Source organism: Mustela putorius, unplaced genomic scaffold (genome assembly GCF_011764305.1).
Source record: "Mustela putorius furo isolate JIRA1106 unplaced genomic scaffold, ASM1176430v1.1 tig00537227_pilon_pilon_pilon, whole genome shotgun sequence".
NCBI lineage: Eukaryota > Metazoa > Chordata > Mammalia > Carnivora > Mustelidae > Mustela > Mustela putorius.
Genome location: NW_025422368.1, coordinates 42,034,793 through 42,178,971, shown reverse-complemented (window position 1 = coordinate 42,178,971; position 144,179 = coordinate 42,034,793). Strand labels below are relative to the sequence as shown.

The 144,179-nt window shown below is 41.9% G+C and overlaps 1 long non-coding RNA gene across 1 annotated transcript; it reads left to right on the top strand.

The window, feature by feature from the left end:
* Positions 1 to 33,804: 33,804 nt before the first annotated feature.
* Positions 33,805 to 89,245, top strand: LOC123389972. Its single transcript, XR_006604654.1, has 4 exons — positions 33,805 to 33,895; positions 64,879 to 65,028; positions 67,092 to 67,232; positions 88,348 to 89,245. It is a non-coding gene; the product is annotated as an uncharacterized LOC123389972 (long non-coding RNA).
* Positions 89,246 to 144,179: the final 54,934 nt, after the last annotated feature.

Below are 144,179 nucleotides of genomic sequence, written 5' to 3'. Positions count from 1 at the left end.
TATCTCCACACAGTGTTCTCCATGAGCACAGGTCTGTTTCCAAATTTCTCCTTCTTATAAGGTCACCAGGCATACTGTATGATGGGTGTGCCCTGCTCCAGGGCTCCTCCTGCTTCAGTGACTTCCTCTTCACTAATTCCATTTGCAATGACCCCTTTCCAAATGTGGTCACCTTCTGAGATTCAGAAGGGCTTAGGGGCTTAGGAATTCAACATAGAATTTCCAGGGGACACGATTCAAGAGACCAATTAAAATAAAACCCTGAAGGTATTGTTATATTCTTGTAAGGGGTTACAAACTATGAGATTGTGTTGGTCACAAATGATCACATCTTAAAACACCTACTAAACTCTCTCCTTGCAGCACACAGCCTGGACTTGGCTTGGCACCAGCTTAGACAGTTTTGGGGAGCGATATGAACAGAGTTTGTCCAAGGACTCTTTAAAGCAAGTGCTCTGTTGGGTTCTAAGTCTATCCTCAGCAATCGATTGCTTTACCTCAGCGAAACGAAGAAAAATCCATTCTGCAAAGTTACTAGATACATGGGGTTTGTATATAAAAGAAGCTACAGCAGTATGTGGAGAGATTAAATAATTGCTTGGAGGCAGGGATTCGAAGAAATTTCCCAAATTAGCTGGGCTGTTCCATCATTAAACTGAACAAGGAATCCAGCTTTTTTTTTTTTTTTTTTTTTTAATGCAGGCTTGCATTATGCCCGCTGAACAAATGCCTGTGCTTTCTCACTGGGCGACCTCTGCAACATCATCTGCCCTAACTAGGAATTCAGAATGACGTTAGGCCACGCCCAATCTGGTGAGGCTCTTCCAGCCAAAAGGACCTTGTTGTTAAGGTGAAACAATGCAGAAGGTGATAAAAAACATGAATCCTGAGGTTCAGCTGCCTGGGTTTATGTTCTGGGTCCCACGGTGAGGTCACAGGCAAGAGATGTCTGTGACTATCACCAAATAACCTGACTTACTTGATAGGGTTGCTGTGAGGATTAAACCAGATGATCCATGAAACAAACCAGTGTCTAGAACATAGACTATGTTTAGTAAATGATGGTTGTTATTACTCTCTGTAATGACAGAACCTCAGAAAAAACCACTTTAAGATCCCATTTCCCTTTTAAATTGTGGGAAGTAAAAATAATGATAAGAACCAACACCACCAACTTTCATTTCTGCATATCATCTTACAGTTCCTAGGATACATAGAGTGAGATATAATTTTGTATTGTGCTGTTTAAATGGAAGCAGATTCCATATTCTTACAAGTTGTTCTAAATGGTTAATTCCATTAATGGAAGATTCCATTAAATTAATATACCAAACTTTACCTAACGGTTTTTTTTTATGGTTAAATATTTAGAATTTTTTGGTTTTGTTGCTGTATGTACCACTGGTTAATATCACTATGTGCAAGCCAATAATTTTCCCCCTTAAAACAAATTAACCAGGACAATCTCCCTTAAACCTCTGCCTGAGGGCCTTTGCTTCAGTTGACTCCTGCTCTGTAGCATTTTGACCTAAATTACCTTCCTTATAATTTACTCCCTCAAACTCCCCAAACTCTACTTATAAAAGCCAAATCTCCATACTGTTTCTTATTCTTCCTCTGCAGATTCCAAGGTCCCCATACTGTTCTTTGCTGTGGCATGTATCAGATATACTAATCCTATACTAATCCTCCCTCCCCCACTGCCTAGAGCTCACAGTCCACTTCCAGGGGCATCAAGTAGAGGGATGGCAAGGTTAGGGCCATTTGGCATAACTTATGCTCCCCCTTCTTACACTGGGCATGTTCTCAGAGTCTAAAAGGGAAATAATGTAATTCTTCCTAAAGTATCCTTCCCCTTGTTCTGTGTCTGCCAAACTCCTACACATTCTTCAACACTCATCTCAAATGCACCAACCCGCAGGCATAGCTCACTGCTCCATCCTTACTGTTCCCAGGGCACTTGCTACATATCTTGGTCTTCTCAACAACCCACAGTGACTGTACATTGGAGATGCTCAAAAATGTCAAAAAACAGGGACTGTACATTATAGATGACTAAGTCAGTTATGGACAGACCTGTGTATGAGAAATTAGAAACTGCTTAAATTGCCTATTGTGACAGGATTGGAGTGTAGTGGCTAATAGAAAAGACTTTGAAATCGGATAGATCTTGATTTGAACAGTAATTCTGCAATATGCTAAGTAGGAAACCTTGGGAAATATAAACCAAGCTCTCTGAGTCTCAGTCTCCTTATCTGCAAAATGGGATCATTTCTGTCAACCTTCTTGGAGAGGTAATATGCAGATTAGACGGGTTCACAGATGCAGAGCATACAACAAACACATGGTTTCAGGGACAGCCATTAAGACTAGCAAAAAAGATGCCAGAAAGTCAAGTTGGCCCAAAGTATTTCCCCCCACTGGATTTTTTCAGTGGACCTGAGGTTCTCACCTCTTTAAATATATATGGGGGCAGTACCATTAGCATACCAGGAGGAACGAGTGACCCATGCTTTCAGTTCTGGTATTAGTATTGGTGGATACATTCTTCTCTGGTTTTTACTATTTTTTGCTCATTCTTATCAGGGACGCTCATTTAATGTAAAGAGTTGCTAAAGGCATACTTGATCCTGTCCTGTCCATCTCCAGCCCATTTCCAAGCCTTTTTGACAACCGATTTGTTGTCTGAGATCCATCTCATCTTTGTCTTTTCTTCGAATGGAGGGTGGTTTCTAGCCAGCCCGACTCAAAATGTGAATTCAATTTTTGATCTGGAAAGGCCTGACATCAAGTCACAAGCAACCATGATTCATTGGCTATGACCAATAGCTAGAAATAATTTAATAACAGATACTGGCCCCAAAGAAAGTTATCTGTTACTGATGGATGAGGAGGAAGCATAGGCAAAAAATGGAAATCTAAATGTATCCCCCAAAATGTGATCCTGAGCAGCAACAGAGTGGCAGACTATAGGCATCTCTTGGGAGAGGAGGGGAGCATAAAAAATGGGAAAGAAGGGAATCCAAGGGAGGAGCAGTTGCCCACTTCAGATTTTGCCAGGGATCAGTCTTCCTGTGCCTAGTGACAGCCAACATTCACCTGCTAGGTTGGTGAATGGGTTACAGACTCTAGGGAAGCCAATGCCACCTGGGTTGGATCAAGCTTATAGACCTTGATACCACTGGACCAGTGACTGGTAGAGCCAGGCATGCTTATATAGGTTGTCAGACCATCCAGGGGCAAATAAAGATGTGCTTGCTGACCTTAGGAAGGCTCTTTAAAAACTCAAAGCTTAAGGTGCACGAGATACAAGACACAGTATTTAAATGTAAAAGTCTGCTAAGGAATAAAACCAAAGCAATGCCAAAGAATTTAATCTAAATGCAGACACGTAATAAAATCATAACTCTGTTTGCTTGGCCCAGATGCCTGAAGCATCTTGAAAGAAGGCATATTTCTGCACCTGAATAATGTTAATTTTGGGTTTAGAAAGACATAGAATGAATATGGAGAATTTTGAGACTGTTAAAAATCACTTCTGATTACAATTAGCTAATCTAGTAAATCAACCAAATATTTATTGAAAATTGCAATGTAGAAAATGTAGAAGAAATAATACTAAAAAAATAAAAAATGATGATGATGACAACAACCAATCTTTATTATGGTACTTTATAGTCGACACCAAGCTTTTTACATGGTGGACGATACTCATTGATCTCCAGATAATATGCATGTGTGCAATCTGGTCCAAGGCATGATTTTTGCTTCTTACAAAGCTTACAATCCAGCAACAAAAGAAAGATGTGAACACAATGTAATATAATACAAGCTGGATGATGATAAAAGCTATAATAAAGATAATAAATTATGATTTTCAAGGACGAGGCCACATAAAGGAAGTACAATTTAAAATGTACTTTGAACTTTTGATAGGTAGAGGTGTGAGACAGACATTTCAAGCAAAGAAAACATCACGTACAAGGGCAGGAAATGGAAAATTGCAGCATGTGTTCAAAGAATGATAGGAAATGCAGGAAGAGGAGGTTGTGGTGGACATCTGTTCCTTTTGCCTACTCAATATCCATTCTCTATTCTTTTCACAGTGGTAAATATTTCCTTTGGGGAAACCTGTCCATTCTCTATTCTCTTCATAGTGGCAAATATCTTCTTTAGGGAAACCCATCTCAAGGTATCTCATGAGTGGAGTTGACCCTACTCCTGGAATCAGAACAGACCAAGTGATCCACACTTGACCAACCATTACATTCAATCTCCCCAGATATAGCAATTGCTTCAAAGCTGGGTACATAACTCAAGCTATCCAATTTCCCAAGGCTAAATCTCAGTTTTGTTGGAATTTTAAGGAAGAGATATTCTCTTTCTATGATATTGGTACCCATAAAGAATAATGAAAACCTAAAATTTCCAACAGTCTCTCTGAGGAGAGTACCTGCTGTAGAGAAAGGCCAACACATTTATATACCTGGGTCTTGTCATGTCTAAAACAATCTGCTCCTTGACTTGTCCAATACAGGAGATAACACAGTCCCCATGTGTTTAGTCAGTTTGAATTTTTTCCCATGATGCAGAGATGAAAACAGAGAGGGCCTTAAATGCCCTATCATGGGAGTTCATTCTCTGGTCAACAAAAAGTCACAGGATGTTTTGGAAAAGTGATGGGTTTTGAATTCCATGACAAAAACAGTTTGGAGGCAGTGTCTAGATGAGAAAAACGAAGGAAGTGACTTCCACAGAAGCATAGCCAGTGGTAAGAACTGTTGGCTCTTTGTGTGCTCCCCTTGGAGTTCCATGGAATCATCATTGCCTTCCTTCCTGAAGCTTAATGTGTACTAGCATTTTTCTAATACTTGCACACACATTAACTCACATGATGCTCACCCCAACCCTATGAAAAAGGTCCAGTGATTATCATTTAACACTCACACTAGCTCTGTGAAAAAGGTCCAGCTATTATCCCCATTTTCCAGATGATGAAAGTGAAACATAAGGAGGTTAGCAAACCTCCAAGGTCCCACAGCTAACTAAATTGCAAAAGTAGTATTTGGACCTTGAGAGTCAGGTCTCAGAACCCGTCTTCAAAGACGATAACTGCCAATACCATAAAGTCTTAGAAGTGACAAATTATCTTCCTCAGTGGCCTATCCTTTCCTCCCACTAGCCTGGATGCCCATATTTAGAATCACCTTTTTGACCTATGAAGTTGGAGGTATTGCTTCAAGAACATCCAGTTATATTGTTACTTGAATAGGAGAATAAGATGCTGTCCTTTTCACATCAAAACAACAGAGCTTTAAGGGACACAGGTAAGTTTTGAAGAGAAAAATGTGTTCATTCGGGCACTATTTGGGGAAATGCCAATATTCCCTGGTGTTGGCAGAAGGTCATCTGGTTTGCAGATAAGCAAAGAAGGGGGTGAGCAGAGAAAGATTTTCCCTCGTAACAAAAATCCTATATCTCCTTCAAAATGCAGATTTTTGTCAAAATTCCCAAAAGCACATTCTTGTAATGTTATGCTCACTTCCATAAATGGCCCTTGCCTGTGTTGTTTCAGTCAGTCCCTGGATACGAGGAGATGAAGTCAGGCCTCCCAAGTACTGTCACTGTCAAGTACTTTCTCTTTGCCAGACCTTCCCACAGCCCCAGATGGTCTAGCTTCTTCTTCCCTGTCATTTCCTGAGGGGGTGGGAGAGAGGAAAGAGTTAGAAAAGAGGCAAGAAGCATAGAATTTGCCAGTACCAGCCCTGACTCTCACACAACACCAAGTAGGGTGGGTTTCAAACAGACCATTGGTTGGTAAGTGGTTGAAGATTGGCCCTGTGCCCATGCCTCCTTGCCTGCCCACATTACTCTGCAGGAAGTATCACCCACTTCCTTCCCACCTCAGGCTAACAGTTCTCATAAGGGATCTCATTATATTTTCACTGCATTGATACAAATGATTTATTATGTACAGAAGTAATGCCTTCCTGGGTCACTGGGGTGATCACATTAATGGGAGCATTTGTGGGGAGAACTTGGAGGAGACATCATGCTTCTGAAATAACTCATTGGACAAATATTTATTGAGAGCCTTATTATATACCAAGGAGTATTCTTGATTTTGGAGATAGAATGATACATTTTTATGGAATTTGATTCTTGTAAATACACATGCTTGTTTCAGGTGGTTATAAAAAAAAAACAGAGCTATGAGGAAAAAGAAGTATCAGTAAGAATAGTTAGAGAGTATGGGATTTTAATTTAGGAAGAGTGGTCAGATGAGTCCACACTGAGGGGTAGCACTGAGACCGTGAGCCAAGTTAAAATTGGAGGAAAGATCATGTCAGGCTGAAGGAAAGGAAGAAGTCAGAATCATTGTTGAGAATAAGAAGGCTTGTGTGGCTGGAGGACAATGACCAAGTGGAACAGTCATTGGGAATGAAACTGGAGAAGGAGCCATGGACCAGATAAGAATTTTATATCAGATATTTAGGGTAATAAGTCACTGGAAATTTTTTGCACAGAAGAGTGATATGACATACTTTCAGGGGGCACTTACGGTGAAAAAATGTAAGACGAGCAAGGAAGCAGGAAGTCCAGCTGGGAGGCTTTGTAGAGACTCAGGTGAGAGATGAAGGTGGCCTGGACCAGGGTGTAATGGTGAAGGTGGGTAGAAGTGCTCAAGTTCAAGATGTACTTTGAAATTAGACACTTAAATCTTACTTCATGGATGTGTGGCAGAAACCTCAGGTGGCTGTGTTACTTGCCTTAGACTCACCTTAGACACAGCTGTGGCTGTGGTGGACAGTGTTTAGGAGCTCACTCTTACATGGTGCTACTTTTGCTGTATCAGCGGAGTCCTGTTGGCCCATAGGCAGACTCACAGCGAATGCAGGGCAACCCTCAACCAACAGGAGACTGGAGTCATATAAATGTTCCAGCTTTCTTTTGGGTAGAAGTTTCTAGAAGACATTCTAGATACTTCTCCGAGGTCTGCCTACATCAGTGACCTTGAACATATACCCTCTTGTTAACTTGTCCTTTTCCCCTTGCCTTTCCTGCTCTCTCACTCCTGCTTCCTAGGATCACCTCCCAGATAAACTGACTTCACTCACTTCCTTGCTTCAGTCACTGCTGTGGAGAAACTCAAACTAAGATAGGAAATTTGTGTACTCTACCTACTTTTCATTTGTCAAGCAACTCCTGGCCCTACGAAATATGCTCATGTTTCTCTCCATGCTCAATCAAGGCTCTTAAGAAGACCATTCAGGACATACAAACTTCATATTGCATTTTCTAATTCTTTCCAAGGATCTGTGAAGTCAACTGGAAACAGCTTTTCCTCAACTCCTTCAAAACATGCATCATCCATCCCCACTTCAAAGGTTGACATCTAGAGCCCAACCTTGGGAAATTTAACATGAAAACAGTTGCCCATTATAGGGAAAAATAATCAGGACTCTTCCAGTCAAGAGAATATGGGATACTGTAAGGAAGAACTAGTCTCAAAATATATAAATGACTTTGTAATGGACATGAATGGACACATTGCCAAGTTTATAAATGATAAGAATACAGGGATATGGTTGAGTGATAATTCGGCTGAGAGATAAAGTGGTTAAATGAGAGTTGGCAAGAATCACCTGAAGCACTTTGGCTGGTAGGTTCTGAACGTTCTTTATTAGAAATGACTATAGATTAAAGAGATATGAGACAAGTAAGTAATACAAAGCAGAAGAAATCCTTAAATCAAAATAGACATTTTAATAACTATGCTTTAAATAAATCCCCCCTCTGAAGTCTTCTAATGTTTAACAGCTGCAAGTAGATATGACACCAGAAGCTAATCAAGTAGTTTAATAACACAGGAAACAAAAGAGCACAAAGGAAACTGAAACAACGCATTTTCGATCCCTCCAGGATTTCAAGCTCTCTCCCTCTTCTGCTCTACCACGCAGCCATCCCAACACGCTACAGGTTGGGCAGCCTCCTGGTTAAGAACTATGGAGCCAACCAGCCAGACCAAGTTTGAATCTTAGCTCTGTCCTGTTTCATCTCTATATGCCTGGGCAAGTAACTTAGCCTTCCGGGCCTTAGTGTTCATGTCTATAAAATGGTACTAAACTACCTGGTAGAGTTTTTCCAAGAGTTAATTGGGCTACAACATGGGAGGACAGAGTAAATATTGGATGAAGTATCCATTATTGCTATTATGATTACTGCCTTGCTCAGAAAAGCAGAAGAGAAATAGAGGAAAAGAAATAGAGAAGGAAACACAGACAGAAAAAGAGAACAGATGAGAAGGGTGCCCCGGAGGTAGCTAAGTTCGCCATCCACGTAGGGCCAGTATTCAGGCAGTGTGCCCAGGCAGATGCACCAGCTTGCCTCAGTTTAGATCAGTCACTACTGATGCTCCAGTGAGTTGATAAATTTTGAATATCATCCCTGCCTTGGCTTGCAAATTATTCAACCACAAGATGTAAACCTTTACTGTTCTTTAAGAAATCAATATGGTGACATGTATCGAAGGCCATGAAACTACGAAGACTTTACCCCGCTCCTGGGCATTTATTCAAATGCAAAAGGAGAATGAGCTACAGGTCCACTGAGGTTAATGGAGGTGTTACCTATGAAGAAAAAACACCACAAGCAACACTCAAGTTCAACAACAGAGGAGTAGTTAAAGTCATTGTCAGTCCTGTCTTCAATGGAAATCATGTAGCATTGAAATTATAATTCTGAGAGTCAGAAACCCATAGAAAACATGAGGAGCTTATGGTATAATGGTCAGCCAAAAAAGGTAGCATAAAAAATCTGATATATCATGTAAGTTACACATAGATAGGAGCAGCAGATTGGGTAAGAGTAACTGTGGCCTTACAAATTCTTTCTCTTTACAAAACCGTTTAGTACATTTGTTATAATATATTAACAATTAAAAGGGGCTGGGATTTAGAGAAAGAAATGGCTTTCTTCCTCCCAAAACCCATACTCAGAGACAAGGAATAATATCTATAGCACACAGGCCAGAGTTCTCCTTCTTCTATTATCCCAGTGGGGGCTTTGGGGCCAATTAGGAAAAGCCACCCGTGTCAAAAAAATCTTCCCTAGAATGCAGACATTTCTTTTGTATTGAGCTCTATGCATAGCCTTACCATCCTCCATTGGAGGCTAGTGAAATAGGATTCTTCCAGGAAAATATTGGCAGGTTTACCAAAGGGGAAGCTCCGGCAGACCCAGGGATTCATTATTTTAGGCAATGTGCCGATGAGAATTAGGACAATGGCGGCCGAGTCAACAAATATGAGTGGGATAAAAGCTGAATTAGATGGTATGGAAATTAGATCTCTTTCCTCTTGACATCAGCAAGTTGGGTACTTTCTAAGCATTCCTCTTCTGCCTACTGGAGATTATATTTAGACCAAACCAAGAAAGATACTGCACCCGAGATCCCACAAAAAGCTTGCGATGTGAGTCCCAGATGTAGAAGGAAGTGAATTTGCCAAACCATGCTGTCTGCACCTTCTTTAGAGGCAGCGCCATTCCAGGCCTCTGACGAAGGGGCTAAGACAAGTCTCACCAGGGCTGGGGTCCTGGGTGCACCGCAGCGAAGGCCGTTAGCAGCTCTCTTTGTTCTGTGTGTATCAAAGGAACACAGTATGGATCCCAGACCCCTCCCAAGATGGCCTGGGTCTTTCCGAGAAGGCTGCTCATGTGTAAAAACGTCCAGGAGCACAGAAGAATTCTCCATCAAAGGGAGCTTTTATATTCAGCTCCCTATAGTCAAGGACTGAGTGTTTAGAGCCATGCCCCCTAAATATTTGAGCAGTATGAACACTCAGGCGTACTGAAGAGAAGCAAGAAATTATAGTTTGTGCTCCAGGTGAAGAATAAGCAGAAAGTTCTTGCTCCGACCTTGGTTTCTCTACATCCCTGGTCCCATCAGACTTTGCTGGCAAGTTTACCTTGACACATGTGTGGAACTGCTTTCACTAGAAGTTTGAACCAAGTGGGTTTGGGACTGAGGCAAACCGTTACATGAGGCTTGGCACACAGATTCTTACATCTCAGATATTCTTTTCACATCCTCCTGCTGGGGTGTGCCAAGGCAATGACCTCTATTGGACCTGAAGGTGTGATATCTCTCGGGGGACTTGGAGTTCATGGCTGGCAAGGCCCCATGAGCTTCCAGGCGGGGTGGCACAGCCCCCGAGCGTGGCTGCCTTTACTAGGAAGTGGGTTTCTAAACTCAGCATGTCAGAACGCTGCAGACTTCCCTTTGGCCTGCTCACCTCCAGCTTGTGGTTCCTAACCACCCAGGACTCACTAGCAGGGAGAGCCTCTTTTTTGTCCAGACAGTCCCATCAAACCTGCCCAGTGCCCCAACAATAGGGCAAAAAGGTGAGGAGACCAAGGGCCAGATGATAGACTCGTTTCCAGCAGCCAGAGGACACCCCTTCCAAACCTGGGGAGTTCTTTGCCCTTAGCACCTATATGCTTTAAATTTTCTGGAATAATTCCACTTTTATATTGTGCTTTGGTAAACAGAAGGCAGTCATCAAGAAGGTATTAATACAAATGTCACTGTGCACGTCACTCTCCCCCAAAGCAACAGCAGCCTGTTCAAATGCTAGAGGATATCAAGAAATTAGTGAGGAGGCGCTGGAGACAGACGCCTAGCTTTTCTTTTCCTGGTCGTGCAGCAGACAGCTTACTGTCTTGGCAGCCCTCCAGCTCTGCTTTCTTTTCTGAAAGTTCTAGGTACCCAGACTCCACGCCGTGTTGCCTGCTCATTCCAAGCACATTTGCTCTCTGCTTTGAAGGGGACGCCATAAATAAAGCACTGGGGGGAGTCCTGGGCAGCCTTCAGCACACTCGCTGCCCTTTCTTGGAAAGAGAGAGAGCCGCATTCTGAGATATGCTTGGGGCTGGTATTCAACTTTCAATTGGTCACAGCTTACTAGCCAGAAGGTTTTAATCTCCATGACCTGCAACGAAAAACTATTCCAAATGGAAATGTCTCTCTGAGCCACTAATCCACAGTTCGGGAAAGGTAAGCTAAGGACTATTTACAGAAAGCTGTGTTGTTCTCTACTCTCCTGACCTCGTACTTCCTCTGCCCAGGAGAACATCCACCCATCGCCAAAGTCCAACTCTCCCTCTAAGATTCAGATCATATCCCTTCATTCAACAAATATGGCTGAAGCACCCACTTACGTACCATCACTGAACTATCTGTCTCCCAGGAAAGAGGACAGTTAGGAGCAACCTCATCGGGATGGGATCAGGGGTCACAGAAGGATGTCACCGCTCCCCAAATCCCTCCTGGCTTTTCCAAGACCATCCTTGCTTCTTCGTTCCTGTACCTTCTCACAGGCACATATCAACTCATCAGGTCACTGCATGGGTTTTCCACACGATCCTCCACTCCCACACTTGCATGGAAAGGTCTTCAAGGTCATGGATTATCTCAGTTAATTACCTGGTAAATGTTCAATGAATGTAAGAAAGAAATCTCTGCAGAAGTAACTGCTGTCTACTAGACCCCAAGTAGGGTCAATAAACTTAGAAATCTTTGTTAGGCAATCTCAGAATTGACAGCATATTTTACTATTTCAAACAGAAACATGTAAATGAGCACTGAGCAGATGAAAAAGGGTTCAATTAGGTAGTTAGTGCAAGGGTAGGTGAATGGAGGCAGTGAGGTGAGGGAAAGAGCAGTGAGTGCTTACAGCGGCTGCTGACTCGGGGGTAAACCAGTTGGTGGCAAGGGCTAGGACAGAGGCCAGTCTGAAGGTATTTCTGAATCAGCATTTGCATGCTAGCTGCTAAAACTGTGTGAAAGTTACTTTAATGTCAGAAAGACATTTGAAATCTTATTAACCTTTTTGCACAGAATACCAAATGCTTTATCTTGATAGTAATTGGCCAACCCAATGCAGTAATGACACAATCAGGTTAAAATGGCCTAACACAGTGCTTCTCAAACATTCATGTGGGTATTAGCTGAGGATCTTGATAAAATGCAGATTCTGACATAGAAGTCAGGCATGGCAGACAGTCTGTATTTCCAATGAGTTTCCAGGTTCTGTTGGCCCACAGATCTCACACTGAATAGTTAATTCCAGAAGATCAGGAAGAAGAAGTTGTGATTTTGACAAATCACACCATGACTCTTCTTTTTAAATTTGCACTATTGATTGAAATTTGTCTAATTATGGAATTAATATATAATCTTTATGGCAAATTTGAAAGTGTAAAATGTACAAAGAAAAAAAACTAAATCACCTTCAGCATCATCATCCAAGATTATCTGTATAAACATTTTGATGTGTTTCCTTCTCATCTTTTTTTCTGTTTTTACATCAGGCCCTCCTTAAATTTTTTAATCTTGGTTTTATTTTCTTTTGAAATTGTGACTGCTTCACAAGCTGTTATGTTATTTGAAAACATACTTTATACTAAGCCAATCAGCAAACATTTAGAAGGGCAACATGTATTCTCCCAGTTAATCCTGGTACAGCAGTATAAGAAAGAGTCGCTACCCTTGTTTTACAGTGAGGGGAAACAAGCTGATATACAATTGATAATAAATAAGATTAAATGGGTACAATTCTCATTTTAAATGACTGCCTTATATTTTATTTTATAGCTGATCACAATATGGTAAACCTCCTTTAGATATGTACTTTCCTTTCTTTTACTGTTGTGTATATATATATTTGTTATTTAGATATATATAATGTATATATTAGATAGATAGATATCAACCTCATTATATACATATCTGTATATCAATTTTTGCATGTACTCCTGATTTCCTTGAGACAAATTCCTTTTCAGTGGAATTTCTGAGTCACCGTGTGCAGTTTTTAAGTTTTTGATACCTATTGCCAATTGGAACCCCGAATGTTGGGCCACACACACTCCTACCAGCAATCACGGGGGTACCCAAAAAGCTTCACCACACCTTTTCTAGCATTAGTTGTCATTTATTTTTATATTTGCCAAGTTGTTTTTGGCAACAAATGTTGCCAAGTTGTTATTATTTAAATTCCCTTTATACCTGTGATGTTAAACATATTCACGTGCACATAAGCCCTTTGATTTCTTCTTTTGTCAAGTGTCTTTTTCCTTTGCCCATTTTGTCTTTGAGGTATTGGTCTTTTCTGCTTATTAATTTGTAACTGTTCTTTACATATTAAAGATATTAATGCTTTACTATACATTTTGTAAGTACTTTTCTATGTTATTGATCTTTTCACTTTGTTTCTATTTTCTTGAAAAATATGTATTATTTAGAAGTATGTTGTTTAATCTCGTTTTAGGATTTTTCAGTTATCTTTCTGTTATTGATTTCTAGTTTAATTCTGGGGTCTGAGAGCAGGTACTGCCTGATTTATGTTCTTTTAGATTTGTTAAGGTGTGTTTTATGGCCCAGAATGTCATCTATCTTGTAAGTGTTCCACGTGAACTCGGGAAGAATGTGGATTTTGCTGTTGTTGGATGAAGTAGTCTATAAATGTCCATTATATCCAGTTGATTGATGGTGCTGCTGAGTTCAGCTAAGTCCTTACTGATTTTTTTGCCCGCTAGATCTGTGCATCTTTGATAGACGGTTGTTGAAGTCTTCAACTGCAATAGAGGATTCACATATTTCTCCCTTCAGCTCCATCAGGTTTCGCCTCACATGGTTTGACTCTCATTTATTACGTACACATGAGGACTGATGTTTTCTTGGATAATCTATCCCTTCATTATTATGTAATTCCCTCCTTTGTCCCTGATAAATTTCCTTGTTTGGAAATATGCCCTATGAACTTGCTTTCTTTTGATTAGCATTATCATGGTATAGTTTTCTCCACCTACTTGCTTTTAATATGTTATATTTATAGTTAAAGTAGGTGTCTTATAAAAATACGTGGCTGACTCATTTTTTTAATTCACTCTGACAACCTCTGTCTTTTAATTGCTGCATTTAGGCCATTGATGTTCAAAGTGATTATTGAGAACAGTTAGATTAATGTACATCTTATTAGTTCCCCTCTTCTTTGTTCTTATTTTGTCTTCCCTTATTTTTCTGCTTTTGTGGTTTAATTGAGCATTTCGTAAGATTCCATTTCCTCTCTTTTCTTAGGGTATCAGTTAGATTTACCTCTTTTAGTGGTTGCCTTAGAACTTGCAATATATACTTACAACAATTCCAAGTCCACTTTCAAATAATGCTGTGCCACTTCACGAATAGTATAAATACCTTACAATAACAAACTAATCCTAATTCTTCCTTTCTGTCCCTTGTATCTTTCCTGTTATTCATTTCTCTCATGTATAAGTATGCATAAGTATATGTATATATAGATATGTCCATGCTTGTCTATATGGGTATACATAATAGAATACATTGCTGCTGTTATTTCAAATAAACCATTATCTGTTCGATCAATTAAGAATTAGAAACATAAGTGTTTTTATCTTACCTTCACTTATTCCTTCTTAGTTGTTATTCCTTTTGTTATATAGATCTGACCTGTATCATTTTCCTTCTCTCTAAAGAAATTCTTTTAACATTTATTGCTAGTAACAAATTCCCAGTTTTTGTTTGTCTGAGAAAGACTTTATTTCTCTTTCACTTTTGAAGGAGAATTTCACAGGGTACAGAATCCTACCTAGGTTAGTAGCTTTTTTTTCTCCTAACATTTTTAATATTTCACTGCACTCTCTTCTTGCTTGCATGGTTTCTAAGTAGAAGTCAGTATAACTTTTGTTATATAGGTAAGGGTGTGGTTTTCTCTAGCTTCATTCAAGATTTTCTTATCTTTTATTTTCTGTACTTTGAAAAAGATATGCTTAGGTGTTGGGTTAGTTTTGTTTCCTTTTGTTTTTGTGTTTTTTGTTTTCTTGGCATTTATGTTGTTTGGTGTCCTAAGAGCTTCCTTGTCTGACTTTAAATGTCTGACTTTAACTGAAGAGTAATCCTTGAGTCATCACTGTTTCAAATATTTTTTCTGTTCCTTTCTCTCTTTTCCTTGTGTTCCCATTATGCTAATATTACATCTTTTGTAGTTGTCCCACTGTGTCCTTGGATATTCTGGTGTGTGTGTGTATCAGGCTATTCTCTTTGCTTTTCAGTTCTGGAGGTTTCTATTCAGATATCTTTAAGCATAGAGATTCTTCCCTCAGCTGTGTGCAATCTACTCATACGCCCATCAAAGGAATTCTTTATTTCTGTTACAGTGTTTTTGATCTCTGGCATTTCTTTTTGGTTCTTCCTTAAAATTTCCATCTCTCTGCTTACATTGCCCATCGGTCCTTTCATGCTGTCTACGTTATCCATTAGCTCTCCTGCATATTAATCATAGTTGTTTTAAATTCCCTGTCGGATAATTCCAACATCCCTGACATGGCTGGTTCTGATGCCTGGTCTGTCTCTTCAAATTGTGTTTTTTGCCTTTTGATGTGTCTTGTAACTTTTTCTTCATAGCTGGACATGAAAGACCAGGTAAACCGAACTGCTATAAATAGGTGGCGTGGGATGGGAAGAGAAGTTCTACGGTCCTATGATTAGCTCGTAGTCTTTTAGTGGGCCTATGTCTATAGACTGAACTTCACAAGTGTTTCCAGTTTTTGTCTCCCCACCGGGTGAGACAAGATTGCCAGACTGGGCTGATGTTGGGTATTTTTCTTCTCCCATGTGGAAGGCTAGAGCCAGCTGGAATTTGGTATTTCTCTTCCCGTGGGGTTAATTAGGTTCTGATGATATCCCAGCAAGTTAGGCATGGGGTAACTAGTTTCTGCTGAGGGAAGGCTTTATTAAGAAGAAAGGAGTGCTCTGGCACATCTTAAAATGGCTCCTTTCCCCTTAGCCTGATGGAAGCACATGAAAGTTTTGTTGTTGTTGTTGTTGTTGTTCTTTTTTCTGATATTTACTGCGAGAACCTGGTTGACCTCCTGGGGGTAAATCACACAAAACTGTGGGGAGCCCTCTACAACTGGATCTCCCTAGGGGTTTTGACTCTCAGAGTTGTCTACACTGGGCCTCCAGAAATTTATCAATGTAGGTGTTTGTACACTGGCACTGGTTCCCACGGCGTTTCCATGTGTGATTCTCTGCTCTGGTAAGCTGCCGCCACTCCGTCTATTAGCCTGTTTCTCTAATCTTGGAGGAAGCAGTTTTTGCCCTGTGTCCTCCCCTCTCTTATGAATCCAAGATAAGTTGTTGACTTTCTCAGTTTGTTCAGATTTGTACTTCTTTGGGTGGAGGGGCAACTTCCAAGCTACTTCCATGGGGGACCAAAAACTAGAAATCTTTAGTTCTCTAGTTTCTAAATTTCTAAAACTAGAAATGTTTTAAAAGCCTACATAAATTGTGAATTTTAAAGTAAGTCCTTAGCTATTAATCTTGTCCACTGTGAATTTGGTCTTTGTTTTTATTGCCCACAAGGTGAAAAAACTACGGATCCATGTTTTTAGTTTTGTAAAAGCTTCTTACATCATGTGTATATGGGAAAATTAGAAGACTGTGTTGTGGGATGTCTGGGTGACTCAGCTGGTTAAGCGTCTGCCTTCTGCTTGGGTCATAATCCTGGGGTCCTGGGATTGAGCGCCACATCAGGCTCCTTGCTCGGTGAGGAGCTGCTTCTTCCTCTTTCTCTGCCTGCTGTTCCCCCTGCTTGTGCTCTTTCTTTGTCAAATAAATACATTTTTTTTTTTTTTTTAAAAAGACCATGTTGCAAAGATATTTTCCTCTCCGGTGGTACGGTTTTTCTAAAACTGGTTATGCAACAGGCTTCTCACTAAAGAACCAGGAACAGGGAATCATGGAAAGTTGACATGTTTCATGATAGTAATAGGAGCTGAGAGGCCAGCTTCTCTTTGTTCATTAGCATGCATACTTCTCCCTAGAAAGGATATGTTGGGGTCTTTCATCTATGCTTGGTACACATGGTAGATACAATAATACTCTCCAAAAATGTATATATCCTAATCCCGCAAACTTGTGAATATGTTACCTCCCATGTCAAAGGACTTTGTAGATATGATTAAGTTAAGGATTTCAAGATAGATTATCTCAGAGGGCCCAAAGTAATCACAAAGGTCTTTGGAAAGGGGAGACAGAAGGGTCAGAACCAGAGAGAGAAGGCAATGAGCAACATAAGCAGAGGTCAGAGAGAAAGAATGAAATTTGAAAATGCTCTGCTGCTAATTTTCATCATAGAGACAAGGGCCATGAGCCATGAAATGCAGGTGGCTTTTAGGGGCTGGAAAAGAGGAGGAAATGGATTGTCCCCTAGAGCTTCCAAAAGGAAAGCAGCCATGCTGACACCTTGGTTTTAGCACTTCTGACCTTCAGAACTGTGAAATAATAAACCTGTGTTGATTAAGCCACTGACTTTGTAGCAATTTGTCCCAGCAGCAATAGGAAACTAATATGGGATCGTCACAGCGCAAGTACAGGCCAGATCCCCACAGCGGTTCCTGAGTACTGTTGCTTCCTAGCCTGTGTCCAGTTTAGTTGGCTACTGCTAGGATAGTAGGATTGATTTCAGCATCGTTGCAGGGTCTCCGAACACAGATATATCTTACCCAGGAAGAGTTGGTTGGAGTTGTGCCTAAGAGTAAAAGGGCAGGAACATGAGGCTTTTGGTTCTCCTTGAATCAGCCCTGATCATTTCAATGAGTCATCAGAATATTTCGTTCTGATTAGTGTCTGATAGGGATAAAAATTGCATACCTTTTAGGGTTACTGTGAGGATTAAATGAGTTCATGCATCCAGGTGTGCCTCTTAAAACATTGCCTGGCACCTTTTTAACATCTTTAGTAGATGTTAGCTCTTATTTGTTTTAAAGTTCTCCAGAGAAACGGAATCAAGAAGATGTGTGTGTATATTATACACAGAGAGGTTATTTTTAGGGATTGACTGACACAGTTGTGGGGTCTGACAAATCTAGGGAATAATTAATGAAGTCTTGACTTCAAAGGCCGTCTGGAAGCAGAACGTTTGTCCTCCCTTGGGGATTCCAGTCTTTTTTTCTTATCCACGGATTGGATAAGACCCATCCACATTATGGAGGGCAATCTACTTTATACAAAGTCGACTGATTGAGAAGTTAATCACATCTCAGAACATCTTCACAGTAACACCTAAACTCCTATTTGGCCAAACCTCTGAGTAGCATAGCCTAGGGGACCTGATGCACAAAATGAACTATCCTGTGGTTGTTTCCTACCTGATTTCAGTGGCTAAAACTTCCGGGAAAATATAAAATGGTAAAAATAAAGCTGGGCATCTTTATCCTCTTTCCAGTTCTTACAAGGATGCTACACTAAGTCTTCATTTGGTATCTCTAGTAAGTACAACTAAGAAACTATTCTCTAACCCCACTTTAGTATATTTTTAATCCTAAATGGGTACCATCTGCTAAAATGATTATATAATTTTTCTCTTTTGACTTATTGAAATGATATGTTTTATTTATAGATTTCCTATTAATAAACCATTCCTTGCATTCCTATGGTAAATCTTGGTCAGACTGTAGTCTTTTCAGATACTGCTGAATTCAATTTCTTAGTGTTTCAGTTCATTTCCAGCTTATAGTCCTAAGTCAGTGTCAGTGGTCTGAAGGTTTTATTTTTAATTGGTTTCTTTTGGGGGTGGAGGGAGCGGGGGTTCTGTTTCTGTGATCCTTGTTAAAATCTGGTATTTTCCTTTTCCTCTCTTCACAAAGTGACTTAGTAAGCATTCCATGTTTCTCTCTTCTGCATCAATTGGTAAAGCATGGGACTAAATATGTTCTAGTGGCAAGATACATAGACTACCTCAACACAAAAGTCATTTGGTCTTTCCTTCCCTTGCAAATTATCTTCCATTTCTCTGTAGTACCAAACCAATTCAATATTATGTTACATATCAATTCAATATTTTTAAAAATGTACATTTCCCTTACAAAAACGTGGCATTTCTTTTTAGTCTGTCTTTTGGATCTCCTATATACTTTCTGGAAACCTCCCCCTTAAAAAAAGAAAAATTCCCTAGTAGGAATAGCCAGCTGTTATTCAAGAGGGTAGCCGTTCAAACTCTGGTCTCCTCACAAGTCATCCTGCTTTAGGAGCCAATCCTATATTCTTTGACAAATGGTAACTTTCCTCTTCAAAAGCATCCCTGTTTGGAGCTTCTCTGACACTGAGACCAGCACAGGCTGATTTGTATTACACTTCATGTGGTTTCCTACAAAACAAACTCAAACAAAACTATAAACTATGGTTGTCCCTTCCTGGCTTTAAAAAAAAAAAAAAAAAGTCAAGGGTTGGCCTGAGTGGTCTTAGGATAGTACAGAACTTGGGTCTTTTCTTCAGGAAACTGAGCTGCCACGTAGAAGGGTGGCTTCTGTTTAAAACTGAAGCCAGTGGGCGCCTGAGTGGCTCAGTGGGTCAAGCCTCTGCCTTTGGCTCAGGGCATGATCCCAGGGTCCTGGGATCGAGCCCCGCATCAGGCTCTCTGCTCAACAGGGACCCTGCTTTCCTCTCTCTCTCTCTGCCTGACTCTATGCCTACTCGTGATCTCTTTCTCTGTCAAATAAAATAAATAAATAAATAAATAAATAAATAAATAAATAAACAAATAAATAAAGTGAAGCCAGCAGTTGGAAGAGTAAATTCTGACTCAGAATTTAAAACCCTGCCTCATTGCCTACTTGTGATCACTCTCTCTGTCAAATAAATAAATAGAATCTTTAAATAAATAAACAAACAAACAAACAAACAAATAAAGGTGAAGTCAGCAGTTGAAAGATTAAATTCTGGTTCAGAATTTAAAAGCCTGCCTTACCGCACGGCATGCTGCTCTCTTCACAACAGATGGCTGACGATAATCAACTCTGCTCCCAGACTCCCGCGAGGCCAAGAGCCAACTTGGACATTGGTCCAATATTCACTGAGGCCAGGCTTTATACGCAAGCTTCTTTATATTTAACTCTTATTTGCTTTCTGGTGATAGATTTTGAACTAGGCACACAAAGGAGAATTACGTCCACAAACCAGCATCACTCAAACAGCGTTCTGGGGCACATTAGTAAGGCCAATAGGAAAAAAGATCCTGTCTTCAAATAAACCTGGGACAAGTTGGGTTAAACAAAACGCTACTGACTTCTTTGCTGCATAACTCCACAGAGCTGTGAGTACATTGAAGTTCTCTGTAACCTCCGAAACTGTTTCCCCAGTACACCTATTAACATTTCCAAGTACGCTGCCACTAGGTAGAATATATTTTGAGGAACATTATCTTAAATAATCACCGTTATTATCACCCTCCACGCTGAGTGCTTACAAGACACTCAGTACCGTGTTGGAGATTTTACATCTCACTTAACCCTTGCAGCAACTCTAGGAGATGGGCATTATTATATTCATTGCACGGTGGTGTACAGGTTAAGTAATTGGCCCAAAATGACAGCAGCAGTGAATCACAAATCCTAATTTGCATCGTGGTCTGTCTGATTCCAGAGTCTCTGTGCTTAATGAGTAGGCTACATTTGTTATTGCACTACTGCACTTTGAAAGAGCTCCCTCCTAAAATAATAGATTGCCTTACATTAGCATATGCCTTTCCTGCTACTCAGAGAACCATCCTATCCTCTCATGCCCTGGGAGCCAGCCTGGAAGATCCCTGGGTCAGTGAGCCCCTTCCTGCCTTGCTGCAGCCACTCAACCAATGAGCGCAGCATCAAGTATATCGGGAATGTGTGTGGTTGTCCTCCTCTGTCTGGCATCTGTGTGTGTGTGTCCAGAGACGTCTAAATGATGGCACCAGCCCCTCTACAAAGAAACAGCAAAGGACACCAAGCTGGATGTTAAAGTTTGATAGCATCTACAAGACATAGTAGAGGAACAGGATAAAGATTAGTGGGCAATTAGGAGTTGGTGGCAATCCTTTGGTAGAGGAAAGGCACCACCGTGGCCTCAGAGGAGGGACTACCCATTGTGTGAAGCTCTGGCCGGAGGCTAGCTCATAACCTCAGGACCTGAAGAGGAGAGAAAAGCTAATGCCAAAGAACTTGCCAGAAACCCCTCTCCACAAGGACCATTCCATGTACTGCCATGACTGCTCCCATCTAAAGATCCCATCTCCTGTGCTCATAGGACAACCTTGTGCTGCCTCTTTTAATAGCTTCCCCATTTCTTGGGCCACTAACCAGCCTTCTTCCACGCTGCTCTACACGGTCTTCCACACATAGAGGTGAGAAGTTTATAATGATCTAATTTTGCATATCAAAGAACTACTCTGTGAGGGACACGACAGCATGTTCTATGGGAAGAATGCCCAGTTTGGAAGTTTTCCATCTCAGGAAATCTGGGGATGAAGATTGCCAGATTTAGAAGATATAATTTGAGGGAACCCTACTCCCACAATCCCCACTCTAAAGGTGTCCCCTCATCCTCCCCATTCAAAAAGATTAGGTCTTTTCCAGAAATGTGAATGAGCTATTGGTACTTAATAAACCACCCCTAATGCTAGTGTCTTAAAAGTGCTAGCACTTGTCCCTTACTATGAGTTGGGGAGTTGTGCTGATTCGGACTTGACCTAACTGATTTTAGTTGGGCATATACCTGTGTCTGCAGTTGGCTAGTCTAGGAAGGCCTGAGCTAGGAAAACTCCAATCTGCTCTGGTGGTAGCTTGTCCTCTAGCAGGCTAGCCTGGGTTCATTTTCATGGTCATAATAGGGGTTCAAGCGAGGAACAAAAGTAAACCCCCACGTATAAGAAATTTTTAAGCCTCTGGCTGTGGTACATCTGCTAACATCCCACTGGCTAAAGCAAGTCTCACGATCAACTCAAGGTCAGAATGGAAGGAAACAACAAAGCTACAGGGGGAAGGCCGGGGTGGGTACTCTCATACATCAAAAGAATCTCTAGACTTACATTTAAAACATATGCTAATAGAACGATAAAAGTGGCTAGGTCACAGCTAAGAACCATAGTAACCCAGGCCCTACAGTGACTCACTATTCTAGAATTACCCCAAGACCCAACTCAGAAGACTGGCTTGACTCTTTGTGTAACTTTGACCACCTCGCAGGATGCAGTGCTGAAGGAGAACAGGAGGTGCCATCCCAAAATATGCCATTTCGGTGTAAGAATTATTTTAAACTGAAGACCTCTGAAATTCAACAGATGCAGAAAGGCGGCTTCGTGGAGCTTTCCTTATCTGACTTAAAAGCAGAAATTCCTGGGAAATCAGTCTACCATAAATTCCCTCGTTGGGGTGCGTATGTTCCCAGGGCAGAGAACCAAGAGTGAACCTACCGTAAATCCTCTCTCTAGGGCAGTTTTATGGTTGAATGAGCTGGAAAGACCACTCTTACCTGTATAGAAAAACATCACAAACTTTTGCATCTCTTTTTCTCCTTAAATTTCCATTTGTCTTTACTAAGAAAACTATTTGTTTTTCCTGTAGAAGGCTTTTTCTCCCCTCTCCTTCCCCTACTAATTTTGATATATAAGCCCCAATTCTACCCACCCATTTAAGTAACTCATCACTGAGCACTGTTGCATGTATATACCTATGTTATGTATGTAAATGTTTTCCCCTTGTTAATCTGTCTTTAGTCAATTTAATTTGCATGACTCAGTCATTCAACATAAGGGGGTACAGGAAAAGCTTTCCTCTCCCATACGGTTCCACCTCAATGCCACACCCGGGTCAAGAACCGTACTCTAAGAATGCCTTGCTGTTTGAACCATTTAAATTGGAGTCTTCTGGTGCTCATAGCTAATGATACCCTATCTGATTGAATATTACGTTTGATTTGCCTCTTGAACAGCTAAAAGGAAATATAAAGGAAACAAATGACCACGTGAATCTATATTTGGAAGTAGAGGTAAGGGTAGGAGATAGAGATTTCCAGGTCCCAGGCATGTAGATGTTATTCAGAGCCATGTCACTGGACAAAATCCCACTGGAAGGAATATAAAAAGAGGAGAGGAGAGAGCTCAGGTCAGTCTTGGGGAACTCTAGTATTTAGAGGTTGACTAGGGGAAAGGAGACCTCAAAGAGACTCACAAGTGACCAGTGAAATAGGAGGAAAGCCAGAATGAGGTGTTAGAGAAGACCAAAAGTGAACAAAGGGATCTTAAAAGAAAAGAACTTGGATTGTGTTGAACACTTGTGAGAAATCCTGCTCGAAAGTCCTTCTGCCCCCGCAGCGCTCCCTCTCTTCCAGAACCCGCACCTTTGCTCTCTGTGCTGCAAGGGCTGAACTGCCCTTTCCTCTGTCTCACGTTTCCAAGCTGTGTTCTCCTCACCCCAGTGGCTTCACCCATGTTGCAACCTCCACATAAAACATGCCCCCTCTTCATCTCCCCCTCTCCAACTCCTGCTGTTTTGTCCGCTCAGATGCTGCTGCTCCAGATCTGCCCGTGGGTTCCCTGCAATGTGCCCACAAAGAACTCCTCACTTCCCCTATTGAGTTAGTCTGCTTGGGCTGCTGTGACAGACTGGGAGGCTTAAACAAGAGAAGTTTATTTTCTCCCAGTTCTGGAGGCTAGAGGCCCAACATCAAGGGTCATCACTGCTGGTTTCCAGTGAGGACTCTGTCCTTGGCTTACGCATGGCTGCCTTCTTGCTGTGTCCCCACACAACCTTGCCTTAGCGAGAGCACGGAGAATGCTCTGATGTCTCTCTTTCTTCAGACATCAGTTCTGTAGGATTAGGGCCCTACGCATATGTCCTTTTGTTTAACTTGAATCACCTCCTTATTGGTGGGGGATTAGACCTTTGTGAAAATTGATGGGACGCTGTCAAACACGTGTTGGGAGATAACGTCTCTCTTCTCTAGTTGACTGTAAGAGCTATGAGGCCACATCCGGGCAACGTGCGTGTTAGGCTTTCTATTCTCTCTGCAGAGCACAGTGCCTAAAGGGGCTAAAAATATTTATGGATGAAATGAATAAGATCATGAGTGCCGGGTCCATCACTGCTGTGCCATCTGGCTACCTCATATAGCTAGCCGATGCCTCACCCTTGCTGGAAATTCTCTTCCCACCAGTGTCCCATTTTCCATGCTCCGTAAAATCTCACCCATTTGGAATAAATGGAGGGAAGCCTAGTGTGAATGAGTGAGAAATTCTAGAATTTTAAAAGGAGGTTTGGTATTTTCAAGTAAGTGCTTCAAAACAAAACAAAGCCAAAAAACCCCCTTCATATTTGAAGTACTGCTTTGTAATGCATTCATTATTTGTTTGCCTCCAAACAAATGAGGTTAAAATGGGATGAAAAAAGCCCTTTCTTTAGGAAATGAAGCAATCCTCCCTGAATGAGTTCTCACTATCCCTTTATTTGGGAAATTCTACTTGCTACATACATATAGGGCAGAGGGATACTGAATCCTGCCTCCAGAAGAAAATGCATCCCAAGTCAGGATTCCAGAGGCCTTCACACATTAGGAAAGCTAAAAATGATGAGCATAGGGGGGTTGCAGAGGGCCTCAGAATGGCAGTGTTTCAAAACTCTGTCTCTTGCTATATAAAGTCAAAGTTGTGAGTTTGATTTCTAGATATTAGGATGCTATCTTTAGAAATAGGAAGTCAGCGGTGGTATATATATTCTTCTCCCTTGAAGATTACACACACATTTTTTTTTTTTAAAGATACAAAGATGATTTAGGAGCATAGAAATGGGCTTTTTTTAGGGTATTTCATTTCTAGGTTTTTTCTAAACTCTAAAATATGTTGAAGGGGAGGGTCAGGAATCTCTCAACAAATTCCCAACTCTTCCCTGGTGTTAACCCTTCAAGAGTGTCTTTTTCCTTCTAAAAATAGAATGTGTTTCTGTCAAGGCTGACCTGGGGTGTAAATGCCTAGTTGCAGTTAGAGAAGAGACGCTTGGCCCCCGAGGGTTCCAGCTTTCTCTATGGGGCTGGATTAGGGCTATTATCCCAGTGGTTTTCCAGTGAGGCTCAGGGACATGTGACAAACAAGCTGACTGACACGCAGCCCAGCTGACACAGTCCACGCTAACAGTAACACCCTGACACACCCAGGCCTGTCCCCTCCCTCCAACCACAGGCATATGTGGAAAAATGCCTCTGAGAGGCAGCACAGACAATACCTCAGGCTTTCAGGATCATCCCATGGAGCCAATTTCATTATTTTAGCCTTGCCCAAGGACCATATTATTTTGATTCTTTGGTCATTGACCTAAGTGCAGATTTGTGGATATTCTCTGTAACATGGGTGAATTCTTGTGATATTATAGAGAGGAACTAACACAGCCCAGAGATTTGAAGAGCTTGCCCAGAATCAGTAACACCCCAAAGGAAAGCATACAAGGGATGCGTGTGCCATGGGCTGCTTCAGATGTGGCCTCTTTCTTCAGATTTACTGGTAATTGTTCTCAGAGGAAAAGCCCTAGAAAAATCCACCTTATAACAAGTTATTTCTCTCGTTGGCCCACGGGCAGTTCCATAAAGTGGTTGTAGCCTGCAGACCCTGAATTCTATAAAGAGGTTCCACTTCTGTCGTGATGCAGTTGGAAGGTAAACATGACGCCATGTTTGAATCAGAGACTGTGAAGCTTTATGGGGAGACAAAAGGAGGGATGTGGTGGATAATAGAAGTTGGTGAAGGCTGGATCTTTAAATATGTCTGGAGGCTCTTGGCAAAGCCCAGTTTGACTCTAGAAAATGATTATGGGCCTCTCTCCAGCGCAGCGTTTGAGACAAGATGTACACTTGGGTCCTGGCAATAACCCACTGAGAAAATTGCCTTTGCTTGCCGCGATGGGGATCAGAAAGACCTCAGCACCCTTCAGACACTTGTAGGCTGTCAGGATAACCTCTGCATGCGCGGGTGCGCGCGCGTACACACACACACCCACCCACCCACACACACACACACAGCAGTCTGTAGTATGCACCGACCCAGATTGGTAAAAACAGTAGTCCTTACTCTCCTTTGGAGTGGGACTCTCTCCTTCCTTCTCACTGATTAACCTGTTAAGATTATTAAATATATTTTGTTCATAACTGATAAATCAGAATTCTCTGGAGAGGAGCCTGCTCAGTTAGCTTCCTCTTCTGAAATAGAATATCAGACTTTAGGCAGAGTATATTGACAAATGCCCCTAGGAGTGACTTGCTTTCATGGTTTCATGAATTTGGGCCTTAGTGTTTTCATCTGAGCAGGGATTACAATGACCTGCTCACAGAACTGGTATGAGGCTTAATAAGAGGAAACAATGTATATGATAGAGCTTTGTGAAGGCGGTCGGGGAGGGCAGGCAGGGGAAATAACAGTCATCAATAAGATCCGTTCATCAAAGCCAAATTTATTCATGTAGATATAAGATGGGGATTCCGAAAGCATGCATTCTTAGCCATTTTTTAGCAGTGTGAACTTGAGCAAGCTAATTAAATTCATAGAGGCTTACTATTCTTACCTGTATTATTAGGAAAACAATATCTATTCTTACCACTCTATTGCAAGAGTTAAAACATACCCCCTTACACTAAGTGTGATGCTAACACACACTGGATGCTTTCTGAATGATAGTAATGGCTACTGTATTAACCCAGGAGATATTTGTAAAAGCAGAAAATTTCTTTCCTCCCTAACTTTCTAGTGTTCTTTGCTGCTCAAGAATAATTCTTGACCTCAGTTATTGTTATGAGTGTGCAAGACTGTGGCCAGAGGGACTGCTATCTGGGGCGTGAAAATAATTCATGGACCATACTTTGAACACTTTGCTTGTATTGAGGATTAGTATTTCAATTTCTTAGATTGAAAACAGAAAACATACCAGGAAACTTAAAAAGAAAAAAAGGTGGGGGAGGGGTACAAACCAAAATGAAGCTTCCTAGTTACGGTTTGGTAAATTTTCTATCAATTTAGCCAGATGTTGGGGTTTTATTGACTCAGAGGTGAAGGGGAAAAGTTATATAATAGGCCTACCGAATGATAAATTGTAACTTCCAACTTCTAAATTTAGCAAAGGAAAAAAGACCCTAAATTCTTTTAATAAATGAGATAGCTTAGTCTGTGGAGAAAGAAAAAGAGAAGCAAAGCATCAGGAGGAAGCAGATGAGCTAGACGGGCTTAGTCTTCCATCAGATAAAGATGCCTCCTTAGTACGGTGGGATACAGCCATGTCCCCCATTTGCAATCACATGTTTACGTGAGAACATCTTGTCCCTCTTCTCACTGGAGTAACTTGAGACAGAAGTTTTGCAATGATACAAGTTCTTCGATGAGATGATGTACATTTCTGCTGTCATTCAGCACCCAAAAGTAGCTCATGGGTCCCAGAATTGACATCAGCCATGGCTGGGCTGGCACTGGATTCCATTATATGCTCCAAAGAAAGGAGACGTTAGTTTTGAGGTGACATCACAGAAAGCAAGGAGGCAACAGTTAGAGTTTCAGTAGACTGGGGGTGGCGGAGCAGGGGCAAAACCTGGTGTATCTCCTCTATTCACCAAGTTCAGAGCTTCTCTGTCCTCTACATTAAAAGGTGATCTCCACTCAGTCTTGCCGGGATAGTCCCATTTCGGTGCCATTTTGTGAGCACAGATAACACAGCAATGCAGGGGTGGGGGGTGCTGCCAAACACTGCCCAGGAATGTAGTAACCTGATGCCCAGTTTAGGAGGGTTGATTTTAACAACTCTGAAGGGAACTTTCTTATTTGTCACTTTGCAAACAAACCCATGGAGGAGACAAAAAACACTGCAAATAGATCTCCCCTCCCCCTCCAACCCTGATTGCTGAATCCTGTGTAGAGAATGGCTCTGAGACCATTTTCATGTCTGGAAGTGGTGTGATCTGGGAGGGGAGGTCACAGAGGGCTCTGAACATGGGGGGCGGGGATGAGATGCAAATAACGTAGTTGCCGTCTTTGAGCTACCGTGGTCGTAAATAGATACTTGAGACAGTCCCATGTGTACAACGGCATTAGTGTCAGCGTAAACATGGAGATCATCTGCACCATGTTGGTCTCTGGGTATCAGTCATTCCTTCAGACACACTTGCCCCACCTCCAGAAAAGTCTGGCGTCAAGGATTTCCTCACACTAACCCTGCCTGAGTTTGTTTCTGTACTACCCAGTTTGGGTGTTGCTGCTGCAATTTTCCTTCTCTCTCTCTCAGCCTTTGTATTTGCAAATCCCACCCAAATTGTACTCCTGGGTTGGAGAAACACCTCTGGCTAGTTATGAAAATCAATGATTCTCTTTGTTCTAATCTCACACACTCTGCTCTCGATATCTTCCATTTGGGTTCACTTGGCTCAGTTTATCCCATGCAATCCTCACCTGATAAGGTACACTCACTGATCTGTGCCCCTACCTGGGCTCCTTTTTGTATCCATTTCTCAAGGTAGTGACTTTTCATTGGCACCTGCTGTTCCTGTAAACTACGTCTAAGGTCTTTGCGTCCTTTAAGACCAGAGTTTGCCCAAACAACTACCAAAGGAATGACTTTACTCACTCTGGAGCATTGACCCCAGGCTCCAATAACCACAGCAGTCTTTCTAGCCATCAATAATGCTCTGTGTGTCATTGTTCCAGTTCTCCTTCCCAGGAGGGTGACCCCATAATGTTGGACAGGAAAGATCAGCTTCTAGGCAAACTGCCAACAAAAGTTCTTAAGAAACCGACCCATTTCAAAAACTTCCCCTTTCCTAATTAAAATGACTCCTACCTCGACGGAAAAATTCCTTTGAACCTTAAAGAACTTTTTATTTTTATTTTTTTTAAGATTTTATGTATTTATTTGACAGAAATTACAAGTAGATGGAGAGGCAGGCAGAGAAAGAGAGAGGGAAGCAGGCTCCCTGCTGAGCAGAGAGCCTGATGCGGGACTCGATCCCAGGACCCTGAGATCATGCCGAGCCGAAGGCAGCGGCTTAACCCACTGAGCCACCCAGGCACCCCAAGAACTTTTTAGACTCTTGCCTAACTTTGGGCAGATGACAGACAACAGCATCACCTTTTAGGGTTCCCAGAAGAGCAAAGAGGCAAAGGGGAAATAGAAGAGGAATTTGACAGGTGACCAAAACATCACCTCTTGTGGACAAACCATGCTTGCTTTCCATCAGCTCTGCCTCTGTTTGGTCTCATACGCCAACCCACACTGTCCAATGCATGGGGGCAGCCCAAAGGAGGCAGAAATGCTTCTTCACAGCAGGAGGAAAGTAGATAGAGCTTGTTAGCTTGATGGAGAAGCAGTAAAAATAAAATAGTTCTGTGATGGTCACCTGCCCTTTTATATGCCTCTGGCTACTTGGGTACACCCTTTTGGACTCTTTCTAGATGTCTTATTCTACTTATTAAAAAAATGATAGCGAGGTGTGCCTGGGTGGCTCAGTGGGTTAAAGCCTCTGCCTTTGGCTCAGATCATGATCCCAGGGTCCAGGGATGGAGCCCCGCATCGGGCTCTCTGTCCAGCAGGGAGCCTGCTTCTCTTCCTCTCTCTCTGCCTGCCTCTCTGCCTACTTGTGATCTCTGTCTGTCAAATAAATAAATAAAATCTTTAAAAAAAAATATGATAGTGACCATCTGATGGTCCCATCACTGCCACCAAAAAAAAAAAAAAAAAAAAAAAAATGTTCAAGGGAATGCATGAACACAAAATAGATTACTAAGTAAAAATTAAGAGTGTATCTGGCAGATATCAGGGAGAGTAGTCCCTGGCTTCTCCTATATTATTATTGATAATATAATAAATTGATAATAATAATAAATTGTTAAATGATAGTCAGAATGGAAAAGAGATATGGGTGATTTAATTTGATTCTGAGAAAAATGGAGGTATATTCCACACATTAGGTAGGTTTACCTTCCAGTCTTCTATGTGGGAAAAATATCTTACTTTTCTGTCATCTTCCAGCCACTTAGGACAAGTACACAGTCTCAGATTCCCATGATCGGATTTAACCACTATAAATAGACCTTGGAAACTCCACTCTGACTTCTAGACCCTGCCGTTTAGATTCAGGAATTTCCCCTCTCCTTCCTGATATTTAAAAAGAAAAAAAAATCCTTGCTATGCTTTTTTGGTCTGTGAGTTTCTCTTCTACATGATTTCCATGCCAAGTGATGAAAAGTCTGCAGGAGGAAAAAGAATGCAGAATTGTGTGTACTTTAAGCGAGCAGAAGCCTTGGAATAAATACCTATGTGTGATGCTTAGAGCCAGTCAATAATGCCAGGCACCAGCAGGCAGCAAACATAAATTTGATAATCTGAACAAATCCTACTCTAACAAATGACCTATTTAATTTACTGTGTGCTTAGTAGTACTGAAATCACACATTCTATTCAAGATACAAACAAATAAATACATAATGCTCACCAGATCTCCACAAGATGGGTTCATGTAGCTCTTACTACCCTCTCAGAGGAGGTAAGTGGGCTTGTTGGAAGGGTAACTTGCCTTAAATTAGGCAGATGGCTGCTCAGATGCATTGTTCCTATGGGGAGGACTACAATAAAAATGCCAGTTCGTTGTAATCTGGTTTTAATGGGCCTCAATCTAACTTGAAGGGAAGCAGGAGATTCACAAGAGACACGACTATTACACCAGACTCTATATCCTGAAATTGGAGTTTTAATAAAAGAGGGCTATGCCATTTCTCTAAGTTAGTAATGAACATTATCTTTATTTCAAGGGACTACGTTTTTGCTAGTTCCGCTGGTAATCTTAGTCTAAGAAACTCTTCCATTGACATTCGCCATGTATGAATTATGTATGGAGGTAGAATCCTATCCTATTATTCTTATGCCCAGGGCCACAATGAGAGTGTTTAATCCTGGTGGTTGGGCATTAATTTGTGAGGCTAAATAAACTGATAGTTGTGTGCTAGATTGTCAACGCTTGGCAGGCAAAATATAATTCATGTACAATCTAGATTTTTTATTTTTATTTTTTATGATGATGGTGGTTGGGATGTCTTCCATATTTTACCAGTTATTCCCATCAAAAGCATGAAAAGAGTTGCCATGTGTGATTTTAAATTTCAGGGAGATAGGACTTTGTAAAAATTTTGACAAAGTTAGCTGAAAAATTATCAAAACCAGAAAACGGAATGAGCCCTGGATTCGATAATAAAGACAGGAAGCTAGGTGGTGGGGATGATATAAAATGATTCCGATAGGCCCACTGAAGCAAAAGGCCGAAGCCTGGGATGAAGAAAGCCTGACTGGTATTTTGCGATGAAGCTAAACTCCAGGATAAATTCCAGGATGGGACTTAAAAATTCTTTCTGTATCTGAAATGAGCATGGGCACGAGGTGGTATTTTTCATCCGGGTACTCTGGGATAAGGAAGGAAACATGTGCGTGGATACAGAAGGAAGAATACTGCTGGCACCCTGGCATCCAGGAGCCAGCGATCTTAGCTGGACCCATAGAGCCCCATCGACAGCATGGGACCTGTGAGCAGAGATGTCATGGCTACCAAGGTCCACTGGTATCCCAGTCGTGATGCCTGGGACCGGATACTTTCTAAACATGAACGGGCTGCCCTCTCTGGTATATTCGGATCAGGCCACTCTGGGCACACTGGTGTCTGGCAGACCAAGGAGGCCAATAAGCCTCTATAAGCCGAGATCTAGGTTTTTATCACCGGTCTGTCTTTTAACTGCGAGTAACTTGAAGAAAGTGGGTAGTAGATCCTCTTGGCATGCTTTGCTGAGCAGGAAGAACCAGTCAAACAAAAATAAATAATGACCTCCCTTTCAGTAACTTTCTTATTTTTTGTAAGTATTCACTTCAAAGACACCAAAGCATCCTTCCCTGACTCCCTCCCATTCCTGCTCCAACCACAGTGGTTGCCTGTTTACAGAAATAACCCCAAAGGCGGGGCTGGGAAATGGATCTGATGGCTGCCATTGAGGGTGCTGCTCGCTCCACCCCGTGCTTTGGAAAGTCTTGGTTACTCAAAAGTTCTGACCAGTCTTGTGATTACAGTGCTGCTCCAGGTTCTCTTTCAAGATCTGCTGCTCTGTCCCTTGGTAATGAGTCCTTCACTCTGCCACCTTCCCATCGTTACTGGGGTCTGACCTTCCAGTCACACTTAGTATTTCATCCCAGTGATGACATCTTAGGGATTCAGCATTCTGAAATTTAACTATAAATAATATTGCCAGGCACTCAGCAAGCTAGTCAGGGGCCCCTGGGTGGCTCAGTCGATTCCACCTCTGTCTTCGGCTCAGGTCATGATCCTTGGGCCTTGGGATCAAGTCCCACATCCAGCTCCCTGCTCAGTGGGGAGCCTGTTTCTCCCTCTCCCTCTGCCCCCCACACTTGTGCACATGTGCTCTCTCTAGCTCCCCTGCTCACTCATAAATAAAGTCTTAAAAAAAAAAAAAAAAAAGCAAGCCAGGAAGATCTAACCTTTAACAAATATACTCACCACTAACTAGAAAATGAACAAGACATAAATACTCTAACAGCTAAATTTTGTCAGCTGGAGCTTTTTTTAATGAAAAAATTTTGTCTCTAATACCCAATATGAGGTATTTAACTACTTTAGAATGTGTCTTAAAAGAATAGCATTAATGCTAGATGGGTATAAAAAATTGTAAAACCCTTCATTCCGTAGATAAGAAAACCAACCTAAAGAGGTTAAGTGACTTGTTCAGGGTAATTATACAGCACAATTCCTTTTATGTTATTTAATAAAATAATTTATTTAATACAAACAGAAATCCCAAACCCCTATATACACTTTTTCAATAAGCCTGGAAAAGCACACTGTGCCCGGGGGGTCCTCTCTGCTGAGCGTGCTGTTCCTCTCCTTAAGGAGACAGTTGGTGGCGTGAGCAGACACCGCCCACAGATGGTCACGGGGTGGGATTTTCCTGCTGCATAAAGAGAACTTGTAGATCCAAGAGAAGGATTCCTCCCAAATCAAGCCTTCCTGGAAAATTCCACTTTCATCCATGAAATCAGAGGCAAACTGGAGGCAGGCCCGGTCTTAAAGCCTACCAGTTCTTTAACCCACTGAGCCACCCAGGCACCCCAAGCCTACCAGTTCTTAACCATGGCTCAGTTTGCCTACCCTGCCTGCATCCAACAGGAGACAGCTGTGGGATCAGCTCAGACTCGGTCTTACTTAAAACGGTTCCTGTCTCCTCACTCTCCCAGGACTTGGGAGAGGGCTTCAGGAACGAGAAGGAAGGCCAGGGTGCTGGGCATGAAATTTTCTGGGGACGCTGAGCACACAGAAGGCAAGAGGGCCGCAGTGGCCACTTCTATCCCCCTCCGTCCCCACCCCTGGCGCCTCACACCATTCTTTGGCTTTCCAACTTAACATCCTTCAGGGTGGGGGTGCCTGGGTAGCTCAGTGGGTTAAGCCTCTGCCTTCGGCTCAGGTCACGATCTCAGGGTCCTGGGATGGAGCCCTGCATCGGGCTCTCTGCTTAGTGGGGAGCCTGCTTCCCCCCGCCCTCTCTGCCTCTCTGACTACTTGTGATCGATCTCTCTGTCAAATAAATAAATAAAATCTTAAAAAAAAAAATCCTTCAGGGCAGCTGGCTAGCTCCATCAGGGGAACACACAAGGCTCGATGTCGGGGTTGTAAGTTTGAGTCCCACATGGGGTGTAGAGATTACTTTAAAAAATCTTTTAAGAAAATATGAAGAAGTAAATAAAATAACATCATCCAGAGAAATTCCCAGGGAGGCCTCACAGCCCCAATTATCTCAATTTTCCTTGTGTTCCCAACAACTGCACAGAAGTAAGACAAGGCTTTCACTGCGGTATGGAAGATAAGATCTTGAAATATTAATCATTGTGTTTTCTTTCTTTCCAGAACTTCCTGACCTTTCCCCTAGTGGGCAGAAGTATCTGCTTTGCAGAAGAATTCGTGTTGTTGTGACTGGAAGGCTGAGAGAAAGGAAAGGTTAGTTTTCCTGAGTTTTATTTCCACTCAAGGCAGATGAGAGCGTTTACGCAAAGACCAAGTTCTGTGGGTGGTCAGTACAGCAGGCCTCCTACTGTTCCCTCCCTGCACTGGTTCTCCCCCCGGCTGTGTGGGGGCCTCCTGCCCTCCCCTGACATGTCCCCACTCATCAGTCACCCCATGTGATCTTCCCCTGACCCAAGTGATTGCAGGCCCTACCCAAATTGGCCCACGTGGACGTCCCTCTGTCCACAGTCCAACCACACTGACAGAGCTGGACTCCTTGACCCAGAGCAGGGGTTCCTGAAGGGAAAGACCAAGTGACACTAGACCTAGCGGTGGGGTGGAGGACTTGACCCCTGTAACACAACTACCAGGGGTGTTTCTGGAAGGATAGAGTATTCTGAAACAATTGACAAAGTTTCTGATGCCAGCCCCTCGAAATACCTCAGGATTCTGTGGAGTCGCTTGCTAAGTGGATTGTGACCCAGAGTTACTGGCCTCTCCATTCATTGGTCTGTGCCAAGCCAGCAGTGTGTACCTCCAAAGCATTATTTTATTTCATTTTCACAAGCCAGCAGAGTAGATATTATTTTATGGATGATAAAATAATAAAATCCTCTTGGATTTTATCATCATCTATTTTATGGATGATAAAAATAAAAATCCTCTTTCTGACCTTAACCACTGGACTATAGTACCTCCTCGTAAAACTGGAGGATAAAGAATAGAGATAGTACATTTCCCCGAATATTCTACTTCCTAAAATAAATTTTTTGTGTTACATTCTCTTTTAAATAAATAAGGGAACTACACTTTTCATTGGAACTTGGAAGCTTCCTCCTTGAATAAGATAAAATTAGGCCTCCTACATGATTTAAGACTCAGCTCCTAAGTTAGTCAATATGTTTATAATACAAATTTGTACAAGGTGGAGTCTCCTTGGTCACTCAAATGAAGGCATAAGAATCAAAAGGGATTCTTTAAGGGACTAGTCAAAGCAGCCTTGGGTCGTAACCTCCCCTTCAGGTCATGGAGTTCCTACTAGCTTGTCTCTTCTGGCAAACTGGGCCTGACCCCCTCCCCAGGTACCCCTTTCAGGAGCCCTGGGAGGCAGTAAGCTCTTGGAGAGTTTTGCGGGTGGCAAGAGAGTAGCAAAGGAGATAGGTTCCTCATTAGTATTCGTGTCCTGTTCTTTCCAGGGGAATTTGCTGGGGACTTCCCCTTACGTACCATAAGTAGAGAGGGGCAATTCTCCCCTCTCCACACAGTTGAGAACAACAGAATGAGTGGGTATACACTGATCAGCTCTTAAAGCTCATTTTAGGAGGTTTGGGGTTATTTGCAAATTAGGTCCTTCCATTCATTTTTCCCTGTGTATGTAAAGCAACATATTTCTGCACCATTTAAGAGAGAAAAGAAAATTAGTGTGAGCTGCCAACAGCTGGCTGACAACCTTGAGCACTGGGTGTTTTGGAACTGATCCAGATTTCACATAAGGAGTTCATTTTTGGTTCGTCAAAAAAGGGAAGGAGTTGGCCCAGATCCCGTTCCACTAATTCAGGAACAAGGATCTGCAATTCCCTTCAGAAATTGCTGGAGGGCGGCTCTGCAGGTCCACTTGTCTCTCTACCTGATACAAGAAGAACCGTTTCGCTGTCTGGGTGTTTCATTTGACAAGTCAGTGATTCAGCGCAGCAATTAACCGAAGGTTAATTCCCCCCTTTCTCCAAATCCCTTTTATAAAGATCTGTCATTTCTGCAGATTCCAGATTTTTTTTTTAAGCTTCTTTTTCTTCCTCGTGTATCCTACTTGCCCTGACGTTGAGTTGAGCTTTTAGACAGAGGCCGAGTTTACTAGCATAATAAAGAACTCAATATTTGTTGGAGAATGAAATCCTCTTATTTTCCTAATCTGTGACTCACCATTTCAGAGTAAGAAAAATTTCATGTTTCAGAATGGCAATAGCCATTTTTATTTTCAAAGAAACAAGTAGTCAGTATAAAAAATGTAAACAATGTAGGAAGGAATAAAGAGAAAAAATTTAAAACCATCCCAAATCCCACCACTGGAGAAAACTGACCACCATTAGTGTTTAATTTATATGATTTTTTAAAATTTATTTATTTGACAGACAGAGATCACAAGTAAGGAGAGACGCAGGCAGAGAGAGAGGAAGAGAAGCAGGCTTCCTGCTGAGCAGAGAGCTCCATGTGTGGCTCAATCCCAGGACCCTGAAATCATGACCTGAGCCAAAGGCAGAGGCTTTAACCCACTGAGCCACCCAGGTGCCCCTAATGTATATGATTTGATATACATTTCTCTTTTCATAAAAGAAATTATAAATCATTTAATAATTTGATTTTGTTCTGTATTTTGGATGTTGTTTTATTATAAGATCGATGTTACTATATTTAAGAGGGGCAGTGTACTGCAAACGATGACTTTATCTAAAACAATAGATATTTTTGCTAATATAAATACTGCTGCAATGAAGGCCTTGCACATATATCTTTGCTCACTGGGCTAATTATTCCTTATGCTAAATTCCTATGAACAAACTTCGTTAGATCAAATCATATACACTTTTTTCAAAGCCTCTGATACATACGCCAAATTACCTCTCCTCCCAGAAAACTCGTCCTCATTTATAACCTCACTAACTTCATTAGAGTGCATTTTTAAATCAAACTCTCACAAATACTAAGTATAATAAGCCTTTTTAAATTTTTGTTCTCATTTGAGAAATAAAAAATTGGTACCTCCTTATTTTTTTTTAAATTTTGTTCCAGTACAATGAACATACAGTGTCACATCAGTTGCAGGTGTACAATACAGAGATTCAACAATTCTGTACTTAGTACTCATTATGATAAATGTACTTTTAATCCCCTCCACCTATTTCACCCCTCCCCCACCTGCCTTGTCAGTGGTCTCCATCAGTTTCCTCTCTATGTTAAAAATCTGTTTTGGGGTCTCTTTTTGGTTTGTTTTGTTTCTTAAATTCTACATGAGTGAAATCATATATTATTTGTCTTCCTCTGACTCATTTCGCTTAGTATTATTCCTCTAGATCTATCCATGTTGTTGCAAATGGCAAGATTTCATCTTTTATGGCTGCATAGTATTCCATTGTATGTGTACCACATCTTATTTTTCATAAATATGAAATGGATGGGCCATTGGGTTGCTTCCATAATTTGGCTCTTATACACAATGCTACAATAAATATAGGGTACATATATCTTTTTGAATTAGTGTTTTCATATTCTTCAGATAAATACTTGGTAGTGGAATTACTGGATCATATGGTAATTCTATTTTTATTTTTTTGAGGAACCTCCATACTGTTTTCTACCATGGCTACACCAGTTTACATTCCTGCCAACAGTGCAGGAGGGTTCCTTTTTCTCCGTGTCCTTTGCCAACACTTGTTGTTTCATGTCTTTTTGATTTTAGCCATTCTGACATGCGTGAGATAGTTGTCTCATTGTGGTTTTGATTTGCATTTCTCTGTTCTGTGATGTTGTGTATCTTTTCAAGTGTCTGTTGGCTATATGTCTGCATGTCTTCTTTGCAGAAATGCCTGTTCATGTCTTCCACCCATTTTTATTTTTTATTTATTTATTTATTTTTTTAAGATTTTATTTATTTATTTGACAGAGCGAGATCAGAAGCAGGCAGAGAGGCAGGCAGAGAGAGAGAGAGAAGGAAGCAGGCTCCTGGCCGAGCAGAGAGCCCGATGCAGGGCTCGATCCCAGGACCCTGGAATCATGACCTGAGCTGAAGGCAGCGGCTTAACCCACTGAGCCACCCAGGCGCCCCTTCCGCCCATTTTTAAATTGGATTTGTGTGTGTATGTGTGTTGAGCTATGTAAGTTCTTTATATATTTTTCATACTAACCCTTTATCTGATATGTCATTTGCAAATATCTTCTCCCATTCAGTAAGTTGTCTTTTAGTATTATTATTTCCTTTGCTGTGTAGAGGCTTTTTTTTAAAAAAATGTAGTCCCAATAGTTTTTTTGTTTGTTTGTTTTGCTGGTTTGGGGGTTTTTTGTGGTTTTTTTTTTGGTTTTGGTTTTGGTTTTTTTGCTTTTGTTCCCTTGCCTCCAGTTCTGTTCTTTTATTCAAGATAGTTTGGACTATTCAAGGTCTTTTGTGGTTCCATACAAATTTTAGGGTTATTTGTTCTAGTTCTGTGAAAAATGCCATTGGTCTTTTGACAGGGATTGCCTTAGGTCTGTAGATTGCTTTGGGTTGTGTGGACATTTTAATAATACTTGTTCTCTCAATCCATGAGCATGGACTACCTTTCCATTGGTTTTTGTCATCTTCCATTTCTTTCATCACCATTTTATAGTTTTCAGAGTAAATGTCTTTCACTTCCTTAGTTAGGTTTATTCCTAGGTATTATTTTTGGTGCAATTATAAATGGGACTTTTTCCTTAAATTCTCCTTCCATTATTTCATTATTAATGTATAGAAATAGAATGAATTTCTGTATATTTTATATCTTGCAACTTAATTGAATATGTTTATCAGTTTAGGTAGTTTCTATGGTGGAGTATTTAGGATTTTCTATGAATAGTATGGTGTCATCTGCAAATAATAAAGGTTTTGTTTATTCCTTACCAATTTGGATAACTTTTTTTCTTTTTTCTTGTCCTGATTGTGTGGTAGGACTTCTAGTACTATATTGAATAAAAGTGGTGAAAGTGAAAAAACAAAAGCAGTGAGAGCAGACATCTTTATCCTGTTTCTGACCTTAGGGGAAAAGCTCTCAGTTTTACACCATTGAGTATGATATTAGCTGTGGGTTTTCAATACATGGCCTTTATTATGTTGAGGTATGTTCCATCTAAAACCTACTTTCTTGGGGCACCTGGGTGGCTCAGTGGGTTAAGCCGCTGCCTTCGGCTCAGGTCATGATCTCAGGGTCCTGGGGTCAAGTCCCGCATCGGGCTCTCTGCTCAGCAGGGAGCCTGCTTCCCCTCTCTCTCTCTGTCTGCCTCTCCGTCTACTTGTGATTTCTCTCTATCAAATAAATAAAATCTTTAAAAAATAATAAAAAAAAAATAAAACCTACTTTCTTGAGGGTTCTAACTTAAATGGATGTAGAATTTTGTCAAATTTTGTTTTGTTTTGTTTTGTTTTGCATCCATTGGAATGATCACATGGTTTATATTCTTTCTTTTGGTTTTGGTGATGTGGTGTATCACATTGATTGACAAACCACACTTGCACCACAAGAATAAATCCCACTTGATCTTTGTAAGTAAATTTTTTATGTATTGATGGACTTGGTTTGCTATTATTCTGTTGAGGATTTTTGTGTCTATGTTCATCAGAGATACTGGTCTGTAATTCTCTTTTATTGTATTGTCTTTATTGGGTTTTGGTCTCAGGACAGTACTCACTTCACAGAATGAATTTGGAAGTGTTCCTTCCTCTTCTGTTTTTGGGAATAATTTGAGAAGAATACCTATCAACTCTTCTTTAAGTATGTGATTGAATTCACCTGTGAAATGATCTAGTCCTGGACTTTTTTTGGTTGGACTTTAAAATCCATCCTTTCAAGTCCAACCTGAAGACTTTAAAGTCTTCAGGAAGACTTTATTTCTTCCTGATTCAATTTGGAAAGGTTATAGTTTCTAGGAATTTTTCCATTTCTTCTAGGTTTTCAGCATATGATTTTTCATAATATTCTCTAATAATTCATTGTATTTCTGTGGTACCAGAAATACCTCTCCTCTTTCATTTCTGATTTTGTTTATTTGAGCTTTGTGTGTGTGTGTGTGTGTATGTCTTTTTTTTATGAGTCTACCAGAGGTTTATCAGTTTTGTTGATCTTTCAAAGGATAGCTCCTTGTTTCAGTCATCTGTTCTGGTTTTTTTGTTTGTTTTTTGTTTTTTTAGTTTCTGTATCTTTTACTTCTAATCTTTATTATTTTCTTCTTCTCGTTTGGGGTTTTGTTTGTTTTTCTTTTCCTAGCTCCTTTTAGGGTAAGTTTAGATTATTTGAGATTTTTCTTGCTTCTTGATATAGGTCTATTTTGCTATAAACTTCCCTCTTAGAACAGCTTTTGCTGCATTTCAAAGATTTTGGATGGTTATGTTTTCATTTTCATTTGCCTCCAGGTACTTTTCAAAATTTCCTTTTTGATTTTTTGGTTGATCCATTCATTGTTTAGTATCATGTTATTTAACTTCCATGTATTTATGTTCTTTCTAGATTTTTGCTTATGTTTGATTTCTAGTTTCATAACCTTGTGGTCAGAAAAGATGCATGGTGTGATCTCGATTGTTGCTGTTGTTGTTGTTGAGACATGTTTTGTGGCCTAACATGTGATCTGTTCTGGAGAACATTCCTTGTGACCTTGAAAAGAATGTGTATTTTGCTCTTCTAGGATGGAATGTTCTGAATATATTGGTTAGGGCCATCTGGTCCAATGTGTCATTCAGAACCACTATTTCCTTGTTGAATTTCTGTGTGAATGATCTACCCATTGATGTAAGTGGATTGTTAAAGTCTCTGACTATTATTGTATTACTATCAATTATATCCTTTTTGTTTGTTATTAGCTTGAGGTATTTGGGTGCTCCCATGTTGGGTGCATAAATATTTACAATTGTTATAGCTTGTTGGATTGTTCCCTTTATTATTGTGTACCATTATTCTTTTTTTTTTTTTTTCCGCAGAGAGAGAGAGCACAAGTTGGGGGGACAGGCAGAGGAAGAGGTAGAAGCAGACTCCCTGTAGAACAGGGAGCCCAATACAGGGCTCAGTCCCAGGACCCTGAAATCACAACCTGAGCCAAAGGCAGAGGTATAACCAACTGAGCCACCCAGGCCCCCTGGTCCCTCCTTAACTCTTGTTACAGTCTGTTTTAAAGTCTATTTTGTTTGATGCAATTATTGCTACTCTAGCTTTTCACTTCCATTTGCATGATAAACGCTTTTTGGTCTGTTCACTTACAATCTACATGTGTCTTTAGGTCTGAAATGAGTGTCTTATAGACAGCATTTAGATAGGTCTTGCTTTTTTATTCATTTTGTTACCCTGTGTCTTTTGATTGAATGTTTAGTCCATTTACATTCAAAGTAATTACTGATAGGGATATACTCACTGCCATTTTTTTACTTGTGTGGTTTTTGTAGTTCTTCTCCGTTCTTTCTCTTGCTCTCTTCTTTCATGATTTTTTTGGATTTCTTTAGTGATATACTTGGATTCCTTTCTCTTTATTTTTTTCCATATCTTTTACCAGGTGTTTTTATTTTTTTTTAATATTTTAGGGGTACCTGGATGGCTCAGTAGGTTAAGCCTCTGCCTTCAGCTCAGTTATGATCCCAGGGTCCTGGTATCGAGCCCCACATCAGGCTCTCTGCTCTGTTTCTCCCTCCTGCCCCCCGCCTGTCTCTCTGCCTACATTTGATCTCTCTCACTCTGTCAAATAAATAAATAAAATCTTTTAAAAAAAGATTTGACAGAGTGATAGAGAGAGAGCACAAGTAGGCAGACTGGCAGGTAGAGGGATAGGGAGAAGCAGGCTCTTTGCTGAGCAGGGACCCTGATGCGGGACTCTATCCCAGGACTCCTGGATCATGACCTGAGCCAAAGGCAGATGCTTATTGAGCCATACAGGTGCCCCTCTGTTACCAGTTTTTTAATCATGGTTACCATTAAGTTTATATATAACATCTTTCTGTACGTAACAGTCTATACTAAGTTGATGGTCTTTAAGTTTGAATCCATTCTAGAAGCATTAGAAACTTATTCTTCTCCCCTCCCACATTTTATGTATCATACTTTATCTTTTATTTTGTGAATCCCTTAACTGATTTTTGTAAATATACTTAATTGTACTGCTTTTGTGCTTCCCACTTTTCTTACTCCTGTTTGTGGTCTTTCCTTTCTACTCAAAGAGTCCTTTTTAACATTTCTTGTGGGGCTCATTTAGTGGTCATGAATTCTTTTAACTTTTGTTTGTCTGGGAAATTATCCCTTCTTTTGTTTTGAATGATAGCTTTGATGGATACAGTATTCTTGGTTGCAGTTTTTTGTTTTTTGTTTTTTCCAGTGTTTTGAATGTATCTTGCCGCTCTCTTCTGGCCTGCAAAGTTTCTGCTGAAAAGTCAACTGATAGCCTTATGGAATTCCCCTTGTATATAATCATTTTCTCTTCTCTTGCTTCTTTTAAAATTCTCTCTTTATTACTACTTTTTTCATTTTAATTGCTATGTGTTTTGGTGAGGGTTTACTTGAATTGATTTTGTTGGGGGCTGTCTGTGCTTTATAGATCTGGATTTCTGTTTCCTTCCCCAGATTCAGGAAGATTTCAGCTACTATTCCTTCAAATAAGTTTTCTGCCCCTTCTCTCTCTCTTCTCTTTCTGGGATCCCTCTAATGTAAATGTTATTATGTTTAATGGTGGTGCTGAGCTCCTTTAGTCTATTTTCACTTTTTATTATTATTTCTCTCAACTGTTCAGCTTGATTGCTTTTCACCATGGTGCTAATTCATGTTTCTGCTTCATCTAGTCTATACACCTCTAGTGTATTTAAAATTTCAGTTACCGAGTTCTTCATCTCTAATTGGTTCTTTTTTATGTTTTCTCTTGTTTCTCTCCTCTTTGTTGAGGGTCTCACTGATGGTCTCCATTCTTTCCTCAAGTTCAGTGAGAGTCCAGTGAGAGTATCTCTATCAAGTTCTATCAAGCATATTACTTATCTCCATTTCATTTATCAGTCTTGTGATTATGTCCTGTTCTTTCATTTGGGACATATTCCTCTGTCTCCTCACTTTGTCTCATTCTCTGTGTCTGTTCTTATGTTTTAGGAAAGTCAGCTCCATCTCCTGCTCTTGAAAGTAGTGACCTTATGAAGAGGAGGTCCTGTAATGCCCTGTAGCACAATGTCCCCTGTTTGCCAGAATCTGGCACTCCAGGGCTGTCTCCTATGTGTGTCGCATGTACCCTACTGTGCCAGCTAGGTTGTGCTTGCCTTCAGTCTAATTGTTTGCAGTGGCTCTCTTTGCCTGTTGTGGGCAGGGTTTGGTCACCGTGTTAGTGGGCCAGTCTGAGACTTTCTTGGGCTTGAGTTGAATCAGATCAGGCATTTGCCAGAGCTAGGTACTTTCCCTTTGTTTTCTCCTGAGAAGCTTTTATTGGTGGACACAGCCTATGGTCAGTCCAGACCACAGTTGAACTGGTGTGCATGGTTACCTTCCCTTCCACCTTCCAGGGTGGTGCTGACCCCTGTCGAGGCTGCTTGCATACCACCAGGCTTGTGGCACCACTTTGGCTAGACCCCTGTCAAGGGCATGTTGAAGGGAGAAGGTGGAGGCAAGGTATGTGGTGCCAGCAAGATTCATAGCAGTCTGCTATGGGAGGGGTTCTGAAGTCACCCAGGAAAACTGCTAGGCTGAGATAGGCAGCAGTGGGGAGGGTAGCAGTCTGCAGAACACAGGGGCAAGGCATGCTGTTAGCAAACTAGGTGGAAAGTGTTTCTGCTAAGCTGGTTCCCACAGGTATCCATGGATCTAGGCTTGGGGGCAAGGGAGGGAAATAACACCCACTGGCTCCTTTGTTCTTAGAGAGGTCTCCCAAGATCCCTGCCCCTCCAGCACAAGCTCTTAGTTTAATAAGCAAATCTCCCTCCCATATACCCAGGTGTTTTTCAGAGTGCTTCTTCTAAGCTGTATCTCTGTATGTTGTGCTATCCCTTTAAGGGTAGGGACTCGGTTTCTTCTCACCCTTTCTGGTCTCCCAGAGCCAAGTCTGCTGATTTATTTATTTCTTTATTTTAGAGGAAAGGAGAAAGAAGAATGATTGATATTCCCATATCTTGTTTCTTTCCATACATGGAACTCACATCTTTTCTCTTTTTTTTAAGATTTTATTTATTTATTTATTGTTTTTATTCTTTTTTTTTCTATTTATTTATTTTCAGAAAAACAGTATTCATTATTTTTTTACCACACCCCGTGCTCCATGCAATCCGTGCCCTCTATAATACCCACCACCTGGTACCCCAACCTCCCACCCCCCCGCCACTTCAAACCCCTCAGATTGTTTTTCAGAGTCCATAGTCTCTTGTGATTCACCTCTCCTTCCAAATTACCCCAACTCCCTTCTCCTCTCTAATACCCCTTGTCCTCCATGATATTTGTTATGCTCTGCAAATAAGTGAAACCATATGATAATTGACTCTCTCTGCTTGACTTATTTCATTCAGCATAATCTCTTCCAGTCCCGTCCATGTTGCTACAAAAGTTGGGTATTCATCCTTTCTTTTTTTTTTTTTTTTAAGATTTATTTATTTGACAGAGAGAAATCACAAGTAGACAGAGAGAGAGAGAGAGAGAGGGAAGCAGGCTCCCTGCTGAGCAGAGAGCCCGATGCGGGACTCGATCCCAGAACCCTGAGATCATGACCTGAGACGAAGGCAGCGGCTTAATCCACTGAGCCACCCAGGCGCCCAGGTATTCATCCTTTCTGATGGAGGCATAATACTCCATAGTGTATATGGACCACATCTTTTTTAAGATTTTATTTATTTATTTGACAGAGAGATCACAAATAGGCAGAGAGGCAGGCAGAGAGAGGAGGAAGCAGGCTCCCTGCCAAGCAGAGAGCCTGATGCGGCACTTGATCCCAGGACCCTGAGATCGTGACCTGAGCTGAAGGCAGAGGCTTAACCCACTGAGCCACCCAGGTGCACCAAGTCTGCTGATTTTTAAATTCCAGGTGTTAAGCCCCCCACTAATTTTAAGAACTCAAGAAGTTAAGCCCCTCAGTTTTCAAAGACAAATGTTATGGGAATTCATCTTCCCCATGGAAGTTACCCATGCCTGGGGTGAGGTCTGCTCTTCTCCATCCTCTGGCCTATAGCTTTCCTTCCTCCAGCAGAAAGTCCCAGAGGTCCCTTTAGCTCCCAACTGCATCTCCATTCTTCCTATCCTTTCTGATGTGACCTCTTCTCTACATTTTGCTGTGGAAAGTCTGTTCTGAGAGTGATTGGTTGTTTTCTGGATTATGTGGATCCACATCTGATGTGGATGTTATCTAGATGTATCCATGGGACAAGGTGAGCTTAGGGTCCTCCTATACTGCCATCTTTACCATCTCCTGTTCTGTTTTATTTATTCTTAACAAGGATGAATATGTTTTCATATGTTAATAACTATTGGTATTTTTTTTTCCTTTTTTGCATTGTCTGCTCTCCTGTGTTTATTTTTCTATTGGAGTACTCATAGTTTCCTTCCTGATTGTAAGAACTCATTGCACATAAAGACAACATTTTCTAGACTATATTTCAGGGAACTTCATTGCACTTCGAGATATTAATAGGTGTGTTGAGGGGAGGAAAAGACTTCCATGGTCAGATTTAACACATCATTTCCTGAGCTTAATTGACCATCAAACCTTTTTTTCTTTTCCTTTTTTTCCCCCACTGAACCCCCTCTGGCATCATTCAGGACATGAATGTTCTGGGCAATAACATTTGAGAAAATGTCCTATAAAGGATATTAATGCTTTATATGTTACATATGTGGCATGATTTTTCCCCATTACTATTTGTCTTTTACCCTATATGATTTTTTTTTCCATATGGCATTTAATTCATGTACTAAAATCTCTCAGTATTTTCCTTTGTAATTAAGTATTTGACCCTAGGAAAATTACTTAATCTCTTGATGCCTCAATTTTATCATCTAGAAAATGGGAGGAGTAAATATAAGTACCTAGAAAGTTGTTGTGGGTATTAAATTACTTAATACAGGTAAAGCACTAGAACTGTGTTTGACACAGTATCAGATGTTTAAAAACAGATTATTTTTTGTATGATTCTGAAAAGTCTTTCCCCATTATCTTATGTTGTAAAAAAAAAAAATACTCGTATTTTCGTCTAGTATTTTTATGGATATTAATTTAGGTATTAGCTGTAGAGCAGAGTCTACTTTTTCTAACACCATTTATTGATTACTTCTTCCTTTATTGTATACTATTTCCTCTCTTGTTCTAGATTTTTTTCTCTCCTGCTTGGTCTGTTCTGTTACCAAGACCCCCACTTTTCCTATATCCTTTCAGAAGAGTTAGAGCTTTGTTTGCCTGAATCAAGAGTACATATTGGATTTCCTATTAGAGTTGCCCCATGAGATACTTGGTCAACATGAAGGACTTTGAAAGTGGGGTTTGGTTTTCTACAATGCAGATGGGAACTATATATCCCACAGGCTTTTGATTTTAACTGTTACTCTGCCTATCAGTCCTCATATACTGCTGAGGCCTAGCTAGGATGATAGCTTGTGGGTTTCCTCAGGAACGTTGGAGACCTAGTGTATCACAGACAAATTAATGTCTTTGAATTCAACCTGGTCCCTCTCCCTCCCATTGTATCAGCCACACAACCTCTAAATTACTAGGAGAGATGAAGGGATACTAACCTGATCCATCACAGGCTGTGCGGGGAGCGGGGGGAGCCAAGAGGTCATAGTTGAGAGGAAGATGTGATATTGGGAGGCTTCCTAGAGATGGGACCAGAGAAGTGTTGAGGGCATTTCATTCAGAGCTGGGGAGAAGCCAAAGTCCTGAGAATTACCCATGAGGCCCAACACAATATTCTCCTTCTTGGAACCCCATTATCTCTTGTCCACCCTGTTCCCAACAGCCTCTTTGCTGTTCCTTATCATTGTTCCCACTTTGAGGCATGTGCCTATGCTGATCCTCCTGGAGGGTTTTTTTCCCAATACCTATACTGCTTGTTTTGGTGTCAGTATAAGCCCTTTGCTCAAATGTCAACTTGATGAGACCATCCCAACAAACCATTTCACTTATGGTTTATTGTCTATCTCTCCACCCTAGAATATGAACTTCCCAAGTTTTGTTGTTTTGTTCTCTGATTTCTCTCAATACCTAGAACAAAATACCATCTTTATTTGCTTGACAAGGGCAAATCACCACCATAGTAGAGTTCAACTGTTACAATGAGTGAGCACTGCTACAGTTCATGTCCACATGTCACATGAACAGTCAACACTCAGCACAAGTGACAAGGTCTCCAAATGACTGTTTCCAGTTTATCCCACTGACCATACCAACAGTTGCTTCCTGTCATGCTCACACACACACACACACACACACACACACACAAATAGGCCCAGACATGTCCACTACAAGTGGTCTTTTTGTTGATGTAAGTGTGCTCTTTAAAAGGCTTACTAGTTCTCCAGCTTGGAATTTTTAACTTAGTATCACAACCAAACTCATTGCTGTGCACACCATGAATTAACAAATGTTTTCAAATCCAATTATCACTTTCAAAACAAACACTATTGGATGATAAACACGCATCTTTCAACGCACGTTTTCAAGTGCCATTGTTTTTGCCCACTCTGAAATTGATACTTTTTTCCATCCCACCACTGTGACGTCATAAAGTAAAGTCCAAAGCGGAATGTCATTATCACGGCTCTATTGCACTCATGCCCTAGAACAGTGCCTGACATATATAGGACTCCATGATTAACTGTGGGTGAATGAACAGATGACTGTACCAGTCAGACAATGTCACTTGCACAATACTTTGGAATGTGTCTAGGTATGTTAACAATAACATATTTCCTCAGAATGTAGCTGCCTGAATTTTCAAGCTTGCCTCTACAAACAAGTTATTTCTAAAGTGGGGGTAAAAAGTTGCATTTCTTTAAAGTCAAAACAAGCATGTGTCAATGGTGGCTTCTTTCATTAGATGCCTGAACTTCATACCTGAAGCTCCCACAAAGCCAGGCAAGGTGAAATGGCAAGCTAAAATCAGAGTGAGATACCACCTACCCCCAACTTGATGGCTAAAATAAACATAGAGAAAATGCCAAATGTGGCAAGATTGGGGGGAACAAATTCTCATACGTGTCGAAAACTGTTCTTAGTAGCATATAGCAAACACATATCCCATGACCCAGCATTTCGACACCTATATAGACCCAACTGAAATGTCTATGTATGTTCATGCAAAAGACAGCTAATGCAATGTGTACAGAAGTACTGTTTGTAATGGCCAAAGTCTGGAGTAAAAATGAAGCAAAAGAGTAAAATGGATTTTTGAAAATGTGGTATATTAAGAATATGTGGTGTATTAAGAATATAGCACAGTTCATGAAATGCATGATCTACAACCCTATGCAATAATATGGATAAATCGCACAACCATAGTGTTGAATGAAAAGTCAAACACAAAAGAGCAGATAGTGTATATTTTCATCTATTTATGATTATCAACAGGTAAAATGAATCCATTATGCTAGTAAGTCTGGAAATACTTAGAAAGGACCACGAGTAGTACTCTGGGATTCTGGTAACATTATACTCTTTGATCTGAGTGCTGGTTACACTGAAATATTCAGCTTTTGAAAACTCATCAAGCTGTATATTTATATGTGGACCCTTCTGTATGCAGAATTTCCTGAAAATGATCAATTAGAGATTTAGGCCACTCATTCACTAAACCTACTTGTTAGTACAAACTGAAACTATTCCAGGAAGTACTGCTCCAGCACCTGGTGTAGGTATAGGTTAGGGTTGGGAGGAGGGGTGGCAGAGATTTGGGAGGACACTTTCCAACTCTGGCAGGAGCACACCTCTAACGTGCTGCAAGAATGAAAAATGGCAGCAGCCAGATGGAGTGGGGTGGAGGAGGCTGGTAGAAAGCCTTGATGGGTGCCTGCCCTCTGACATCACTTGTGGCGTCAAGGCAGACAGTGCCTCCTCAGACATTCTGCCCCAGGGCAGAATGGTGCAGACTCACCAGCCATCCTCTAGAACAGTAGCTATACATTATGCAGGTCAGTTTTCTAACCAGATAGTGAGGAAGGAGAATACCCTTTGCTTATAAGTTGAGTATAGAAATTTTGTTCTAGAAGACAGTAGAAAAACTGCAGGGAGGAAAAAAAAATGCATAAGACAGGTCTTCAGTAATTCTTGAAGAGCAAGCTGCAGCAGAGATAGCCCCATAGGTCTTTCAATTAATGAAACTAAACAAGAAAAGAAGGACAAAACATACAGGAACTACCAGCCCCCCTGTCTCCCAGGGTGCTGATGGCTCACCCCATACCAGATCGACACACTTTGGAGCATGTAGTGCAATGGCTCTGGCAAGGCTTTAAGGATCCCATTGCTAATGCTGAAATGTAGGCTTGGGAGGAAGGCAGGACCTGCAGGAAAAAAAGACCATCCCATTGACATCCAATTGGTCTGGAAAGGAAGAACAAACAAAACTCTATAGTTGAAAGAGAAACCATCTTCAGTATTCCAGGGTTGAAGGCCACTTGAAGAAGATTGAGAAACAATGACTTGGCCAAGAATCTGCATTGTTTCTAGCCTTCGAGGAGCAGGCTCTTGCTAGAGAAAACCTCTAGCCCTCACTCCCCAGGATCTGGAAAGGCCCAGCAGAAGAGGCCAGAAGAGGCTGCCAAGAGAGGAGAGATTTGGAGCTCAGTGAAGCTTAACTAGTTAGTCAGTGTTGCTAGTTAGGGAGCCTTCAGTGACACTCGAGAGCCAGCCCCTGAACTATCATCCTGGCTTCACATTCTGTAGCCACAGTGTGGATGCCTCCCAGCACTCCTACATGTGAGGGGCAAGAAAGAAGTGGGAGTCCAAGAAGGACAGAGAAAACCCAGGAGGTTTGCAAGAGGTAGACGGATGCAGAGGGTCAGCTCTAGCATGCTTACTTGTACGTGTCCAGTCATATAGACAGCATATTTGGGCAGTTACTATGGCTATCCTTAAGTATGCACTATGCAGAAAGCTACACAAACAGAGAAAATATTCAAGCCCTGGCTTGTCCCACTTCCTCCCTCAAGAGTGTCCCAAACAGATCCCTCAAAGGATAGAAAGTTTCAGTTTTGTACCTAAGGAAATGCAGATAAGGCTAAGAAGGATGTTCCAAGTCAAGGTCAAGTCAACTGAACTTTTATGAGTGCAGTGTTCACTGTTCATGGGCTGAGAGCAATCTAGAGTAGGCACGCAAAACTCCTGGCCATTTAGGGAAAGTCTATGTGAGTTGTACTTTCTGAGGATAATAGTTTAAGAGATTGTCACTACTATCGTTAAGCCTCCTAGCACGTGCATTGTGAAAAACAAAAATTCAGATAAAACTTAGATTTGGATAGACTACTTCTTTCTAAATAGACAGCACAAGAGACCCAAACCCAGAATCTAGGTTCAGAATGCCCAGCACTGCATACCAGACACCATTTTTAGAGACAGTTTTCAGGAGCAAAGACAATCATCTCCAGATGCCACCAAGGACAAGGAGAAAAGAGTTTTGCTGCCCAGTGGGTTCTCTCAGTTTTAAGCAATGTTCATAAGAGATCTTGGGCCCTCCTGATACTTTCCAGTAGTTGACAGAAAGGATGATTGCTGGTGTGAAATATGTGGAGGTACCAATTTTTTTAGATAATAAAACTGTATCAGGGGCATGTGGGTGGCTCTGTGGGTTAAGCCTCTGCCTTCTGTGCAGGTCATGATCTCAGGGTCCTGGGATTGAGCCCCACATTGGGCTCTCTGCTCAGTGGGGATCCTGCTTCCCCCACTCTCTCTGCCTGCCTCTCTGCCTACTTTTGATCTGTCAAATAAATAAATAAAATCTTAAAAAAAAAAACTATTTCACAAGGTCTTCGAGGCACAGGAATTCTGATCCTCAAAATTCAGAACTGCCTAGAAGAATGAAGACTGACTCTCTTCGTTTTCAAACACAGGTCCTACCAGATGTACAACATCATAACAAGCTAGGGGCATATCCAGGATAGAGCTTTCTGAGCATTCATTGGCCATTTCCTACAAATCTTAGAGAATCAAAGACCCACAGGTTTAGTGAATATTATAGGGGATTTGAGGATAACCATGCCATTAGGACAAACCCTTTTTCTGCCCTGACCTAGGGATATCAGGCCAGAGCTAAAAAGAGAAGGGGCCAAAAGAGGCATCTGTAGACAAAAAGAAGCCTGGGCCCTCCATCCTGTTGAACTTTTCAAAAACTGGTGAGGAAGAGCTATAAGCAGATGCTCAAGGCCTTAGAGACCTGTTTCAACCAGGTTCTTGCACTAGTCTTGGCTGATCAAACCTGGCTCTAAATCCCTTGGTTTAAACACACATTAATATGGAGGGCTTCAGAGCTGTGATATGTTGGGAAGATTCAGGGAACATGGCTAAACTTTGCTGCAGAAGCTAGAACTATGTGAGATCCAATATCTTGTTTGCAAATCGGAGCTTTTGGCTTCAAGTTAGGCAATGAGATACAAGTTCTAGGAAGTGTGCATGTGAGGTCTAGGAATAGTCAACAAAAACCTTCTCACTGCTGGGCCCACCAATACCGAGCAAGATCAGACAGAGCAAGAGCATGTGGGAGTCTTAGTTGACTATTTTTAGTACTGATGTCCTCTTGCAGCTTTACCCATAGAATGCCACATCTCTTGAAGGCTTCACAGTCCTATGAGATCCCCAGGGTCTAGAAGAAACAGTATTCTTTATGCGAAAAAGCTTGGGGCTTTCCAAGTTGGAATTACTGGTGGTTTTTACCCCTGGGGCTCTAGTAAATCTAACTGCTCCAGCAGAGAGGGACCAAAGGGAACTCAGGATAACTGATGGTCAAGGAAAGAGACCTGGTCCTGTTGAACTACACCAGAGTTTTCTATAAGTGAATTTGAACTCGGTATTGAGAATGGCAGAAATTTCAACTATTTAGTAGAATATTATTAAAATGGGTGTTGAAATGTCCTCTGTGAAGACACTTTTTCCCAAGAGTACTGAAGTATGGTTCTGAAAGACTTACAGAGCTTTGAATGGAATATAATCAATGTTGGAAAGCTTTACACCTGTGGAAATCTTTTAAGTAGGGAACAGAACTCCAGTGCAGTGTTCTACTTCTAAGTCCTACCCTAACAGTTCTGATGAGACTTAAAATAATAAATTTTAAAATGTTATTCCATTCTCCAAAATCTTAAAAATTTGGTTGCTATGAGTATTATCCCCAGAACTATTTCTCGTTTGTTCCTGAGAGTCAATGAGAGGTCTCCATTTTTTTTTTTTCAGATAAAGTGATAGCCCTTTATTTCCTCATAACTAGCTCTGTCCCCACCCCCAGCACTTACCTTCCATTCTCACCAACTTTTACTTTATAGGTCCCTTCATCTGATCAGTGAATTTCTTGCCTGACATCTTTCAAGACCTCCTGGAAGTATCTTGCCAGAAATTTATTCTCCCAACATTTAAAAATATTTAGCCAACTCTTTATTTTCCATATTCTTTTGATTCCAGGGGTAATAATACCAACTGAAGTGTACGTAACCTGTGTTTCCTAAAGCCTCTCCAGCCTGGGGTTTTAAAAGGATCATATTAAACCCTTAATGACTCCTCTTTGCTTTCTCTCCCTTCCATGCCAGTATGCCTGCTGAGAGATCATGGAGGGGAATGATTCGCAATCAAGGAGCCATTCCCTCACTGGCATGAGACTCTCCTAATCTATGACCAGTTAGTCTCACTCCTAGTTTCCAAATACAATTACCTGGGGAAAATTAAAACCATGCTTAGGTGCTATCCCACACCAATTAAATCCAACCTTTAGGATGAAGCACTACCACTGGTATTTTTCAAAACCTGCAAATGATTCTAATATGCACCCACAGTTGTGTGGAGCCACTGTGAGCCACGTTTAGCCATGAGCCTTTGCTGAGCATCTATTTGTATCCTGGTGTCAGTCCATGCAATCACGGCCCAGAGAAGTAGCATAAGGACTCTCCAAGTTGATCAAATTCTCCCACTCACTGCTTTTTCACCTTCCCCACTCTTCAAAGCAGGGCTCCTGTCATTTAAATGACTTCTGAGAAGACAAGGGTGCTCTCTGCCTCTTTCATGAACTCCTTTGCAAATTTCTTAGCAGTTAGCACTTCAATCACTATCATTCATTCAAAAAATGTAAATCACCTTTTTGCTTTGCGGTAATCATTTTCCATTTTCCCAAGTGATTCAGAAATTCAGAGCTCACTGTCAAGTGAGTGAGCAGGTGTGTGGGCCTGTAGACACACCCCACGGTTCCATTAATGGCAAAACACACCTTAAGAGATAATTGACAATGACAACAACAATAAAAATCAGGTTTTGTCCCATTATAATAAAATAAAGAGACCTGTCTCTGAAAACGCATTTTGATTTCTCTAGATTTCAGGCAGTGTTAAAATACGCAATCAGTTCTAACCTCGTTTGCATTAATCTTCTTTACAGAAGCTGCACATTTGCTTTCAAAGCATTGGGTTAGAACATTTTGCTACTACATGAAAACCATATCAACAATCATCCTCAGGACATGAACTGCACCTGAACATAGAGCCGATGCAATTTTAATAATGTCTGTTGACCCACTAATAAGCACACAGGAAGGAACACACAAGAACTAGGATAGAGAACCATTAAGCCACCAAATGTTTACTTTCTAAGAATCATCACTTTCGGTGATTAATCAGTACCCTCACCGGACATCTCATCAGAGGTTAAGTCATTTATTCACTCACTCATTCATTCAACAAACATTTTCTTAGATGTCTATTGTGTTCCAGGTATGTGCTTTGAGTCAGGGTTGAGCTAATGAACAAAACAGAGCCTCAGCCTCCAAAGCCTCTGGTCTATAGCCAATCATATCAGCAGATAATGACTTTTGCAAATTCTTTTCCTATCCCTGGTATGTTCTTCTTCCATATCTTTGTCGGGATAAATTCTATTCAACTCTTTAGATCTTGATAAAAATATTATTTCATCCAGAAAATTTTCCTTAACACTTCAAGTCGTGGTTAGGTGCCTTTTCTATGTGCTTCCATAGCACCCATATCTTAGGTCTTCGTATTTTGTATTATAGTTACTTGTTTACAGAACTGTATAACCTTACTAAACAATGAGCAAGTTAAGGACAAGAGCCATGTTTTGTCCCTCTTGTGTCTTTAATGACTGGCACATAACAGGAACTCAATAGATAATTGAATGAGTGGTAGAGCTATTCACAGGGTATGATGAGGATGCAATGGCAAGGCACCAAAAGAGAGTTCCTAGAATAGGTGGATGTTAAGTGAAGTCATAAATGATAAGTCTAAGTTACCCAGACTTGGGCTGGTTGGAGGGTAAAAACAGAAGGGCAACATGGTCTGTACTAGAAAACTCCCAGCGTGATGGTGTTGATAGAGGGCAAAATGTAAGGTAGGGTATGAGGAGAGGACAAGTTGAGGCAGCTGGAGTAAGGTCATGGGCGGCGGGGGGGGAGGGGGGCGGCGTGGAAAGTTCTGATTAAACCAGACTCAAACTCCATTTTCCCTTTGTTCCCATCTAAATGAATGAACACACAGATTCAGGGAGTCCTGGGAGCTGAACATCAGGGATTACACATTGTTACCAGCACAGACAAGGGTCCCTGAGACACAAAACATGCTAAAAACTCTTCTCTGATATAAGAACCATTTCTTATATCATTTCTTTGATATAAAAACCCTGCCCCATGGGATTCAGTATGTGAGAGAAGGGGAGCTCCCCAGGGGAGCTGCTGGGTCACCTTCTTGATACTTGTGGAAGGTTTCTGTCCCTTACTACAAATTATGAGTAAAACACCTTACCAAATATGATGGGCCATCTTTTTCTTAGTGTCTTCCTAAAATCCAGCTCTTCTTGTTCAACCTGGGCAAGCCTGGTAAGAGTATATTGCCTAATTTCTCCTTAATTCATTGTGTTTCAATGTAAATTCCAGTAATTTCATAATTTAGAGTCAATGCAACCCATTTAAGGTTATCCTAGGCCTTTAGAAAACCTGCTTCTGTTGTAAGATCAGCTGATAGGATTCAGTAATTAATTAGTGCAGCAGCCATTTAATGAGTACTTTCTCTGTGTCAGACATGAGGCTGGAGTCTGGAGATCTAAAAATGAATGAGATATGGTCCCTGCCATTAAACTGCTCAGTCTAGTGGAAGAAGCTCTCAAACGTGGAAATTGGTTTTACGCTGACAGTGTTGAGGCCAGTTGACCTGCCTAAACCAGTGCTTCTTGAAATGTGGTCACCTAGGAACTGCTTAGAAATGCACACCCCTTGGTGTCTAAATGTGGTGTCTCCCCCAATCAGACGGGGACGTGGGGTGGGGGGGTGGGGGGCTAAACATGGGTGATGATTGGGTGGAAGCCAGTGGTGCAGGAGGTGAAAGGATTCACCTAAGGCAGAACAAAGGAGATAGAAGTGTATTGAATACAATCAAGGGAGCAGCAGGCAGGATAGCGAGAAGCAGCTGTGGGGCAGAGACTGTTTTCAAAGGGGGAAGGTGAAGAGGTATGGGGACGTATGGAATCTTCCCTTTTCTGGTAACTGTGCCTGCTTATAAGTAGCCCATTGGCCAGTTAAGGCCTATGGATATTTTGAGATGGGTCACCTTATGGGCCTGTCTATACTCAGCCAAGGGCCTGTTGGAGGCCCCTTCCTCCATTCCATTGCCGAAGCCTGTGTGCCTAAAGGCAGCCTCTACCCAACCTTGGGCTTTTCTTCCAGATCTACTGAAGCAGAACTCAGGAGGTGGGGCCCAGCAACCTGGGTGTCAGCGGACCCTGCAGGAGACGCCAAAGCTCATTTTTGCTTGGGAAACTCTGGTCTAAGGTCTCCACTAAGTCATACCGGGCCTATGTGGAAGACCCATTAACCTTGCCCAGCTTTCCTCTCCACCACATCACCCCTGAGGGACACTCCCCCAAATGAAGTAAATGCTATGTTATCATGTAATGGCTACCCCAGACCCTTCTCGCTAGAATCACAGAGATGGATAGCTTCATGAACATCAGTGTGGTAGGGACTAGACTGGCCAGAACCATTTTAGTGTCAACGTACAAGGAATCAGAGGGGGTAATGTCATCCTTGTCTCCATTCGGCTCCCTGCCATTTGAGGGGTGGAAGAGAATTTTTTTTTTTTTAATTTAAATCTCATTTTAAAAAAATTTGTTTTAAAGAACATATCAAGTTGGCTGTTTAAACAAACAAACAAGCCAAGAGCTTCAGAGTTACTTCAGAGCATTGGGAATAGAAATAGGGTAAACTCAAACAATAAAATGAGCAACTTGAACGCTTGGGAAAATAAAGGAAGGGCAATGAGGTCACAATCTGAGCATGAGTTTTACAATCCTCTGGTGGTTCTGAACAAATTCAAGCAGCTTGCTTGCTTTCTGGAGTTCCGGTAAAATGGATCTTGCCACCAGTGGTCAGTTCAGAGCTCCTGGCTGAGGTTTTTTGGCTTATAGCCATGTGTCATTTGTGACCTATTTTCACTGCAGTGAGTGAGATCAAGCCATGTCTGCAGGCCCCTGAATCAGCAGTTTCTCCTCCACTCACTTGCCCCAGGTTGACAAAGCTGACAGTAGTTTGCACAGAAAGTGCCGCCCCTGCACTCTCCCTGGAAGTGGGGAGAACACCATTTTGTCATAAACATGTCGGCTTTGACCAGAGGCTGCCCTGAGAGCCAGCTGTCACATCTCCTTCAAATAAGCTGCTAAACTTGGAATTATCTTGGTCTAATAGTTAATCAGGACTAAATATAGCGCCAAACTGCCTGAGCTTTGCTTAAATCCTACCCAGGTGGGAGAGGTGGTTTAAAAAATATCTAATTGCGAAACCATATTTTGTAAGGCTTTGCACAAAAACATTAAAATAATTATCCAACATGCTGGTTCGGGAGACAATTCACAGTTAATCTGACTCTGTCTAAAATTAAAAGCAACCTTTTGAATTGCACACTGATTTGAGATGATCAGTTTTTGGTGCTTGGTGGATATTAAAAGCAGCCAGGAATCGTACTCAGAATATGTTAAGAAAACCCCCAAACACAAATTCACGGAAAGAAAATAGCTATTGGTTTATAGCTACAAAAGATAGCCTGTTGCTAGGCAGATGAGACAATAAGAAGAGTTCCACAAGAGGGCGCCCTCGCCACTCTCCCTCCAAGCCCAGTGCTCCGCATTTCCCAGATGGTTGGGAGCTCTTTGCCCTCTACCATGTGCTGGTAAAAGCCAATGCTCTGTGTCCTGAGGAAGGCTGCTTCTGTGACAGCTTTTTGGCTGAGATCACCAGACAAATGCTGTCTCTGTGACATCAGAGAAGCGGCTTCAAATGAAGGGAAATCAAACAAAACATTGAAAATAAAAGGGAAAAAATAGATACATCTAGATTGACTTTTCTCCATAGTGATCTTTCTTGCTAGAAAGAGAAACACAAGAAAGTGTTCGCTTTCTTGCTACTCTAATGGTAAGAATATGATCAGATGAAAGTACATTTTTCACAGCTATCTGTATCTAGCCCAAAGTCAGAAATCGCCACTGGTACCAGCCAGTGACAATCAGCAGGGTCAGAGGTATTTCAGAAAATCCATTACCCTCATGATCATTTCCCTTTAGCCACTAAGCACACCTTCATGTCACAGCTTCTTCCTGCTGTAAATCTCATGGCCTCCACTCATACTCCACCCCTTCCAAAGTTCAAAACTCACCTCCTCAAAGATATTCGCAGAGGACTAGCCAATGAAGGAAAGAATAGATTTGCTCCATCTAGCCACAAACCAAGAACTGGAATAAGGGAGAGAGGAATGAGGCAGGTCAGATGACTTGGATTCAGTGTAACACACTGAGCAGGCAGCAGAGCTTTGCAAAAAGACCTGTACTCCCACTCCTACCTACACCCCCCCCCCCACGTATCTGAATTCAGAAACCAAAACTCCACCATGTACCAGCAGCAGAAATTAGAGGAGTCACTCATCCCCTCCAAGCTCAGCCTTCTCATCTGAAAAGAAAAACATGATAATAAAAATATCCATTCTACTCTGCAGGTTATTCTGGGGCTAAAATAAAATGCTGTAGGTGAAAGTCTTTGTGGGTTATCAGGAGCTCTAAAAACATAGCAAGTACCTATGCCTGGAGTAGTTCAAACGTTAACAGATTGACAGGGGTAGATAAGAGAGGAAGGAAAAGTTGAATTAGGTTGTGTTATTATGATTAGTATTATTTTGCATTTCAGCAAAAAAAAAGGATCACTAAGTTTCTTCTTGAAGATAATCTATGATGCTGTGAATCTGTCTCTTGTCATAGGTTACTCAGTGTTATGGACTAGAGTTTGAGTGCCCTTAAAATTCATGTATCAAAACCCTGTCCCACAATGTGATGATATGTAATTCGATGGGGTCATGAAAACAGAGACCTCCTGAATGGGATCAGGGCCCTTATAAGAGTCACGAGAACTATTGCTCTCTGCTCTCCACCCTGTGAGCCTACAATGAGAAGCTGGCAGTCTGCAACCCAGAAAACGGTGTTCACCAGAACTCAACCATGCTGGTACTCTGATCTTGAACTGTGAGAAACTTGTTGTTTATAAGCCACCTAGGCTGCAGTATTTATTACAGCAGCCAAATTGGGCTAAAACATCCAAGTTGCCTTGACTCAGACAAATGTTCCTAGAGATAAATATCTAGAGATTCTTTGCAAAGATTTTACTGTGAGAAATGTTTATTATAGACTTGTGCAAAATTGGAAACTCTATCCCACATGGAGTGGCTTAATTAAAACTCTCTACATAATGAATTATTATGCACCCATTAAAATGACATAGAGCAATGTGTACTAATAAAAGAAGAGTCCATAATAAGGGATTAGCGGGAAAAAATAAACATGTATAATAGACTGACATTGAAAATGTATGCATGTGTGCATATAGAAGGCATACTGAAGAGTCCAGAAGAATATATATCAACACGAATGCTTATAACCTTAGAAGGTTGGAATTAAGAATGTCTTTAATTTTATACTTTTGGCTTTTTTTTTTTTTTAAACTATGCTATGAAGAACACATAGTATTGGGTAATACCAAAAAAAAAAAAAAAAAAACCCTATAACAGTTATATATAAAATAAACTATTCTGAGCTCCGGAGAAGACCAATGGGAGGCTTATAAGACCAGGAGTTTTGTTGTTATTGTTGTTTTCTGGTTTTGGGTTTTTTAAAAAAAGATTTTATTTATTTGGCAGAGAGAGAGACAGAGACCACAACAAGCGGAGTGGCAGGCAGAGGGTGAAGGAGAAGCAACTCCCCTCAGGGTAGGGAGAGAGCCCAATGTGGGACTCAATCTCAGAACCCTGGGATCATGACCTGAGCCAAAGGCAGTCATTTAACCAACTGAGACACCCAGATGCCCTAGGCCAGGAGTTCTTTGAGGACACTCAGTACGTCTATGGAAGAAGAAGCACCCAGACCGGAGCTTATCCAAGATGACTCAGGACCTCATCTGAGATTTCTGTTCAACCAGCTCTATTATGTTCACTTACAGAGGAGGCCTAAGTCAGAGATAAGGAGTTTGCCCCTAAAGTCTGTGTAGAGGGAGAAATAACACCAAAACCTAATAAATATTTAGTCTCAAGCCAATGGGAGACCAGTGGGTGACTTTGCAATGTCATGATTCTGTAAAAGGAAGAGGGTCCCTAGAATACAGCAAAGGTATGAACTTCTGGCTCATTGCCTTTGACATGGGCTGGGTAAGAATCACAAAGAGAAGAGCTGTAGTAGTTGGCACAGAAATACCCACTGTTCATCTTGAGAAATCTCCCTCTCAGAAGTATCTAATAGACTTTCTTAATGCATTTTTCCTATTTAGTATAGTGAGTTGATATGTAATAAGAGTGCTGAAGGTCACAGCTTATGTTATTAAAATTCTAGCAAATACACCAGGTCCTGGGCTTGGAAATGCATGCAAATCTCCTCATTTTAATAGTTGATTTATTATTGTGAGTTCCTCCCTGTATCAACTGGTTAGAGCTGAGGTCTAATGAAGCCTCAGGAGCTGATTTTATTCCCATATAGGCTTGTTAGCTTCAGAGAGAGAATTTTCCCCATAGCCACAAAACCCTTCTCCTAAGCCCTTAACCTAGATATGTCAGAAGGAGCATGAGGCATCATAACTCCTGGGAAAACAGACTTAAATCCTTGTCCCACTGAGACAGTTGTCCCATGTTCCTATAAGCAGGAAACTGTTGGTCATTTGTTATGGGGTGGCCAGAGGAGGCTAGAAGGGAAGCTTGGTTTGGCAAAAATGACACAGAACAGAGGCTTGGCAGACAGGAAAGGGAAAAAGACGATGTCTTCATACAAGCTATGTGCCCGTGGTCCACTGATGAACAGTGATGATTTGAGGCCTGTTGTTCTGCAGAACCAGGAAAAAAGAAGAAAGTGCAATGGAAGCACCTAGAAGAGGAGACTGGTAGAAGCACAGAGAGATTTTTATGCCCCTTTTCAAAATAGCAGCCTCTTTCCTTTCTCTCCTCTGTGCTCCCCATACCTCCCGTTTTATTTCTACAAACTACTTGTCACCCCATGTCACTCTTGCCTATTTGTCTATGCCCCGTAGTAAACTTCAAACTTCCTGTGGCCAGAGCCATGTTTACTCGTCCATTATGGTGAATAGGCTGGTATCCTCCAGGCCTTCCCCTTGGCAGGCTCAGAGTAAATGCTTAATAAATAAAATCAGTGAATGATGTTTGCAAAAATTAGCCCTGAAGCAGGAGTGAGAAATCATCGTAACAAATCATCGTAACAACAAGGGGCACAGCACAGAACTTGGAGATTGAAGTCATCCCCTTGGGTGGACATCAAGGACAAGGGTTTTTTTTTTTAATCTAAATTCAATTAGCCAACATAGAGTATACCATTAGTTATAGATGTGGAGTTCAGCTTTTCATCAGTTGCATGGAACATGGTGCCCATCACATCACATGCCCTCCATCATGCCCATTACCCAGTTACGTCATCCCCCATCCTCCTCCCCTCCAGCCACCCTCAGTCTGTTTCCTATGATTGAGAGTCCCTCATGGTCTGTCTCCCTCTCTGACTTCTTCCCATTCAGTTTTCCCTCCCTTCCCCTATGATCCTCTGTACTATTTCTTATATTCCACATATGAGTGAAACCACATGATAACTGTCTTTCTCTGATTGACTTATTTTTCTCAGCATAATCCCCTCCAGTTCTAACCATGTTGATGTAAATAGTAAGATTTTGTCCTTTTGATGGCCGAGTAATATTCCATCACATATGTATGTGTGTGTATATATATTCCATTGTATGTGTATGAATGTGTATATATAGATATATAGGTATATGCATGCACACGTGCGCGCGCGCACACACACACACACACACACACATCATGTCTTCATCCATTCAGGGACACGTCTTAAACAAGGAGGCAGGAAGAACTGTGACATTACTTGTCAATGAGTTGAGTGAGTCTCTGGAGTTGAACTGGCCTAGGAATCTTGTATGCTTACAATACCCACTTTATTTGATATGAGTTGTAGAATATTCTCTTCGGTTCCTTGTAAATTGTGATTTAATTACCTGGGAAAAAGTGGTTGCTGTGTATTGCAAATACTCCCAGGGCTGATGGGCACACAAACAGAAAAAGGAGGGAGAGGGGCTATGTCACCAGGCCATTTCCTTTAGGCATCTGGGGGGACTTGTATAAAAATGCCCTCAGGGGTGTAACATTGCAAGTAAAAAAGTCCTTAACATCTTGTAAGTACTTTTCCTGTCTTCAGGCTGCTTCTCTTTCTCTTACATCATTGATTTATAAAGGGAGCTTTTCCATTCCCCATTCTTCTTAATGGTACAAACCGGAAGGCTGGTCTGTTCAGAAGTATCCTCTCTTAAATGGGCATTCTTGGGGTTTTTTGGTTTTTTGGGTTTTTTTTTTTTTAGGTTTTATTTATTCATTTATTTGAGAGAGAGAAAGAGAGCAAGCATGAGCGGGAGAGGAGCAGAGGGAGAATCTCAAGCAGACTTCACCGAGCGTGGAACCTGATCTGGGGCTCGATCCCATGACCCTGAGGCCATGACCTGAGCCCAAAGGGAGAGTCAGACACTCAACTGACTGAGCCTCCCAGGTGCCCCAAATGGGCATTTTTAAATCCCATTATAAGTTCCCAGACCTGAGGTCTGTATATGAAGATTAACAGTCACAATTTCTAGTAGAGGAAGAGGTGGAGAAGGAGTTAGGAATAACTGCGTACCAGTTTTGGCTTCAGTAAGCATTGTAAACAGAGATCTCTGCAAAGGTTTGGGGACCTTGCTGGAAATAGGGGTAATTGACGAAAAGAAGTGATCTGAAACCACCTATAGTATCTGTGTTACTCTCTTTGCTGGAAAGAGCCCTGTAAAAAAGGGGGAAAGCAGCCGAGAAGCAGATTGGCTATGTTCTGACCTCGGTGGGCCCCCACTGGTGACGCAGTGTAGGGAGCAGAAAACCCAGCTGTTCTGTGTCAGCAAAGCCAACGCTGGCTTCTCAACAAGTGCGATGGGTCTTTTCCACTTTCACACTTGATGTTCCCCTGACACGGAAAGCTCTGCCCCAGAACCCCTTGTCCTCAGGTCTCAGGTCAGATGTGCTTCCTTAGAGAGGCCTTCCTAGATAAGCCCTGCTTCTTGGTCATTCTCTGCCAAGCCACTCTCTCTCATTCACTGTCTGAGGTTATTTTGTACATGTACTAGTTTGTTTTATTGACTGTGTCCTTCACTGCCTATATAAACTCCATGAAAGAAGGGAGACTCTGTCTCTTTTGTTCATACTTTACTACAAACACTTGGAACAGTGTCTGGTACCTAGTAGGCCCTCACTTCACAAATGAGTGAGTGAGTGAATGAATGAGCGAATGAATGAATGGAATAGCCCAAATACGAGGTTCAAGATGGCAATGGGAAAGTACTTTCCATTACCAACAGGGTAGGTCTCCTCCCTTGAAGGGGAAATGAGCATTTCCTGAAGGCAAGGAACCAGGGAACAAAGTGGATATTTACATCACAGGGAAAGCCTTTATTTCCATATTGAAGCACTCACATTTCCTCCCCAGTGTGCATGTGTGTATGTGGGTGGACACACCAGAAGGCAGCTGTGAAGCTGGGGTGAGGTTGGGTGGGGGGCAGGACAGAACTAACTAACTGAGTTATCACTGTGACGCAGAGCCCAGTGTTTACATACAGCTCCCCAAAGGCAGGGGATGGCTTTGTCTTACCACTTAGGTGCAGTGACAAACTATAACTCATCAAAAAATCTCTGGGGCCTTGTTTCATTCTTTTGAAGAGCTGCCATTCTTAGGAAGGTGCTCAGGCAAGGGACACTGGCAAGCTTCAGCGGTTCACTTCCGTTGTTTTCCATCTATCTACGCAGCTCAGAAAATGAAAGAGAGGTGGGCCTTCCCATCGTGTCCCCTCTGCCCACTCTGTGTGTGTGTGTACCCTCAGATCTGCGCTCCCCAGAGTGGTGAAAACTGGCTTCTGTCCAGAGGGGTCCGTCTCCAGCCTCATTCTCTCGGAGTACGTTTATCTGGTAGAATGAGGGAGAATGTTCACTATTGAACAGTATGGAGCTAATGCCTTACTTATTAGTCACTTCATTTATAAAAGACATAATGTTGTTGTTGTTGTTTTAAGATTTTATTTATTTATTTGACAGACAGAGATCACAAGTAGGCAGAGAAGCCGGCAGAGAGAGAGAGGAAGGGAAGCAGGCTCCCTGCCGAGCAGAGAGCCCGATGCCGATGCCGGGCTCGATCCCAGGACCCTGGGATCACGACCTGAGCCGAAGGCAGAGGCTTCAATCCACTGAGCCACCCAGTCGCCCCAGAAGACATAATGTTCTAATGAGGGGGTGGGGGAAAGGCATACTGAGAGCAATAACCTTCCCTACATTTGTTTAGTACTTGATATAATTGATTGCTCTTTTCACACAAATCTTGTTTCCATGTTAGTCCTCATCACTGTCCTTCATCTAAAAAAAGAGCAGATATTTTCCCACCGTTTTGTAGAAGAAAAATCTGAGGTCAGAAGAAGTGAATGATTTGCCCCATGTCACGGAGCTGGGAGGACCTGGGTCTCCTCATCTCCAGATACAGTATCAGAAGGCAAATTTCAAAGGAATGCACAAAGACTGACAGTCTCTTTTGTCACGACCAGATTATCTCTACATAAAATTTTAGGCAGCCACAAGAAGGACCTGTTTCATAAATTTGTTGTGTCTGAACAGGACCAGTGGCTGGACAGGCTTAGCCTGGTGCCGGGCACATGAGGTCATTCTTGAATGGTGGAGAGAAAGAAGGAGGCAAAGAAAAGAAGGAAGTTCTTCTGTGTTGGGAATGAGACTGGCTATGCTGTGCACCCAAATCCTCCTCATGAGAATGATACAGAGAACCCCACTACCTACTGACTGCCCCTCACTAAGTAGGAACTGAGTAAATCCAATTCTGGAAGTGACAGAGACCTGAGGGGGTACAAAAACCTGTGCAGTTTTGTTGGCTGTGGTACTTGGGCCCCTCGTCTGCCCCTGACTGTCAGCTGATCCAAACTCACATTTCGTACACCAACATTTAAAGAAAATACTTCCTGTACTAAAAATAAAGTACACATAAGAGTCTGTTCAAATGAATCATTCCTCTTTTGGAAGCTAAAAAGGGGAGGGAAAGGAACAGTGGATATGCTCTGGGACTAACAGTGATGTGAACAGTCTCTCTTTGATCCTCTGAGAATTTCCAAGTTGAAAACACCATGTGGAGATGACTCCTTCCCTTGGGATATGGGCTGCATCTGACCTTGCCCTGTGGGTGTTAGTTTTGACTCTCTCTCTCTCCGTTACTCCCACCACCCCACTGCCGCCCCTCCCCTTCTCCCTCCCTCATCCCTGCCTTGCCTATAAATGACTTACTCAGTAATAAAACTATGGTGGATGAGATAAGAGAGGCTGGAATGCGTCCCAGCCTGGAGTCAAAGGAGGAACCTGATTATCTAAAATAATGTTCAACGTTGGCCATTAAGTCTGTGGAATGGCCTTCCTTTTCCTCTTGCCTTCCATCACATGTCCATTCATTCGTTGCTTCATTTGTTGTCCTGCTCACAGGTAAGAAACCATCTCTACTGTCAAGGTGCTCTAGTCAAGGAAGAAGGAGCAGGCATGGGGGAAGTTGCAGGAGGGAGGCTGAAGTGTGCTAGAGACGAGACACAAAGGACTTCACTTGCTATTGTGACGAGTTTGCATGTGATCCCACAGGTCAGTATTTCCTGAACTTGGGGTGGAAAATTGTGTGGCTCAGTGTTATAAGAATTTGTTGAATATTCTTAGTATCAACAACTTGTTCTTATTACAACATTATCCAAATGTATACGAACATAAATGTATATGAACATACAACATTATCCAAATGTATACAAATATAAACATTTCCCATTGCTTACAACCCTTATACAACAATAAAACCAAAATAAATTTATATAAAGTAAAACCCAATCTAATGCAAATTAGCAAAATTCACTTAATGCAATATGGATGTTATTGTTTAACTGAAGCCACATTGCTACTGGCATGTGAATATGGCACTCACTGAAAGCATGTACATTACTTTAAATTCAGCACGCGTACATGACCATGTGCTAAGTAATGACACAGCTCATCCAATCCTCCTTTCTGGTCAAACTAGCATGAAACTGCCATCAAAAGAGACTGTGGTGATGTCACAGCCACCATATCCTTGCCTATGTGTCAAGTACACTTCTGTTCTCAATAGCCTAGGACAATAAAAATTGAGCTATTTGCTTCCAGGTTATAAGCGGTCATCAAATGACCTAGAAGATGTATCGACTTACATTTTAAATGTCCTTAAAATTAAAAAAGATTTTTTAAAATGTCTAAGAGACCCCCCATCGGCTCCAAAAGTACATTACCAAAGACCATCATCACCTGAAGTTCAAGGAAACATTACATAAGTGCTTGGGGCCCAAGCACTTTTGGGGATTTTGAACAGGAAAGTGAGGTAATCAGATTTCCCTAATAGGGCAATTACTCTGGGGCACAATGATTATACCTTAAAGAAGAGAGAAACCAGGAGTGAGGAGCTCACTTGGGAGACAACTATGATCCTGTAGGCGAATGACGGTGAGTGACCTAGTGAAGACAGGACGGGTGATGGTATGTGAGAGAATAGTGATGGTGAGCAAGAGGCAGAATCCATAGAACCCAAGGACAGACTACCTGTGACAAGTGAAGGAGAAAGGGTGTTTCTAGCTTTAGTGACACTATTAAACCTGAGTAAGAGTGTAAGGAAGGTGAATTGAGCTTCGGACAAGGCCTCTATGGGAAGGCTGCGAACTCGGGGGTAAAGATAGGCAAATAGAGTAGCTAGAACTGGAAAGAAGCAACTTCTAGATGAGACTGGTTGGCTAGGATGGCCAAGTGGTCACCATCCTACAAACTGTAACTTCTACATTCAACGAATGTCTCAGTGCCCATTCAGTGTTTCTCCTGCCTCCTCATTGCTACCCAAAGTTCCACCTCAAATGATCATGGCTGCAGTAATCGAACTTAATACTCTGATATTAAATATATATTTGAAGTACAAAATTTGAAGAGACAGACCATCTGAGATTGGTGGCCTGAATCCCGGAATGCTCATGGTGGACAGAACGTGGAATTTGGAATCATTCAGACCATGGCTCCAGTTCCTGCTCCACCACTTGCTAGTTATGAAATCCTGGCACGTCTCATATCCTCTTGCCGTCCTTTCTGCAATTTAGGGTTATAGCACCTTATATCAAAAGCTAGTTAGAGCATTAAGTAAAATACCACATATGGTAGCTAGCAGTGCCTTCAACATCCTGGTCAATGCAGCTTTCCCATTCTCCTAATATAATAACTAAGAAATGGACAAAACCAGACTTCCTGGATTCAAACCATGATCCACTACCTTCTAACTACATGGCCTTGGGTAACTAAACAAATTTCTTAGTAACACAGAGGGATAATTTTATTCTCCAGTGCAGAGAATGGAGTGAGTAACTCACTGAGCCAACATACATGAAACTCTGTATACCATGTGTTTGCACATAGTCAGTCTTATCTAAGTGTAAACTGTTAACATCATAGTTACCCTTGCCTCTCTTCCGATAATTAAATTTGAGCTTTCTTCTTGGTCTTCATTTTGATAGAAGAGGATAGAGATAGAGTGTGGCGACAGGCGCCTAAGCCTCTGACTGTGAAGCCCCATGCGCAGAGGAAGAAAAGAAGGTTGATGGCCTAAACAACATTCTTTGCCCATTTCTCAATTTTGCCTGAGACAGGCTGGTGTGTGCAGTGCCTCCAGGAATGAGACATAGGGTGATGGAAGTCCAAAGTTCAGTGATGAAATGGAAAGGCTGTCATCATCAGATGTGTGGCCAAGAAGAAGGCATCTGGATGGAAGTACTGTGAGTTCTTATGAGGTATGACAGCACTCATTGTTCTCAATAAACTTTATTTTTCACTTAACGGTAGTTAAATGCCACAATTATGTTGGATTTTGTCCCAAACTAGGAAGAGTAGCAAAAAGCACGCACACACACACACACACACAAACACACACCTTCAAATCAACATCCATTTCTCAAGGGTTAAACCCAGAAAAGTTAGCAGCTTAGTCAGGACCATGGGCCAGTGAGCAAACATAGATTTTTCTGATATATTCAGCATTTTCACATCAAGTCCCTGACCCTAATCAACCAAGGTCATGAACAAACTAGTCCTTTTAAAATTTTTATGAAAGAAGATTGTGCATTTTTCTCTCGACTCTCTCTCACTTGGGATACAAATGCAGCCTGGCTCCTCCAACCTTTTGCTCATGACGACTTTACGCCTGAGCACTGAGCTGTGTTCTCAGTGATTTGCTGCCTCCATCAGGATCAGAGAAGAATATTCTTTAATGCATTTCAATCTCTTTAATCCTGAGAGGATGCAATGATTTGGGAGTCAAAATGAAGCAGAAGGTTCTACTGGAGATGGAGACATTGTTTACTTGGATGCAGATTTTAATTAGACTTTTTCCCATGTTTAAAAAAAAAGAAAAAAAAGATGCCCAGGAGTGATGTAGAGAGAGTTCTGTCTCCGGGCTGAGGCAGACATTAAATCCAATTCCTGTTCTGCCACCTATACTGTGTGGTTCGGGGCACATGGCTTAACCCTGGGACCTCGCTGGCCTCACCTGCCTCTGCTTTCTAGCTCTTTCCTGCTGGCAGAGTCCTCATCAGTCCTATCAGACCACTCCGAGGCCCCTTTTGTCTCTGGTTCTTAGTGGAGTCAAGATTCATCTGCAAAACAATCTCCCGCCCCACCTCCACTGTCCAGGCTTCCCGATAGATGCCACTTCCTCCAGGAAGTCTTCTTTAACACCACTCCCACCCCCCAGTTAAAGTTTGGGTTGCCTGTCCTCCTGTGAGCCAAGAGCATCTGTGCTTATCCCATCAAGGCACTTACAACACTACCGTGTTGGTTTACAGATCATGCCGGTGGACTATGAACTCTGTAAGCAGAAATCATGTCCTTCTAACGGCACAGTATCTCTAGGGATTCATGCAAGACAAAATGCATATGAAGCATCCAGTAGATATTGGTAAAGTGAATGAAAAATTTAAAAAGTGAATAGAGACTGGTAATTATTGTTCTGTTGTTATTTGTATGGTCCTGAGATGAAAGGTGATGCATGAGAAAGCAGAAGTTTTAAGAGCATGCTTCAAAGATATTTTTCCATTTGCAGTTGTCCTCATGGCCAGAACTCCCCCTTTAGCCGAGACTCCACTTTCCCTTAAAGCTGAGGCTGCTGTCTTTCCTTGTGAACACCATCTGCCACCTACCGACCTGTGACACTGTAGCCAGGACCCACAACAGAGCTTGATGCCTGATCTTCTCCTGCCCTTGCTGATCTGGCACACCCCTCAATCCCACTGTGTCACTCAGTGACACAAGATTTTGAAACCATGTGACCAAGCAACAGTCCTATTGGTCTTTACTGAAGAAAGATCTAACCTAAGTAACGTCCTTTCCTCCTCCTCCCCTTCTACGCGTCAGATTTTCTAAGAACGTATTGGAAGGGGGAGACTAATTTCGCATCAATTCTCTACTTGGAATCTGCGTCTTAGCACCCTCTTCTCCTTACCATTCTGCCATGGGTCCCACCCCTCCTCACTGGTCACCACCGGGAACTCCCAGTCAACCCCCTTTTAATGGGTTCTTCTTCCTTCTCCTGGGCTCAGACAATGGATTAATGTGGAGTTGACCACACCACAATCAAGCATCTGGACCTTTCATTCTACATTGTGTCAATGCAAAGGAGTAGAGGTGTTCTGGTCTTGTCTGAACAGCTAGGGTAATTCAAGACACAACATATTTTCCTCTTACAAAACTTAAATCTGCACACTGCTCATGACTCTTCCTATGACCTAAGGAAGAATATCAAAAAATTGGACTTTCTCATGGGGTCTCTATCATGGGCACAAACATATTCCCAAAGAGGCTCTCAGGTCTCCAAATGCCTTATTCTTTCCACTCTGCATAGCAATGACCTCAAACTGAAAATCCAGCTCACTCCCCAAAAGACCTGATCCTGATCCAGAAGCCATCACCTTCCCAGTGATACATTTCTCTAACTCTGAATCATTCAGCCTAAGGATACTCTGAGGCACTTCATCAGTGATGGGGGAACTGATTCCAGTGAAGTCTGGACCCCAGAGTAGAAGAGTACTATGCCTACAAGTGGAATCTCTGGACCCAAGTGACCAGGCCTTGAATATGGCTCTCATTTTCCCAGCTGTGTGACCTTGGTCATATTTATTAACCTCTCTGTGCCTCAGTCCCCTTATTTGTGATATGGTGATAATAATAGTGAGGTTTTACAAATAGTGAAGATTTAAAGAGTTAAAACACATGTAGAATAGAGCTTAGCAAAGAAGATGTACTCAATAAATTGTAGCTAGAGCCATTTATAAAGTTCCCCATTAATGTAGACAGACATGTCTAGTACTTTGTTTACCTAGCAAATAATTGCTGAAGCAGACATAAACACATTCACAGACATCTTCTGAGAACAAACACTAATTCCCAGAGACAGGACAATCTGGAAAATATTTTTCTGAATGACTCCCAAGGAAATCTCAAAGTGGAGTCAGCACAGAAAGTTCACTCCTAATGAACTTTCAACTTACAGATGTCCGTTAAGATGAAAGCAATAAGTAGCGAGCACCTCCCTCCTCAGTCCTCTAGGGACCTACTGGGTATCAAAACTCACTAAAAAGTAGTCCAACTAGTCTTTTGCCTTGATACTGTATAAAGGAGGCAAAATGGAACTGGACTAATCTAGTCTAATCTAGACTAGAGAGACTAGAAAGGAACATGAAGGGTGCTTTGAGTTCTGATAATATTCTGCTTCTTGATTTGGGTGCTTGAATCTTGAAATTACCAAAGGGGGTTCATTGAAGAGAATTTCCAAGACTAAAAATCACTTGGCTCTTCCTATCACTGGAGAGCCTGACACATGTTCTTGAAGACTTGAGAACATAGTAGTTGAATGGAGACCACAGCATATCAGTTGAATGGAGACATAGTAGTTGAATGGAGCAACCATTTCTGAAGGCAGAAGTCTGCCTTAAGCTGCCCAAGAGGGCAGGCAAAGACAGAAGCAGCAGGGGAACATGCTTTCCATGTGGTGGAGCATGAATGCACGAGTCCTCATGAGCCTTGTGGACACTACGGAATATGTGTTGAAATATCTTAAAAGGACCTCACCCTACAGAGTGGCCTGCCAGAGCGAGGAGACTCCCACAATAGGAAGCTGGAGATTCAACCACAGGGACAGGAGTGGAGATGGGAGAAGGAAAGAGGTTACCTGAAGAATGTGCACTACCCATATCAGGAACCAATACAGTGCCAAAGTCCCAAAGGGGAGAAACCACAGATACACATCATGAAAAAGAGTACTGGAGGGCCTAACACCTTGGCAATTTCAGCCAAGAAAGAATCAAAGAGCCCCAACTACATGAAAAAATGATTCACCCTTCTTTCCCTTTTGCCCCACCCCCAATCCTCAAGAAAAAAATGGCAACAAATCAAATTGAGGAGGGGGAGTGAGTCAGAAAGAATACTGCTCAAGCAGACTGTAAGATCAACCCTCCTTCCTCATTTCAGGACCCTCAGCCAAAGATCTGGTCTATGCTATGGAAATGGGAGAAGTTTTAAACTGGATCTGAGATCCAAGACTTGATTTAGACTCTATTGAGTCTTTTATTACCTGAAGAGTCACAATTATAAAATTAAGATTTGTTTTGTTTTTAACGTGAAAGTGACCAGACTACAAAAGAGGACAGGAGAAGAAAATTGAGCAGCATTATATTTTCAAGGTGGTCATACTGGGGAAAATTTGGCAATTTCCTGTGTGTAGCTGTTGGGCCCAATGCATTCACAATATATGTTAAAACAAAAGCAAAACAAAACATATGCCAAGCAAAATCTTATCAGTCCTACCCTTTACCAACAGATGGTTCTGAGCTATTATTTGCATGGGTTTGTCATAAATTGATCTAAACCTCAGCAAAAAGGTCTTTGTCTTTGACATTGTTATGAAGGACTTAGATTGTTCCTTTCTTTTTATAAAAATTTAATTTTTTCAGTGTTCCAAAATTCATTGTTTATGCACCACATCCAGTGCTCCATGCAATACATGCCCTCCATAATACCTACCACCAGGCTCACCCACCCCTCAAAAAACCTCGGTTTCTTTTTCAGAGTCCACAGCCTCTCATGGTTTGTCTCCCACTCCGAGTTCGCCCAACTCACTTCTCTTCTCCATCTCCCAATGTCTTCCATGTTATTCCTTATGCTCCACAAGTAAGTGAAACCATACGATAACTGACTCTCTTTCCTTGACTTATTTCACTCAGCATAATCTCTTCCAGTCCCATCCATGTTGATATAAAAGTTGGGTATTCATCCTTTCTGATGGAGGCATAATACTCCATTGTAAATATGGACTGTATCTTCTTTATCCATTTGTCCTTTGAAGGGCATCTTGGTTCTTTCTACAGTCTGGCAACTGTGGCCATTGCTGCTATGAACATTGGGGTACAGATGGCCCTTCTTTTCACTACATCAGTATCTTTGGGGTAAATACCCAGTAGTGCAATTGCAGGGTCATAGGGTAGCTCTATTTTTTTTTTAAGATTTTATTTATTTATTTGACAGACAGAGATCACAAGTAGGCAGAGAGGCAGGCAGAGAGAGAGGAGGAAGCAGGCTCCCCGAGGAGCAGAGAGCCCGATGCGGGGCTCAATCCCAGGACCCTGGGATCACGGCCCGAGCTGAAGGCAGAGGCTTTAACCCACTGAGCCACCCAGGTGCCCCGGGTAGCTCTATTTTTAACTTCTTAAGGAATCTCCAGTTTTCCAAAGTGGCTGCACCAACTTGCATTCCCATCAACAGTGTAAGAGGATTCCCCTTTCTCCACATCCTCTCCAACACTTATTGCTTACTGTCTTGTTAATGTTGGCCATTCTAACTGGTGTAAGGTGGTATCTCAGACAACACATGATGAAATGTTCATCATCCTTAGCCATCAGGGAGATTCCAATCATTCCCCCCCCCGCCTTTTTTTTTTTTTTACCCCTTTTTCCTCCAGCCTGCCAGGCAGAGGATAGTGGACCCATCAACCACCCTTGAATCCACAAATTCCTACCCTATGGACAGAGAGCACTGCTCCTATTGACATCATTAGATTTGAAATCGAAGTCCTATCTCAATTTCTCTTTAGGGGGAGAAAAGAAGCATTTTTATTTTTCTGGCCACAAGACATTGGGTATTTAATTCTGGGTAGAGAAAAAGAGGTATGATTTAGTTGAGGATAAAAGTAATTTAAGGACCTTGCCTAAGAAATAAATACTTTCTCCAAAAGAAGCAAATTTAGAAATTCAAATGACTTCAAAGAGGGCTCAAGAATGGACCAGAATGCCATCAATAGATGAATGGATAAAGAAGACATGATTTTATATATACATATATATATATGGTGGAATACTATGCAGCCATCAAAAGAAATGAAAGAAATAAAATCTCGCCATTTACAATGACGTAGATGGAAGGCAGCTATGCTCACCACTATACCACCAACGCTGCACACAATGACGTAGATGGAACTAGAGGGTATTACGCTGAGTGAAATAAGTCAATCAGAGAAAGGCAATTATCATATGATGTTCCTGATATGAGGGGGCTGGATGGGGTAGGGAAGGGAAAAATGAAACAAGATGGGATAGGGAGGGAGACAAACCATAAGAGATTCTTAATCTTACAAAACAGACTGAGGGTTGCTGGGGGGAGCAGTGGAGGGAGTGCCTGGGTTATGTACATTGGGGAGGGTATGTGCTATGGTGACTGCTGTGAAGTGTGTAAGCCTGATGACTCACAGACCTGTACCCATGGGGCAAATAATACATTATATGTTAATTTAAAACCAAAAAAAGAATGGACTAGAATGATTTTCCCTTTCTCAAAACAATAAAACAAACAAAAGCAAACAAACCATAACAAAAAGCCTATACTGTGCCAGTCAATATCAAGAACTCAGCAAGGTATTGGACATCCCCTTTCCTCCCCCTTCCCCCCTTTTCTACTCTCTTCTCTTTCATTCAGGAAAAACTCACATCATTGCTCATCATTTTTCCCACCTTGTTATTGGTCCCACCATTCTTTGAAAGCAGGCCCCTTGGTCAGCCATATCTTCCTTTCACAGAGACTCAGGGAGGCAAATACAAACTCTTTGTGGAAACCAGGAGAGCCCAGAGGAAAGCACTAGTCATTTTCTTTCAGTTCTCTAATCTCCTGAAAGCTTACGGTCTGGTAGAGATTCAGAGTTTTCTTGAAGAGACTAGAGGAAGCACAGCTGGAACAGCAATATCTAAATAAAAATGCTGCAGACCTGCTGATATTAACTAGTCTAAAAATACCATGAAGCATGTGGTTTTCGTTAGAGCCACAAAGCAACTATAGTATGTTGGGCAGCCTGCCTTCCAAGATTACCCTCATTTACATGATATTATGTTACACGTGGAGCTGGACTCTTGGGTTTAAAGGAAAAACAAGAGTTCCACAGCAAGAGGTGAAATGAAGAGTCAGGCACTCAGCCAAAAGTTTGAGACTACCCAGAAGTGACTGAGCTCACAGTCACATGGCCCGGCGCTGCTCAGCACTCTAGTCACACGTCATTTGTTCCGTTCGTTTGGAATTTCTCACACGTGGCTCTTATCACAGGTAACTGTAGGTCAGATCAGGGTAGAGACTACTTCTTGATCAAAACCACATCCCACAAAGCACCTTCCACATGGTCCTTAGCACCCATAGAGCTGATGGGCAGCGACACCATGTAGCTAGATACGGTATGGGTGGAAAGAACATGGACTTTGGTGTCCCAGAGCTAAGTTTCAAGCCTTGATGGCCTCTCCAAGGCTGTTTAAACTTGAGCAGGTTTTCGACTTGCCCAAGTCTCAGTTTGCTCATCTATAAAAAGAATATTAGCATAAAGGGTGATCGAGGCTATTATATTCAAAGCTAACATTCATTGCGTACTTACAACACACCAAGGATTCCACTTCATGTTGTTAGAATGCACTATTATACTTAATATCTACAGTCCTCTCGTGAGGAAAGTGAGTGGTATTATCTCCACTTATAGATAAGAATACTGTGGGCCCAAGAAGTTACATAACTTGCCAAGATGAGATAGTGAGTAAGTGGCTGAGCTGGGATTCAAACCCAAGTCTGACTCATGTCAAGGCTGTATTCTCATCCACAGAGTTTAAAGTCAACACTTAAGTGACTACAACAGGCAAAGAGCCAAGTGGTTAAAGGCAAGGACTCTGGGTTCTAGCATCCCCTTGCTGACACTTGAGTGAACTTCAGTTACCTCATCTATAAAATGGGGACAACAGGACCTACCTCATAGTATAGCTGTAAGGATTAAATGACTTATTATGCATATGGCTATAGGATTATTCCCAGCAAATAGAAGTGACTGCTATGTTTACTATCTTTATTATGATAAAACAGCTGACATATCAATGATGATGGGAGCATAAGCATGGGAGGCCACCAAATAACTGCTTTGTGACAGTTGTAAAACCCTCATGGGAAACGTGCAGAGATGCCTAAGGGCAATTTCAAGGGTGCTGAGTTTGTACTTATTATGCAGATGGAAGATTCCTGGAGATTTTTCCATATTTCTATGACTCAAGCTGGTAAAACCAGGAGACATCTGGATAAGAAATGTAATGCTAAGCAGATGTATACCTCAGGTATGGCCCCACAGTTGCGGGCTGAAGAGTCAGGCTAGGGCTATGATTCATAGGGATGGCTCTCATAGGGATGGATCGGGACTTGTCCAGTTCATCAACCGCATAAACTCGTTTTCAGATCATGCCCATTTTGGAAGATTAGATGTATACCTAGTGGGAGGCCTCCATGAGGATAATATGTACCAAAGCTGACCTGGGAACTTCTTAGCAAACTATGCAAACAAGAAAAAAAAAAATTCTCTCCAAGATGTGGTGTGAGGCAGGATTACATGATCAAGTAGAAAATGCAAGCCACTTACAAATAACTTAGGGAATTGCTGTCAACATTAAAGCTGTAAAGACTGATCGACTCTCATTTCTCAAATAAGATCGGAAGGAAGAGCTTTTAAGTCTCAAAATGTAACAGGGAGACCAAGAACCTTTACAATTCAAATCTAGAAACAACTTCATCTTGGACTGTGTTCCTGGATTTTGGTTCCATGTGTGAATTTCCATCTGTAATATGGTAAGCAAGTAAGCAAGCACTTTTCCTCTTTCCAATTCTTTTTTGTACATATCAGATGGAACCTCAGGTCTATTATTTTATTTTACCATCGAGCACCAGCTAACAGGGCCCTGGAAAGAAAGGAAAGAGGAAGGCTGGGAGGGAGGGAAAGAGAGCGAGAGAAAGGGAGAAAGGAAGGAAGGAGAAAAGAAAAGAAAAGAAAGGAAGGGGAAAAAAAATCTAAGAGGATGACCAGCCTGCTTATGGGAAAGGATCTCAGCCAAAAGAAGCAATATGTAGAAATGGTCGAAGAAGATGGGAAAAACAGGAACATAAAATCTGGCCATACTGAGTATTATGTCCCTTACTCAGCAATTTTCAAATTATAGCTTTATTTTGGTAATACTATAAAAGTAATGCTGATAAGCCAGTTACTAAAATCTGGGTATGACATATTTTAATATAGCAAGGAAATAACAAAATTTTATTTCTAAAGCTGTCGATGAAATTTCTCTTGAGGAGAAAGCATCTTTCACTTAGCAAAATGTCCTCAAGAGCCATCTGGTCGTGGAAGAGTAATTTTTTCAAAGGAAAACCATTAAGCCAAAGAAAAGTATATTTCTCTACCTAATAAAATAAGCAAAATAAGTATCCAAGGGCAGACTGAGATGGTGGGGACAGAATAAGCTGATAGAAGAAATAGGTAGGTAAAGGCACAAGGTAGGAGGGAGGAAGTCCAGGAAAATGAAATCTGGAGGGCCCAGGAGAAGAGAGCTCAAGAGAAACTCTCACACTGGTGGAAAGAGTGGGGAATATCTCAATCTAGAAATCAATAGAAATATCTCCTATTTAGTTTTAAAGAACTTGCCATGCTCTGAGGCAACACAATCCCCATTGTCTCAAACTCTTTGTAAAAACAGGCTCTATGCAAATAGCATGGAAGGAAAAAGTTAACTATGTTCGAGTTTGGGAAAAGAAAAACCTCATGAGGCAAGATAGAAGACTGAGAATTTAGTAGAGGCAGAAAGCCTAGAAGAATGACCTCTGTCCCACCCAGCCCAAAGAATTTGCCCAGACAGCGGGTAGAAGTGTAGCTGGATTTCCCTTTTTGTGCATGTGGTGGGGCCTTAAGCCATTTTTATTTGAATACCAATGGCTGGGGTGATCCATAAACCTGGCAGAATTGGGGAACACCCAGAGAGACATATCTGGATTAAATAAGTATCATCTCGCCTGAGGCAAAAATCTCCCTCATTAAAGAAAGATTAGGTAGCACCCTGACTTTTCCTGCAGCTGGTGCCATTACCAAAATATTCTAATAATCATTAGGAAAGCAGCTGGTGAAATTCAAATATAGCCTTTCCAGCTAGAAAAATAGTTCTATCTCAAAAGTGATTACTCAGGATACAGCTGCCAGAACACGATTTCTTCATGTACCGAGAAAACTTTCCTATGAGCTTCTAGGGTGGCAATGCAAAGAGGAATGAATCTATGGACCTGCAATTCTTCATGACTTGGACAAAGACATGAGTTTAAGGGGAGAGTCGAGTTTTTCCTCATATCCGCCTTTCTACTCAGGAAGTGATGGCCCCCGAAGTCTGTGTATTTTAAAGATCTAAGAGGCACTATTCAAGGTACCCAACTATAAGTTATGTATTCTCTTAGGATTTCTACGCCTATGATGGCAATTGTTACAGAAAGTTCTGACAGTAAGCATGAGTCAAATGGTTCCCCATGGTCTCCTGCAGACAGTTGTAAAGAATTGCTTTCCAGGCACCTGGGTGGCTCAGTGGCTTAAAGCCTCTGCCTTTGGCTCAGGTCATGATCCCAGGGTCCTGGGATGGAGCCCCACATTGGGCTCTCTGCTCTGTGGGGAACCTGCTTCTTCCTCTCTCTCTCTGCCTGCCTCTCTGCCTACTTCTGATCTCTGTCTGTCATATAAATAAATAAAATCTTTAAAAAAAAAAAAAAGAATTGCTTTCCCATATGCACCTGGACACCTTCCTCAAGTCCTTCCAGGGGTCTTTATACTTGTCTGCCCTTACTCCCTGCTCTCTCCCAAACTGCTCTTCCAAAGGCCAACAGTGACCCGCTAAGTGAGAACTGAGGGACCTCTCTGGAGTCCTCCCTGGCCTCGGTAGCACCTCTGTGAGTTCACAGGTGAGCAGATGAGAAGGCTGCCATGGGGGCGAACTGACCAGCAGGAGAGATACTAGGCTTGGGAACTGTGAGGGCCTCGGAATATCTCTCCAATTCATTTTAATTTAATGCCATTGACAAAGCTCTCTCCTTTGGCCAAACTTGGGGCAGGCTCCTCTAAGTCTTCCCTCTGTCCTTAGTTCACTTAGTCCAGTTTTAAGAAAACACCTGCTGTGTCAGTTCAGCAAAAATCCCTCACTCTTGGTATCTGATCAGCCTTGATGTCTGATCAAATTCTTCACCCCCACCCCCCATGTCTGATCCTACTGGCCTGCCTTCCTGTCTGAGCCCTGTCACATCAGTTTGGCCAGATAGCCCTAGGCTTGATGTTTTCTCTCTGACCCCTACTTTGCTCCGTGGTTGTACATTTCTATTTTTCCGTGTTGTATCTGGAATCAAACTTGATCTCTCTCCCCTACTGGGAAGCTCCCATTGCAGTAGTTTCTCTTGATAAAGTCTTCCTTTTGATCTTTAACAAGTATCTGAATAATTTTTCTTTTACACCATCTAGAGAGTCTGATTCCACAGCACACTTCTGGAAAAGCTGCTTTTGTGTCCTTCTCAGACCTCTCAGGACTCTCTACTTCTCTAGATCTACTCTCTAATTTGGCCTCTAAATCTCTTCATCCTTGTTGCTTGTCCCTTGGCTCAGGCCCTGTTGGCTCTCCTCTGCCCACATGACTGATACTATCTCTAAACTTCTAATGGTTTCAATTCTCATTCCCAGATCACTCCCAACAAACACACACACACACCATCCTTCCTCCACCCTGACGTCACAGTAACCTAAACACAGCTCTGACTTGACTCCCTTGATGTCAGTCCTTCAGCTTCTCTCCATATACACAAAGATACCACCTTGTGTCTAATTCTCCAAACTTTCTTTTTTTTTTTTCTTTCTTTTCTTTCTTTTTTTGGGGTGGGGGATTATCTGATATTCCCTTTTCTCAAAAGGCCCTCTGCTATTTTACACTCCTGAGCCTGAGGCTTTCCCTACTAGGACTATCCATTCTTCTCCATCACCTAACCATCACTTCCTCCAGGAGCCCTCCCTAACCCTGCCCAGGGTGAAGTGGGGTCCCTCCTGTGCTTGAAAGAATCCTGAAGATGATTAGATGGGAGGCTTGGTGAAATGAGCCCCTCAAACATACATCTTGCACAAATCAGAAGTGAATGGGATAACCACAAGGGGTGCATTTTCCCCAGGACCACACTGGGAAAATCAGAACAGGGAGCGACCCAACAGACATGGATTCTCAGGAATCCCCGTGACTCATGGAAACCCACTCAGATTGACGGCGTTGTGGTGACGTCCCATAAGGTGATGGTGAGTCTCAAGTGGGGCCCCACCAAGCCGTGTAATACCCTCACTACATCATCCCCGAAACCCAACATAATTAACTTAGGGGGCCGGGCACCAGCGCATAACAAACCACGCCTCCTGCATTAACATCCGGTTCCTCCCGCACGCCATCACCATCCTGTTACATTCTGCGCTGGTCCACGGCGCATGCGCACGTGCTTGCAGCGGTGGTGATCACGGTGTGGGCGGGCTGCGTCAGCTTTTCCTCCGCAGTCACAGGAGAGAAAGGAACTGAGGACAGCAGGTTGGCCACAGGCTATAGCAATGTTCTCGTGGACTCCTAGTTAATCTAACGTGTCAGATACGCATTAATCTGTTACAGCATGTAGTGGCCTGAGAGTGTGTTAGTTAAGCATTTCTTGTCCATCAAGTTGTTCCTGGGGAGTAGAGACCATGTCTCCTTCAGCTTTGTATCTCAAGGAATTCTGCTTCATAAACAGTCAGTAAACTTTCTGTGGAGGGAGGAATGAAACTGAACTGTGGGTTCCAGGAGGACAGGGTCCATGCCACGCATCTTCTTAACATAGTGCCAACCCTCAATAGGTCAGATGTTCTCAATCAGGAGTCTCCAAAGGCAAAGGTATATGTGTATATAAATTTATATTTTTATATATAAATGTGTATATATATTTATATTTTATATTTTTCATATGCAATATTTATGATATATGTACAATGTATGCAATATTGCAAAAATTCTAAACTATAACATTACACTCAAATTGCTGTTCATAGCAGGAATTATTTCAGTTTGGTGTGGAAATGCTGGTTTTAGCAAATGACAAGCTCTTCTGATTCATTGCTTTTTATATGTTGATTTATTCCATATAGTGAAAACAAATCCATAATTATTTAGTACAATGCTTTGGTAAGCAAAATCTTTCACAGAGAAAAGAAAAAGATGTCCTTGGTACCAAATAGTTTGAGAGCCAGTGTCATGACTTAGACTTCGCTAATATTTACTTTTATCAAAAACTGTGATCAGAACAACTGTGTTCTTAGTTAAATAGACATGGCCTGTGCAGGGTGGATGGAGAAGATCCAGGAGACAGAGTAAAACTTTCAGTTACTCTGTATGGATGGCCGAAGGGCAGGAACAAGGCAAAGTCTTTGTTTATTCATAGTTGATGCCAGGAGACAATTTACTGGCCCTCATGAGATCCTCCCTGGAAGAGTACTGATATTAAAGGTAAATGAATCCTATTTGTTCATTACCTGTTTGTTTGACCAGAATTTTCTGCACATGTTGTTGTGTCAGTCAAGACACTGTCAGTTGCAAATGACAAATACCCAACTCAAATTAGTTTGCCCCAAATGTCTATTTATTTGTTCTTATACTTGAAAAGATGAGGAGGAATAGTTTTGAGTTCAGCATAGCTGGATCCAGGACATCAGATTATGTCATTAAGAGGTAATTACTCCATCTCTGCCTTTAAGCTCTGCTTCATTCCTCCTTAAGCAAGTTTTCTCTACTTGGCAGCACAGATTATTTCAGTAGATACAGACTTAAAAGGTTCTTTGCTCTTGCAGCCTTCAGAAGGAGGGAACTTTACTCTGACAGCTCCTAATGTGAATTTGAATGGCGCTGCTTGAGTTAGATGTCCACCTGAAGACACATTACTGTAGCAGAGAGATGAGGTAGGTTTGTCCAGTCTAGCTCAGATGCCCAACCTTCAGGAAAATCTCTGTGTGAGTGACAGACCACCGAACATCTGTAGGAGGGGAATTTCCCAAAAGAAAGATGCTGGGCAGATAAAAGAGTTGCTTCTGCACGAACAGCAAGATCTGTGCAAAGTGTCTCCTCAACTACCATGTCTACAACCTCCCTATGTATGACCAAATCATATATTTTTCCTGAAAGTCCTGAAAAATTTCCTCTTAGGTCTAGTACAAAACAAAACAAAACAAAACAAATAAAGGCAAAAACATAGACAAAAACTATCTGTGGTTGGAAAAGCTATGAGTTTCCAGGGACTGTAATAAGCTAAAAGGCTTTGAATGCTCAAATTCTAACAAACACTCACTCAACCTTGATGCCTCGGTTTCGAAAAAAAAAAAAAAAAAAGTCCCTGTTCTTTAAAACAGATTTACCTCTTCAGCTGAGATGGAGATGCTAAGACAGGATAATTTAAGAGCTGGAAAGAGCCAAATAACAGTTTTCATCAGGGGAATAAAATAGCATCAGTTCTCTGGATTGGACACCACCCAAGAAAAGCCATTACCCGGCAGTGACACGTGAAAAATCTGCTTTGATTTCACAGGGAGAGTATTTAGTGGTGTCAAGACAAAACATGCCAATTCCCGTGGGCTGTCAAAAAATGCCATTATAAGCACAACCCTGAAAAAAACAAATCCACTCCCATTGCAAATGTCACCAAGCTTTTGATGGAAAATGGATACATTTGCCAGCTCAGAATAATAAAGAGAAGTCTGGAAAGAGTGAAAGAAGTTGGGGGAGGGAGGAAGGGCAGGAGGGGGAGAAAAATGAATGAAGAAGACCAAGAGAGTGAGCGGGAGAAATGTGACCTTTTAGCCCACTCCAGATGTATGTGCAAGTGTAAGGGTTAAGAATACAGGCTTGGGGGGCACCTGGGTGACTCAGTGGGTTAAAGCCTCTTTGGCTCAGGTCATGATCTCAGGGTCCTGGGATCAAGCCCCACATCGGGCTCTCTGCTCAGCGGGGAGCCTGCTTCCTCCTCTCTCTCTGCCTGCCTCTCTGCCTGCTTGTGATCTTTCTCTCTCTGTCAAATAAATAAAAATCTTAAAAAAAAAAAAAAAAAGAATACAGGCTTGGACCAGCAACAGGAAGACAAAGACTGGGACGATCTCCCTTACATGCGAAATGATATGGTCAAGCTCGTGGAAGCAGAGGGCCTGGGAGGAGTGGGAAATGGAGAGGTGATAGTCGAGGGTATGCATTTTTTGTTTTTTACAATGAATAAATTCTGGTTATCAGCTATACAGCACAGTACCTGTAGCCAAGAATCTTATACTTAAAATTCACTAAGTGGGTGCATCTTACGAGAAGGGTGTCTACCATAGCCGTAATAATAATGATAGCGACAGTAATAAAGGGGGCAGGAAGAAAGTTGGGGAGGTGATGGGTAATGTTTGTGGCCTCGATGGTGGTAATGGTTTCATGAGTGTATACTTATCCTCAAACTCAGCAGCCAGTATGCATTAAATATGTAGTTTTTCTACATTTCAGTCATACCTCAACAAAGTGATTTAAAAAAAAAAAAACTGATTGCCTTAGAGAGCGATAGCTAAGGGGCTCAGGGTTCCTTTGTGGGCTGATAAAAATGTTTTAAAAGAGATTATAGTAAGGGTTGCCCAACCCCATAAATATAATAAGTCAATGAATTGTATGCTTTAAATGGGTGAATTATAGGATATGTGGATTAAATATCAATAAAGCTATTTAAGAAAAAATATTCTGATAGAAAAAAATAAAAGAAAGAAAGAACATGGGCTTTGGACTCAGATAGGAGATCAGAGTCAGGCCCTGCCACTTAATTGTTACCTCAACTTGGTTGCTTAACCTTCCTGTGTCTCGGATTTTTCATCTGAATAACAAGGAGAAAAAAAATAGTGTAATTATTGCTTAAAAGCAGCACTGTCAATAGTACTGAGCCAGGCCCCAGGGCAGGGCACACAGTAAATGCTCAGTAAATTGGATCTGGTGTCATTTCAGGCTGTTGGAGACAGCGTATTCCTGGAGCTCCACTAGGACACATTTCCTGTACCGGGAAGTTGCTTAAATTCAGCCACTTGAAAATACCTAGCTAGAAATCCTGAAAAGGCTTTGCCTCTGTATTTCATAGAGAGAATGGCAAGCTGTGAATAAAAATACACTCTTGTTTGACACCTGGAAACTGGAAAATGACATCGGAAGAATCTTCAGCGTGGTTGAGTTGGACTTTCTGCAGAACACTAGAGGTCCCTCTTGGCACTGAAGCTTCCACTCCTCCGGATGTAGAACTCAGGAGTGACAGTTTTCTCCTTCAGCCCCACTAGATGTCTCTTTAGTAAAGTTCAAGACAGTCAGTGCCCTGGCATCCAGTCGGTGCCCAGAAATCAACAGACAGAAAGGACACAGCTTGAAGTAACAGAACAGTTTGTCTGAGTGTGCACGCCTCGTAGAAGCACCCTTTGCTGCCACACATAGGATCCTGATCCAAGAAGCTGTTTGTTTTCCAGAAACATCTTTTGGTATTAAGATATGTGGGAAACAAAGGTGACAGTGACGATTGGGGCTCATTAGGAATCATAGAGGGTACTTGGAAGCCACAGGGTAAGTGCTCTCTAAGAAATTAAAAACGAGGTTGCTCTCCGAGTTCAGTGACCAAACAACAGAGGTGTTAGAGATACGTGGTTACCTTAACAGAATAAAGCAGCTCACAGGCCAGGGCAGGACTTGGCTCTATGTTGGTGGGAAGGGCTGATGCATCAAAAGAAAAACAATGTTCCTTCAGCAGCTGGTCTTCCAAGGAAAGCTGGAGAGTGACAGAGGCATGCTGGGGGAATGCAGCAGAGAAAGAGGCTCTCTGGCCCCAGCTCTGGGGCAGAGTCATCCCCAGTGAGGGACTGGACCATCTCACTGTGGACCATCTCACATCATCAGAGTCCATCCTGACCACGAAGGATCCTGAAGGTCATTCGTGCCTATGTGTCCATCTGCCTACAGGGAGAGATGATGCTGCTTAAATCACGTGGGTGAGAGTTCTGGTCCGTGTAACAGATCCAGTTCTCATTCTGAACTTTGCATCTCACATTCTGGCATATTCTTCAATCCCTGTGAATTGGGTAGTGTGAGTTAGTTTCCCCCAAACTTCTGAACTCAAGGACCTTAACAAGACTGAGGTTCCCAGCCTCTATGGCAGAGAGGGCCATCTCTTGGGTTGAGGTGTATTCCACAAAGTAATTCCACCTGTTAAGACATTGTCATAGGTTTTGAGCTAGCTCCTAAAAATGCATGGCGTCCATACTTTGGAGTTCCAATTCACATGGTCCTGAATCCTATTTTGCTGTGAAGTTCATTGTTTCTCAGTGTCAATAAACGTTGTGCATTGAGACAATGCCCTCCATGACACTGTTGATGGAGGAGCTTTCCTAGAGGAAGATGCTAAAGGATTATAAAATACTTGAATTCTTTGGGCCTTCTTATTAACAGAGGCTGACAACTCTAATAAACTCTTGTCTGACACCAAGTTAAATATAGCCAGGCTGACCACAGAAACATATTCACTCATTCTGCAGATACTGAGAGTGTGACTATCACTGCCAGATGCTGTGCTCAAACCAGGGAGGCAGCAGTGAATTAAACAAAACTCTTGACCTTGGGGAGCTATTAGTTATGGTTGCATAAACTTAACTAGTAAACAAGCACATAACTAAAGTACAGAAGGCACTCCCATTGTGATGAGTGCAGTCCAAAAAAAAAAAAAAAAAAGCCAGGAAGAAGCACCAGGATGGCAGGTGATGAAAGCAATCAGGGTAAGCTGCACTAGGGTAGAACTTGAAGGTGGTGAGGGAGCCAGCCTCATGGAGAACACTGTTCCAGCAAAGTACAACAAGTACAAAAGCCCCAGGCTGAAAGCGGGTCTGGAGGGTCCACGGGCTGGTAGGGAGCAGTGAGAGAGAGAAGAGACGTAATGTCACAGACAGAAGGTTGGGCGAAGGAATTTGATTAAACTGGGCATTTTGGGGGCACCTGGGTGGCTCAGTGGGTTAAGCCGCTGCCTTCGGCTCAGGTCATGATCCAGGGTCCTGGGATCAAGTCCCGCATCGGGCTCTCTGCTCAGCGGGGAGCCTGCTTCCCTCTCTCTCTGCCTGCCTCTCCATCTACTTGTGATTTCTCTCTGTCAAATAAATAAATAAAATCTAAAAAAAATAAAAATAAAAATAAACTGGGCATTTTGGAAATGTAAACTTACCTAAAATTGATCATTTCTTTTTATTTAAATTCAACTAGCCAAATTATAGTACATCATTAATTTTTGATATAATGTTCAATGATACATTAGTTGCATATAACACCCAGGACTCTTCACATAGCCCCCAATGTAAATTATAAGTCAATTTTCCCCATTTCACAATTCAGCCTGGGTTTTGCCACAAACATACATGCATTAAGAAAGTGTATTTTTTAGTGGAACAGAAGGAACGTCTGTGTGCTGCGTAGGTCATGCCCTTGTGGGGACTATCTCTTCTCTATGGCTCTTCCCCTCTACACTCCTTGCTTCCCATCCCGCGGGTGGCTCTTTCCACATAATTGTATAATAACCTGTCTACTTGTCTGTCTTCCCCTCCATTATGAGTGACTTTAGGGCAAGAGCTTCCCTCGTTTTTGTCACTCTAGTGTAAGTGAACTACAAGGCACAAAATGGGAGCTGGGCAATGGCCCTCTCATATAAACTGATCTCAAGGGTTGTTTTATATTTAAACAATAGGTACTTGCTTCTTTAGGAGTCCTCAGTGTATCCGTTTTTAAAAAAATTTTTTTAATCCACATCTACTCTTAAAAAGTGTAAATAACACAGTAGGGGCACCCATTGTTGGTTAACTGTCAGACTCTTGATTTTGGCTCAGGTCAGGACCTCAGGGCTCTGGGATTGAGCCCCATATCAGGCTCTGTGCTGGGTGGGGAGTTGGCTTGGGATGCTCTTCCTCTTTCTCCATCCCTCCCCACTTCCCCATTCGCACTATCTCTCTCTTTCTCTCTCTCTCTCTAAAAGTAAATAAATAAATCTTTAAAGAGAGAGAGAGAGAGAACACAGTGAATCACTTCTATAACCTCAACACACATTATTTTAATGTGGTAATAATAAGTAGTAGGGATAGCAGGCTTTAGATCAATGAATTGACCGAAATGTTGAAAATTGAAGTAGGAGCACAGTAGTAATCTGATTGTTTTTCAAGATAGCTGATTGCATTTCCACTATACACACAAGCACAATAAACAAAAAGCATTGCCCTTCAACTTGGCACGGGTACAACGGCATCATGACCATGGACTTCAGGTTCACTGGAGTGAGACAGACATGGGTTCTACTCCCAGCTCTATTGTTTATGAGCCCGGTGTTCTTAGGCAAGTTAACCTCTCTGAGCCTCAGTTTTCTCATCTATAAAAAAGGGATCATAATAGTACCATCCTCAGAACGTTCTTAAGTGTAACAAATGATTTAATGAATAGAAGGCACCAGCATGATTCCTGACAAGGCATCCCACCTGATGTTATTATAATGCACAGAAAAACCAGTATTCCACATTTTTTTTTTTAGTATTCCACATTTTAGCATACTCTCTATTTAGCATGCTTTCATTTGGTTTTCCTAATTTTTGTAATTGATACTGTTTTTTTATAAAAAGAAAGATCGGTGTTATGGAGCACAGACTGACCAAAATCTATAGTAACAGATACTTGAGCAGGTCTATAATGCCTTCTCTTGGATTCCAAGGGATAGAAAGAGTTAAAAAGGTGAAAGTTTTTTCTCAAGTCCTTTGCAAGTAAAATCCGAGCTGACCTAAACCACTTGGCTCTATGTCCTCCCCAGAACTCATGGGAAAACCGATTTTGTATTTATTGATTGCACTTGATCACGGATAGTCATCGTTGGGCTGCAGAATTGTGAATGTATTTGGTTATGAGGATACCCCCCCCCCGATTCTGCTGGCATATTGCATTATATGTGGTATAGGGTCCGTATTGCTTTTCTAGACTCCGCAAACGTCTGGATTCTGAAACGCACATGGCAACCAGGGTTTCAGGTAAGAGCTGTGGAAGGCAGGTCCTGTGCATGGCTTACATGCTAGGATGGACGGAGGTCCTCATTTATGCTGACGGGGGCTTTGATGGCCCAGACACCAGTTAGCAGAAAAGTCAGACATCTGACTTCAGAGCAAAACCAACTTCCCCAAAACACGAAGGGAGAAAATGCCTTTCTGAAGGCAGGTCATTTCTTTCAGTCACATGTCATGAAAGCTATCTTCAGCTGACATTGGCTGTTGTTTTCCTTCCTAGGGAACCCTGAATGCCAGGATGGTGGCTGCTTCTCACCAGCTCTAGACAGATTCTCACCACCCCTAGTGTTCTGGGTGTGACCCTTGGCAACAGCCAGTGCCGACCAGGTAGTTAAAAAAATAATACTCTGTCTCGCATTTCACAAGCTTAAAAACTCACGATATCATCTGGCCTTTCTAATCAGCATTTGAACATTTGTCTGAATGGATAATGGATTATCTCTTGGGCCTTGTCCCTGACTGTGGCTGTGTGTTGTGGCCAAGCACAGTGGCTGTGATAGGGGAAGGATGGGAGCCACAGACAGGAGACCACACAATTGGGAGCTCTAACACGTCTAGGACTCAGTAGTTGGTGTGGAGCTAGGGACGGGGCAAGAGGGTGTGTGAGTGACTATAAGGAACTTAGACTACCACTATGGTTTGGAGATATTCTAATTAAGATGCCTCAGGTCTGACAGCCATCCCAAAGAGCCACCATTCCTACCATATCCTATTATTTCCTATTGTCTAAGGCCTTAGCTAATTTGATAATGTTAAACACCTAGCCTCCTTGGCCTGGGCCAGAACTTTCTTTTGGGGGGCGGGGGCAGTAATGTATGCGGTGATAAACAAAATTATTGGGACAATCAGAAAGATGTGACTAATATCTGTAGATTAAGTAACACTATTATAATAAGGTAAGTTTGCCGCTCTTGACCTTGAGCTGTGATTATGAAGACAGTAATCTTATGTTTAAAAATTGCACACTGAAGTGTATGAGGGTAAAGGGACCAGATAAAAATCCAGATCTACAAAATTAGCATCTCCAGAAAGGAAGCCCAGACATGGGCATTTGTTGAAAACAGGCCAGGGGAATTTTCGGGCACGCTCAAATCTGAGAAGCAATGAAATGTTTATTGTTGCTGCTCAACATGTGCTCTGCTCACAGAAGCTCTGGCCTCACCTGGGGGCTTGTTAGAAAGGAGGAATCTGACCCCACAAAGACCAACTCCACTGGAACTTGCATCTTTAATATGGTTCCCAGGTCTGTACAAGGTCCTTGAAACTTAAAGTCTGAGAGGCCCTGATCCAGATGGCCAGCTTACAAATGCAGATGTTAGGGGTGAGCAAAACTTGTCAACTGATTTTTTTTTTAAAAGCTGCTTCTTTGCTCTTCTCCCCAGTTGCCTTCAGACACCAGGAAGAAGGAAGAGGGGAGAGACATGGCCGCAGCCAACGTAGCCATCATTTATAAATGCTGCTGCTCTCTAGTCGGCTCCAACGGGAAATTTACTGCTATTTCACAAATGTCAGCAGAGGCCATCAGGGCATCCCTCAGTGTTCTGCCTTCCAGGCTTCCAGCCTGCATGGGACCTATCGCCCCCGACAGGCACATCGGAGGCCGTCCCCGATGCACACTTGGAATGGGCAGAACAGTTCACACCACGGAGTTGGAACTACAAGCTTAGTCCGACACAGGGCAGGGGCTATTCACGGTTTCAAAGACTCACTTAACTTTTCAGTAAAAGCACCTTATGAAATGGACCTAGATTGTGATACAAAACAAAACAAAACAAAAAAAAACTCATCTTGCCTCAAAACCTGTGAAGCAGAACTGATCTTCCAATGCTGAGGATAAGGCTTCTCTTGTGACTCTGAAGCATTCTTTCCCAAAGACTATTCAAAAGGACACTAACCTAATAGATGCTCCTGGTGCAAAGGACCCCATAACTAAATAAGGAAACACTATATTTGGAACAGTACAGTTGGAAATGCTATATTTTCTGTTTCTCCTCTTGGAAACTGAAGATGTATGTTAGCATATTAAGTGCTCTGAGAAGTCCTGCATTAAAAAAAAAAATCTGATTCCACCTTTCAGGATCTCCCAAATGTATTCTTTAGTGGGATTCCTTTTTTATCCAGTACTCATTAATATTTTCTAGAACCAATGTTTCTGGGGAAAAACTGAGGGAACACACTGTAGAGAATTTATACACAAAGGAAGAACTCAATGTGTTCCATAAATGAAAAGTCAGAAGGAGAAAGAATGGCAGTTGTGAAGCACATCTAAAAATATTGATTCAGGGCCTCGGCACGAGGGAACTGAGCTTCTCTTACCTGCCAGGAAATCGCCAAGAGAATAAAGAGGCTTCTTTGGTCATGAACAGAAAAGAAGCTATATTCCTTGTCTGCCTTAGAGTGAAGACTTGGGATGATTGGTGAGCTTCCAGAAGAGCCATCTTCCATCTTGCCCTTCATTCAACCCCTTATCCACTCCATCACCAAATCCTACTGTCCTTCTCAACATGCCATGCCTCATGCTTCTACTGCCTCCATCCTGGCTCCTGCTACCTGCCACCCACACTGCAGTACACTGTTTAAAATCTTCCCAGAGCTGCTGCTTATCAGGAAGAAAGCAGGAAGTTCCAACGGGTCTGGCATGGCATTTTCCCAGCTAGCTCATCTCGATTGATTCCCCTGCTCATTCGCCTGCTCCAGCAGTATGGGTTTCCTCCTGTGTTCTCACACCTGGATTCTCTTTTCCCATCTCTGTTTTGCTTATTCATTCTCCAGATCACTATGCAAAAATCATCTCCTCCAGGAAGCCTTCCTTGATTTGATCGTCTAGGTCAGGGCTACTCAAAGTGCAGTCCACCCAGTTCAGTGCCAGTCCACAAGCTATCCACAATGAAATCAATGCAAAAATTGAGAAATATGCATTTAGAAACTTTTCTAGTATTTTGATATTACTGTGGCATCCAAGCACATGATCAGTAGACTAATATCACTGAAAAGCATAAAGACCAATCCAAGTGTTGGGACACCTGGGTGGCTCAGTCGTTAAGTGTCTGCCTTTGGCTCAGGTCGTAATCCCAGAGTTCTGGGATCTAGTCCTGCATTGCATCAGGCTCCTTGCTCAGCAGGGAGCCTGTTTCTCCCTCTGCCTGCCCCTCCCACCCGTGTGCGTGCTCTCTCTCTCACACATTAAAAAAAAAAAAGAAAACAGCCCGATGTCATCTAAGTCATGTGGTATGTCACTAATGACACCACGTGCCACTAGTTATGGTCCATGACAGATTAGAGAGGAAAACTGACCCTCCAGCACACAAGGTTCAAGAAGCACCAGTCTAGGTCACGTTGCCATGTTATATGCATTCATGGTACCAACTACCTTCCTTTCAAAGCATTTATCACAAATGCTAATTTTACACAGTTTTGTTTTTTTTTTTTTTTACAGTGTCTCCTACACAGACACCTAATTTCATGAGACCAGGCACCAGTTGTGTTGCCTTTCAGTGCCCTAGCCTAGCATAGTACCTGGCACATAGCTGATACTCAGTCAGTGTGGCTAATTGATAAAGGGAAAGAGTGAGCCTTATTGACTTTAACTGTATCACCGCAATACCAATCTTTGTACTTCCTGAATCACCTACAGCTTATACATGAAGACGGGAGAGTGGCAGGGGGATATTGAGAGAGAGCTCAGAGAGTAATCATTCTATTTCATGAACTCAGCCACACCCTTTCATGCCACTTCAGTGGCGTGATGAATGTAAAATGCAAAGCGGACAGTGTTGTTTTAATGAATACAAAAGAACATTCTGTCTTGAGTAACTCAGATCTGGAACTTTCTACAGTCACACATCACAGGTGTTTTGTTTGATATTTATGTCACTCAAAGTAATATCAGAAAATATTTTTTAAAAAAAGAAAAAATATTCTTGTCCTTCTAGGAACAGAGCTGGACACAGGACCACTTTCAGTGGTGTCGTATTTCCTCATATAGCTCTCCCCTCTGCGCCTTTGTTGCCAGCTGTTTTGCTGATAAAATGGAGAGAAAGAGACCTCGTGAGTTGGTATGACTCTGACAGCTTGACTTCTGGCAGCTGCTGGACCTCAGAGCATAATTTCCTCCCTCGTGGGTTATCAGAATCAAACACCCCTGACTAATCGGGATTCAAAGGATGCAGATATCCAGTTTAATTTAAGAGGATTATTCCAAAACAGCTCAGGATAGGACATTTGGACTTTGAGCCCCCTAACTGTTCCCTCAGACAGGCATCAGAGGTGACTGGAATGCTGAACTTTTTCCAGGAAAAAGAAGAGATTTCAATATGAAATAGCAGTGGATGGCATCAGACAGCTGTAGCCCTGTACCAGGACCAGCATGGGGAAAGTTGCCTAATCCCTAGGGGCTTTTACTTCCTCCAATGTTTAAAAAGAGAGAGAGAGAATTTGACCAGATGGCCTCTCCAGTCTCTTCTAGCTCTGAAATTCTCCGGCTATAATCTCTAAGGCCTCTTCTCGCTCTAAAATTTGGGACTGAGTAATTCAAATTCCTCTTGGCCACAAACATCAAGAACGCTCAAGAGCTCTGTGTCTGTTCCCTCACCTTGATCTGGTATTAAAGAGGTGGCATGGGGCACCCGGGTGGCTCAGTGGGTTAAGCCGCTGCCTTCAGCTCAGGTCATGATCCCAGGGTCCTGGGATCAAGCCCCACATCGGGCTCTCTACTCAGCAGGGAGCCTGCTTCCCCTTCTCCTTCCCCTTCTCGCTCTCTGTCTGCCTCTCTGCCTAGTTGTGATCTCTGCCTGTCAAATAAATAAAAAAAAAAAAAAAAAAAAAAAAAAAAGAGGTGGCAAAGGTTATATTTAGACAAAGGACTTCCCATTTGCTACTCACAGAGTTTCAACTTTCTTCTGGAAGGTCTGCAGTACAACCTCTTGCCCAGTATTGTGAAAACGAAATTATTTACAAAATCCCATACCTCAGAGGTCTCACACTAGTTCTATAAATGGAGCCGTATGCCCCAAAATAGTGTGCCTGGGAAGAGGGTTCTAGGATCAAATCCATGCCTGTAATAGTGTACTTGGTACCTTCTTATTGCTTTATCACCTTGAAGATGAGCAGATTAGACATCATGCGACCTTCCCCGGAGAAAACCTATTGAACTTGCTTTCCTTAGCATTTCTCAACACTTAACCACTGAAGTCTATTTTGTGTCCCTCTGAAACATTTATTTTACTTTTTTAAGGATTTATTTATTTATTTGAGAGAGAGAGAGAGAGAGAGATGGCAAGAGAGCATGAGTGGGAGGCGGGGCTTGATCCCAGGACCCAGGGATTGTGACCTGAGCCAGACTCTAAACCCACTGAGACACCCAGGCGCCCCCACCCCCGGAAATATTTGTTATCATTTTCCAAACTGGGCTCTAGGAAACCTATTTAGGAAATGCTGCTCAAAGCATCACCTTCCACTTGGTAGAGGCAAGTGGAAGAATTCCACTTCCGCTTCCTTCAAAAGGCAAGTTCTTCAGCCCCAACCCAGACTTACTGAATCAGGATCTTTGGAGGTGGAGCCCAGAAACAGCAGTTTTCCCAGGCCCTCCAGGCAGTGGGCAGTGTATAACGGGGCTGGTAAGTAGCAACTTTGAATAGCAGAGTGTTAAAATTTCAGAAATTTTAGGAATTTGGGAGCTAGTTGATGTCGGCTTGGCGGACTGAAATTTGCCATCGTGAAAGTATTCACACCATAAAAATATCCCCATAAAAATATCCCCAGACTATGGATAGTCACTTTTTCTTTCTTTCTTTTTTTTTCTTTTAAAGATTTTATTTATTTATTTATTCATTTGACAGAGATCACAAGTAGGCAGAGCAGCAGGCGGGGCGGGGGTGGGGGTGGGGGAGAAGCAGGCTCCCTGCTGAGCAGAGAGCCTGATACAGGGCTCAATCCCAGGATCCTGGGACCATGACCTGAGCCAAAGGCAGAGGCTTTAACCCACTGCACCACCCAGGCGCCCCTAGATAGTCACTTTTTCTTCTTAATGTTGAAAACGCCCCTTCACCTCATTTCAGACTGAAAGGCAAGATATTGCACACCCAGTGAGACTCTCCCTGAGCTCCTTTGTCCCTGGAGTGCCATTGGTAGGGGAGTGGCAGGGTACATTATTTCTTTCTTAAAAGGGATTCCTCTGACAGATCCAATTACAGTCTCATTTCGTGTTTGATAGTAAACACAGAGCCTGGGGTGATCTTTTCTTCATGTCTCCAGTTCAAGTGCAAGATCCAGTGACAGAACCACAAAGTACATTGTGAGCCCAGACCGTTTGAGCTTCTGGGGACATTTGTCCTTCTATTCCCTCCGAAGGTGGACAAGCTCAAGGTGACTGCGGGACTAAATACAGTTTTGCTTGAACAGCTTATCTGGCATAAACACACTCCGCTGGGTGTCCTGTCCCCAGTCATGAGGACCCTGACCTGCCACCAACAAGGATTTAATCGTTGTGAGTCTAGCAGCTCATCCCAACAGCCAGATGCAATGACACTGCCTATCTCTCCTGCAAATGCCAAGTGGTATACGTTTAAAGACAGAAGTCTCTCTTCTTCCCACGCAAGCCTAGGACTTCCTGACAGCCCCCACAATACACCGGAGGCAAAATGATGACTAGGAAGGAGAGGGAGGTGGATCCCATGTTTACTGAACATTTCACCCTTGCGAAGCCCCGCCCAGGCATGTTGGATATTATCTGAAGCAGTCTATACAGCAAACTGAAGAGACTACTTGCCCAGTCCATTCTGTTCCTTTCCTTTTAAATGAAGGGTCAAATTACAGGCCTTTGAGGCCAGGCAGGTGAGTAAGGTAAAATAAATGCAATGAGCCAGGGGTAATAGACACACACCTGGAACCGCTGACTTCTCAGTAGTGAGGAGATGGAAATGGCAGAGACTGCGACAAAACCTGATTTTCAGGCCAGGATTTTAAATCTTTGAATATAGCCAAGTGAGTCAGTTGAAATAAACAAACACAACTCCGTGGGCTGAACAAAACAAATATATGGGCTGGATGTGGCCACTATTTTGCATCATCTGCTTCAGGCATGGTCCACCCTATCCCCTGATGCTTCCCAGAGACCTCAAGGGACAGCTGCAGGAGGGGTTGGTTCTAGGCGGTGGGGCCCAACCACTCATATTTACAGTCTGCTCTAGCTTTGAGTTTTTATGTATTTCTGGTTCTGGAGCAGTGGTCTGGCTCTGAATCAGTCCATTTCGGTACACCTGGCTCTCCCCTCTTACTCTTTTGGATAAGGTCTCCTCATTCATTCTCAGCCCAGGGCTCTATCTGCCACTGTCGTCATCCCGTAGTCAAGTGAGAAACTTCCTAGCCAACCCCGGCCTTATAAACTCTACCCTTTAAACCTAAAATGGGGTTGGAGTGGAGTGGGAAGGAATTCTAGGTGAAAAATTAGGTAATCCCCATTCACAAATGAGGCATCTGAGGTCTACCTGGGTCAGGTAATATCGCTAGTAAGTAAAATGGAGGCAGTTTGGACCCAGATTTATCCCTCCCCCCAAAAATCCTTTCCTCAGATTCTCCCTTTTCCACAAGAGGGCTCTGAACTAAAGAGGAACCTCTAGGAGACCAGGGATGATACGTTTTACCTTGAAATTCTATAGAAATGTTGTTTTCTATTCCACAGTATATTTTATTCGGGATTTTTTTTATTGTTTTTTAAAAGAGAGAGTCCTTATCCACAAGTTGGGGGGAGGGGAGAGGGAGAATCTCAAGCAGACTCTCAGCAGAGAGGAGCCTGATAGAGGGCTCTGTCTCACAACCCTGAGATCATGACCTGAGCTGAAATCAAGAGTCAGGCACTAAACTGACTGAGCCACCCAGGCGCCCTATTTGTATTTGTACTTAATTTAATAAAGAATTTGCTATTTTTCCTTCAGGTAAACATAACGTTTCAGAAATACTTGCTATACCATTATAAGCCTTTTTATTCTCCAGACTCAGAACCACACCTCCAGGGACACATGCGCACCTGTCATGTTGGTGACATGCATGTGTCACATCGATGCCATCAGGACTCCCATCCTCTTCCACTAACTCCCAGATCAGATATGTGAGCTCAAGGCTCAGTCACTCAAACTGTTTTGTCAGCACATGAGAGGGGGATGCACCCTAGCCATAGCGGATTTGACCACTATACAGCTTTAGTGTGTGTTTATTTTTTGTCACTCTTCTTTTACCCATAATGGACCATGGATTCAAGAAAAAAATATATTTTAAATTAAAATCTATGTGGAGGGTGCCTGGGTGGCTCAGTGGGTTAAGCTGCTGCCTTCAGCTCAGGTCATGATCTCAGGGTCCTGGGATCAAGTCCCGCATCGGGCTCTCTGCTCGGCAGGGAGCCTGCTTCCTCCTCTCTCTCTCTGCCTGTCTCTCTGCCTGCTTGTGATCTCTATCAAATAAATAAATAAAACATTAAAAAATAATAATAATAATAATAATAAATAAATAAATAAAATCTATGTGGAGCCGTAACTTTGAGTTCTACTATATTAATTCAGTGAATTCATCACATGGTTCTTTTCATCAGACTTAGAGGTTACATGCATCTGATCAAATGTTACTTACTGCATCAAGATGTTTTTAGTGCTTTTTAAAAAAAAAAAATCAATGTTAAAAAAATGCAGCAACTTTTACACCCAGTTTGGCTTTAAATTTAATGGGAATAGAGACCTTGGGTACTAAAATATGCTATTTGCAGGAATGTGCTTTAAAATAACAGCCTAACGCTTTCTGTCCTATTAAATAATTAAGGTGAGAAAGTAAATTCTTTTAAAAATTTACCAGTCAATTTTTATGGCTCAGAAATTAAGAGTGCAAACATCAGATTTTGAAAAAGAATTCCATCTATTTTCATGTCACAATTTTACATTTCAATCTACATTTAAAAAATGTTTACACAAAGAAAACATGTCACTTTAAGATATATTTTTAACATGTTATATTTTTACTTAAAGAAAATTAGGGGTACCTGGGGAGATCAGCTGGCTGAGTGTCTAGCTCTTGGTTTCAGCTCAGGTCATGATCTCAAGGTCCTGGGATTGAGCCCCGAGTTTGGTTTACACTCAGTGGGGATTCTGCTTGAGAATCCTCACTCTCCCCCTGCCCTTTCCCCACTTGTGTGCACATGCTCTCTCTCTCAAATAAGTAAGTAAATCTTAAAAAAATAAAATTAAATAGCTTTTATCACTAATTATCTATTGAATTAGAAAAATAAAACTTGCCTTTTCCATAGTTGGGCATTATGATATTTAAAATTAACTTCAACAATATAATATTTAAGATGGTTTTGTTTCAAAAAAATCACTTTTTATCATAAGCTACAAGGAGAACTTCTTTAAAGGAAGTGTTTAAGGTTTTGAATTAATTTGAAAATGGTCTGGAACTTGGAAACATTTTGCTAATTCTGCTTTCATGTAAATTCATGTCATATGAAGCATATGTTCTTTAAAAGCTTGTTATATTGGAATAAGAACCCAAAGAAATGATTCCCAAATGGAAGTGTGTCCAATCCATAATAGGGAAATATTTTAGGCCAGTGAAGCCCTTTTGTCAAAATCTTTTAGTCTTAAAAGAAAAATCTTTTAGTCTAACTATGTAGGTAAATATCTGCTTGCCAAGCTATATAGATTATTATATTTTTTAGGATGTTAACCAAAGTTTCACTGAAGTACCCATATTACAGATATAGGATCCCATATTATAGATATAGGAGTTGACACACTGTAAGTGTAAAGAATTTATAAAGGAAATACTTAAAACCAACTTAAAGGGGGCACCTGGGTGGCTCAGTGGGTTAAAGCCTCTGCCTTCGGCTCAGGTCGTGATCTCAGGGTCCTGGGATCGAGCCCCATGTCGGGCTCTCTTCTCAGTGGAAAGCTTGCTTCCCCCTCTCTCTCTGCCTGCCTCTCTGCCTACTTGTGATCTCTCTCTCTCTCCCTCTCTGTCAAATAAATAAAATCTTTAAAAAAAAAAAAAAACAACTTAAAGGAAATATAAAAACCGTATATGAGAAGCTTAGATGCTCAGCCAAATTAAAGATGTGCAAAGGTGAAAGATTTATGAAGTCTTCCTCTGGGGAGCTATTGATAGACTGAGTCCCTTCCCCCTCCTCTACCCACAAGACTCTGTCTTAAGCCGGAAGAAGTCTGGGAACAGGTCACCTGTTCTTCCACAGTAAAAGGCAAGGGATGCATGACTGTTTTGCCTTAAACAGATGTGGGCCATGGGAGAAAGCCAAACTAGGGTTAGCAGTAGCACTTTCCAGAGTGCTGGAAGAAAACTATCAGCAAGAAGCTGGAGCAAGTAGTTGGATGTCTCCTGGTTCTAGAAGGAGTTGACACTGACTACCCAAACACTAGGCAAGGCAGTCAGCAAACTTGTTTTGGAGAGGGTCAGACAGTAAATAATGTAGGCTTTGGGGGTTGTAAAATGTGTGTCATGACTACTCAATATTTGATTTGTAGCCTAAAAACAGCCATCAACAAGCCATAAACAAATATGTAGGGCTCTGTTCCTCCAAAATTTTGTTTTTGTTTTTCTTTTTGTTTTTTAAGACTTTATTTATTTATTTGATAGAGGGAGAGAGATCACAAGTAGGCAGAGCAGCAGGCAGAGAGAGAGGGGGAAGCAGGCTCCCCACTGAGCAGAGATTCCCGATGTGGAGCTCAATCCCAGGACCCTGGGATCACGACCTGGGCTGAAGGCAGAGGCTTAACCCACTGAGCCACCCAGGTGCCCCCCTCCAAAACTTTGTTAACAAAAATAGGTAGCATGCTAGATGTGGCCCACAGTTGTACTTCCCCAGCTGTGCTCTAGACGCATCAGCCTGGCACAAAGGAAGAAGAGGAGAGCTGAGCAGAGCCTGGTTCTGGAAACGTTCAGGAAGGTCCAAGCTACTCTAGCATCCTGCCACACCAGCAGAAGGCAAAGCCAGGTTATATAACCACCACGCCTCTTGAGAACCTTCCTCACTCCTCCTTTGCCTCCTTCCCCTGACCCCTACCCTAGAGAACTTAGAAACTGACCAGTGGCTGGGGAGGGAGAGAAGGAAAAGCCAAAGGAAGAGAAATAGAAAAGCAATAGCAGCTACCCTTTCTTCGCAGGAAGCTGTCAGTCTTAGAAAGACAGAGCTGAGAAAGAAAAGAATATTGGAATTCAATCCAATGCAGAGACCTTGGGCCAAACACACTTCTGAACTGAGAATGCATTTCCAACTCAAAATGATAATAGACCTGTTTACCTAAGAGTCAGAAAAGTTATGGGGTTGAGAAAGAGGAAAATTAAGCCATACATTGACAAATCACACTGGCTTTTTCAAACTCCTAGTGATGTATACAATCCCAAAGTCAAGCGTTTTCTTTTCTTAGCTGAACACCCCAGCCATTACAGAGAAACAAATGGAGACATTATCCACCTCAAAAGCTTTTTGCAAACTTGACACAAGGAGCTCACCAAGAAGGCCACTTAGCAGTGTGAACATTATTGACTCTTTGTTGTATCCAGTCCCTCCAGTTGTCCTGAACAGATACTTGATTATAGAAAATAACTGAGGATTCTTTTGTCCTTTAATAAATATCATGACCAATTTATGTCTTCCTTCAAGTAATGTGTGCACATTTACTCTGATACTTTTAATTCTCCAACAGGGTCTCATTTCTAAGGGCTCTCCTGGTTTCCAAAGGCTGCTGGAGAGCGTATTGGTGGCCTGCAATTGAGAGCAAATGGCTAATTATAGGGGGTGCTCATCAGTTCATTAGTGGCTCTTGAACTGCTGCCTGCTGAATGACAGCCCAACCAGCAATTTCTCTGACTCTGTGCTGAATGGGGCCCCAGGAGCATTTGCAGGGAAAAGCTTGATTTGCAGCGGAAAGCTTGATTCATTCTCCGCTCTTAGACTAGCAAAGATAATAGTATGAGAATCTATCTGAGTTTTGTTAAAGATACAGAAGAAAGTTTTGTTTGCTTTATTTTCCGTATTCTGAGCTAAAAAGGTTTTTAAAACAAATGGTGTCTTCTACTGATCTTAGGGCCTCTGTGCCAAGAATATTTTAACACAAGGTTATCTAACTTGTACTTTATCCATGCTTTCTGAAATGTTTAACTCCTCTTTGTTGTCTCCAACTACTTCTGCACAGACACACTTTTCTTGATGATGACATAATTCTGTTACTGCATTTTCCAGTGTTTTGTCTTATGCTTGCTCACGAGGAAGTTCTCTTCTTAACCTGTTAGCTTCTACCAGGGAGAATGGATATGTGTCTATCTCCTAATTTGTACAGTTCTTAGTGTGGTATAATATGGGTCATATTTAGTTGGATACTTTTTCTTCTTTTCAAATTCCACCACATTCACCCAAAAAAAATGGCAATGGGGGATAAGGGGGGGATTGATGGTATATGAATCTTGATTGACTGCCAACACCAATGATCATTTTATTTTTGAGAATTTTTTGTATATGCAGTAGCAACTATTTATCTAAAGTCAATAGTGAATTGGGTCTATACCTCCTCTTTTGCTTTCTGTTTTTAGTTTTTGTCATCAAGAACAAGAGACTCTCTGAATCAAAGCTGAACTTTTGTCTTCAAAGGAGTAGATTATATGGAAGACTCTCAGAGTGTTATTTTCATGTCTGAGTTATAAATACCATTTTTTTTTGTTTTGTTTTTTTTAAGATTTTATTTATTTATTTGACAGAGAGAGATCACAAGTAGGCAGAGAGTCAGGCAGAGAGAGAGAGGGAAGCAGGCTCCCTGCTGAGCAGAGAGCCCGATATGGGACTCCATCCCAGGACCCTGAGATCATGACCTGAGCCGAAGGCAGCGGCTTAACCCACTGAGCCGCCCAGGTGCCCCTATAAATACCATTTTTAATGAAAGGAAAATTAGGTAAGTATTCAACTTCTCACACTATTCAACATTTCTGTTTTCATTTTCATTCAACAAACACTTAGGGAGAGTCCACCACATTTGAGAAAGTGTCCTAGGCACTGGGATATGACAGAGAAAGAGACAAGGCCAAGAACATTATCAGAGGGCCAGCTATGACAGGCAAGAGTTTAAAGGCGGAGGATTTAAGAGAGTGAACATGTAGTAAACTTAGATTGGGTTGTCTAGGAAAGGCCTCCCTGTGAAAGTAAGTTAAAGTTGATCTGGGTGATGAGAAAATGTGATGCAAAGATCAAGGAAGAGCAAACACATTCTAGTGAAAAGTGCCAATGCAAAGCACCTACTGTAGGAGCCAACTCCAGGCAGCCAAAGACACTTATGGCTGAAGCGTTGTAGCTGACACAAAGATGCTAAGAGTTGAGCCAGCGAAGGCGGGAGAGCTCATGGAATGAGGGCTTCCCAAGAAGGGATAAAGATTGGGCTATTTCCAATTATTAGAAGAATTCAGACAAGGCGGGCATTTAAGTCAGAAGAGTAACATAACCATAATCTTATCTGTGTGTTTTAATATTGTGTCCGGCTACAATAGGAAGAATGGATTTTAAGAAGATAAGAATAGAAAGATAAGAATAGAAATAGAAAGAATAGAAAATTAAGGGGTGCCTAGGTTAAGCATCTGTCTCTTGATCTCAGCTCAGGTCTTGATTTCTCAGGGTCATAAAATCCCAGCATGGAGCCTACTTAAATAAAAAAAAAATTTTTTTAATAGTAGGAAATTAATGTGGGAACTGTTTTATTCCTCAAGCCAAGAGGTGATGGTGTCTTGGATTGGGGTGTAGGAAAGATGCAGAAAAGTGGAAGAATGCAGGGGTGACTTTGAAGTAGAGTTGGTAGGCCTTGTTGAGGGATAACTGTTGGAGTAAAGGCAATAGAAGGAGCAAGAATAGTGCCTGGATTTTTGTCTCATGTAACGGTGTGGGGTGGTGGTACCACTTACTGAGATGGGGCCCACGGAATAGGAGCAGAGTGGGGAGGTTGGCAGAGAATAAAAGTTGTTTTCATGGTGTTAGGTTTAAAATAGCATCAGAAACCCCAGTGGAGATGTCAGATAGGCACATAGATTTGGGGAAATTCGTGCTGAAAGTCAGTATTTAGGGGTTATCAATATTGAAAAGGTATTTGATGCCATGAGGATAGTTGAAGTCACCACATGAAGACCAGAAAGAAAAGTGAAGAAGAAATCCAGGATGTCCAAGGCCCTGGGGTAGTCCTTTATTTAGAATAATAAGAAAGAAGATCCAAACAAGAAACCTGCAGAAAGGCAATCTGCAAAGTGAGAGAAAAACCAAGCCAGGAAAAGAAAGTGTTCTATGAAGAAAGGCGTAGCCAACTGTCCCTAAAGCTGTGGACAAGTCAAGTGAGGTAAGGGAAGATGTTTGACCATCGTAGTCAGCAGGCAGCTCAGAAGACATCGAAGAGCCATCAAGAACAGCCTTCATGGAAGGTCAGGTCAGAAGCTCAGTGAAGTGAGGATGGTGTCCATAACTACAGGGAAGTCACTTGGGACATTTCACCAAAACAAGGAACAGCATCATAAGGAAGTCATGGAGGGTAATATTTTTCCTAACAAATCTTAAATTGGTCAAGTGCTCCGTGTCAGGCACTGTGCTAAGTACTGCTGGGGAACAGAAAGATAAATATTATACAGTGCATGTTTTAAAAAGGCTCACAGTGAGTGGTAGAGCATCAGGGGAGTGTGGGTAGTCTCCTGTACTTGTTTTCGAGAGCCATAATAATGCTACATATCAAACTGCCCCCAAACTCAATCACAGGGAGCATTTATTATTTATTAATGAAGAGTATTAACAATACCTCTGAGCCCAGATCCAAACACACCTGATGTCTTTCATCCTGAACTTCCCAGTGATCTAAACCCCAACTTCCCCTTTATGTTGAATATAATCTGCATTGGGCTCTGTTGCTTGCAACCCAAAGAGTTCCAACTAACACATCCAAATTCAGATTTTTGGAACTTTAAAAAAAATATATACCCCCTGATGATTTAATCAAACATATATATAGATAGGTATCTATGTGTGTGTGTGTGTATTTTTTAAGGGGGATTTAGGAAGATTCATTCTCAGAGACTGGTTTGGGAGAGATAAGAACCTGCTAAATGGAAGCCAAGCTGGCAGGAATTTCATAATTTAGTTCCTGCGGATAAAAAAGAGAATCCCATTTCCCTGGCCACCAGCAGATCCTTAGCTGGTACACAGGAGAATGCACCACGCCCGGTTGTTCAATGCCAGAGTCCGTTCTGATAAGGAACATCCACATTTTCTGATTAAGTGTCTTGATTATCACCCTTGCCCATCCCCATGCTACAGTGTATTTTCAATAAAGTGAAATTGCTTCGAAGCATTTTAGAATTCTGTTTTCTGTCTGCCTGTGATGTGTGACCTCAATTATTTCCACCTTGGATATCAAGATGCAACAGAAATAAATTTGCCTGCGGCCTGGATGAACTGGCTCCCCACGAGAGGGACTGACTCTACTTGCTCTTCTCCTTTGACCAAGTCGTGCTGAAATAATCAGAACAGACCAGGGCAGAATGCAAATGGCCGTAACATACAGACTATCACAGATGCTGACAGGAAGCGGACCCCTGGCCACAAAATGCCAGAGGCAAACTGGCAGGAAGGAAACCAGGAAGAAATAGAGGTATGAAAACCTGTAAGAATTATGTTGGCAATGCACCGTGTGCCATGGAGTAAACCTGTATTACCCACAAAATGCAGAGGGTGAGGGTTTGTGGAGTACACCTGAAAAGATGGCTGCTCCCCACCCACTAGGGCTCAAAATTCTGCCACACAAACTCGATTCTTCGGTCTAAGGGGGAAAAAATCAAGCAAATGGAGAGTAATTGAAACTTTATTTATAACAGCAATCATTCGAAAACAATCTCCATGGTGACAGCTTCCTCTGACTGGCCGCGTAAATTATGACGGACCCATACAATGGGATCCTGTAATCCCGTTAAGCCCAAACTGTGTCACTGTCACACCTACCTACAAAAGAAAAGAGTCTGGGGGTGACAATAGTTTTCATTGAGGCTATTACTGTTTTGAACAAAGTCAGAGTTGTCTTCATTAGAAAGAAGAATGGATATTCATAAGCCACTTGCTGTATCTACCAGGCAACTTAAAATACCCTGAAATCTGGGATTAAGTAATGAGTGGTACAGCCACAGGGTGGAGTACTCTGCAGCTGTAGCTATTAGGAAAGATGGAGTACGAAATTGTATAGTAAATGTGCTGGGCATTTTTTTTTAAGATTTTATTTATTCATTTGACAGACAGAGATCACAAGTAGGCAGAGAGGCAGGAAGAGAGAGAGGAGGAAGCAGACTCCCCGCTGAACAGAGAGCCCGATGCGGGACTCGATCCCAGGACCCTGAGATCATGACCTGAGCTGAAGGCAGAAGCTTTAACCCACTGAGCCACCCAGGCGCCCTGTGCTGGGAATTTTAAATGAAGAAAAAGCAAGCTGCAGAAGTGTAAATAATAAGATCATGAGTGTGTGTACATGTGTGTACATGTATCTATCTCCTTATTTTTTTTAAGAGTTTATTTAGTTATTTGGCAGAGAGAGAGAACACTCAAGCCCAGGGAGCAGCAGGCAGAGAGAGAAGCAGGTTCCCGCTGACCTAGAGTCTGATGTGTGCCTTGATCTGAGGACCCTGGGATGATGACCTGAGCGGAAGGCAGACACTCAACTGACTGAGCACCCAGGCACCCCTGTATATATCTCCTTATATCTGCATAAGAAAGTGTTATCAGTAGCTACTTCTGGAAAATGAGACTGAAAAGGAGTGTGACATTTACTTTTCACTTAAATCCATAGTATTTTTTTTTTAAGATTTATTTATTTTGGTGAAAGAACACGAGTGCGAGCATGCGCAGGGAGAGGGGCAGAGGCAAAGGGAGAGAAACTCAAGCAGCTTCCGCACTGAGTGAGGAGTCCGAGGCGGGGCTCGACCTCGCCACCCTGAGATCAGACCTAAGCAGAAACCAAGAGTCAGAAGCTTAACCAGCTCCACCCCAGGCACCCCTAAATCCATACTACTTGTTTTGCAATGGAATCCTAGCATTTCTTAGTATGGAAATCTTCAGTTCTAATCTGATAATTTGCTTCCAGATAGGTCTAAATACAACAACATTCTGGGCAAATCTGCCTCAATCCTGTACCCTGACATCGTCAGCAAGAAGTGTGTTTACCATGATTCTAGTTCAGCAAGGAGGTTCATCGGAAGAAGGCAGCATGCACCCACCTGAGGGACTCTGTCTCAGGGAGAAGCCCACCGAAGTCTGGAGAGCAAGATATCCATTCCTCTCCATGTTACCTTTTTCTCTAAGGTAAGGAATACACTCCTATTTCTGAATTCACTTTGATGATCTGATTTATTTTTCATCACCCCAGTGAAAGTCCTCCTGTGTGTTAAAGTCAAAATTCTCTACGCAAAAGCCTCTGTAATTCTCATTCTATGGGGCTGGTAGAAAGTTGGTCACCCTCCTCCTCCATGTTGTCATTGAAAACTGGGATGCTTCCTGATGGCTAAAAAAATTAACTATGTATATCCAAGATTCAGAAAACTAATCCATAGCAACTCAGACAAAAGATACAATTTCTTTTTATTTTGTGTTTTATGTTAACAATGTGTGAGACTTTTGCACTCTCCTGCATGATAGAGCTGTAACTGACTCACATAATCTCATTCTCCCCTGCACCGATATTTAAATAAATTGATGCCCTGAGAAGAAGCATCGTGTCTTTACGAAGACCCCCCTCAAAGCTATATTCCCACGGATTATGCTTCCATCTGACCTCACCCCACAGACTTCTCAACTTCTAAGTCAACCGTTCCAATTCTCTTAACCCATGGACAGGGGACTCCTCTTCAGTCCTTCACATTTTCCCATCATTTTTCTCCAAAACCTATTCTATCTCACCAGTACCCTTAAAACATGTGCTCAGAAATTTACTGCAGCACTCCAATGAGACAGTGTCTTAAAAGGCCCTATTTTCTCTCCCCTTATCGGACACCCCCTACTTATCTGTACCTCTGTACTTCCCACAACAACAACAAAAAAAGCACTGAATCATCAAATCAGTAAGTATTATTGAGCCTCTCCACTAAAGACTCATGTAGCATCACATGCTGTACAATAAGATTGATTAATATGCCAGAGTGAAGTTACTATACGAATAAACTAGAAAAGTCCCACGGAATTTTTTAAAGATTTTTTATTTGTTTATTTGACAGAGAGAGATCACAAGTAGGCAGAGAGGCAGGCAGAGAGAGAGGAAGAGGAAGCAGGCTCCCTGCTAAGCAGAGAGTCTGATGCGGGACTCGATCCCAGGACCCTGAGATCATGACCTGAGCCAAAGGCAGCGGCTTAACCCACTGAGCCACCCAGGCACCCCCACGGAATTTTTAATAGCATGCATGAGTTACAGAATACAAAGTTGGTCAGAAATCAGTAAGAGAGATAGGAAACCAAGCACGTATTGCATAGGATGAACAAGCCAACAGTAAGTTTCTAAGACCCAGCATCAGGACCACCTACCCATCGCCTCACATAGCCTGTGTGAGAGGGCACCCCAAGACGTCTACCTTGTTCCCTGACCAATGCTGGGCCATCCTCCCTGGCCACACACCCCACATTCGTATTCTCCAGCCCATTCTGATGACTCCACCTCCAGACCTCTCTTGCTGGCTGCTGACCCTGACCTCCCCATTCTACCCCAACACCCGGTATCACAGCTTCTCTCATACGAAACTTGGCTCCCTGAAATCACCTTCATCCCTCAAACTACATTTGTTCCAGAGAACATCCAAATGTGGTCCATCACATCCTCCAGACAAAATCCAGGCTGGAACGAGCCAGCAAGAGTGAAGTTGCTTCTGAGATCCTCCCAGGCCCTGAAGGGAACTGAACAATGGTCTGGCAACATGTCCAGCATATTTTAAAAGGAAATGTCTTTGTCCAGATAGATACAGTTGGATTTGAGTAACACATATATGATAGGAATCCACTGACTGTTGTTCTGGGACTGGAAATGTATGAAGGGTTTGGAGAGAAACTAGGAAAGAATAAGCATTGAGTAAATACAGGGTGAAACATGCTTTGTAGCTTTCATTTATAGATGGAGACTTTTTTACTTTTTTTGGTGACAAGGGAATAATTTCTGATTCTCAGGCAAAAAAATAAGAAATGACTCAGATTGTGTCTTTCCCTGAAAAACCATTAAATAAGATTTGTTTGCACTCCAGAGGCCAGAGTGTACAATATATCAGTGGTCCTCAAGTCTGCTTGATTAACAGAATCAGTGAGGAAGAGTTTTAGATGCAGATTTCAGACTTAATGAATCAGAATCTTGAGAGAGAACAAAGAAAGTTATTTATAAATCTGAAAATCTAAGTCTAAATCTGTTTCTGAAAAATCAATCAATCAATAAATCAGTCTGCTTCTGGTGATTGTCCAGGTTTGGGAGGAATAATGAGGATGACATCCTATTACACCTTCCAGATAAGATCAAACTTTTTGTTCTCTGAGGCTTGTCAGTAGTTATAGGTTTTTGCCTTGCTATATTGAACTCTTTTTTAAAAAAAGATTTTATTTATTTATTTGAGAGAGAGAGAGTGAGCAAGAGAGAGGGCACAAGCAAGGTAGGGGTGGGGGGAGGCAGAGGGAGAAGCAGACTCCCTGTTGAGCAGAGAGCCCAATGTCTATGTTGAACTCAATCCCAGGACCCCAGGATCATGACCTGATTCGAAGGTGGATGCTTAACTGACTGAGCCACCCAGGCGCCCCATTATATTGAACTCTTAAATAATAATGCCTCTTTTTGTTCAAGACTAATGCCATACACTTGGGAGTATATTGGCCCCACTTATAACGATTCTTCCTTCTCTAAGAACTTCCCAATCTACAGGGAGGCACCAATCAGAACTTGTTCAAATCCTCTGGCCTCCATTTAGTGGAATGGGTATGTTCCAAGACAAGCAAGTCAGAAGCCCAGCCCCCTAGAAATCTGAAATTGGGAGCAAGAGTGAAAGTTAGTCTCTCAATGTGGCTAGACCTTGTGAACTTGGAAACTGCTGGCTGCCATCTTCCACTGGACTGGGACATAGGAAGAGCTTTTCCCTACAAAAGAAGACAGCAGATGCATACAAAGAAGCAAGGGACCAGCAAGAGCGCTCTCTGGATTTCTAGCAGGTTTCCAGGCACCCATTACAATCTTCCCAAGTGCTTGCCTTCTATCTCTTGGGTTCCATCTATAAGCCACCCTCCCTTCTTATAATTATTTGTGTCATTTTTAAATCTACTTCAAGATGTAACTTGCAGCAAGTGATCTCCCAAGTATGCCTACTAATGCTTGATAATGAGTGACATATTTTCCAGGCAGCAGAGGTTCTATGGCCCTCCCTGCCATGGTGACAAAATCAGTCTTTTTCCAAGTGTAACAGTTCAGAGGACGCATGATAGCTTCCTTTGCATTTGAAGATCTCTATACACTATGTGTCTATGAATACTGATATGATGGGGGAAAAATCATCTATCCTTTTTATTAATATGGGAAAAAAACGCCCAAATGTGGTCTGGGACAAAAGTATTTTGCACGATTATTTATAATCTTCTTCTGGGAAAAAAATTACTATTCCTGAATAAAAAATGCTGAAACAATTTTCTGATAAACTTTAATTAGCTTAAGATCTCTTCTAGGAACTTGCTACCTACCCATTCAGCTGTCTGTGAGGAATCAAATGGTATTTAACCAGACATTGCTTTTTATTGTATCCAGTCAAAGACTATCTAGCCCATTCTCTTTTCCCATAAAACATTCTTACCAAAAGAATATCTCGAGTGGAACTTTTTGCTTTTTCTGCTTGCAGCAGGTGTGAAATGAAATTTGACAGCAGCTCATAGCAAAATGGTCTGAAGATATTTAAAAATCATTTTGTTGGGTCTTTATAAAGGCCTTTTATTTTATTTATTTATTTTAAGCTGTTGCTGAAGGTTACATTAGCCAGTTGGCTGTGAGTTTACTTCAGTCCTCTTTAGACAAGTTTTTGTTGTTTTGTTCAAAAACATCCCATTCAGCATTGATAATGGATTAGAGTATCAGGAGTCCTTCTCCAGCTCTTCAAAATCTCACTACTCTATGACTTGAAATGCTTAAATTTTGCTAAAAATTTTGCTTGTCTACAGCCCTCTCACCTTCACGCTTGCTCAGCGAAATTGTGGTTTGGCATCTGATACAACTAATTTGCTCCTCCCAGAAAAACCCTTCAGGTTGTTTTCTCCTTTCTGGTATTACTTAGATCCCCACTGCTGGGCGTCTTACAAAACAATGTCACTCTCCTTTTCTCTTGCCAGTTAACAGGTGTGTGTGTTCGTTCATTACGTCAAGTCTTTGTTAGTGTCCCCTCTGTGCAAAGTATCCTTTACCTTTCCTGTCTTCCAGAAGCTAAGGGAATAGATGATAAGAAGACAGACCTCGGTAATGCAACACATCCAGACCTCTTCATGTGTCAGGATGATGTTGCGCTTAAATAAACAGGTCCAATGACAGCTAAGAAACTTTTTAAATATTGAAAAGAAATGCATAAATGTACCCAAGTCTTTCAAAGAAGCAACTACCAGACACGCCTTGTACAACCCAAAGCCACTGTCCTGAGGATCCCGCCCTCCAAACCCTACAGCAGCTGCTTCCTGAAAGTCTCTTCTCCTACCCCTATTCCAGCAAGCCGTTACCTTTTTCTTTCTCTGTCTCAACCCCATTACCTAAGTCTAACATCGCAAACTGAACCCATTCTTTCAGAAGTAGCTCCAGACCCTTTCTAGCCATTTAAGGTTTTTTGAGCATCTACAGCTTTATTATCTTAAGGACGGTAAGTGCAGCCTGGGAGCTGTTCCACCAAACAAATGGTCTCCGCCTTTATTTGTGGGTCCAGGGGAGTCAGCAAGACTGTTTATACTCCCGTAACAATAACTTTGCCTCCAGTAGAGCTGTGATGTGATACAACATGGGATAAGGGCCATGGACAAGTTCAAAGGCACGGAAGGCATCTAGAGGCATGCAAGCTTGTTTCGGTTTGTGAGAATTAGCCAAGTTTCATGGGCCACGGGATGCAAATCAACTCGAAGCTGATATGTGAGTCATCCAGACCCCATCAAGCCTGACTACCATGTGGGTATAAGATGGGAACTTGCCACACCAGGCCTCCCTTCCTGATGCTCTGCAGGCTAGCCAAAGCCATTCTGTCTGCATTTCTGTCTGGATAGTTGAAGTCATCTGCTGAGACTCAGCCAGGGTGGTCCCAGGCCAGCCACGTGATACTGCACAAAGCATAGAAGAAATTCTGCTGATAGTACAAATGTACTGATGCAGGAGGGAGTTAACACCACAGGCCTGAGAATGCCTCTCTCCAGAAAGGGCTGCTAGCAAGGTCGCCCTTTGACATGGGAACTTGGATTTTAGGACAATTCCCACCATTCCCAGAACTGGTAAGAATGACTTACTGTGCTCAATTGTGCAAACCATGTGATTTATGCTGAACACCTGCTTTCTTTCTGGGAGTCTGGAATTGTAGTATATGCTAGGGAAAGTATGCCTCTGTGACCAGTCTCCCACAAAACTCTTGGACACTGAGTCTCTAATGAGCTTTGCTGGTCACAACCCATTGCTGGAGAAATCAAGTGTATCCTGTGCAGCTCCACTGAGAGAGGACTCTTGGAAATGTGTGCCTGGATTCCCCCCCGACTTCACCCTATGTACCATTTCTCTTTGCCAATATTGCTTTGACTCCTTTTGCTGTGATAAACAATAGCCAGGCAAATAACAGAACCTAAGCATGGTTTTGAGATTCCTGACGATATGACCCCTCCTACTTACGCTGTCTCATCGCATTATACTCCCACCCTTGCTCACTCTGCGCCTTGCTGTCCCTCAGACAATCCAAGTTCTCTCCTGCCCCAGAGCCTTGGTAGGTACTACCTCAACTGCCTGGAATGTTTTTCCCTGTAACTTCTTATGGCTTATCCTTCAGCTTCTGTGTCACCTCCTCAGAGACCTTCCCTGACCACAACCGAGTTATTATCTCTCACAGCACCTGTTTATTTACTGTCTACCAGTCTAACCTATAACTGCTTTTTTAATTTACTTGTACACAATTAGACTGCAGTACCATAGGGCATGGGACTTACCTATCTTGTCCACCACACTGTAGTCTTACATTTTTGAGCCAAAAAGAATTCAATCTGTATCTATTGATAGATTAAATGCATGATATCAAAACATCCAAGGGGGTAGGAAAGGATATCCATTCTAGCATCTTCCATCCTATTCGAAGTCCATTTCAGGGGTGCCTGGGTGGTTCAGTGGATTAAAGCCTCTGCCTTCGGCTCAGGTCACAATCCCAGGGTCCTGGGATGGAGCCCCGCATCAGGCTCTCTGCTCAGCCGGAGGCCTGCTTCCCTTCCTCTCTCTCTGCCTGCCTCTCGGCCTACTTGTGATCTCTGTCAAATAAATAAATAAAATCTTTAAAAAAAAAAAAAAGGTCCATTTCACATATACTGGAATTTCTTTAAAAAATAAAGAGAGAGAGAGAGAGAAGAAAATGCTGTTATTCTCTGTGGGTACGTTTGCTTTCAGGGCTGATTTTAACACTTCTTCTGAAACACCGCAAACATTTTAGTCCCTGTTCAAACAGCTGGTTGGAATTGACCTGAACTCGTGGCATTAGTAATCATCCTACTTGCTATTGGTAAGAGCTCAGATTCTGACAAGGCAGTGCTCCGCCAACATATTTCAAAATGCTTACTCCCTAGTGACCTTCTCCTCTTTGCATATATTTACAAGAGTTATAAAACAAATGCCAAATGCTGAGCAATAAAAGAAAACAAAAACTTTCAATTTCGAAAGTCAGCGGCTCTACAAAAACACAGAGTAGTACTGCCAAAATATGAAACAAAGAGAAATATGAATAACTCCCCTAATGACTTCCTCTCTTCCAGGAGCTCTTGAATCATTCAAAGGATCTGGCCCTATCTTCTGAAAACTGTCGGTTCTTAACTTCTTTCAAGTGCAAAAGAGCAGAGGTCAAAGACAAGCCCCCTCTAAAATGCACTGTTATTTAAGGATTTCTTCTTGATCAGAGGTCAAAGCCAGAAGACTTCAAGGAAGTACTAGGGCTCATCAAGCTCTCTAGGATCTGACTTTTATTTTGCAAAGATACGGGTGTGTCTTAGGCATAGAAGGAGACCTGATCTTGCCTTGACACTTGACTGTCAGAGGCAAGAAGAAATCTGCTAAATGCAATGTCCTTTGTCTTCGGCATGTATGCCTTTGGCCTTGGCCTGAACCCTGCTAACCTTTCAAAGTCATACCTCCTACTACTTTCCAACATATACCTTCAGCTCCCACCATATTGAAATTTTCACAGTTACTCATATAGGTCAAGTTCTATTGCACTTCTGAGTCTTGGTACATAGCCTTTCTCTATGTCTATGTGTTTCTCCTTCTCTTTCTACTGTGAGGAAAACTACACATTCTCTAAGAAACCGACCTGTACCACTCCCTTGGTGAAGCCTTCCCAAATTCCCCACTTAGTGTCTCCCTCCTCTGTGTTCCTATTGCCCTATTGCCCCTTGGGGAGAACTTGATTATAGCACTTAGGATATTTTATTTTAAATCTGTGTGTGTGTGTGTGTGTGTGTGTGTGTGTGTGTTTCTTCCCCAATGCCAGGCTGTGAGTTCTTTGGGGGCAGCCAAATTCATTCATCTTTATATCTTTATAGTTTGGTAGCTGCATAAGTGCCGATTAACTAGCTCAAGAAACAGAATTCACACTTCAGGCGTTTGACTCCAAGTACTAACCTCCAGACTGTTAGGAGAAAAAAAAAAAACTGAATGTAATATATTGTAATGTGTTTGAGATTTCCATTTACAGCATTCTCACAGCTTTGATACAAGAAATTTAAAGGAATTTTATATACCAAAGGAAGCACCAACTATGTCCTGTCTTCCTTTAAATACAGGCAAATAGTATATCAAAATTTTCTTCCCTTTAAGGGTATTAGAGCCTATATACTCTATAAATGTTGTTTGTGTTTTATAGAACACAGAACTCTCTGGAGCCCAACCCCCACCCCACCTCATCTAAGCTGTGTGTTTGGGAAGGTCTTTACACGCCAAGGGAATGTTAATGCCCAAGCTTTACGGAAGATTGGCTGTAGAAGAATTAACTGATGAAGCCCAGGACCATAGGAAGAGAATTATGGTATGTGTGGCTGTTTATCTCCAAGAAGATTTGTTATCTCACCTGAAGAGACATACTGCTGTGTGACAGGACTTTATTTACAGTTCAGGCCTGACCTTTTTCCGTGTTGAGGGAGATTGCCGTACTGGCTAGCTTGGGGATTTATTGTCCCTGTTTAGCAGCAGTGACATTTCCTGACTATTGGCCGCAGAAACCCTTCTAAGTTCAAGCACAGAAAATCCTGACCCTCCTGTCCCACCTCTACCTGGGGGCACATTTCTTGGGGCAAAGTATTAATAGGCTTAAAGGACAAAGTTGCTTGGAAGAGAATGGGAGCACAGGAGACAGGGCAATGCCGTGCTGCCTCCCACAGAAATCAAGACAGATAAGTTCACAAAGATGTGGGACCAACCCTAGGAGCCCGTGAGGTCAGAAGACAAGGAGCAGATGCAATGATATGAAACTGCAGGGAAATGAGATAGGATTCCCCTTTCCCCTCTTTCCTTCTCCTTCGGCTTCCCTCCACTCCTTATCTAGGTCACAGCAGCACCGTTTTCCAAACCAGAGAAGCAGTGCTCCAACTGGCTTCTGCTCCAATGGCAAGTGATCTTTACACATACCTTGAATAAACCACCGAGCAGCACTGTGTATCCTAGGTATATTTCAAATGTCCTTTTGCTAAATCCTCATTTTTCTTTTTTTCTTTCCCCCTCTGCTCTCCCCATTTCTATAAGCTCTGGGGTTTTTAAAAAATATTTTAAAAATATCTCCAAGGAAATTCAAAATAAGAAAATCTCTCAGACTAAGAAAACACAATGTATTGGTAATTGTGATTAATAAAACTAGTGTTCCCAATTAGATTGTGAACTTGACTCAAGATAAGGACATTTTTAACCGAGAGAACGGTTTCTGTGCACCAAATTTAATGAGTCACTTCAAGTAGAGCCTCTTTGACTTCATTAGATTCACAGAGATAAATATAATGGGCAGCAATTAGCCAAGAGAATGTCGATTTAACTATCAAATTACCTTCTCCTCTCTGTAGTGTGTGCTATTAATCAGATCATATATATAAAACTTCAAGACACAAATGGACATGAATTACTGTGTTCTTCTGAAGGCATTTCTTTTTTAAAATTCCATGCATTTTTAAATTCATGTTTTAAGTTACTTCTAGTGCTTCAAAGTATGGAATGAAAAGGCCAGAAAGAGATCTGGTTATCATCGTGGACAGGTTTTTCCAACCAATTTTTTAAGCAGAGAAACTTTTCCCTCCCAAAAATGAGGCCCAGCAAATAAAATAAAGAAGAGCAGAGTTTCTCATCAGGTAGTCTTGGAGACCCACTTCTCTCTCGCTCACTCTCTCTTTTAAAGATTTTATTCGTTTATTTATTTATGGAGAGACTGAGAAAACAAGAGCAGGGGAGAGATGGGGGCAGAGGCAGAGGGAGAGAGAGCGAGAGATTCCCAAGCAGACTCCAAGCTGAGTACAGAAAGAACATGATGTGGGACTCCATCCCACAACACTGAGATTATGACCTGAGCGGAAATCAAGTGTTGGATGCTTAACCAACTGAGCCACCCAGGCACCCCTGGAAGCCCATTTCTTTGGGGTCTCATCCCCTCCTTGCTGTTGACCTAGTTCTCAGCCCAAGATCTCCTTGGGTATCAATATAGGATATAGAAGTACTAACCCGTGACTCAGGACAGTCTGCAAGCAGATAATCGGGGGGGGGGGGGACTCTCATTTTATAGCCAAGACAAATGAATCCAAGACAGGTTAAAATACTTTCTTAAACCCACACATTCTGCTGATTTCTAACCCAGGCCTAGAGCCCAGGTATCTATGACACCAAACGGCTTCCCATCAATATCCACATCTCTTTTGGACAGAATGCTGGAAAATGAGCCTTTAATATCTGGGTAGAGATGTTATTCTTTGCTCAATATAGAAGTCATTTTTATTATATAATTTGATAAAGCATTCATGAACATCTATCAAGTCACAATCATGGAGTTTCTTCCATTGAAAATAGAATTGCTGTATTATTCACAACAGCCAAGGTATGGAAACAACCTAAGAATCCAACAGCAAATGAATGGACAAAGAAGATATGATATAAGTACATACATGCATCTATACACAGCGAAGTATCTTTCAGCCGAGAGAAAGAAGGAAATCCCGCCACTTGTGACAACATGAATGGCCCTTGAAGCCATTATGTTCAATGAAATAAGCCAGAGAAAGGCAAATATTGCAGTGGCATCACTTATATGTGTAATCCTTTAAAAAAATAATGAAACCCCTAGAAACAGAGCAGAAAAGTGGCTAGGGGCTGGAGATGATGGAGAAGAAGAGGTTTGTCAAAGTGTACCAACTTTCAGCTTAAGATAAATAAGGTCTAAGGCTCTAATACAAAACGTGGTGACTGTAGTTGATAACACTATATGGTCTAACTAAAATTTGCTGAGAGAACTTAAATATTCTCCCCCAAAATAAATAAACAAACAGTGAGGTGATGGATGTGCTAATTAACTAGATGGGGGGAGTGTTTTCGCCATGCATAACTTCTCTATTAAATCACCATGACGCACATTTTTAACTATCTTGTGATTTTACATGTGAATTATATCTCAATAAAGCTGAAATTTTTAAAAAAATTAAGTGCATTCCACATAATCTATAGCCATGTATCTCTACCAAGTACATTTTAGTTGTCAAATTTTTGATACGAACAACTAATAATGCTTAAAAGGGATTTGAAAAATATAAAATGCTACATAATTTAGACATAAGAAGATGAAGTTATTTCTTAAAGAGTGAGAACATGGATTCCTAAGTCTTGTCGCCTAAACACCACACACCTGTCTCTGACAACCCGTCTCCAGACAATGGAGATGCAATGTCATAGGTAAGAGAGGACAGCCAGTGACACGGGGAGCAAACATGGTCCACAAACGAAGTGGCGTGTTCAGACATTCTGATGTTAAGAGTGATGGCTAGCCGTGTGCTTCTTGTTTGTTCTCTACAGTAAGCTTATTTTTCTCACCATTTACATCAACCCTGAATTTAAGGTAACTGTTTCCTGTTACTGTTCATTTTATTTTGTTTATCCTGGGAGAAAAGAGAAAAGGAGATAAGGTATTCCCAGTAGAGTATCAAGGGATCCAAGCTAATTAAATGCAGTAAGACCCAAGTGACGGATTAGCCTTTCATCCCATTAGCCCACATGCATAAACCAAAGTCATAAACATGTAGTCAGTTCTTTGTCATTTATTTTAATGCTTTTTAAATGTGCTAAGAAGAAAAATTTATGATGTGTTTCTGCAGCATTCTGGTTATGAAGGTTCTATTTATCAATAACTAATTTATTTCTAGAATGGAATACCAGTTTACCAAGAATGCTTCACAGAATAAATATGTGGAATTAATTTATATTAATATAATGTATATTAATAATATAATGTAATTAATGTAATAATATAGGTAAGGATATAAGTAGTTATTGAAGAAATTATATGTACATGCATATAATGAATATGCAAAAAGCAATGTAAGAAGGAAAAATGTTTTAGGTATTTTCAGGAAAAGAAGGATTTTTAAAAAACCACATGGATAAAACAAATACCATATGATCCCAGTTATATTAGAATCTAAAAAAAAAAACAAAAAAAAAACAAAAAACAAGAAAACCAAGCTCATAGATGCAAAAAAACAGATGGATGGTTGCCAAAGGCAGGGGATGGAGGTGGGCAAAATGGGTGAAAGGACTCAAAAGGTACAAACTTGTAGTTATAAAATAAATAAGTCGGGGTACCTGGGTGGCTCAGTGGCTTAAAGCCTCTGCCTTCGGCTCAGGTCATGATCCCAGGGTCCTGGGATCGAGCCCCGCATCGGGCTCCTCGGGGAGCCTGCTTCCTCCTCTCTCTCTGCCTGCCTCTCTGACTACTTGTGATTCTGTCTGTCTAATGAATAAATAAAATCTTTATAAAAAAATAAAATAAAAAAGTCATAGGGGTGTAAGGTACAGCATGGTAACTATAGCTATACTCTATTGCATTATTTCAAAGTTACTAAGAGAGCAGATCTTCAAAGTTCTCATTACAAGAAAAAAAATTCTGTAACTATGAATGGTGACAGATATTATTAACCAGCTATTCTGTGGTGATCATTTTGCAAGACCTCAAATATCAAATCATCACAGTGTTATCCTGAAACTAATATAATGTTATATTTCAGTTATACCTCGATAAAAAAATAATAGTAAAATTTAAATTTTAAAGTTACATGGGTTCAAAATTTTACCATAAATGAAAGATCCCCAAAGCTCAGTTTTACCACACACTTATTAAAAACCTAAATATCAGTCCAAAGAATTTAGCACCACCCCAGCAAGGTTACAGTAATAGGAGTTAAAGGATTACCACGATATGTCTGTTAGGTAAAAATTACTGCCTCTATAGCATACTTGCTTGGAGGTTTACCTTAATAAACTGATTAAGTCACATATTAAGGCAAGTCATTTACCTTAATAAACCTATTATTCACTTAAGTTTAATCCAATAAATGCGAAGTTTCAAGATCAGCAACAATTCACTAAAATTGATAAATTAACTTAGCATTCAATTATTAAAAACACCTTAATAGAAAGAAACATTGTAAATAGTTTTAAGTAATTCATCTCTTTTTCCATGCGTCCACTGCTTTAGCCTTGTCCCAGCTAATGTTCACTGGACCTGATGTTATACGACCAGATTACTATGGTTAATGTGGTTGAAAGTGATGACCATTTTTCTTCTCAATCACAAACGGTGATCTTATAACTGACCACACAATGTCTTTGCTGTATCCGCCTAATAATCAGTTTTATTTCAGTGTTTATGGTCCCAATGCATCCTGACCAAATCCTTTGCTGTAACCGCCTAATAATCAGTTTTATTTCAGTGTTTATGGGCCCAATGCATCCTGACCAAAGGAGAAAATGCAGCAGGGAAACATACTTGACATGTATTGGGGAATATCAAACATCATTCAGTGCAATTCTCAACATTCCTTTGTGTTGCAAGGACAACCCACCCCTGGCAACGTAGAAGACCCCAGGAAGAACCACTCAGGAACACACTCCTTTCTCAAGCTTTTCTAGAATGAATATGTGCAAAGCTGTTTACAGAAAGTTAGTAAACATTTTAAGCCACAGGCATAATATTCAAAGACTCTGTTGGTCTGCCCTCCTTTAAAACAATTCAGTTCAAGTCTTCAAGTATTAAATGCCACAGGAAGAAGAGTCGGGGCGTAGGATACGGTCTTCAAACCAAAGAAGCAGAATTCTATCGAGGAGACAAGATATGGGGGGGTGAGTGCTTTGGCGAGCCGTGAGGTGTCAAATAGAATACAACAAGGGACACAGGTCATGGTTGACAGTGCTAGGTAATCTCAGAGAGACTGGGCAGTCTGAGAAGACCAAGTAAGAAAAGGAGGTTGGCTGGGCTGGTCCTTGAAAAGGGAGTGGTATTGCAAAGGTAGAAAAAATAGGGTAGGGCATTCCAGAGTAGGAACCTAGAATAGCAAAGCTACCAAGTGCTGGTGACCAGGTCTCACTCAGGAGATAACAGGGACATTTTCCTGTAGAGAGGGCTCCTGTCTGGGTGCTGATATAGGGGAGAGACAAGCAGATAATGAAGGGTCTTCATTGCTGCAACGAGGAGTTTAAATTTCATTTAGTGGGGCAGGCATAAAAACAAAAATATTAAATTTTGCCAAATATTATGCTATCGATGCTTGAAAAATAGACACAGGTGATATTTATCTACATATAAAAATGCCCAGAAAACAATCTGGAATGATACACAAAAAACTATTATCAGTGGTTGCCTCTAGAGTAGCGAGGGGTTAGAGTTGAAAAGGATTAAAGAGGAACATTCGCTTTTTATGGTACACATTTCTGTGTTTCGTGGTTTTCTGTTTGGGATTTTTTAAATAACAGCTTGTATTAAATATCACCTCTATATATCACTTTCATACATTTTAAGCAGTTTCTCAAGAGTACATTTGTGATGGTTGGTTCAGTTTTTAAAAACAAAAATGTAACTAGAACCCAAACGTCATTAATTTTTTTATGTAAAAGAAGAAAGTAAAATCCAATGTCTACCTGCGCAGCGCAGTCTTCGCTGATTGGAGCCTCATTCTATTACTCTTGACCTTCTAAACGGAAGTGCTCCCGCAGATGCAAGTGTGTATTACAACAGAAGGACGCTTGAGCTGGGCAAGCCTAGAGCTGGGCAAGCCGAGGAGCAACTGCCAAGAGCCAAGGAATCGGAATTGAAACCGAATTGCGGTTTGCTCCCAGCACAGACTCCTGCTTCTGAGATTGGCACAGCGGCACACCTGCCCTAGGATGCAGGCTTTGGGATGTCGGTTAGGTGACATGCATTGAGTCACCTAGGTAGGTATTATTTCCACAGATGAGGAAACAGACACCTGGACAAGTTATACAACGTGGCCCAAATTACGTAGGCAGAAGTGGATCATCGGATTCCTGAGCCTGGGTTCTTAGACCCTACCATGTCCCACCATGCCCAGCTCCCCATCGCTGCCACCAGCAGGACCCTTCGGCACCTCTCCAAACGTCACTCTTCTCATCTGTTAGCTAAGCATGAAATGAGAGCAGATGCTAAAGAACTTAGCATACTGCCTGGCACATATTAAGTGCTCAACAAATTGTAGCTGCTGTTATTAGCATATCATATATAACAGTAATACCAATCCAAAGACTTTCTTTTTCTGAGTTTACCACAAGTTTCCAAAGAAGACCTTGAGGGCGCCTCCCACTTGCGATGGTTTTTGTGCCGTATGGGCAAGCTCGGGGCACATCGTTCTGGAAAAGCTGAAGTTGTAACAGCGCTGCAAGAAGGGCAAATCCGGAAATACAGACTTCTCTTTCTGATTCTGCAATGGAGGCCTGCCATCTTGCAAGCAAGGAGGACTCCTGCAAACGGCTAACCTCTGCCATATCTACTTTCATACACATCTGTGGTTTTCTCCCAGTGCCCCCCGAGATCGCAAGAGGGAGCCATGTGGACGGTCTGGGGGGCTCAATCGGTTAAGTGCCTGGTCTGACTCTTGGTTACTGCTTGGTTACTGCTCATCAGGTCATGATGTCAGGGTCCTGAGATCAAGCTCCGCATCTGACGGGGACTCAGCTGGAAGTCTGCTTGAGATTCTCTCCCTCTCCTTCTGCCCCTCCCCCTGCTCACTGATGTGCTCACACTCTCTCACTCTCATAAATAAATAAATAAATCTTTTTAAAAATGGGGGAGCCATATGTCAAACTCTGGTCACTAATCAATCATCATTTTTGGAAGGTTTTGGTTTTCGTTTCTTTCTTTTTTTTTTTTTTTTAAGTTTAACCCTTGCTCATTAATATATTTTCTGCAGTGAAAAAAAATTAAAGATTTATTTTATTAGGGCTGCCTGGGTGGCTCAGTCAGTTAAGCGTGTGCCTTCAATTCAGGTTATGATCTCAGGGTCCTGGGATTGAGCCCCACATTGAGCTCCCTGCTCAGCAGGGAGCCTGCTTCTCCCTCTCCCCTGCCCTTGCTTATGCTCCCTCTCACTTTCTCTCTCTCAAATAAATAAATAAATAAAGTCTTGAGAGCACAAGTGGAGGTGGGGTAGAAGGAGAAGCGGATGCCCCACTGAGCAGGGAGCCCATCATGGGGCTCTTTCCCGAGACTCATGAGATTATGACCTGAGCCAAAGACAGCCTGACTGAGCCACCAGGTGCCCCTGTAAAGAAAATTTCAATCAAACATTACCGTAACCTGTTTTGTGAGGTTTTTTTTTAAAAAAAAAAAAACAGTTTAAAAATAGAAGAAAAGAAAGTTTAAGTGCTGTCAATCTCTCGATGGAACTACCCAGGGAAAATGTCTGGGAGGCGAGCTGCCTGGTGTTGCTTGGAGGCTTTTGTATTCTCTCTCCTTTTCAACCCCACTTTATTTTTTATCATAATTTCCTCTGTCAACTTGCAAGCTTTAAAAAGGTTTTTTTTTTTAATATCTGTGGTGACAAGTTGCAAACTAACCTAAAAAAGTCCTATTTCTTTTTATTTTCCTCTCTAGGTGATTCTCTCTCATGCCTTTCTGAGAAAATGTCATGAATATTTCATCAAACTTGAAGGAAGAATTCCATAAACGTGAGCATATTTTTTATTATATTATTTTGTTATGCAACTGCTATTGAATTCTTTTTAATGGAGCGCCTACTACTTTAGTCAGGTCCTTTGTGACTGGTTTTCTCAGGCTCTCTCTCCCCACGTCTGCTCACGAGAACCTTTAGTTTCCCAAAGTACCCATGGCTGAATCCAGGTTGAAGGTAAGGAAGAGACTCACTGGCCAGCAAGTGCTGGCTTCCTAGATAGCTCTTTGACGATCCCCTGATTCCCAATGACTCATATTAACACCCCAGAGATACTGAGCATCATTTCTCTATGTGCGTGTGTGTGTGTGTGTGTGTGTGTGTGTGTGTATTTGGAACCCATGTGAAGACAGACCTCTTGCTGACAGAGCACCCAGGGAACACAGCTCCCGCCTAACCAAGCTCTCCACTTCACCACTGCATTGTTCCGAATCTCTGAACTTGGGCCAAGCTACTGTCATTGTTCATGAAAATCTTTCCGTGGGATCATGCAAAGGAAACAAAGAGGGAATGCTAAAATTCCAGAGGGAATCTAGAGCTTACGCACTATCTAGGCAATGGGCGTTCTGTCAACAGAACATTCGAGTTAAATCAGAGGTTTTGGCATCAGTATGCAACATTAAAATGCCAATTAACCAAGAATCTGCATGTAATTTTTAACCCCCAAAGTGAGCATGTTTTCATCTGTCTTTGCCAATTCAGAAGTTGTGGGTTGTTTCTCAAGGTCACTATCAGGCATATCAGTCACCTCAATGTAAACTACTAGTGAGAAAGGATTTTTTAAATGGGATTTACTGGATTATAGGGGGTTTATGGTATCTGTACTGGCTGAAAGTGTCCTAAGCTTTTGTTTCCGTATTTTGTTGTGCTTAAACCAGAATCCACGAAAGCCCTCAGGTAAATGAAAACCATGAGAATATTTATTTGTCTGGATGAGTTCACGACAAGTTCATGTGTAAAGGTGCTTTTTTCTGTTGTCTTAGACCTTGCAATCTTCCTGCTATTTGATATATTGAACAATGTGGATTTATAGCTTGGATTCAAGGAGGAGAACCATGAACACAGAGATGGGCGAAAGGAAAATTACTGGGATCTGTCTAAAAAATTGGCTTAAGAGTTTAGGGGACATTTGGAGAAATTTCCCCCTTCTCCGGCTCTCCTTTTCCTTTATCCTCTACAAACACCAGAGAACCCATCCCACTCCCAGCCCTGGGAGTCCTTCTCCACCACCCTGCTCCTTCACCTTCCTTGAGGTTCAACTTCAGCTTGCCAAAGAGACCTTGTTGATCTCACTGCCCCAGGTGAGGTCCTTAGGAAAGCCCTCTCCTGCTCTGACTCGATCCCTGCTAGACTGTGCCACATAAGGGAGTCAGTACTTTGAAAGCTAAGGCAGGACTGACTCTGCAGATACCTCTAGATTCTCAGCATGTCTGGCAGCATTGCCAAACAGGAAAAGATTGTCTGTCGGTTCTCCTTTATGTCACATGGGGTTGGTTCAAAACCTCAGAAGCTTCCCAGGTAAAATCTAAAATTAGCTCCCCACACGGAGGGCAAGGAGACTCTCAAGAACGAGGCAGGCCACTCTTCATTGGTAGCTGGCAGTTCTAATAAGCAAGGGAACTTCCCAGGCTCATTGTGGGTGGCCACAAAATAAGTAGATCTCCACACCACCTGCCACATCTTAAAAAAGTTTATACAGAGGCCTTCACTGGGTCCAGTCCCATATACTGCCCAGTTGCTCTCAGCAACAAATTGCTTGCTCAAGGCTGCATTCTGGAAACATGCAGACTTTAGGAACCATGGGCAGAATGTACAGTCCAAGGACGGGGAGGGTCGAGCAGTGTCTGATTGCCTGGGTCTGGCTCGTTGGTCATGTCCCTTCCATGACCTCCTCTAACATTTTTCCAGTGACGGTACAAACACAAAAGTGATTACTCATGTCAGCATATATATAAATTTCCTTCACTTATAATTGAAAATCTATTACTATGTGCTGACCACATAATTTGTTGATCATATGATGGTCTTCTTCTTACAAATTAAAAATATTTGAGGCTGCATGATGTGGAATTCTAGATCAAAACTGGCCATCTACCCACATCTGGCCAAGGAAGCCCTAATGACTGACCACTGCTGTATTCACTTCTGTGGGAGACAGAATTCTCAAGATGTGCCCCCTAAGATTATTCAATCAAACACAAATCTAGGCTCCACTTTTTTTAAAAAATTGCAGATGTAATTACAGTTACAGATCTTAAAATCGGGAAATGTCCCAAACTATCTGGATGAGCCCGGTTTAATTGGTAGAGCCCTTCAAAGAGTGAGATTTCTCTGGCTGCAGTCAGTGGGTTGTAGCAGCAGAAGGCAGCAAAGCAAAGATGAGGCCGGAAGGAATGGAGGTCTGAGAGACGTGAAGAGAAGATCTGACCCAACTTTGTTGGCTTGGAAAATGGAGGAAGGGAACCATGAGCCAGGCAATGCGGGTAGCTTCTAGGAGCTGAGAAAAACCTCCTGTGGGCAGCAAGCAAGAAAATGAAGACCTCAGTTCTTCAACAGCAGAGGACCAAATTGAGCGGACAACCTGAATGAGACTAGAGGGAGAGATTCTCGCCTAAGAACCTCCAGGAAGGAATGCAGCCCTCTTAACACCTTGATGTCAGCCAGAGTGACCCGAAGATGCACTACCAGACTTCTAACCTACCAAGCTGAAAGAAAATAAATGGATGTTGTTTGAAGCTACTGTGATAGTGGTAATTTGCTCCAGCAGTGATGGGAAACTAACAAACAAATCTCCGGCAAGGAATTCATGTTTTCCAAGTCCTGTTCTGTATTTGGTTCCCTTACCGAAATCATCTTTGACTCGGTTTCTCACCCCCACTTACTAGGACGTAGAGACGGATCCATAAAGTGCATAGTCACTCTAAAATTGAAATCCGTATTCATTGTAAGACAGGGCTCATTCCAAACATCTAATTGTGTGACGTTTTTTCCTGCCATTTCCTCACTGTTAGAGTATGGGGGAGTCCTTGTGTTATAGAAATGCATGCTTATTTAACGTACCAGTTTGGGTAGGCAAAAGAAAGTTTTAAAACTTCTGTCAAACACATTTGACCTCAGTTTACACAGTGCTTTTATAGAAAAGAGACCCACTTCTGAAAGTAACCATTTGGTACCTAAATTGAATGTTGGAAAGTCTCAAGTGCCCTCTAAAAGTCCCAGGAATAAACACAATATCATTTTTTATAAAGCCTCACAGTGGACATTGAGAGAATTCAGTCCAAAATGCCAACACACAGTTACGGTAGACCTGAAGGAAGCTGCAGTTTATAGCCTTCAACCATTTTATTTGGAGCCATTTATAAACCATTTATAACAATTTATAAACCATAAGCCATTTATAAACCATTTATAACAAGTATGATGACAAATTTTATATATATATATATATATATATATATTAATGTCTCTTAACCATATCATAGTTCCTAAGTGCAATTTGAAAGAGCTGGCCTGATAGTAACACAGTTTAACAGGATTCGGTTTATTGGAATTCATGCACATGCCTCTGCCTTTGGAACAGCAGCAAGCACAAAAGGAATGAGTAGCCTTACCCCGCTGCTGAGGGTTTGGGCATTCTGCATTTCTGCTCAGCAGAGTGGACTCTACAGTCACCAGACGCACAGTGTGCATTTTGCGTGCGATTAAAAAAAAATTTCTTTCGGCTTATGTTTTACGTCCAATCTTATTTTCTGAAACAGTGAAAAAGAAAATGGATTCCAAAGAAGCAAAAGCAGCCAACTAGCTTTCAATGAACCAAGACTCTGAAAATCTGGATTCCATTTTTGGTTCTGCCGGTGATCTGAAATGAGAAAATTAAACAACTTGCAGGCTTAGGGGCCTTCAGCCTACGCTTTCTCCCATAAAATGGCAGACAAATAACACGGAGCCTCAGGGCACAGACGTCCAAGTCAGACAGCCCGGGTTTCTCATCCCAGCTCTGCCCCTTAGGGCTTGTGGGCCTCCACGTTACTTCAGCTCTCCAAGTTACTTAAGCTCTCCAAGTTTCAGTTTCTTTACCTTTAAGTGAGTATAACAATATCTACCTCATAAAGATGGTGTTATAACAAAATAACATAGTAAGGGTAGCCCAATTTCTTGTCCAGAGGGAGCCCTCACAAGTTTGAACTATTAGTATTATTACAACTATTAAATAGGACCACTGGATCCCTTCAGGTAACCCAGGCAACCTGTCTTCATCAGGCACTCCTAATTTCACATTTGTCTATAGCTTTACATCCTCAGAACCAAATGACTGCCAAATAAATTGCTTCACATTATCTCTTTCAAAAAAGTAAATCTCACTGGGCTCACAGGTTTCACCTCTACAACTTTGTATTCCTGACACGCCTAACCCGTGAAACTGCATTTTACTGTGTGATTTCAAATAACGCCGCTTGGAAAAGAAAAGAGAGAGAGAGGGACAGGATGAGAAGGAAGCTGTTAGGACAGGGCAAAGCGGACACGCAGAGGGCGAACAAAGCCCATTTGTCTCTGTCATTGCCACCTGGCCCTGTTTCCGGAGCTCAGAGCCCATTTTTGTATGTTCGGCTTATTAATTGGGTTTCTGTCACCTACAAAGTCCACTGCTGTCAATCTCAAGGCAAGGTTGCGCTCTGGAGTCTCGATGCTTCCCTTGAGGATGGAAGCTTTCTCAAAGCCACAACTAGGAAGGCTTGTGAGGTGTCACAGCGAGGGGACAGTCCCTGCGAGCGCCCACGGAAGCGAGCAACGGTGCCTACTCTCAGAAGACTGACACATTCTCTTTGCATCAATCAAGAAATGTTTCAGAGAAGTAAACTCGTCAAACAAATGGAAATATCAAAAAAGGGAGCTTCGCATGTCTGGGTTTGCTGCCCACACATATGCTGGTGGAGCGATGCACTAAATAAGCCTCATTTGCTTCTTGGCCATCATTCCCTGATTATGGGAGCTAGACACAGATATGGGCAGTGGTTACAGAACCTCAGAGTAACAAATTAAGTGTTTGGACTCTGGTCTTTGTGGCATTATCTAGTCAATCAAACTTCTCTGAGTCTCTGTTGCTTGCTTACTTTTTTTTCTTTTTAAGATTTCATTTATTTATTCGGCAGAGAGAGAGAGATCACAAGTAGGCAGAGAGGCAGGTAGAGAGAGAGGGGGAAGCAGGCTCCCCGCCGAGCAGAGAGCCCGATGCAGGGCACAACCCCAGGACCCTGAGGTCATGATCCAAGCTGAAGGCAGAGGCTTAAGCCACTGAGCCACCCAGGTGCCCCTGCATCTCAGTCCCTGATATATAGGATCTATAGAATGAGATATAAAACGGGGCCTATCGGTATCTGTATCTTTATTTATATCTACCCATCAAAATAATCAAGATGGGTAGATATAAATAAAGATACAGATACCGATAGGCCCCGTTTTATATCCCATTCTATAGATCCTATATATATAAAGTGGTAAAGAATTCAATGAGACCTCACATGTAAAACCCATGACTTTAGGATGTTCTCTTTTTTCTATATTTAATTTTATTTTTTCAGTGTTCCAAGATTCATTGTTTATGCACCACTCCCAGTGCTCCGTGCAATACGTGCCCTCCACAATACCCACCACCAGGCTTACCCAACCCCCGACCCCTCTTCTCTCCAAAACCCTCAGTTTGTTTCTCAGAGTCCGCAGTCTCTCATGGTTCGTCTCCCCCTCCAATTTCCCCCAAATCCCTTCTCTCCTTCACCCAATATCCTCCGTGTTATTCCTTACACTCCACAAGTAAGTGAAACCGTATGATATTTGACTCTCTGCTTGACTTATTTCACTCAGCATAATCTCCTCCAGTCCCGTCCATGTTGATACAAAAGTTGGGTATTCCTCCTTTCTGTTGGAGGCATAATACTCCGTTGTATAAATGGACTTCTTTATCCATTGGCACAAATACATTGAAGGGCATCCTGGCTCTTTCCACAGTTTGGCAACATAACCAATCTTCATGCCCTGCTTTAAGTCCTACTCTGACCTCATCAACCAATTACTTTGATGGTTCATCAACTGATTATGTTGATCAGGCATTACCCAGATCTTTTCTCACTATCTTTCTCTTTCTTTTTGTCATTTCCATAATTTCTAGACTTTTCATTTAAGGTTATCCCTACTAGAAGGGGAAACCAAAGAGGGGACTTAGCAAGCATTCTTACAAAATATTACAAAAGAAAGTTATTGGTACTAGTCTAAAATAAAACTTATGAATTTCATTTTCTAGATTGTCCTTGAAACCTATTAAAAACTCACCTAAATCTATATTAGCAATATAGATATAAGAGCCAATATTATTCTTTCAGGACTCACTTGGCTTCAGAAAAGCAGAAAGTGGGGATAGTATTTCAAGAGCATAAGCAGTTTGCGTTAATTAACACTATTTCAAAAATAGTTATTTTTAAGAAATATTTTCAGAAAACCTTAATTTCTTATTTTACCTTTCTTGAAACATCGTAATAAAATTTTCCTTGGACTGCCATGGCCTTGATAGTTGCTCAAATAGTATTTGAGCTCACAGGAGAGAATTAAATGGCTTCTGTCCAAGTGAGATATTATTCTAGTTAATTATTAGCATTAAAATTCCAATTTAGTGTTCAACCCACCAGCAGACAGATGCTGCCATTGCCATGGGTCAATGCTTTTGTAAAAAACAATCCCATACTAGTCAGGTATGAAATTACGTTGAAAGGTTGAATTTAGCTAATGGCACCGTGTGCTGTGGGTGTGTGTGCTCAGGACTCTTAGCACAGGAAGCACAGAATAAAGCCCACAGAGGCTCCCTGGGGTAAGTCTAGGACTTCAGAAAATGAAGTTCATTTACATTCTGCAAATGGTTTCTATTAATAGCATCTAAAGAACAAAATATAGTAAAGAGCGCTCTTGGGATTTCAAGAGACAGAGAACCTCTGGTTCTGAGAGGACCATCGAGGGCAGAGGAGTGTGAATCCCATGGGGACCAGCTTTACAACACAAGGTATCCCTGTGCTTCCGCAGAAATAGTTCTGTCTTTTTTCATAAGAATTTAGAGGGCTCCAGTCAGAAGATGGAAATGGAGATCAGAGGACTCAGTGAGGAAAGTATTTGGAGGGGAGGGGTGAGTAATAACCAAAAAACAAAAGGAGCACAAATGAAGACAACCCAAATGCAGTAATGGTGATATATAAATGCTCGGGTCAGAAACCAGCGACTTGTGTGAGAAGGGAAGGGAATTAAGTATCAGCTACAGTAGAAGGTCTGTAGGAGAGTAACAACAAAACGTGGGAACATCCGAGAAGTGTTCTATATTTTGACTGTGACGATGGTTACCTAGGTGAATACATTTGTCAGAGCTCATGGAAACAGAAACGTTAAATAGGGGTAACTTTGTAAACATAAGGAATACCCTGATAGAAAATATTTTGAAAAGATAACTGATTTTTAATTAAAAAAGTTAAATCAGCAGGGGATGAGTTTCTTCAACATTAATCCTTTTGTCTTTCCTTTTTTAAAAGTTCACATCTAATAGAGAGCGACCAGAGACCATGCCTCTCCTCCCTTATGTTTTTGAAAAAAGGTCCTCATAAAAATCACACTTTGGGAATCGGACAAAACTTGATTTAAATGTGTATGCATTTTTATGACCAATGGTAAAGTGAATTTACAGTAGAGTATTTTTCATTCTCAGCCGCTGATTGAATGAAGATTATGTCTTCCTGTACATTCTCTGATAACATATTTAGACCTTAAATTCTCCATTGTAGATTGATACACAGTTTATATAGTCTAAGAAAGTCTGTTGCCTTTTCTGGTATAAACTATGGTGGGGTTGAAGTTGGGGCCTCCAGTCACCAACATCAGCACCATTAACAGTGAGCTAGGATGTCATAGGTTACAGAGGGCCAGCATTCCCACTGCAATCAAGAAAAACAAACTGCAAAAACAAAACAAAAGAAATACATTTTAAGATATTTAAGTTTTCTGAGGCAGTGAGGTTTGGATTAACTCCAAAATCCCACCCAGGGTAGAGGAAACTCTTCCTAGGTAAGTTGACCATAACCCCCTGTTTCCTTCCTTTGGGTCACTTGCCAAGGGATAGATACCATTGCTAAGAGATCAGTGATTGAGCTTGGCCCAAACAGAGTGAAACCAGCAGAGCTCTTTGTGCTCACACAAATCTGACAGATTGAAAACTGGAGGAGACCAAAAGGCAGGGTCAGGTGTTACTATTGATCATTTGCTGCTCTCAGTCATTTGTTGCATGGAAGGTAAAATCCTATAGGCAAGACTGAGCCTGCAACAATACCACTGGTCTCCCACTGAAGATAGCTATCATATGTCAGAAAATTAAAGACTTCACACCTCAGCACCTTCCAAGAGCAAAACTTTTGGGCTAAAGAGATAGACTCATCACCAAAACCTGGGCACACTACAGTCTATGCATGATGTCTTCACCAGAGGGTTTTGTTTTTCTTCCATTAGGCAGATGGAGTGATTTATCCCGTAGTAACTTCTCTGAACCCAGCCATTCTGCTCCTTGGTATTAACCCACGAGAAAGGAAGGTGTATGTCCCTACACAGACATAAATGTCCATAAATTGCCCATCAATGTTCATGGTGGTTTTATTTATAATAGCTGAAAACTGAAGACAAGCCAAATGCCCATTAATAGAAGAATGGATAATTGAATTGTGATATACCTATACAATAAAATATACCCCGCACAATATGGATAAATCTCAAAACAGTGATACTGAGTAGCAGAGACTGAACAAAAAAAGAACACAAATTATGTGATTCCATTTATATAAAATTTTAAGTGCAAACTTATCTACAGTGACAGAAAGCAGGTCATTGGTTGCCTAGGGATAGGTATGAGGGAGAAGGAAGAGACAGGGAGAGCCGAGTGATAGGAATGATAAAAAAGACAACAAAAAATTTGTGGTAGTGATAAAAATTAACTTTTAGTTCTGTATTCTCAAATGCTTTCACCAATCAATGTGTATTGCCTAGAAAAATTAATAAACAAACAAGTTCAGGCTATTTTTCATAGACCTTGGTTGAGAAGGTAAAGGAAATCGTAGGATAAAAACTCAAAGTAAATATATATATATATATTGGTGTGTGTGTGTGTGTGTGTGTTTAAAGAAGGTACATATTTCAGTAGGTTCCTAAATGATAGAGAAGGCAGCAGCAAAGAGGTTGAAAATAAGGAAAGAAAGAAGGGATAATAGATAGAGAAAAAGGATTTGAGGGTCCTGACTTGGACATACTCCCTATAAAATAAATTTAATGGGGTAATTTGAATATGAATGGGCTATTAGGTGATGCCAAGGAGTTATTACTTATTTTGTTAGGTAGGATCATGACATTGTGGCTATACAAGAATATGTGCTTTTTTTAAGATGTAAAAACTGAAATATGCATATAAGAAGACACAATGCCTGAGACGTAGTTACAGATGTGGCCAAATCGAGTAACTGTTGAATTTGGATAACAGATATGTGAGAGTTCATTTATTCTATTCTCTGTAATTTCGACACAGTTTTATAATTAAAAAATACTGTTAGTCCTTCACATTTCTGTATGAATAGACTCCAACAGAAGTAGCAGAAAGAACAATGAGGAACCCCACGAGTGTGGGGTTCAAGATCAGGGTCTAACACCTTTGAAAACTCACTCAATCCAAACCTCATCTTCTTCATCTGCTCCATAGAAATAAACAGTCCCTGACCCATTTCAAGCCACTGGGTTATTGTAATTTTCAAATGAGAGTATGTCTATAAGGACACTTTAAAATAAAAGCTTTAAAGGTCTACATCACTGCAATAATAATTAATTTAGACAGAGGGGTGCCTGAGTGGCTTGTGGGTTAAGCCTCTGCCTTTGGCTCAGGTCATGATCTCAGGGTCCTGGGATCGAGCCCCACATCGGGCTCTCTGCTCAGCAGGGAGCCTGCTTCTCCCTCTCTCTGCCTGCCTCTCTGCCTACTTGTGATCTCTCTCTGTCAAATAAAAAATAAAATCCTTTTTAAAAAATTAATTTATTAATTTAGGCAGAGCCACTTCACCACTACATGGTGCTTTTGTGCTGAGCAGAAAGGGAAAACTTCCTCCAGGTGGATAAATTACACAGAGGCCCACTTAGGTCGCCAGAGTCCCCACAATGTACAGTCCCCACCATGGGAGCGGTGACACCTCTTGGCAAAGAAAAGTGCAGAGCATGGTGGGTGATGCCAGCGGGACCTCTGCCCAGGCTTGGTGTTCTGACTTGGTGCACAAAACCCCACCCTTCCTCTGTGGTTCTAGGTGGTATCCAATCTTGCCCTCCTAAATAGGTGGAAGCAGTAAACCTGAGGAAGAATTTAAGTGGGGTGGAACATAGGAGGAGGAGGGTACCCCAAATGGCAATGATGGCCAAAATCATGTGTTCCTCGAAGGCACTGGTGACTTATGAAGCAGGTTAGAGGGGATGCCAAGAGGTGGAAGCATAGGCCAGAGAAGGAAGAAGGGCTCGGCAACATGACCACCACCTCTTTCCTGCAAGGTCTTACCTTGGGCTGGCCCAGGCTCTCACCTTCCTGCAGACAGAGCTTCCTTTGGAATGTGAATAAACTCTGTGCTCTAATAGACCTGAACCAGAAACAAGCCAGGGTCAAGCTTCTGTTTCCCGTTCTAAATTAACTTGCTCCAAATTATGAAACCAAAGACCATTATCTCAACATCATAAACCTATTTTCTAATTAAGATGATCTATGCCTCTTTCAGAATTACACATTCCAATTAGCCAGAGAATAAAATTATTCCTATTGTGTCCTGGCACATTAAAATTATTCTGGAAAAAGTAAAAAATTACTTCAATTACATGAAAGGATTACTTTTCTGTCAAACTTGTTCTGAAATATGGGTTCTTCACATTCCACTTAATGGAATTACGACTACATTAAATATCTTTGCTTGTAAAAAAATATATAGTCTTCAATATTTTAACAAAATGTCCCTCAGTGTGTTTAAGTAGTAGCACGTATGTCCATCAGCTGTGAGGCCTCATATCCCAGGCTCATGTTATTTGCATCTAAATATTCTCCTGACATTATTATAAAAGATAATTTCACTCTAGGGAGACACAGAAGACCTGGCATCAGATTTCCTTTCATATCTCTTCATCATGTGATTACCCAGTGCTTTTTAAAGAGCTCTATGCATTCTATAAAAAGAAGATTCCAGAAAAAAAAACAATTGTAACTATGTGTGGTGATGAGGGTTAATTAGACTTATTGTGGTGATCATTTTGCAATATTTCTTGCTGTATATTAAGAAATATAATGAAACAAATATAATGTAACAAATAAGTAAATGATATCTCAGTTTAAGAAAAAGATTGACAATACCATATATTTGCAAGGCTGTGGAGAAACTGGAACGCTCATACTTTGCTGGTAGGAGTGAAAATTAGTTTAAACACTATAGAAAGCTGTTTGATAGTATATTTAATAAAAATAGATATACACATGTCCTATGACCAAGCCAAAAAAAAAAAACAAAAACAAAAAGATGATCCCATTATACCCCAATATTAGCTCTCTTCTAGACACAGAAACCAAACAAAAATTTAGAAATTTGAAATCTAAAACTTCAGGGCCCATGGAGGACACGAGGAGCTAGATTTGAATTCCAGCTCTGCCATAGCCTACCTAGTGGCTTAATATTCTCACCTGTAACATGGATTGCTGAGGCAATCAAGCAAAATAATGTATGCAAAATTTATGTCACATAATAGGTGCTTATTAAATGCCAGTATCACCTTACTCAACATCTAACCCATGATAATGTTTTAATAAATATTCAGTCAATTGAAAATGGGAGTTCCAAAGAAGTTTTTACTGGTTCTACAAATCATAGATATCCTTTCTAGAAGAAAAGTTTGAATAGACAACAGGCTAAATTCTGGGCAAAATATTTAATAAACCAACTGACTTCCTTGCTATTCCATGATGCCTAAATGTATTTTGGCAGTCTCTCCCCAACTCCACAAAAGCTCCAGAAATCCTGTCCTTCGTTGATGTGCATCATAAGCCCCAAGAAGTTTTAGATCGCTGGAAACCATTCTGGTTAAATCCGTTCTTATTTGGCAATGACTGTCTAACCCACCTAGAGATATTTGCATTTTAAAAGGAAGCCCAGGATATTCGTTCAAAAGAACCAATGGGCAGAATTTCAGGCAGCAAACCAAAGAGAAGAAATCTTTTGTATAAGAGAGGCATCTGGGGTGAGAACAGACTTAGTACCCGTACCCTTTAAATTATTAAATTAAGGGAAGCCCTTACTGGCACAAGGGGCAAGGTGATCGATCATTCCTTAGTGTGGCTTCCTTTGCAGGAAGGTGAGTCTTATGCTGTGGGGGCTTTTTTCTTCTGGAGACCCTTTGGCTATACTTTTTCTTCCCCCAGCACCATCACTCAGACTCTACGAAATGCCATTAAGAAGTACGAGAGTCAAAGTTTTATTTCACAGGAAAATGTACCAACTTCAATAGTTTAATAACTTGAACTTTTTTTCCCCCCTAAAGTAGGAATTTGTGATAAAAGAATATTTTTTCTTCAGATAAAAAATTATTGAGTTAAAAACTGCAAAAGTAATTTGACTTCCAGAAACTGGGAATTATTTGCATTATAATCACAGATCATCTATGATGGAGACTAGGCACCGAATGGCGAAATCTACAAATAATCCTAGATGTTACTGATGTAAAAATGTTAGGGTTTGGGAGCAAAAGGTCAAGAAGGAATTCTTGAGGTGTCTTTGGTGCACAAGGAGTGGTTTTATTAAAGCATAGGGACAGGACCGTTGGGCAGAAAGAGCTGCACTGGGGTTGTGAGGAGTGGCTAATTATATACTTGCATGTTGGGACAGGGTTAGGGATTTGGGAGCAAGGTTTCCAGGACCTTGAGGGGCTAGCTGTTGCTAGGTTAAGGTCATTTACTACTCTCCAATAAAACCTTAGTCATGAGACCCTTCAGATATATATTGGGAGTTACATGCTTAGAGGATGATTGCTAACAGATATCTTGGCGGGGACAGAGATAAAAAAAAAAAAAAATGTTTCCAAAGGGATTTTTGCAGGATCTTGGAAGTGGAGCTAATGTCAAGCTAAGGTTGCTTTTTGCTTCTAGCAGAGTATTAACATCGAGGCAGCTGAGTTCCTTGAGGAAGGTCACTCTGCCTATCTCAAGGACTTGTCAATGGGCTTCATGTTGCAAGGAAGTCTAAATTTTTCTAAATTTCTTTTTCTTTTGCCTTTGTTCTCTGTGTCATTACTTGTCTTACCTCAAATATTTTATCAAAGATACTGATAAACAAGAAAGCCAACCAGTTTTACAGGTACTAGACCATAATTATTATGACTCTGAATGCTGGTGGGGATCTTAATGAGAAAAGGAAAAGCACAGATAGAGGAGGAAATGGAAAGACCTAAAGAATCTATTAACTGCACGATTTCTGAATGATTAATCATTTACAATTTTTCCTTGAAATAAAACCCTTGACCTTGGCTTTGGCAAAGCAAGAGACAGTATATTTTCTTATCAGTGTGGTAGGAAATATCTATTACCACTTATAAAACTACTGCTTCCTTTCTTTTCTCTTGTCTCTAATGGTTTTTTTCCTTCTAATTCCTATAGCTCAGAGCAGAAAATAAAACGATCATAAGTTTCCTCCAAAAGTACCCGATGACCTTTGCTCAGACTTGTTTTCCCTTTAGTTGAAACCAGGTGAGGCTATCGGGGAAACCAGAACTTTTTCTTAGACTCTGGCATTACTTCTTGAAATACCACTCCCAGTGATATTTCCCAGTGATATATGCACTGACTTCCCTGCAGCACAGGGAGAGAATTTCCTCAAAGCTTCTTCACACCCTACCTCAATTAGGGCCTCGCCTATACCCTCTGGGAACAAGGGTTTTAGAGGAATGAGAATTGCCAACATCAACAGCATCTTCAGAAACGCTGGTGCCAGACCCCCTTGGTAGTCTGAATGGCGGGAATGGCCTCCCAGATAGCTTGGTCCCCTAGAAACGTGAAAAAACACAGCTGGTTCTCCTTCACACTTGAGATAAGCAGAGAGCACTGAGCCCAAGTCCTCATCTCACTGGGGTACAGCAGCCCCTCAGGGGCAGGACCACCCCACACCTAAGCCAGTCCAGAGCCTGCTCCAAGGCCACGCCCTCTTGGCTGCCCTTCTGAGGAGTTTCTGTTGGCTGCTAGAACCACCCCTGATTTCACTATTAGGTCAGACCTGGCATTCACTATCACTTCTTTATCGGCTGCTTCTAGTCTTCAAACTCCTCCATTCTCCTTCCCCTGCTACTTGCCAAACAGCCAGAGAAACACTGAGTAGTTGTGTTGTACAATCTTCCCTAAAGGAAGCTAGTGAGGCCCTGAAAGAGGGGAGGCTTCCTGCCTTTGTGAATTGCAGGGTTGCCTCCCCTTTCCCCCCTTGTGAACTCTCCCAACACGTCTCCAACTGGAGTAAAAGGATTTTGGGGGGTCCTGACTTGGACATACTCCCTATAAAAAATAGGGATATACTCCCTAATAAATAATCCCCATCATCTATTGTGGGTTCTGTTTTCCTGACTAGACACTGACCAGTGCAAACTAGACCCTGCACCCTGACCTCGACTAGACTAGACTAGACCCTGACCTCAGCAATGACTATTTGCATGTGCTCCAGGAATTTGCTGGTGTTTGAAGAATGGATGGTCTGTTGTGGGCCTCCACAACATCTTCTGAGGTCTCTTGTGTCCCTTCTGGCCTTAGAAGGGGCATTGAGCTGATGTCAGCTACTACTGTCTATGATCTCAACCGTTTGCCTGCAGCTGACAGGTCCTCAGATTCTGCCTTGTTTCTCTGACCCCAAACCTCTGTGATTCTCTGGCCTCTGAGCACCTCCAAGTCCCTTCATCGGGGCACACGGGGGCTCTGAGGTCTCCTGCAGGCTGTGGTCCCCCGTGGCCTCAGGCTCGCGTGCTCTCTCTCTCCCCCATTCCACTTTACTGCCTTTTTTCCTCTTTTTGGATATCGTGTCAATTTAAATACAGAGCGTCTAGAAGCTTGCAGCCTTCTCTAGGCTATTTCCATGGAAGTGGGCCACAACCTGCCACGTCATTAAGTTCCCTCAGTCTTACATGGGTGTTTGCCTACCTCAACCTTCAGTGCTAAGAGAGCAGGAGGAAGCAAGGACTCTGTGTCTCATTCTCCCCCTTCCTCTCCTCCTCCCTCCTGTGTGTCTCCTCCTTAGATCAGAAACAGTCTCTTTTACTTCTTTGTCTAAGTCGACAGAAACTTGCCCAGGATTATTTCCTTCTCCCCAAAGTGTTATTTATATTCCCCACTTTCCAGGGAATCATACCGACAGAAAGGAGGCTGCAGAAAATGGGGTTTCAAGTTGAAAGAAAGAGAAATGAGAAACATGTTTATTTAATATTTTAACATTTTACTCCTACTACTTGCTCCCTCTAGTATATCTTTGTGCCCCTCAAAGGACATTTACTCTTATCTAGGTCTCCTCTCTTTGTGAGTCTTTGAGAGCTAGACCTCTTCATTTACCCCTGGGGTTGGGGGTGGGGGGGGTTATGCCGTTCAGTATGGCGGCCATGAGCTCCATGTGACTATTGAGCCCTTGAAATATGGCTCGTCCCATTTAAGATGTGCCCCGAGTGGATTAAATTGCATACCAGATATTGAAGACAGAGTGTGAAAAAAGAATGTAATATATTGCATTATTAATTTTTATATCGATTACGTGCTGTCATGACAGTGTGGATACACAGGGATTCATAAAATATGTTATTAAGATTAACTTCACTGGCTTCTTTTTACTTTTTAAATGTAGCTCTTAGAAAGTTTTAAATTCCACAGGAGCGCAGGGCGTATGTCTGTTAGTCAGTTGCCAGCTTCACGAAACTTAGGGTGGTAGCTACTTCTTGACTCTTGTACTCATGACTGGTATCCACGTGCTTGCACAGAGTGCCTGTCCCAGCGGTTTGCTGATGCTGTCAGTTTGGGTCAGTGACTGCCATCAAATGTGACTAAATACATTTCCAGTCCCTTGATTGGACGGCCACTGGCTAGCTCTGCACTGGCTTATAGCACTCGTTGAAGGAATGAATACATAAATACTCAGAGAGTACTTCCATCCGTTTCTAAAATTATCATGCCACTCTGACATGGCTGAAAAATACATAAATCCACCACACTGACCAGATTTCCATTCCCTGCCCTGTGACTGGGAAGACTAAGCTAGAGTGTTACGTTAATGTCAGAACACAGATGGTAAAAACGCCTGCTGCCCTATCTCTCGGGTGAGAGATTTAATTTCCGCTTTCAAATGTGGTATCAGATGAGGGCAGGACCCATCGGCACAGTGCACAGGAGTTGACTTGACTTCACTCCCACAAGTGGAGATAAGTGAGGCTCCAGTGACAGGGTCTGAACAGCGGTGATTTAGACAGCACGACTGGCAAGTTCCAGGAGAAACTTCGAGGTCTCAAACGTCTCCCTTTCTTTCCTTCCACAGAGAGCTCTTCCCTGCTAGTCAGCCTGTTATGGGGCAGGATTTTCCACACCCCCCAAAATGTATATCTTGCCCTCCTCTCCCCTTGTGGCTCAGAATGTGACTGTATTTGGGATAGGGGTTATGATAGACAGAATTAATTCAGGTGAGGTCCTGGTGGAGTAGGGTGGGTTCCTAATCCAATATGACTGGTGTCTTTTTAAGAAGGGGGAAATTTGGACTTGAATGCATACCCTGTGAAGGGCAAGGCAGGGGACAGGGTGATGCTTCTCCAAGCCCAGTAACATCAAATATTGCCAGCACACCTCCAGGAGCTGGGAGAGGAGCGCTGAGCAGAGTCTCCCTCGTGGTCCTCAAAGGGAACCAATCCTACTGAAACCTTGATCTCAGACTTGTAGCTTCCAGAAGTGCACAATAATAACTTTCTGTTGTTTCAGTCACCCAGTTCCCGGCGCTTTGTTACCGAAGCCCTAGCAAATTAATATGCTCTCTCAGTCTAAATGAGATTCCCAGTTCTTTCTCATCTTGCTTCCTTCGTGCTAGTTATTAAATTTGTAGATTTTTTTTTTAGGTGTGTCTCTGTGTGTAACGTCTGCATCCTATTTTTTTCCCAAGCTCAGTGAGACATCAGTGTCTGTTTTGTTCACCACTACATACCCAGCATCTAGAAGTGAAGAGTCACCCCATAAGCATGTTACAATGAACACAAGGACGACCACCGGAACCAGAAATGCGACAGTTATAGGACCACACAAATCTCTCTTCAGGTAAAAAGGCACAAGGCCTAAGAACACACACTAACAGGTTGTCTCTGCAGCTATCCTTCATATAAGGTAAAAGGTGCATTTATCCATGACCTCTTCAGCTCAGGCTGGTTCATCAGATTAACTGGATGTTATCAGACAGGGACTAAGAATCTGAGATTAAGTTCTTGAAATAGAAACCTGTGCCCCTGGAGACACCAGGCCTGTAGGAAGAATCCCAGGAGGCATGCAGCTTTCAAGAGGTAGAGAGGATGTACCCCTAGGATCACAGCAGCAAGTAAGCAGAGGGCACTGAGCACGCGGCAGTAGGAGGGAAGTCAACCAAAGGTAAACGAACAGAAATGATCACCGTAGCTACCCCGTGCTGAATCTGAACCAAGTACCATGCCAAATACTTGGCTTAAGTTATTTCATCCAATTCCCACAGCAGACTCACCAGCAAGTTTTATTATTTCCACTCGACATGAGAAAACTGACATTTAGGGAGTTTAAATGATCTGACCAAGGTCACATTGTTAGTGAGTGAGAAGACCGGATTTTAAAACCAGGGATTTGCTGTTACGATACTCTCGCAGGCTAGCATACAGCTGCCCGAGATGACTTTCTTTCACACTGTGGTCACTAAAAGCTGAAAAACCCAGATACTTTAGAAAGTATTATTTACCCTAGTTTTGTTCACCTATCTCCATCTCCTAGACAGCAAACATCTTGAGAGAGCAGAACTATGTACATATCCAGGTTTAATTAGGTGTGCATTCCCACTACCTAACACAGGACCCAGCATATAGTGGGATCTCAAAAATGTATGTATTATGGGGCACCTGGGTGGCTCAGTCGGTTAAGTGTCTGCCTTTGGCTCAGGTCATGATCCCAGGGTCCTGGGATCAAGCCCCGCATCGGGCTCCCTGCTGAGCAAGGAGTCTGCTTCTCCATCTGACCCTCACCCCGCTTGTGCTCTCTCACTCTCTCAAATAAATGAATAAAATCTTTTAGAAGTGTTTGTATTATGAATAATACATACTTGTTGATCACTTATACATACTTGAAAAGAAACCCATCATTCTTAGGACCTTCTTGTCAGTGAAAGAGCACTTAGAAAAGTATTGGCCTAGAAAGAAGCATTTCTCTTCCACTTTTCAGTTGTGAAGTCCTGCAGTACGGTTACATTTTTTGTGAATAAAGAAAAAGTCCTCCTCCTTAGTGGCCAAGCTGCCCTTGGCCCAAGCTGGCCTCTACATTATTCATCCTCTCTCTCCCTCTAGACTCTTGTACCTGACAGTCCATTCAGTTCCCTTTTGGTCACCTATTCCGATTTTTCTTGGCATTGTTTTTGTGAAATCAGGAGCTTTTTATTTTAATAAAATCTCCAAGGTAATCAAAAAATTGATATTTTCAAATTAGGTCACTCTGAAAGGGAGCTAATTTTAGACAGGCAGCTACCAATGATCGACCTGGGGATAATTTCTCTCCCCTAATAAGGACATCAGAAGTCAACCGGTAGACGGACGAACAGGGTACAAAATTTCCATTGCCCAACCAAGGTCATGTGAAATCATTTGGCAAATATCCTTTTGTTTCTTTTTCTTGCCCTTCCTTGCAGGGAGGACTGCCAGATACCAACTGGAAGAGCCTTGAGAGTTGCCCATCCCAAGAGAAGATCCGAGTTCTCACTAGTAAAAAAATATGAGATCTCATTTTGCAACGGGATAGCTCACACGTGGCTCAAGTCTTGAATAATTACCCACGCTGGGGTAGGCTTTGCAAGGGGAGGCCTTGAGGGGCAAAACCCTGGCAGAGTGTAATTTGCTATTTATGATGTTCTATCGCCATCTCCTGGAAGGAAAGACCAAGAACACAAAACAGAATGCTAGGATTTCAGGCTTCAGGGAAGTTAATTTTTCTTCCTTTCTCAAGAAAGGTAAAGACTGCATTCACTCAAGGTACAGGCTTACGTCATATTCCAGATGAATTAACATAATGTTGGGCAACCAGGAAAGCTAAAAGGCAAACGTTCAGAACTCCAGCGTGAGTTATTTGAGAACGAGAGATGACATCAAACCTGAGAGTGATGAGCCCTTCCAGCCGCCAGTCCCCAGAGAAGGTCTGAGTTCTCATTAGGAAAAAGATACGCGATCTCATTTTGCAAGAGTCAGTTGCACCGCAGGAGCACAGAGAATAGGAAAAGAATGATTTCCACACTTGGCTTTGGAAGTCATCATCCTTATCTTTGCTTTTTAAGTCTCAGAATTTGGCAAAACTGTTTTAAGGATTTTAAGATGTTATTAATAGGACTAAGCATTTTTCCAGATTAACTCTTTTTCCCAGGCTAGTTTTGATTGAAGTTATTTACGCATATGGCACAAACACAACCAAATGAATTGGAGTGTTTGACTCTCTCTCCGCAAGATCCCATCAGTCTTTATATCTCAAAGTTTCGTTTACATAATAACAGAGGCACATAGTGCAATGCTTTAAAATATTGTTTTAAAACACAACTTTCTTCTGGTCGTTATGTCTTCTCCATCAATATCCTTGTGCAATGAGTGGAAAAAAGTCATCAAGACTTTAGAAGATGCGTTTTAGTCCAGCCACTTCATAGTCCCAAATTACAAGCTCCGTTCACACAATGAGAGGAACTTTGCTGTCAATTCCCATGATTCATCTGTTATTTCTGAAATTGTTCTTCCATCCTGCCCCACTATCCTGACTTTCGAGAAGTTTTACAGCTTATACAACTCACCAACATACTGAAGTCGCTGATTTCCAGGGATTGCTGATTTCTTTTCTGAATAGACATTATGTGGATTCACAAAACATGGACTATGCAACACAGGCTTAGGGTTTTAGAGCTGGAAGGGACCTCTCCTTTGTAACTGATGAACGTGATTTTCTGGGGATACCTGATGGCCTATTTTGAAAGGGGGCAGGTTTGAACTATGAACACAACATTGAACTATGTCAGGCTTTTTTTGTTTTTTTTTTAAATTCAGCTTCTCTTGAGGGGTTACCCCATAAAAAGCACTGTGAGGAACCTCTAAAAGATTTCATTCGTAGTCCCAAAAATTTGTCTGAATTTGACTGTGTTGTCTGAATTTGACTTCCCAAGCTACCCATAAGCTGAAAGAAAAAAAGTATGGCGGTCCAGTAGAAAGACAGATAGAAAGAAGCCTCTTCCTTCCCTGTGCTCTGCCTCTTAACAGTGTGTTTCATGCAACTCGACACTTTGAGTCCCTAGGGTTACAGGGTTACTTGACAGAGCCGGTCACCCCATGGGAACTCTTCCCGAAGCTGATGGCCAGGAAGAGAATTAACCTTTGTGACTGCCAAGCTTCTTCTTATGGCAGGAGCTCTCCTCACACATCATCAATAACAACGTTTCAGCTTCCCAACCTCCTTGAATCCACATTTGGGGTCAGAAGTTCAGTTTTCATAAATAACCAAAAAAATTGAAATGCTTCACTGGCACACAGCCAAGTTCTCGGACACGTTTCAACCCACCCTGTCCTCCTCTTTATTCCTCTTCCTCTCTCACATGGTGGAATCTGGATTGCTGTGACACTCAAGAAGTTTGGGATAAATTTCCTGTTCATCTTTCAGCTCCCTTCCAGCTGAATGTTTGCAGTTTGCATTTGTAAATCCATAGAGTTGAGACATGTGACCAAGATACACAAGGTTTTGATACTATCCATTCAACAATTATCTTTTAACTTCCTGCAGCTCCTCCTGGATGTGAGCTAGCCACACACTAACCCATCAGTAAGACTATGCAAAAGCAAACTGAGAGGCTGGCTACCTTCATAAAATTCATTTCAGACATTTCACAAATATATCTCCCTTGCCACTGACCCTTTCCAAGATTTCACCAGTCCTGCGGGTTGATTTTGATGATTTTACTTATTTATTTGAGAGAGACAGTAGAGCCAGAGAGAGAGTGAGCATGGACAGGGTGGGAGGCAGAGGAAGAGGAGACTCCCTGCTGAGCAGGGATTTTTTTTTTTTTTTTTCCCCCATGCAGGGCTTGGTCCCAGGACCCTGGGATTATGACGACCTGAGCTGGAGGCAGATGTTTAGCCATCTGAACTACCCAGGCACCCTCATGGGTTGATTTTAGACCATTTCTCATCTTCCAGTGTCACAACAAACTCAACTGCTAGCACACAGAGCTACTCAACGTGCCCAGGCTCCCTCGGGTCTCTGTGCTTCTCCTGTACTCTTGCTTCTGCTTCAAGTAGCTTCCCCTTGACATCTGGATAATACTTGCTTGTCCTTTAAACTGCAGCTCAGAAGTTGCTTTCCCTTTATCTCCTCTAGGGAGTGTGGAGCCGCTCACCTCCATGCTCCTACAAGGAGGCCCTGTTGACACGTCCATCATGGTACCTTTGCAAGCTAGTAAAGCTGTTTGCTTCCCCCTGCCCCAGCCCCCACCTCCACCACCAGCCATAGGCAAGGACCGGGTCTGACTACCTGAGCATTCGGGACTGTGTCTAGGGCACACAGAGCACTATGGACAACCTGCCAACTCAGACGACTTTCTTTCCTCCTTCGCCCTCTTACCATCTATTTGGGGTTCTAAACAGTCCCATTTCCACATCAGCTAAAGTTTTGGACCCACGGGAGTAAATCTTTCATTGAAGTAGTTACAAATCCTCAGCTTTTCCAGGCCTCCCTGGAGAGCTACTGGATCTCTCTGAAGCCCACCAATGAATGGGCCACCCACACCCATGTGACCAGTCCCTCTAATATACATACAGGCACATGGTGCTATGCCAGGCATACCGTTGACCCTTGGGTATTATACGAATCCAAATTTTTTAGTCATAGACCCAGAACAAACATCAGAACTTTCCCTCTTCTCCCATTACTACTCATTAAAAATCTAGACTTCATTATTTTTTCTTCTGAAGTCAACTTTGTCTCTTTCCAGGGTAGAAATTAATTCATCAGTCCATATTTAAAATTTGTCACTGATGCTGGAATAGCACCATTTCTATATCCAGAGAAGAAGGATATTCAAGCAGATCTCTTAACTTCTAAAGAGCATGTAACCATGGGAAATGACAGCTCCCCAAATTAACATGCTTTGGTGTCAATGTCAGAAAATTCCAAGCTTGTTAGAATAAAGACTTGATATATAGTTTTCGGTATTATTTATGATATCAGTATTCCACATTATGAACTCTTAGCTTACTCCTTTTACCAATTTGAGGATCTGCAGAGACTGGAGAGACATAAAGGTCAGAATGCACAATATTCAAAATGTCAGTTTTTCTGTGTATTCATCACTAACACTTTGCTCAAATATTCCCTTTCAGGAAAGCCTTTTTTCAGTCTCCAAGTAATTATTTTACTTCCAGTACATTTTTGCCATGTTATAATAATAGAGTAATATTTTAATATTGCTCTCTATATGTTTCCATTTCCTGTCCTCCCCACCACTGCCTCCAGCTCCAAACGAGTAGCAGCTGGAGTCCTTTCTACCTGCTGCCCTTGATTGCAAAAGCCTGGCATCTCAATTATAAAAGTCAGGACATTGGGAAAGAATGGCTTCTCTGTTTTTGTTTGTGTTTTGTTTTGCTTTGCTTTTTGTTTTGTTTTGTTTTGTTTTGGCACGAGGGGAGTTGATTCTCTGTCTTGATTTTAACTACAAAAACACTAGGACTTAAATATCCTAAGCCAAATCTCGGTGGACCCAGAGCACAGACTGTACACAATAAACCCTACAGGGTTACGGCATGAGTTGCTACATTACTTCCAAAATCAAATAAGAGTTTGACTAGAGAGTGGAAAGGGGAGAATCAGAAGGGCCTTGTTAGCATAAATTAAGTCAGGGGTCCTTGAGAAAAAGCCTAGCCCTCCAGGGCATAGACTTAATCCTGGAAGCAAGGAGGTAACAGGACTACACACACTGCAATAGAAATCCTAGGAAAATGTGTGGGGATCCCAGAGCAGAAGCTTCTCAGAGTGTTGTCCAGAAGGGCACAAGTCTTACGAAGAAGGCCACATTTAATCTGGCAGCAATGGACGGAGAAGATATGGAGGATGGTGGGTGTGGCAGAAGTCCCACCTAGTCGCCCCCCTCCTCACTGGGAAGTGTACAGAAGTGGCTGAGAACAGAGCCAGCAGCAACCCAGAGCTTCTAAGGAATGTAGAGTGAAGGGAGCAGTGGTGCAAAGCAGAGGCCTCAGTAGGATCAGAGCCAACTCAAGGCATGTAATGGCAGTTAGGACTGAAGCCCAAGGAACAGGCAGAGAACCACATCTCCAGAGAGACTGGACTGGCGTCCAATGCCAGGAGGATGTATGAGGCCCTATCATTATTCATTTGGGCTGCTAGAACAAATGTCGTAGACTGGGTGGCTTATAATCGACAGAAAT